Source organism: Polyodon spathula, chromosome 11, assembly GCF_017654505.1.
Source record: "Polyodon spathula isolate WHYD16114869_AA chromosome 11, ASM1765450v1, whole genome shotgun sequence".
Classification (NCBI taxonomy): Eukaryota; Metazoa; Chordata; class Actinopteri; order Acipenseriformes; family Polyodontidae; genus Polyodon; species Polyodon spathula.
This window is the reverse complement of record NC_054544.1, coordinates 18,330,818-18,473,599: the sequence shown is the minus strand read 5'-3', so window position 1 is coordinate 18,473,599 and position 142,782 is coordinate 18,330,818. Positions and strand designations below refer to the sequence as shown.

Below are 142,782 nucleotides of genomic sequence, written 5' to 3'. Positions count from 1 at the left end.
CCCTGTGGCTGCTGGTTTTCATTCCAACTGAGCTCTCAATTACTTAACAAGACCCTTAATTTAAGTGATAATTTGCTTAATTAGACCTTAATTTTTTCAGCTCTTAAACAGTTGCAGATGTCAAGTTAGCTATAACATCGTATAAGTAACTTGAAATCTGTAACTGTTTAAGAGATGAAAACAATTACAAAAGGTCTAATTAAGCAAATTATCACTTCAATTAAGGGTCTAGGCAAGTAATTGAGAGCTCAGTTGGAAAGAAAACCAGCAGCCACAGGGGATCCCCAGGACCAGGGATGGGAACCACAGATTTAGAGCCCTACTTTACATCAATAGTAACACAATAACGTTCTCAACTTAATACTATATTTGTACAGTATTCCTTATTTTATATCAGCCTGGGGCTGAAGATGTTAGGGCTGTGCTACATGAAGCTGGAATTCTACATTTCCAGATGTATATATTACATTTAAAAAAAACAGAAAGATTGTACAATGCATTTATTTGTTTTGAAGTAATGCTTATTCTTAATTGCAATTGCTTTTCTTTGACTTGGAATAAGTGTTTATATAGCATATATTTACTTATGAATAGCATGTCTGTATTGTGTGTTCCTTACCACTACAGCTCACAGAGAAACTATGTTAATTTTCCATTGTAGCTGGCATGCTGCCATTTTCTGTCAGTGGGAGATCTGCATTGACGAAGATAGAAGTTTTGTAAAAGGAAACTTCCTACTTATGGAAAACAGTGTCTGTTTATGACAGACAAAAGACAACAACTGGTTGCTTTCATTAGGGGGCAACATTAGGCACAGTCCTCTCTTCAATGCCACCCACACCTGTGTGTAATTGTATAACATTGACTTTTGAAATCAGCTTGCTGGAAAATATTAAATCTACAAACATGATCAGTCTTATATATGTGCTACTAACAGTCTGATCCTGTTGACAAAATGTAATAAAGTGCTCTCAGGATCTTTGGCAAAATAGTTGTTAATGATTAATGAATTAATTCATTTTAAAAAATCAACTATAATGTTCTTTAAAAAAAAAAAAAAAAAAAAAAAAAAAATCATGTTTTAAAGCACAGACACATTTCTTTATATATTTCCTATTGGACCATATTTTCCATTGTTTTGTAGTAAGGAATTAAGTAAGGAAAAAATAACCACCTGTTTCCTATGTATATTTTACTCTTAAATGACATTCCTTTTCGTACTGCATGTTACATTTAACTTAAACAAAGGGTATTTTTAAGCTCATAAGACCAAACTTTTCAGCAGTGTGAGTCATGTGCGTCAGTAATGCGCATTATGGATTTGAGCAACTTTCTGCAGAATGTCTTTGTGGTTTCCATACAGAGGGATCTTTTGATCCACTACCTGCCATCTGACAGATATGTCTGTATTGGAGTCTTGTAGACACTGCAAACAACAACAGAAACATCCATTAAACATGGGCACACCTTTAACTTCACCCATCTCTTAAAACTGCGATTTTTTTCTTCCAAGGAATCATATTTTAAGGTTAAACAGAACATGAATGTGGGGCACTGCAGAGTTAACATGCACAACATTTGGGAATCTACACGCTCAAATCCTAGTAATATTTTAACTGTCTAAACAGTGGCAGAGATTAATTACAGAGACAGAAGGAACAGAAACACACTTACCATTGTATTTAAATATTCAAGCACTGAGTGCTTGGTATTATCAAAGTGTATATTGATTGCAGTAGTCTCAACCCATGCATTATCTGTGTTCCTTGGGTCATCAACATATCCCTCATAAACCTAGAACACAGAACACTGGCAAGTTAGCATAATCAAACAGAACACTGGCAGGTTAGAATCAAACAGAACACTGGCATGTTAGCATAATCAAACAGAACACTGGCAGGTTAGAATCAAACAGAACACTGGCATGTTAGCATAATCAAACAGAACACATAGGTATGACAAATTACAATAAAAACCATGGCAAACCATGCATCATGTATGCATGGAAATCATTGGAAAATGACTATTCAAATGTATAGTTAATGTAGAAGGGTAGTGCCTTTCTTCAACAACAGGGGCCATCCATACCTTTAAAACACTGAATCAAGAAATCAGCCAAAACATGTATCTATATGTTTCTCATAGTTTCACAATATGTGTATTCATTGTTGATATACAATAAGTGGGGCCACAAGGCTTTACTGGGAGAGAACACGGCATGAGGAGGTGTACAGAGCAAAAGGGAGAATGTAGATGTTTTTAGTCTTGCATACAGATCTTACTCACGTTTCTCTCTCATTCTCACTTCCTGTATCCCCTTAATAAAAGGTCAACCTCAATCAATATATGGGAACCCAAAATCGCCCAGATGCAAACCTCAATTAATTCAAACCTCCATTAATTTAAAGGTGTAGACACACATTTCAAAACATAGTTCTACTGATACATAGTGCAACTAATTTAAGTTACACACTGCATTGCCGGCCCTATTCACAAAGCTTTGACGTGCAAGGCAATGATTGGAACATCTTTCACGTTCCTGTTCAAAGGACGTTACCTTGGTGGCGGCCCCCAGCATGCTCTGGACCTCTTCCTGTAGCTTGGTGTTTAGCAGCTGCTTCAGTCTTTTTGGTAAAGTCTCACCCAGCTGAAGCACTCCCTGTAAGAAAATGACCCAAAGAAAACAATGAGAAATGCCCGTTCACTGAACAAAAAACAACTTGGTATGAGTATGGAATGTCGTTTTCCTGTTCTTTAAAATTCAATTTGTATAAACAGCAAATGTGGTTATTTATTTGGTTTATTATTAGGGGCAGGGTGTTACAGGGGGGCAGGTGGCAGTCAGTAGTTATGCTGTGGTGTATCAGTTGTATTCTGACATTGGAAATAATTCTGAGAGCTCAGCTGAGCCCTCAAGAAGGATTACACTTCTGAGTTTGAAATAAATCACTGGGACGTAAAGGCTGAAACAGAGAATAAGATATACAAACTGAAATCGTCAAGACGAACACATATAAGCAGTATCATGTCCTTGATTATTGTATCCAGAAGACCTATTTCAAACCTTTTTATCATTTTTGTTTTTTGTGTGTGTGGTACATACCCCTGGAAAGGCCCAAAGCTCAAATTCTTTGCGCTTGATGGCAATGAATTCCAAAACTTTCTTTGTGCCTGTCTTGGAAACAGAGTTATCCGTGCTCCTCTTCCAGCTAGAAGTACCAAAATTGGCAACAATACCAGTCAAAGGAGAACATTCTAGAACATAGTGCCCAGAATACAGCATATTGTCCTTTGATCCAGATTGTTAGAGTGCAACCCAAAAGCTGGCTAAGGTATCAATACTGTGATTACATGCAACTTAATAATATCAATTTAATAAAACTCTTTCTTCTGACAAATGGAAATTGCAATTCCATAGACTGCTTCTCTAATTGTGATGCATCCCCTGACAACATTCTTTAAATTCATAATAAACTCTGAGCATAACATGTATTCATTATAAACAGACACAGCTTCATCACGTGGATAGGTTTGCTTGGATGAATAAGCGTTAACATGTACCATTAATCGAAACTTCGTTCATATGAAATAAACCTTAATTAACCAAATTCTGTAGGAAGTCGCGTAGCACTTTACGAGTTTATTAAGACAGCCATGGTGTACAATTCAAAGTGAATCAGTAAACACAAAACACAGTAAATAGATTAGTATCCTTTGAAAATGTATCTTACCGTGTAATGATTGGGTCCAGGGCACGATTGGGTCCCAGCCAGTATAACTTGCCCCTTCCTTCCAAACCAGTCCTCCCCACTGGGTTTCTGAAAATAAAAGTGGCAAATTAGTCAGGAAACATAAATGAATCTGCAATTTTACAACGATAGTAAGCAGAAGTTTATAACATTTAAGTGTATTTTTGTTTATTTATTTATTTAAGCATTGTTTGTATTTGATGGGTTACAGAAGCTAATAATCCATTCTTAGTTTCTCTACGGAAAAAAAGCTGCTTAAGGCTTACTTGCAGTTCGCTGTGGAGGCAACGTCAGAAGATCTGGGGGAAAAAAAAAACACACATTTCGGAAAACATTTATAAAGCAGCAGGATATATGTAACCTTTTGAGTCCAGCATTTCAGCTCAGGTCATGACTCCAAGAAACGGCTGTTTCTACAAAAGTGAAGTGTCCCAGAGTCCAAAGGAGAATCTAAGAATCTATCATACATAAGACTATCACTAATCTGAACCAGTTCAGAATAGACTGTTCATAAACTGTTCCATACTAAAAATGCTATGTCTAGTTCTTGTTATGTTTTTAAAACTCTCCGAATGTATAGAGTTTGCTCTGCTGTACTAAGAAAAGATAAGGTCCTGCCTATTTTGTGTGAAAGAAATTGCAGTTTCACAACAATGCACCTCTTGATGTCTTTTATTGTTTGTTGACAGGCTTGTAAGATGTTTTTAAAGTAAAGTACTTACTCATTGTGAATCTCACTGTTTACTGTTGATACACTATCTGAATTATAAACTGTAGGATTGTATGCATCAAACTGTACCTGTAAAAAAACATATGTATATATTATTTTTGTAATACATGGAAACCTTCAATAATTTAAACAAAACAAATCACTTTAACTCAAGTCTGAATACCAGATCCAGGCAATTCCCTGTACAAGCTCTAAAACATGATCCACATGCACTGCATGAAAACTTGATAAAATAAAAACATCTTTAAAAAACAATGACCTCCCAAGGTACTTTCTCATCCGGAACTGGGAAGCGTTTCACACTGGAAGCAGGATAGAGGAGCTGTCGAGCATTGAGGTGATACTGAGGTTTTCCATCCTCACTCTCCTCTGTGGAGTTCATGTCTGCTGCATCGATGCTTTTACTGTTGGATGCTGACGAAGGAAATAATATATATATTTTTTTAGATAATATCTTAACATCTTGAAATACTAGGTACAACATAGTTAACTTATTTAACAAAAGTTAACGGTGAATGTATTACTTCACTTAAACTAATTTTTCTTAACAGTGAAATTCAGACTTTGATTAACACTCTTTACATTTAATCAGTGAAAAATCTAATTTTTTTTTTTTTTTTTTTACCCAGGGCGCCAGCAATGTCCCACAACAACACTTCTCTCTCATAGAGGCTAGACAGTGCACTATTTCAAACAAACAAAGGTAAATAAATGACTTTGTAGTATAATAGTGATAACAGCATTGCTGTGGCTTATAGAACTTACAAATTAGTGGCACTTCGTCTTGATAACCATAACCTTTATTCTTTAGAGCATTCATAATCCAGTTTAAAGCTTTAGCAGACTGAAACGCCTAAATAATGCAAAAAATAATAATAGATTACAATACAATTAAATTAGCATCAAACACTAATATGTTGTTCTAATTAAAGTTTCATAAGGGTTATACTGAAAAACAATAAACTCCACAAGGAACTTAGTTAACGTGAAAAGTTATTTTTTAATGTTTTTGTCAATAACTAAAGTTTGATATTCATGAAACTTTACTTGACTGTTGTTCATGAATTTGAAAGTTTTAACAAATCAAATCAGAGTTAAGGCTTTGTGAATCGGACCTTGTCGTTTAAAAGGAAGTATTAAAGGAAAAACCTGTTCTTCGAGATGGGCCAGTCTCTTCTCTACAATACCACATTGTCTTTCCTTGTCTCTTTCCAAAAAATCCACTATCATGCCAACTCTGAAAAAAGAACCAAAAGCATATGAAAAACCCCGCAGGAGAATGAACTGTAAAATAGTAAAATCAATGTGAAAGTATAGTAAAGCACAGCTTAATCACAGAGACAGAACAAAGTAAAGGTAACATGAAATAGCACTCCTAATTGAAGGGAAGGGAAGCACTCCAATACAGATACACATACAAATTGCCAAGTTTCCACAGCACTTAGAAGCATATATTTCTTATTGCATGCCATGCATTTTTCCATTTCCCTCTGGTTCTGTTTTCTCAAACTACCTCCAGGTCCAAAACCAGATCTCATATCTGTCAAAATCCCCCCAGGACCAGAGTTGTCCTTGCCTGCCATATTGTAAGAAATATGTCTGGGATGAAGTCACATGAGTGGCTGGCAATGACAGGAATCGATCAGGTATTGCTACTGTCAATGAATCTCTAGGTGTCATACTTTTCTGAAGTGTCCCGTATCTTGTTATCACTGCTCTTATTCAGTTCGTTATGCAGGTCTGTCAGATAGTTTTCTTTCATGAAAGACTCCCATGAAAGCAGCCCAGTTTCTTCATTCCCTGGCAACTTCTCCTCTAAACAACAAAATACTATTTAGAATGTGGAGGTCACCAGTGGCTAACCTAGTCAAGGGTCACATTTTCTGAGAAGGAAAATAATTAACAGTAAACAAGTAAGCATCAAATTATACAGGAAGCAGCAGTACAGTAATATAATATAGACATATAATCAGCATATTTGTCTTTGCACTTTAAGAACAGGTCTTTGAGTGTTTGTGACTATGAAGGCAGGGAAGGTGTTATTACTTACTGAACTGCTTGCGAGTCTTAGGTTTGCAGAAGATGTGCTCTATGAGCAAGTGGAGGTGACTAAAGATGATCAAAGGGGGCGGGAATAGGGGCTGGCTGTAGTACTCCACAATCAGGCCATAACGCTGGAACTTCCAGATCTTGTCTGTATTGTCCTGGACATCTTGGAATGTGTAGCTGTTACACACACACACACACACACACACACAAATAATAGTTATTTACAGTTTAATAAATAATTACCTATTTATATATATATATTATCTATATTATATATATATATATATATATATATATATATATATAATATATATTAACCCTTTTGAAAATACAAACAACTGCCAGTGAGCAAGTGACCAGCTAGGATTATGAATTGAAGCACAATTACAGTGATTTAAAATCCATCTTTTAGCATTGGCAACCCTGTCACTGATCCCACATTTTGCTCAGAATGAGCTGGACGGGTTAACCGCACATGTGAATCAATGTGAATCCACACTAAAATGGTTATTAAAACGTCACTGTTTTCTAAAATTCAATTTGACGATGTAACCAAATATGATGGCCAGGATATAAAGTGGATTGTGCAGTAGTGAGCAAGCCAGACGGATAGAGCTGTACAAAAACAAAACAAACAAACAAAAAACCTTTGATAACTGTACCGTATGAGCTTCAAAAACATGTTCTTTTATTTATTTCTGTTTTTTTTTTTAAATTTTTTATTCACTTATGCTGTATCAGCTATATTTAAACAAACTATATAAAGTCTGCGGCTTTGACATTATAGTCCCCTGTTGGTAACAACAGCCTTCCCTCGGGGCAATAATTTACCACTATAGTCCTCCTCTCCAGTCCATACAGTCTGTTAAGTCTTGTGTTATGTTTGAACGAAATTAGCCTGGAAGCACCAGCAACATATAAAAAACAAACAAGGAACCAAAATGCCCTCAAGAAAAAAGGGGCACCAGTAATCATGTTGCAAGTGCTAAACTTTGGGTATCCCTCATTTAAGGTGGACTTACAGCTCCATCTACTGGACTATAGGTGTTACACAGTAAATACTTAGAGCATAAGTTTTCTGTCAAAAAAAAAAAAAGAGATAAGTAATACTTATAAAAAGAGAAACAAAATGTTTTTTAAACGGTGAAAAAATATTTTAAAACTGAGATACTGTGGATGTGTTCACGCTTCCTGAAAAAATGCGACTAGACCAGAAGTGACGTATTGCTGTACGTACAGTCATATTGAGGAATCAAGAGAGCGCGAATTTTAACAGTTTGAGTTGCTATTTTTTTGGCAGTGATTGTGGGCTACAAGGACCACAAAACTAGAATATCGTTTATTATTTGCACGTGTTAAATACAAAAGAAAAAGTGAGCAAGAGAAAACTAAAAAATCTGACGTTTTAGTCCTAACGGGACCTTCTCAAAGAGAAAGCACTGTAGACCTCAGGTAGGCTGAGGAAGCTGAGCTTGTAACCGTCTTTAACAGGAAGTGAAGTGTGATTTAATACTGTACTGTCGGGGCAGGTAAACAGATAGAAATACAGTTGTCTTCGAAAGCGTATATTCCCCAATGTATGTAAATTTCCCTACCATTGGGGTATGTCAATTTTTGACGACAACTGTACACACACACACCTGGAGCCACTGCCCCTCGCTTTCTTTTGTTTTTAACATGTGAAACAATAAAGTATGTTTTAGGTTTTGAGTTCCTTGCATGCACGGACTTGGCTTAGAAATCCTACCGCACCCACGAGCGAAACAGTTCGGAAACCTGTGGATATGATGACCAGAAAGCTGGAGTTACTGCAACCCTCACAAACGCCTTATAGCTTGGAGATCACCGGTTCAAATCCATGCTATGCCACTGCCGACCGTGGATGGGAGTTTCCAGGGGGCGGTGTAGGGGTTAGGTTGGCCTGTACGCAATTCAGAACTGCGTGGTCCTCCAACGCTGTAAATTCTGGATACGGCTGCACAGCGGGCTTGCATGGTGAAAAAAGCAGAGGGCTGACGGCACTCGTTTCAGAGGACGCAAGTGTTCATCTTCGTCACTCACGAGTCAGTTATGTGGTTACAGCGGTGAGCCAGGTTGGATAATAATTGGACATTCCAAACTGGGAGAAAATTGGAAAATGATAAAAAAATAACTTAAAAAAAAAATGAATTAGCAGCCGAGCACGCATTGTCACGAGATGTTATTTTAAGACAATAATAATCAATCAGACAGGTTTTCCACCTGTCATATTTATAAAATCTCTAATAATAAGAATAATAATAATACAAATACAAAATACCCATATATACATAGGGGCGGTGTGTACCTGCCACAAATGCCTTGAGCTTATGTATTTGTATGTGTTACTGTGTTGCATAAAAGGCGCTATAAAAATGATGATTATTAATAGTATTGATTATTTATTTGTTTTATGGAGACAGTGGTTACCCTTTAAAGGGGTGGATACTGAAGCTTGCCCTAAATCCAACCTCACCTGTGGAGAAGCACTATAACGAGGCACATATAGGGACCAGGGCTGTGACAGAGAACCTTTGGGGTGCTTAAAAGCAGCTTTTTATTTTCCTGTCTTCCCCTTCACCGCTAATGCAATGAACAGGTTGAGGACTTGGTGAGGCAGACCCGGACCCGGTCAGATAAGAGTGGTGTATAGACGTTATGTTTCAGGCATCCTCTGCTGCAGCAAACCACAGCTCAACTCCTGCTATTTATTCAAAGAAATGTTGCACAACACTCACAATGCTAGGGATCTTGCTAAGATGACGCAACAAATATTTAAATTAGTATATGGTGGCTTTCTTCTTTAACATATTTTACCTTTGTACATAAGACAAAATGATGTAGCAACGAAAATAAAAATTGTGTTATGTTTGCGCTGCGACTTGCGCATCAGTACATCAACCCCTGAGTATTTAGCAGAGCCTCAATGGTCACATTTTGTACAAAAACACTCACTTGAACATTGCGATCAGAAGGTTGAGTAGCAATATGTTTGCAAAAAGCAGGTAAATGCAGAGCAAAATGATGGTGATCCACTGTGGGAAAGCAGGCTGGTTATCGGCACCGAGAATTGGGCACTTTGGTTTCAGAGGGTCAGTGCCATTTACAGTACACTGACTGATGTCAAAATCAGTATCTGCAAAGAAGAAAAGAAGAACAAAGGATTTAACTAAGACTGTAGATGGTTAACCGAGTGTCAATTTCTTGACAATGAAACCTGAGGGGAGTGAACCTCTGAGGCTGTATACTAATAGACTTTGAGTACAAATATACGTTGGCTCTGAGTGGGTGCCATACAATAGCTATTCGAAGTAAAACGGAGATATAGACCATATACTTTATAAATACTGTGTCCTAAACCTTTAATCAGAAATCATATCTTATTCTGTATAAAAATAAACAGTACAAATCTGTGAAAAGAGAGCTCTTGTTTCATAGCCATCTAAACCCTGTTTATGTTCAGTAATATGAAGAGTATGTTGATATTTAATTGTTCAATTTAACTTACAGTTTTAACACTTGCTGTTGAAAAAGAAGCTCTTGACTTATTTCATATTCTCTTGTGGCGTTCAAGAGTTTAATTTTTTAAACAGAAAAGTACACATCAGCCTAATGCACTTCTAATAAAGGCTGTAACCCACTACTGACTGCTTACATACTCGCACCCCAGGCTCATGTGCAGTGCAAGTTTATGTGCAAGAGGCTTCACACTGGCATTGCTCTGTACATACTATCAATTTTTGACGGTATCTGGCCAAATATGGTGAGGTATGGTTCGTAGACAGCACCCCGGAAGATCCAGTCCAGGCGCTCCTCATTGTGGATCAGGATGGCTTGGTTGGCAACTCCATACGCCACCACCCAAACCGCCAGCAAAAACAGGAAGAAGAAGATATCCTTCATCTGCAATAGGAGGGGGAATGAGTTGGTACACTGAAAGAAGCTGGTGTGCTTTTCCAATGGTACAGGACTGTACTGCTACTACTGGAGGACTATACTATTTCTGTGATACTAATACAGCCATAGATATGTAGGCCAGGCTAGATAAGCCAAGGTATAAGAACCAGCACCATCTACAGCAGCACTGTATTGCCAGCAATACAAAACTAAACTTGATTGTTTATATCATATACTAGCTGGTTCTTATTTTGTTAAAGACACTTCAGCAGTTCTAGCCTGTGTTATATATGTCTGTGTTAGGCAACTGGAAGAGAAGAGCAGCTCCTGAACTCAGTCAAAACATAGTGACAGAAAGTATAACAGATCTATAAATATAACAATATATATATATATATATATATATATATATATATATATATATATATATATATATATATATATATATATATATATATATAAATAGCTCCATAGAGAAACCTCCAGATACATTTCAGATTCTCATATTCATTTCTCATATGAAAGCTGAAATATATACATTGCTGTGCAAAAGTCTTAGACATGTTGCAATTTTCTACTCTGATGCATTAGGAGTAGGGCTTCTGTTTTTCAGGTTTTATTAACTGTATTTTTCGGTACTTATTTTTAGTTATTTGAGTTTTATGTCAATATTTTTTTCAGGCTTTCGTTTTTGATATACTATATGAAATTAGTGTTTTCAGTTACTTTTCAAAATGGTTGAGGTTTTTTTTTTTTTTTTTTGTAAAAATGTGTATAGTAGTAACCGACAGTACTTGCACGCTTAAGTTGTACCTTCTTTCCTTTGCTGTCTTCCACAAAGAAATCTCTAGAATCACGGGCACATTCTTCTGGGGTTTTTGTGTGTAGGCATTTTTGTACATTTCATCACAGTTCTGTTTTAAATCCTCTGTATCTTAACTGTAATACAGCTTTAAATCCTGCTAACAAGCCTCCATCCTGATTGTAATCTTGTTTTAAATCTCGCAAGCGGAGTCTCCAATAGAAATGGAAAAACATTGAGTGAAATAGCCTGCATTACTCGATTTTCAAGGTGTGGTATCCAAAGCATAATCAATAAGTACAGAGAAACATCTGTAATTTATAAACCCAGGACTGGAAGACCCAAAAAGCTGTCTAACAATGATGAGCAATACTTGAAGATAATATCCTTCAGGAATAGAAAGAAGACAAGCATTGAATTGACAACAGAACTGGCAGAAGGCATAGGTGTTGTTGTCCATCAAAATCAACAGTACGAAGGTCACTCTTGAAATCAAGACTTAAAGACAACGATACCTGTGCCTTCTGCCAGTTCTGTTGTCAGTTCAACACTTGTCTTCTTTCTATTCCTTAAGGCTATAATCTTATTGCTCATCCTTCTTAGACAGCTTTTTGGGTCTTCCAGTCCTGGGTTTGTCAATTACAGATGATGTTTCTCTGTACTTGTTGGTTATGCTTCGAATACCACACCTTGAAAATCAAGCGATGCAAGCTATTTCACTCAATTTTTTCCCCTTCTTTATGTAAGTCAAGGTTGTTATAATAGTAGAAAACACTAGTGGAGGCTTTGAGTAAATTGCTGGTGCTTGTAATGCATCAGTGTAGAAACATGCAACATGTCTAAGACTTTTGCACAGCAGTGTATATATCTATTTTTTGTAAATGTAAAACAGTTTAGTAGTTTGAGGAGGTAGTGTCAGAATCTGGAAGTGTTACACTATTAAACATAAAGAGGTTACTTTTGTTACAGTCCTGAACCTACCATTCTTCTCACTATGATAATCTTTGGTCCAAGATTTTTGTTGACTGTAAAGATGGCCATCAGGCGCAGGCACCAAATGTTAAAATCAAGGGCAAGAATGATCCGACCCTCATAGAAAGCAGTGGTGGTCAACCTGAAAACAGTTTAAATCAATTGTTCATCATTATACAAACTGATAATCTGAATATACAAATAAAATATAAAATTTACATGTTTTTAGGGGTTACAATATGTAATGGCTGAAATGGCTAAAAACAAAATATAATTGTGTGAAGGCTTTTTTTGAAATGTCACCTGCAACCCTCTTGCTGATCAGGAGGACCTTTATTCCCACTTTTCTATTGATGATCATTTATTTCTAGTTATACTTGAAATTTGCAGATGCCCTCCATCGTCAGCACCACGATACCCCCTTACCAGAAATCTTAGCAATACCTCCCGGCACAAATATCAAGTTAGCAAAGCAGTGGTTTAAAATAATTACAGTACAAAAACCTAATGAGACCCACAAACCTGCATGCTAGTCCAGCTATGAAGAAACAAATCGAAACCACATCAAACTGGTTCCATGGGTCACTGAAGTAATTGACTGCCTTCCTACGAAACCCAAATCCATCTGGATCATGAACAAACTGTTCATGAGAAAACAAAGAAAATACATTTGTATACTGCAAGTAGGCAGTCCATAAAAAGAGGGCATAACAATTACAAAAAGAAACATTTACTGTGTCTAAATTAATCATCAATAAGACTTCTGTTCACAGTTTTCGAATATCCACTCGCTCACCTGCCTAATCTCCTCACAAACCATAGTAAAGAGCCAGATGTAGAGCAGTATCTCCTTCCACGATGGCTTGACCTGGAAATCGATCATCAACACATAGGCAAACAGCCAGAGGAACCCGAAGTAGGACAGGACGTTCCAGTAGAAGACGACCGAGGGAGAGCTGTAGAAACCTGTGAGGCGGCTGCAACGTGTCAGTGGCTTCAGGATCTCCTCAGAGCGTCCCCTGAAGAGTGTAGAACAAAGAGCAAGGCTGCATCATAGTAATATAAAAGGCAAACAAGCACTCCTCACAGAACAGTGAAAATACGATTTGGGATAACATTAATTATGCAAGTACACAGTAGCAAAAAAAAAATCTGACATGTGGGGCCTGACTCAATACAAAAGTAAATGGCTGTTTCCTTCAGGGATAGAGACTCACTTACATGAGAACTGCAGGTTTTAAGTGCTATCACACACATTTATTAACAACTATAAACCGCAAACAAAAGAGATTACTAAACAAAAAGGCACAGTGGCCAAAATAAAATGTCTACACAAACAGCACAGTATACCTTCACCAATATTAAATCTCCTAACACCCGTGATTACCTGTTTAATACACCTGTGGCTGGAGCCTCATTAACCATTAATCATTTAGTTACTGCATATTTTCTGGCAGGGAGTAATTTAACCCCCTCCCTGCCAATCCAATTCCCACCCCCCTCTACCACACACACACGCACACACTTTATACCGGGAGGGCTTCTGCCCTGCGACACCAATCCATAAATACTTGAACTGGAAATTATAGCAAAAGTAGAAGCTGACCAAGATCGGGATTGCAGATTTTTGTCAGTGGAGCTCAGTGCCACAGAGTCATTGCTGTCCATAATGTCTCTTTCAGGGTTTCTCTTTTTGATCTCCTCGTCCCGTCTAAAATTCAAAGAAAATACTTTACAAAGATTAGAAGACTGAATTATATGCTAGAGAATACAGAAAGATACAGTAGCTATACCATATGTAGTTTGAACTTGGGCTCATATCCACAAAAGCTTATACCCAAGTGCCAAGTATACAGCATACACAGTACATTATAGCACAGTAAAAAAAACCTGCAATGTCACATAACTAGCAGAAAACAATATACTGAATATTAACTCAAAAATAATTTTTAATTTTTTGTTGTTTATTCTCTACACTTAATCTATGTATTTGGTGTAAACTTTGTCTGGGATTTTAAAACCAAATTGGTGCCCAGTAAGAAGTCAATAATTATTTTGTTTCCAATTCTGAACTCTTAGCTGGTCAGCCGCTCACCAGCAGTTGCAGGCTTTCCACCAGTACATTTTTGTTATCTTCTGTAAACAGAAACATACCTGAATGTGATGAGGCCAGTGTAGATGAGAGGAAAGATAAACATGCATAACAACACCTTCCACATCCTGGTGTCCACCGCCAGCTCTCCCCACCAGATCTGTGTAAGAAGGGTCTAGAAGGGTAGAACAATGGAACTTTCGTTTAATACAGGACAGTATGATGAGACATCATGCAAAGCCTTCCTTCAGTAATCAACTGCAGTTGAGTTGTATAAATAGTTATGTCTGCCTGCTCCATAAACCTTCCCAGCACTTTTTCACTGTGCTTTTACTTTTGAACGTTGTTGTCCAAACTGCCTTTTTATCTGAACTGGAGGAGTGTGTGCCCATAATGTTGGGCTAGTGTTTGATCTGGTGGGCATGTACTTCACATTATCTAAAACACCTGTTTATTCAGTCTCAGGTTTACTTTCTCTGCTACACTTTCTAGCTGGTATTCCATGCAGTTACTCTGATCTGCCTCTATAGACGGACTGCCCCATGTGAGGAGTAGAGCTGCACCTGGACTCCTCCTTGTGCCACAAAGTTTTTGTTGTCAGCCTCCAGAGCCAGACGCAGGCAGGTCGTGTCCCCCCAGGCCCCTGACTCCCGGGTCAGCAGTTTTTGGGCACGAAGTTCATCTCTCCGATGGCACTCTGTAAACACCCCTGGAAGTATGGAAAAGATCATTTTAGTTTTCCCTAACCTACCTCTTACCACATCACAAAACTGAAACAAGAAATAGTGTGTTTGGTGTCTGTCTACATAATTGCATAAAGAGGACCTTCTCAAACTTCCTGAAAATATGGCTTCAAATAATATACACCACTGATATTGGGACTGATCCAATAAAAGCACTGCCATTAGGTCTGGTAAGTGATTCATGCACCACAGTGGTGCTGTTCTTCGAATCCTGCTCCCGCCAAGTTGCTGATCTTGTCTGGGGATCCACAGGGAACACTGCTTTGGCTATAAAAAAAAGGGTCAAGGTCACTCACTGGACAGATGCCTGATGAGTCTAGGCAGAGACTGCCCAGTGTGGGCCCCTGCACCCAGGTTTCCGTGGCCTTGGTTCGCAGGTGAAAAGAGACATTGACCTTCAGTCCTCTTAATTGGTAAGTGGCTTGCAGGTATGAGGTGGCACTCAAACTGGGCATTTCAAATTAAGTAGAAAAAATTTGAGTAAAACTTGGATAAAAAACATAAAAATACCCACCAATGGCTTGTTTCTCATATTGCTCTGCAAGAGCTCCTGTGTCCTCTGACAGGTCTGTGTCCTCCTCCTCTTTGGCTAGTTCCTTCAGGATCTTGCTGGCTGCCAGGGCTGCGGCAATGCAATCCTGGCTCTAAAAACAGACATGCTAATCAGTGTGACTGATGCAGTACAGGAATCCATTTCTTCAAGTGCCACAGTCAGAATGTAGCTGACATGACCTCATTGAAACATTTTGTTTGTAACCTCACAAACTTCCTTATTGGAATTCAAAACACATTAACTGTGAGGTGGACAACAGTGAGATACATTAAAACCTGTCTAATCCAGCCCTTCTACAAACTGCCGTTCTGTACAATTTGGCATGACTGAAACGAAGGCTGTTATACCCTCAACAATCCAGAGCCTGTTTATACATGATTTGTAAGTCTTGTCTGACTAAAATTAATGCAGTCCAACCTCAAGTCACATGATTTTTCTTTTCTAAGTGTACAATCATGTGTGTTGCATAAATTACGCAGTATTTCTACCTTGTGAACTGTAACTTTAAAGTGTTCCAATAGTTTGTCATGTATTCCTTTTTTTAGGTGCAGTATTAGATTTTACAGTACCTCTGTAAACCAGTGCTGTATTATCCGCCACAATTTTCCAGTCCCAAGCGTTGCCGTATTACCTAGGTTTTACTGTAGTGGTAATGGCCGTGTCAGTTACTGGCTTAGTTAACCAGTAGAACCACTATCATCAAAATCAACTGGGACCACGGGTGTTTGCAAAATGGATTTAGTTTGATTATTCAATTATTACTGTATAAAAGTTAAGATGGCATTCCAAATAGAAAAACATACAAAACTGCAATATAACTCCTGTTTCTTAGAAAATAGAAGTACTCCACTACAATGCCAGTGAGATACAATTAGAAAAAACATGGTAGGTTACCATTTCTGTTCAACTGAAAGCGAGGTGTTTGTAGAATTCAAGTTTTGGTCATCAGGTCTTCACTGTATCTTGGTCAGGTGCTCATTCAATTTTAAATATATATATATATATATATATATATATATATATATATATATATATATATATATATATATATATATATATATATATATATATATATATATATATATATAATCTACCTGTTGCCAGATAATGTCAGCTATCTCTTTCCTGTTATCTAAAATTGCCCAAATGAAGAGGTCTCTGGTGGGATCAAGCTCTTCCTCTTCAACTATTGAGCCTTTGGCGTCAATGGGGATTGAATTCCGAAAACTCTCCAGGTCATTTGATCCAAGCTGCAATAAAGAAGAATGAATGTTGATCAAATTAGCATAAAGTTGATCAATATAATGTTCTCTCATCTGTGTAAAATGTGTTTCAAAGGCAGATGGAAAGTGAGATTGAAAACGCCAAACAATGGTTGGGAGAGGTTATTCCACTATAGAAATACAGGTCTGAAAGTCACATGATTTCTCAAGTCCAGGAAGCAAGAGTTCCATTACCTGAGAGTAGATGTTAAAACTTCATGATAATTTGATAATTTGAACTCGGCTGTAGGCTGTAGCCAAGATAACCAACTAAGACGTAGCTTTACAGTAAACTAATGTGATCCACCCACTTGCGTTTCTTTCCATCTGATGATGTAGATATCCTTCTGCCTGGTGTTGATGGCTGAAGTGTAATGCTGGCTCCAGGGATCAGCTTATTTTGCCTCCCCAGAGCATCAGCACACACAACGACTGCGATGCTGGCTCCGGGGATCAACCACAGTGTGGTCTCCCCAGCGCATCAGCATGACAACTGTCTGGATTGAGCTAAGTAGGGTACATCTCTGGGGTCTTCTACTGGGCACCTTCTGTCCTCGTTGTTTCATTGACTAGCCTGCGACACCTCAATAGGGCTCGACAGTGATTCTGGCGTCCCAGCATCACCCCCCTCCGTCCCCCACTCAACTCAGCCCAGCTTACTTACCCTTACATCAGTGTTGCTTTCTTTCAATTGTGCTTGAGATCCCCATCCAGAATCTTTCCGTCTCAACCACAGCCAGATGCTGCTCCTTTCTGCTGCTTCAGACAAGTTCTTCACTGTGTGATGCAACTCTTGGCCACTGAACCCAACATCTCTGAGAAACCGGGTTGTAGAGTGTGCAAAAAATCTTCGAGAACCCACCTCCACTAGGAAAACAAGGACTCTCCATCCTCACTGTTCCGCTTCAGCAGCTAGTTGAGCATACCGAAGTTTCTTCTTCTCATATGCCTCATCCAGAGCATCCTCCTATGGCACTGTTAATTCTACCATATGAACAAGGTGTACTGATCCAGACCACAAGACAATGTCTGGTCAAAGGTTAGTGGTGGCAATCTCAGGTGGAAAAATAAGCCGTTGCCCAACATCTGTCAGCATTTTCTAGTCTCTAGCAGTTTCCACTTGTCCTGGGTGAGGCTTGGTTTTAACACCTTTTCTTGATGGTTGCTCTTCTGGATGGAGGAATATTGTCTTTTGTGTGTAATGCTTTGATGGATCTGGTGGCAACTTATTGGTCAGGTTATGCTTGTCTTCCAATGCTAAGGCCAGACATCGCAGCAGCTGGTCGAGGCCCCAAGTAAACCGTCCTTGGCTATCACCCACCTTACATCCTGTCAAAATGTGCCTTAATGCTGCAGGTGATGAAACAGAAAAGACTTGAGGGATCCTCACCCACCCAGAATTTTAGGTTCTGTGGTGATGGGAGAACATCATATGTTGATCTGATGAGGAAACTGATGCTGCTCTGTTCCATTGTCCATAGGTCTTGTCAGATGATCTTGCATTGTTCTATACTCTCCCATCTCATCCATTCTCCCTGCTTGGCCTGGGAAACGGCCTTTACACACCTAATCCTCTACTCCTGCTTGTTCACCTCGTTGACTACCAGCTTCCTCCGTTGAACTGGGGTTGCCTTGTGCCATGTAGGAGGAGCTGAACTGAGACCAAGACCCCCTCTTCCATGCTGAACTTGCCCCATAATATCACCGATTGAAAGGGCAGCCTTAGCATCTTCCACAGCTTTCTTTGCTGCCCACTTTCTTCCAGTTTTCAACACAGGTGCTGCCTCCCTTACGCATTTGTCATGTGAATCTACTAATGTAATTTCCAGTCAGACCTTGGCATACTTAAACTCCTTGGTTAGAGCACAGACTGGTAGCTACAGTATTCCTTTAACATAAAGTTTCTGCTGAGGCAGTATGGAACTCCCAACCATTTCCTGACCTATAAACTGATTAAAGCTTCCAGCTTCTCAACTGTTGTCAAAGAAACCTCGTACACAGTCAGTGGCCACAGCAGTCTTGGCAGTAGACCAAACTGAAAGCACCCGAGTTTCAGTTTGCCCGCTAAAGCGCTGCTGTCCATGCTCTTCAACCCTTCCACTGCTTGGTGTCTAACTTCTTCCACACAAACTGTTTCGTAACTTCTCCCAGGACTTTTCACTGGCTTCTCAGACACTTGGTATTGCCTCACTATCAATGTAGAACATTTTATTTACTACTTTACCTTTAATTATAGAGATGCTCCTTGATTTAATGGAATTGAATTGGTTTGCCCAATAACCGATTAGTGCAGGCTACTGTTATTTAGTCAAGCTACTTAGTCATGATTGTCATGTCATCCATGTATGCTCGAATTGGTGGTAGTCACATTCCAGAAGCCAAGCGCTCTCCTCCCACTACCCATTTTGATGCCCTAATAATTACTTCCATTTACATGGTAAAATGGAGAAATGCTGCATCCTGCCATTATTCCAACTTCTAGGCATTACCATGTAATGCTGAATTATGAAATTGAAAAACTAAATTGCAAATCCCCAAAGAAGGCTTTCACTAAATTTGTTATTGTCATTGGTACACTGAAAAAATCAAATGCTGCCCAAAGAAGTTCATGTGGCATTGAACCATATGCATTAACCAAATCCAGGAATTTCACATGGAGATCCTTCCTTTCCTTTTTAGCTGATTGAATTTGTTGTAAGATTCGCAGACTCTAGGGGTATTTCTCTTTAATTTCTTAGAAGCCTTGGGCGGGTGTCTCCAGCATCCCATTTACCTTTGAAAACATAGAGCTGGATACTGCCGACAAGGGTAGCTAACCCTTGCCAGCCCCAATGGAGGCACATGGCAAAACAACACAGGGTTGCAAGCAAAAAGATGGCCAGTTAGATTTAGTGTTTATTTTTATTTTGTGTTTACGGTAAATTTTACTCACTTAGAAACTTGCAATCTAACTTCATTTAAATATGGTTCTGGACCTTGGTTCTATCTGACTTCCTGTTTTAATTTTTGTTTTTAAGAAATTTAAGTTATTCTGATAATAACGCTGGAGGCACCAGACCACAGATGGACACTGTGGTGATGACTATATGAACGTAGGATAAAATATTAGAACTAATAGTAAATGACTGCAAACATTGCAAAAAGAAAAAAAAGCACGGCTAAAAAAAAACCTATTAAAGTAAAAGACGCTTGTTTTAAAGTTTGTAACTAGCAGACTTGGATTTGTCTTTGGTTCTCTCCTTACGTTTATCTTGATCTGTGGTATTGGCACTGAATGCGTTGATATGCCCCTGGGCCTTGGATAGAGGGGCTTGGTGATGCCACCCAGCAGGTCGCAGAGCACATCGGACACATGGTACAACTGGATGCTCCAGCTGGGCTTCTTCACGTAGAGCTTCTCCTCCTGCTTCTTCAGGATCCTACTAAGGCACAGGCTGCTGGGCGGAAGGTTGTTGTAGAGCGCCAGCAGCCTCTTCTCAGTCAGGAACTCCTTCAGGGGCACCCCATTGTCAAGGAACAGCTTCACAAAGTCAGGCTTGTTTCCCAGCAGCGCCGCCAGCATCACATCACTCAGGTCTATGGACTAAAGGTGGGGACAAAAGAGAAAAACCCTTAGCACAGTGATGCATTTACATTTTAACAATTTCAGTAAATTGTAACTCAAATGTACAGCCATGAATTCTAGATCTCACATAATTAGTAATTTACTGTTCGCTCCTGGTCACATGAAGGGAAGCCGAGAAGATGAAAAATAGTGGTCATAGTACTGAGAAGACCCAAAGCACAACCCTTCTAGAATCTGAGTAGCGTTTTACCAAATTGCTGCTTTTCCAATGGCTCACTTGTATTCAATACACATGCATTCTTCATTCTGTGGATGCAAAATGTCTTTGATAATGGGAAATGATGGCAGTAAATATGAAGTAAGATTTATTGGAATTGTTTTGTTCTCTATGTATTTTAAATGTATCCATTTAAATGTCAACAATGCAGAATCAGTAAGCCAGACAACACTTCTTCTGCATCAGTTTTTCTTTCCAGTTACATAGAAGTAACACATAAATGTGAGCCGAAAGATAGTTCTTTTGTGATGTTCTTGTGTTATATGGAAAAAACGGACATAAGCAGGACTCACCTTCCACTGCTTGTCATCTGTGAAAATCTCACTCTTGGCAATGTCCACTCTGTTCCAGGCTACAGCCAGCTTGAGCTGGTGATCCCAGTTCTCGTTACCTTGATTATCAAGGCTTTTAGAAGCTGCAGTTTGAGAAGAATAGTAGTTTTTTATGGGGTCATCCCAGATCAAATGGACGAAGTGAAAACCTTGAAATGGTTCCACACAACATGGATCTTTGAAGACAAGGAAGAAAAAAGTATGCCATGCAAGAACAAAGAATCAATGCTGTACACGTGTCTACAGCAATACAGCGACCACCAGGACAATTCTACTGAACTCTTCAATAATACCTTTCAAAAGTGCCTGGAGGATGGCTACATCCACATCATTCTGGTCTTCTTTCTCTAGCCGGAAAACAGTCAAAAGCTGCTGCATTCTCACTATGTCCTGAATCTAAAAAGACACAATATAGTTTTAATATATACGCATAAACCACCAGATATTGCTGTAGTCCACTCCACAGCAGTGACTTCACAATCCAAAGGTATTGACCCATTATGCCTTACCTTCTTAGTCCAGTCCAAGATTTTGACATCAGAAAAGGTTTTGAAGTCCTCAGCAAAGTATGTCTTCAGTTGTTTCTGGATGTGTGAAATTGTGATCTCAGAGAGAGGCAGGTTTGCCACCTGAGCAATCACATCTGCCACACGCCCCGACCCCTCCATCACTACACATGGGGTGCCGTTCATCATGGCACTGTAGATAGTCTGCAAGGAAATCACCAAACAGTAGGTTGAAGGGTTAAATACCAAGCACTACCTTTAAATTTCAGTTTCTATTTTGTTCACATTCCCCTTGCCTTTTTATGCTGTTTACAATTAATTTCAGTGATTCTGGGTTTTATTGCTTCAATACTGAGTTGTCAATACATGTGACAAAATGACCTTTGAGCTTGGCTGGTCCCAACTACTTTCCCTTTAAATATGTAGAAGAGGATGGGCCAGAAGAGTTGAAAGGTCACATTGTCACAGGGTTTGACTGCTATGAGGGAGTCTATTCAGTGCTAGGTAGTTAGAGTTCTCCAAACAAGTTCAAAGCAAGTTCAAAGTCAGGTAAAAACTGATTTAGAACAAATAAATCAATATTGGAACATTAAAACCCAGAAACACCAAGTGCAAAAATGGTTCATTTATTGTTTGCCTCCAAGGCATACTCACGTCTAATGTGCCAGGTCCTCCCTCCAGCACTACACAGACAACAGGGATTTTTATTCCATTGTCTTTGAAAACAAATCAAACACAACAAGATGGATTGAGAAGTGACAATGGTAACAGAAATCTGTACAGTTTTATTATTCATTGTCTCAATAAAAAAATATATACTTATCCAATTCTTAAAAGGATTTATGCACATACTGTGGAATATACTTTTCAGTAGCAAAAGCTCAGGTTTGAAATGGCACACTACATACTTTTTTGGCCAGCCAGAAGCTGTCCCTATGTTACCTGTGCTTCCCAGGGTCTGTTCACAGATGAATTTCTCCAGCTTGCCCCTCAGTGCGATCTCCACACCGTATGTTCCGTGGGTGCCATTGTCTACCAGGATGAAGTGGGAGTGGTTTGTATCCAGACAGGACAGCCTGCCTTGACTCTCCTCATCCAGGGTGTACTCGGCAGGAAACTTCCCCTAGCATCAACAAGACAGCATTCAACTACAGCAGTAAAGATCCATCAAGGGGTAGATTTAAATCAAGCAAAATACAGCTGCCTTATGTGTTTAAAAAAAAAAAAGAATGACTATCGTTTCTGTCAGTGGCGGGTTTGTGTCTGAAGTTTGATTAAATATCGCTATTGAACAGGGCAATAAAGCAACACTACCGATTGCCAAAATCCACAGGGACAATATCAATGCTGCTCAGACCGGAGCGCTTGTCAATCTTGACATGCAACCTTTGTGTAACACCCCATTGCAAATGGGATTGTAGACTGCAGATGGAACCAGGGGAACCCCCATGCATTATGCTATTGGAATGAGATATTGGCTCATGGTAGGGATGGGTTTGCAGTAGCCAGTCCCTGACCCTTCTTCATGCCATGGGATGCTGTCAATGCTGTAGACCAGATTTTAGTTTCACATCAGAGGGAGTTCCAAACAGTGGCCCCCACGCACCAAGTTGGGACATATTGGGTTTCAATCTTTCTTGTGCTGACCAGGTACAACCTGTTTTACTTGCAAACATGACATCACAGTCCAAGTCTGAGAACTACCATGTTGGACACAAAGATCATTTGTTTGTGCTGTTGCCTGGACAGCACTGGAACACAATTCTAATTTTAACTCTAATGAGCTCCCCTGGTAAATTAGATCAAGGGCAATTGCACAGCTCAGCATTTACTCATACATAATAGAAGTTGATTTTTATTTCACTGTTCTTAGGCGCCCTAAATGAGGCAACATTGTGTTCATTTCTAGTTCGTAACAGGTGTTTTTCTGTAAATTATACTTTGCAATAAAAATCTTTCTTTCCATCCAGTGATTTTAAAAGCACAAACTTTTTTGTTACTCTCAGTAAAAATAAGCCCTACTTTCACAAAACCTCATACATTGTTTCCCCAAATAAATAACAATAAATAAGGGTTCTAAAGTGAATTTGGAGTTTAAACTCAAGACAAACTCTAACCTTAAGTGGATTTTACGAACATTTAAAGAGCTTCCCTTAAGGTCTGTGCAGAGCGCTTCCACAGAGGTATATTCTTATGACTGGTTTAATTCTTTACGCATTCTTCCACATGTACGAGTTCACATCTGCCAAGCAGTCAGTGGTATTTTAAGCAGGCAGTACCAGGGCCGATCCTTGCCATCTAAACCTCTTTGAAAATAAAATGATGCCCCTTTTTTCAGGGGGTACCGCTTCCCTGAGGGACATTAAAATGGCGAATGCCCCACTTCTGCACTGAAAAGGGACCTCAAAATCCAGAACTGAGTCTATGAAATACCATTTCTGTTAACCAGCAATGAACATTTCATGGGTGGTATCACAAGCTGTCTGCATAACACTTTAAATATGTTTACAAACAGCTAGTGAACCTCAAAGCAAAGCTATCGTGTACTGTAATACGGCCAATAGGATCACACATTAACAGCGGCCCCTTACCTCACTGCTGACCAGACATTTACGGTTGTGTACAATCCCCCAGGTTGCTATGCCAATTGCCACAATCTTCCCTTCCTTGGAGCTGCTGCTCATGGTATAGTCTCGAACAGCCTCTCCGACGTGCTTCATTACTCCAGCATGGGAGCCCCCCGTCACAATCCACGCACCTGCAGCCAGAGGAAATGGTGGTCACCTACACATGTCCGCTACAATGCCCCCTACAGTACAGTATGACTTACTACGTATTCTTTGGAATTATAATGTCCACTGTCTGGTTTCTTGTCCTCTTGCCAGGTTTTGTTGCTATATTGTGAATGTTAGATGACTTCATAATCATATTTAAACTTTCAGAACTACTTGCCCACTTTGCAGAAAAGCTAGCCTAGGATAATTCATTAAAACAGTTTCAGTGTGTTATACTGAAAAAATTGACTATACAGTATAGTTTTTTGGTGTGCTTTTTCAATGGAGTTCTGAGTTCTGATTTCCTACTTTATACCATTAAAGCGGTCTACAGTTTAAAGTGGAGTTCTATTTCTTGCATAAAGGTGTTGAAAGAGTTCAATAAAAATACTTCACATAAACTTGTGTTTTAATTGTGTAATGCTTCTTTTATGCAACAGGCAGTGTTTGCATCATTACTCAAACAGCATTGCACTTACAAACCGCAGGACTATCCTGTTTTAGCATCTTAAATCTGTAGCATGGCAACCGTGATTAAATTATTTGGGCCACAGCACAATCCCTTAACCCAGGACTCAACAATACTCAGCTATTGGTGTAGACAGAGGCTTTGGTTCACAGAGTGTATTTCTATAAATTATATGTAACATATTATATCCTCACACATTCCACAAAGGATTGTTTTTCCATATTTTCACTTCCCTATGTTTGTTCTCTCAAATGAGAATAAACAATGACATATTCTACATTGTTATTAATTTGTCATTTAGTAGACGCTTTTATACAAAGCAATTTACAGAGAATATATAGCTCAACAATATATAATTGTAACCACAGTTTGTAGTCCAGAAGTTCAAATATAAATTCATTTTTGCATCAAAGGCTATTATGTAAACTCCTTTGATGCAAAAATGAATTTATGTTTGAACTTCTGGACTACAAACTGTGGTTACAATTATATATTGTTGAGCTTCAGGAACAGGATTTTGTAGTTAAACATATTTGGATAAACATCTAACTAAGCCCTGTCCCAAAATCAATATATAATTACTGATAAACCTGTTCACCTACTGTATACATATATATGTAGATCAACAGGGATATCAGTATGTGTGGTTGAATAGCTTAGTCACAACCAGAACAGGGTAATTAGCTTGCCTTTATTTTAACTGGCTTCAGCGGACAAAATAATTCTATAACTATTACCTGCCGTGCCCTTCCCTTCTCTATATAGGTCTGAAATGTGCAGTTTTGAAAGAAACACTGGTTACAGCAAACCTGTATTTTTATTTTAAAACATGCTAGTCTGTACTACCCTAGATTAAAGAGATCTCTAACTGGTCAGCATCTGTTACAGTATCCAGCAGCCCGGTTTCTGATTTCAAGTATTGTGCGGTCAGTTCATACAGCAAGTGTGGGAATGGTACGGTATCTTTGAGGTTCTACCTTATCAATGATCTTAAACAACAGAGATTTATGTAGGAGCTTGTAAAGCAGGCAGGCAGGCCGCACCTGTGGAGCGGGCCACCTTGATGAGCCCTCTGCGAAACATGTTCTTCAGCCTGGGCTTCATGTGGAAGTTCTTGGCTCCTCCAGTGACTGAGATCAGCAGGTTGGGAACGCTGAGCCCCCAGTGGTCTCTCATCAGCTTGTACAGAGTGTCCGGTTTAGTGTCTGAGGAGACCCGCACAAACTGCACACAAACAAAGGATCTTAGTGAGAAACCAAAGAAAGAAATGTGTGGTCAATTCCTCCCAGTTAAAGATGCATGCAGCTTTGCATGCTGGGTTGCCACATAGTGTAGGGTACGACCTCAAACTAAAACTATACCTGATACTGTATATAAAACTGAAAAAAATTAACTTTAGATATTTTAAAATGACAGGACTCAACCGGTGATAGAGCCACCTGAACAACACTGATTCAACATGGAAAGTCATGTAAGGCATTGATCTGTACCAATTCCATCAGGGAGTTTGTGGGAGGAAATCTGTAGGGAAAGTCTGTTTTTCAGAATGGTGTTACAGGTGTTACCTAAGAAACATCAGTAACTTTTGCTGTTGACTAGGTTAAGTTTTATCATTTGGTATATAACTTTGCAAAGGTATTCAGAGTTGCGCAGTACTACTATCCATCAAGTCTTTCAGTCATGTGAAGTTAACCTGCTACTGTATTCACCCGGCAAATAAAGGGACTGTTTATTTTTACTTTACCGTGGGATCTGCACTTATTTATACTGAATTAAAGTGAAGGACTGACCCAACACGCATATACTCCAAAGGGCAGGACACGAGTTCAGTGCTACTCTGACTGCTTTGTACAATGAGGAGTGCCAGTATACTGCATCAGTGTGGTCTAGTCCTTCATGCAAAGACAAACCCCCTACTGTACCTTGCCAACGTTATGCCCTAAGCCAGTGAAGGTGATGTCCCCGTATGCATCAGTAGGTTCTTCACTGACATGCCTTTTTAGGTCCCACGTTTCACCCAGGAACTCTTCATGTTTAACAGCTTCTTCAGAATGAGATGCCTTCCTATAGCCACATTTACAGATTTCTTTTCTGCAAGGAAAATAAAACAAGGCAATGCAATTAACCTGCAGAACAGCAGTGCTTCATTGCTCTTACATAAAAAAGGCAGCATCACAGTAATGAATTAAATGCATATTCCTTAACTGTCGTCAGAATTGAATAGCATTGTCATGATAAGCGATTGAATTGACCAGTGTAATATAAAGAGTTACATAGTGTAATATGGAACTATTGGTGGCAGTTACTCCATTGATATCAATTGTTGCCAGCTATAATGCAAAGACACCTAAAGAGACATTAAGAGGTATAGCATGTTGTTGTTTCAGATCATTCCACAATTGTACTAGGCAATTAATTAGGTATATTTAACAACACACTTTAGTGCTTTGCAGGGCGCATATAGGAGTTTACCTAGTTCCTAGTTTTTAGACAGATGCAGATATTGACTTGAAGCCTATGCAGGGAACAGATCTTGGTTATTTGGTGCCACTCTATTGTAAAGTTTAACAACTGGAAAGTTTATCAGAGGTTGAGATGTCGTTGAATTGCTCCAAACAGCCTTAGGGAAGTCAAGTTTACAAGGTTTTTCCTGATTTGATAGATACCTTTAGAGGCAGAATTCAAGCCGACTATAGCACCCAGGAATAAGCTGGTTTGTCAGTATACTTGAGCACTACCCTATGTGATTCTCAAACCAGGTGTGACAGAGAGCGAATTAATCCTAGTCAACAATCCCCGCGAGAGGAGAGATACATGGCTCTGATTGACAGGGTCGGTATCAGCAACAGCGCACCAGAAGGACCAGGCATGGTCACAGGAGTAATGGTCTAGCCAACTGGGCTCCAGGCCATGACCGGCACCGATGCCTGCCAGTACGGGATATTGAAGCAGGCCATCCTCCGACGCGTGAACATCATTGGGGAAACTCATCTTGTGCACTTCAGGGAGTGCCAGAGACCACGAAATATCCGCCCCCATGACTCACTGGCACAACCCCCTCCACAAAACAGGAGTACAGCTGGGGGAAGCCATTGTGATGGAATAGTTCTGTCATGTGGTTGGCGCCGAGAACAAGGTGTGGATACAGCGCCACACAAGGACTCCCTGACCTCATCTAGAGCTGGACTACTCCCCTCTACAGTACCACGGAGCAACCAGGACAGGTTGTCACCACAACCCACAACTACACCACCCACACCAGGACCCGGACCCAGACCTCCCAGATCACCAACCCCAATGGGCAGCCCAATCTCCCTACCATGGAGGTGAAGGCTGGACCCCAGCTGGGGTAAATTCAATGCCCCTGACCCGCTGCCTTATCAGCAGCGGGACAGATATGTAACCCCAGTGCATTCTGCACTCCTATCGATTCCAGGTGCCATCCTGCAGAACATACCGCCCGACTGTGCTCTCCAGCAACAAAGTGCAACGTGACAGCATGTTATTTGGCATCGGAAGCAGGTAAGAAACGGGAAAATGGTTACGAGGGGCCTTGTATCGTTGATGTGGTTGTCGGTAATGTGAGTATCCATGCATTAATGGACTCAGGGTGTGAGCAGACCTTAATTTGGACAGCTCTCTTGAGTGGTGTGTCGTGGCAGCCACAAGGTCAGTTGGCGATCTCCTGTATCCATGGAGACACAGCGGCATACCCCATACTAAAAGCATACATATCGATAGGACCGATGCAGTGTCACCTTGTAGTGGGGGTGGTTGAAAGGCTACCACATCCAGCAATTCTGGGCCGGGACTGGCCACAGTATAAACAATTAATTAAAAATACAGTCCCGACTGCACATGTAAACGTGGCAGACAAACGAGGGGAAATGATTGGTGAGATTTTCCCCTTACAAGCGGACTTGTTTTCTTCCCTTTTTCATCCTACAAAAACAAAGAAAGAGAGACGGATCAAAAAATGGGATGGTGCATGAGAGAGCTTGGATGGTATGAAATGCCATTCAGTGTTAGTGGGCCATCCTGGGCAGATGTTACTCCGTCCCTTCTCAATATACCGGACATGTGGGACCGAAGCTCAGACCTAGTGTGGGGTCAGAGCAACGACTCCACACTGGTGGACGCTTGGGGACAGGTCCAGTCTATTGAAGGTAAAGATGTTGATGACGCTGGGGAGCTAGTATATCTTCATTATTAAGGGGCAATTACTGTGCAGGGTAAACCCTGCCACGGGCACAGGACAGCCTGTAACACAATTGATGGTTCCCCTGTCTTGTTGGCCCAAGGTCATGAGGCTGGTGCATGATATCCCTTTTGCGGGGCACTTTGGAGCTGATAAAACAAGGGAATGCATAAAACAATGGACTGCCAGCAAGTAGTGCCGGGCCCAGTGCACCCCTCCCCTTTGGTTCGACCGCCAATCATTTCCTTTTGAAGGCATTGCAAAGGACATAATGGGCCCTTTGCTACGGTCTGATTCCGGGTATATGCATATATTAATGGTGGTAGATTATGCAACGTGATACCCGGAGGCACTTCCATTGAGGTCCACTAGTGCAGCAGCATTATTATTTGATGGTGCCAAACCGTGACAACAATTAAAAGAACTGTTTGGACCGTGAACACTGTGTTATTGTCATTGTTTGAGCACTGCATCACCTCTACACCTGCCCCATATGCAGATAACAAAGTCAAAAGGACAGCCACTGATCCAAACAGATCTGCATTCCATTATTACCACTGAGCTATCCTCAGCAGGCAGGTGCTTGCGCCTAGGTAACTGTGCAAACATACTCTTCCAATTGAAAAAAACTGAAGAAACGGCGGATTTACTTTTTGTGCACATTCATGCAATAATGAGCTACAGTGCCTGCCCCTGACTTGTCATCTTTAAATGTAACATAACGGCCTGTTATTCCTACCTGGGCAATGACTCAGCAGTGATCAAGAAAGCTGAAACAAGCAAAAGACAAAAATAAAGAAAACGTACCCAATGAATGCTCCTTCTGTGTTTTCCACATAGTACTTGCACTCTTTTTTCCTGATATTTTCTTTAATCCAAGACCTAATGCAGTGTTGCTGAAAGGATGGAGAATAAGCCATGGACTTAGATTTAGTGCTGCTGATAGCAAGCTTCTGCAAAAATATAGGCTCGTTAACATCTTTCTCCATTATTTAAAAGGAAAAAGAAAGCAGCTCCTTTTCTCCTGGACTGGCATTCCCTTTACAGCTGTGCTCTGCAGTGATCCAGCAGTGCTGCAGACAGAGTCCTGTTACATGAAAACAACATCGCTAAACCACCACCCATTGTACAGCTGGACTTATGCAGGTATGATGTCAGCAATATACAGCCCATGCCACAGCAGTGATTCACAATTAGACCTATCAGAATAGTATAGAACAACTATTAGCAATGAAATGTTTCATCGAAATTTAATAAGTGATTCTCCAGATGTATGCAAAAATCTATATGTGACATACAAATGTACGGATAGACAGACACCCCCTCTGTCCCCAGAATGTGCTGTTCTCAAGAACTCACTGCAAGTTAAATAATGACAATACCAAGTTTCCTAACAACTGAGTAAGCAGAGGATAAAAACATACTCTAATAACAACGGCTTCCAGTGTTTTTTTATTCAAACGGTGGCTCTAAATACCACAGTAATTCAATACATTAAAATAATGGATGTTCTGTATCAAGATTGTCATCAATAACAGACTATGTCAGCATCTAGTTTATTTTCTCTCAAGGAACATTTTTCTATATTTCTGAAAACCCACAAATCAAATTGGAATGGAACTTGAGTTACTGAGAATATTACATTCTGGGGGTCATATTGGGGGGGGGGGGGCTGCAAGTCCATACATTTGTCCATATGTACAGTATATTATATTCACTTTATTCCATCTGCAAAAGTGCTTATTAAATTTCTATGAAACGTGAAATTAACATTTGCCATAAATAATTGGGAGTGTCAGGTTGTGGGAATACATATTGAGGCGTCTGTCTGTTACTAATGACAATCTTGATACAGAACAGCCACTATTTTAATATACTGAATTGTGTGTGTGTGTGTGTGTGTGTGTGTGTGTGTGTGTGTGTGTGTGTGTGTGTGTGTGTGTGTGTGTGTGTGTATATATATATATATATATATATATATATATATATATATATATATATATATATATATATATATATACATATATAGACACACACACACACACACACACACACACAGTGGCTCTCAAAAGTGTTCACCCCCTTGGACTTTTCCACATTTTATTGTGTTACAACATGGAATAAAATTGGATTTAATTAGGAGTTCTTGCCACTGATCAAACACAAAAACAATGTCAAAAATAAAATCTACAAATTGTTTTAAATTAATTTAACATTAATTAAACATTAATTACAAATGCAAAACAGAAAATAATTGATAGCATAAGTATTCACCCCCTTGAGTCAATATTTGGTAGAGGCACCCTTGGCAGCAATTACAGCCATGAGCCTATTTGGATAAGACTCTACCAGCTTTGCACATCTGGACACTGCAATTTTTGCCCATTCTTCTTTGCAAAATTGCTCAAGCTCTGTCAGATTGGATGGGGACCTTTGGAGAACAGTAATTTTTAACTATTTCCACATATTCTCAATTGGCTTTGACTGGGCCACTCCAGGACATTGACCTTTTTGTTTTTATGCCACTCCAGTGTAGCTTTGGCTGTATGTTTGGGGTCATTGTCCTGCTGGAAGATAAATCTTCTCCCAAGTCCCAGGTCTCTTGCAGACTTCAGCAGGTTTTCCTCCAGGATTTCTCTGTACTTTGCTGCATTCATTTTGCCCTCTATCTTCACAAGCTTTCCAGGCCCTGACGCAGAGAAGCATCCCCACAGCATGATGCTGCCACCACCATGCTTCACGGTAGGGATGGTGTTCTCAGGATGATGTGCGGTGTTAGGCTTGCGCCAAACATAGCGCTTAGTGTTCAGGCCAAAAAGCTCTATTTTGGTCTCAGACCATAGAATCTTCTTCCACTTGGTCTCAGAGTCTCCTACATGCCTTCTGGTAAACTCTAGTCGAGAACTGATGTGAGTTTTTTCAACAATGGATTTCTTTTTGCCACTCCCATAAAGGCTAGTTTTGTGAAGTACCCAGGCTATTGTTGCCGCATGCAACAATGTGTCTCCCAGCTCAGCTGTGGAAGACTGTAACTCCTTTAGAGTTCATAGGTCTCTTGGTGGCCTCCCTGACTAGTGCCCTTCTCGCCCGGATACTCAGTTTTTGAGGACAGCCTGTTCTAGACAGATTCACAGTTGTGTCATATTCTCTCCATTTCTTAATAATAGACTTTACTGTGCTCTGGGGGATATTCAATGCCTTGGAAATGTTCTTATATCCTACCCCTGATTGGTGCTTTTGAAGAACCTTATTCCGGATTTGCTTTGAATGTTCCTTCGTCTTCATGATGTAGTTTTTGTTAGGAAATGTAATAACCAACTGTGGGACCTCCCAGAGACAGGTGTATGTAACCTGAAATCACACAGGTGGACTCCATTCAACTAATTATGTGACTTCTAAAGACAATTGGTTGCACCAGAGTTGATTTAGGTATGTGTCACAGCAAAGGGGGTGAATACTTATGCAATCAATTATTTTTTGTTTTATATTTGTAATTAATTTAGAACAATTTATAGATTTTATTTTTCGCTTTGACATTATGGAATTTTTTTGTGCTGATCAGTGGCAAAAACTCCTAATAAAATTCATTTTGATTCCATGTTGTAATACAATAACATGTGGAAAAGTTCAAGGGGGGGTGAATAGTTTTGAGAGCCACTGTATATACACACACACACACAAACATATGCATACACATCTACACCTACAAAGACCCCAATCAGCCAATGTATAGACACAGATAGAACGAATGTGTGAAAATGCTGGAGATATTATGTTATTAAAAACCAATCTAATTACACTATGATCCAAAGAGCCTAATGAAGCCTGAACTGAAATTAATTTAAAAAGATTGACATTTGAGGTGTGAGCATGGCGAATTAAAGTAGCCCCAGATGTGTTATTATGAGCACGCTGACTAACAAGCTGGCACAGACCTAAACATTCCAGGTTATTTAAACGATATGTTGAATCATGTAAGAATGTCATACACTTGTATCTTGAGAACACAAGCAGTTAATCCATATAGTATAAATCAATCATTTTAATATACTTTACCATGATAATAACACCTCATTTAGTTATCTAGTGACACCAGCTCTTAAATATCACTTATCCCAGACTCCCATTGCATGGCTGTTTGATCCATTCCTGGTTTTACTATGTTTAAGAAGACACACCTGAGCTGGTTTCCTGTACACTGGAATGAGTCAAACTGCTATGCAATAGGAGTCTTATTTCCATCCCTGTAGTTGACTGTGACTGGAAGGTAAGACAGCTGCAAGCGAGGGTGTTTACACACATTTAAATCTATAAATGACATGCAGTACCTAATTACTTTCAGTGTTTTGCTTTCCTTGCGTTAAGTTAGACCAGTGGTGCACAACTCAGGTCATGGAGGGCCGGTTTCCCTCCTGGTTTTTGTTCTAACCATACCCTAAATTAGTTAATTGGACCAAATGAGCTTCTAATAATGTCCAATAAGACTTTTGGGTGCAGTTGGAATAAAAACCTGCAGGGACACCGGCCCTCCAGGACTGTGCACCACTGAGCTAGACATTCAATCTGACTGTTCCACAGTCATATACTGTGCAGTAATGCCCTGGAATGGTCCTTCCTGATTGGTGCAGGAATATATTGCAGGAACAAACACCACACCATTATCCAGTTAATGTGTCAAATACGCTGTTTAATTCATACTTAATTTCAAGACTAATTTCTTAATAGTAAAACTTTCCGCAACTGTTTTCAAATTTGAGTAGTTTGTTTTAATGATTACAAACATTAGGGAACATTTAAAAAATATCTTAACAGATATAAGTCTTAAAAATAAAGGCTTCAGTTGTATAGCTTTCCGAGTTGTTGATTGTCAAATGACAATTCTCCTTAGATTTTCCTCGGAGTTTCTCATTACGTACCTTTTGGTTCATGCTGAACAATATTTGACTTCTGTTGATGAAACTGCCGTGGTAGATATCCACTTCATCTGGGTGGATTTTATTTTCATGTACAGTGAGCATGTTGAGTTAGCAATCCAGTAGCTACTCATAGAGCTAGTTTTCTCTAGTCATTGCTGATCGTCTGTACGTGTATTAGGGAAACTGTCCTGATAAACACAAACAATGCAGGCGTCTGAGTTGTCTAATTGTTGCCAGGTAACAAGTAAAATGGATCATTTAAAGTGGAACTGGCATTAAGGGATTAATTAAAACCTAATTGCATTTTTAATTTAACAAATAGTTATGTTTGGGTTAGTTATGTGTCCAGCTTTCTGAATTTACTGCTAACACCCCTTAGAAAATGACACCATAGCATAGGGAAAGCATAGCAAAGTGTAACAAAGCATAGCTAAATATTGTAAAACTCAGATAGGGATGGTAAATCACATTAAAAACATAGCAAATTGGGGTGAACTATAGTGAATACACACACACACACACACCTTCTATCTCTATCCCATGGTGGGGTGGTAAAAGATCTCATACATTTTTTTTTTTTTTGCTCACCTACTTTATTATTATTATTATTATTATTATTATTATTATTATTATTGTGCCTTTGATACAGTGATCTGAATCCATCTCCAGGTTATTTTTTTAAAGAACTCATCATGTTACAGGCTCAGCCGTTGACAATACTCTGTTTCTTTGTTTTGCTTTAATATTTCTGTGCAGTTGGTGTTGGGGCTGCTTTAGCAGATACCTAGAACCAGTTTGTAAATGAATAGGCTTGTGTTGGAGTTCACAATGGTTACACTAAATTACCAAGAATGTGAGCAGACCAGAATGGTGTTTGCACTTTTTAAAACCGTGTTTAGCTATGTACAATGACACAGTGCATACTTTCTAGACAGGCAAAATTTGCACATTAAAAATAAAATTTAATAGAAACCAACAATCATTTCATGGAAGAAGCCACTTCACTGGAGTGGGGAGTGAATGCTCCCCCAAACCCTTGCATCCATCTAGCAATTATCCTCTAATCTTTATCCCATGCTGGACAATCAATAGTCTCACCCAATTTATGAGGCACTGTTTGTAAAAATATCTGCTTTTTAAAATGTTTTAAATAATTGCTTTAAGGCATTTGCACTCCTGATCTACAAATCAGATGTACTAGTTCCTCTAAATGCATGTGGTTAGCACAATTTAACCCTGATAACTAAACCTGTAAAACTTGCACCACAGTTTAGATTAGCGTTACACTGACAGGAAACCAACATTTTTCAGAGCTCAAAATCACCAACTCAGAATGTGATGATGATGACGAATGACGACTCAAAAATTCTCCAAAATAGAAGTCCCGAGAATTCTCAGCTGGCTAACTTCATCTTTCAAAATACGATGTCTCGCAACTAACTGTGTAGCACTGACAGTTAATAACACAACACGGTTGCAAACTAAGTGTTGGCTATTTTCAAATCCCAGGCATGCCAGACCTTTTTATATTTACTTATTTCTCTTACTGTCTGTATGACAGTTATTGATTTTGTTTTCAACATTTCACCCAAGAGTGTTGGGAACTACAAATTAAAAGTGAAATGGTGCTTTTGGCCGATTTACTTCGCTGATAATTTGGGGTGAGGAACTACCATTCCTCTCAATGTTATGTTGAGGCGGTAACCAAAGTGTTGCTATCGACGCCACACGCCAAACTCCGCCCAACTTTCCTTAGAAACCTCGCATGCGCGTATGGTGCAACACTGAAACGAGTCAATGGATGTGCGGTTTGTTTTGGGGTTTTGAATCTGTCTACAAAGCAAGCAAGCAAGCAAACATACAAACAAACAAAAAAAACAACTGTAACATGAAATTAACTCGCAAGCTTGTCCTAGCCAGGGCCAAAGCTTCAGACCTGGAAAGCGTCAAGAAACTTAATTGCTGGTGAGTAGTTGAGCAATCACGTCCCCGCGATTTCATGAATTGTATGTCAAGCCTGAGATAAACATTATCATATCGCTGCACTACTACACCAAGAAAGATCATAACATCATTTGAAAAAAACCAAAAAAGAGCGATTTTAATGCCATCTATTTATTACAAATACAAATAACGTTCATATGTTATTGAAACATAGTTTATGATTTACTATTCTACAGTTATAGCGACATGGCCTAAAATAATCTAGTGAATGTACCCGTTCATTTGTGTCTGGAATGTTTGTAGTAATCTACATCCGGGCTTTTGTTAATTTTGTACTCAACGATTATGGTGTTTGTCATTTTACTATGTGGCATTTATTATCTAAAAACAAAACCTTATGCTGCAGGGCAAAACGTCACCCAGCTGTATGCTGCTCGCTATAGCCTGTGGGTTTGTTACATTTTGTTATCCCCAAGCTGCAAATATCGTATGCCTTTCTCATTACCTTGCGTCATTTTGTTACTGCGACAGTGGATAAATTATGAGATAATTTACAAAAAATAAATATAGATTTTTTCTACAAAACCAACATTTCACAAAAGAGAAAAAAAACTATTTTTTTGTTGTTTTTTTCCAGGGGCAGTAATCTCGTAGATGTAAGTACTTTTTGTATTATTGCTTGTTACACCACTATATTTTCATCACTCAAGTTTGAAACGCTTTTTTTTTTCCTTCTATTTGCTGTTATTGAGAAATCATTCTCATCTATTTGTCACACTTACTACATGTTCTTACTGGACTTTACTCATGTAAGCAAAGATTTACTATAAGTTATAACTACTGTTAGTCAAACTTGCTCTAACTTATACCTTACTGTATTCTTTATTTTGCTGTTACTTAAATTTGATCTTATTGTACTTTCATATCTGCTCTTATCTGTGTTATGATATTCTGTAATGTGATATTTTATCATGTGATAACTTGTAATGTGCAATTTTATAATGTGATACTTTGTACTGTGATGTTTTGTAACAATTGTAAGTCTCCCTGGATAAGGGTGTCTGCTAATAAATAAATAACTAAATAATAATAGACAGTACTGAATGTGTCAAAAACAGACACAGGCAGGCTGGGGTATTTTAGAGGCTGTATATTCAGTGTGGTGCATCCATTTCTAAATCAATGTCTGAGTGACTAGAAGGTGCCAGGCTCTCATATCCTGCATGTGCTGTGTTGACTGGAGGTACAGCCGTGATGCTTGAGGCTGAAATTTAGGGCCTAATAAAGAACATTGATTTGACACCTGCAACAGATACCAGTAGAACACTCATAATACAAAAATAACAAAATAGAAATGGATTTGGTTTCAGATTTGGCCAACGGATTGGTGACTTTATTGCAGTGTCACATGATTGTCCTAGCTGTGTAAGGCACTATCTTCACAGTATATTGAGAACGGATTGTTCTTGACAAATCATTTGTTGAGAGATTATTACACGTGCAATACTGTGGCTATTGATAATGGTGACCTACTTTTTCATGGTACTGACGTCTGTATTTTTTAGCGCAATAGTCTATTCTGATAAGTGTGCTGTACTTTCTCTCAATTGCAAAATCTTATACAAATTTTGTACATTACGTGTTTTTTTTTTCCCCCAGATATCTATATTCACCGAAATGCCAAACATTGAGGTCCTGACACTAAGGTAAGCACTTCATATCTGCAGGAGATGTCCTTCTATGAATATTCTTGTAAGGTGGAATGGTAACTGTCAGCAGTAAGTTAAGTTCTAAAGCTTTTTTGAGTACTCCAAGTTCCTGAGTGTTGGAGGTTTTTTTCTGCTACATTCCTTGGTTGATAAGTAACCCAGAAAACACAATGATGAATGTTAAAAATACAATATTGCTGAAATACGAGCTAGCACTGGGACAACCATGACAATATTTAATACTAGCAAACACAAACACTTGTTTTGAATATATGAAGACATGGCAGTGCAGGAGATGGCAACGCCAAGAAGTTAGTTTGCATTCAGTATCGGTTTAACTCATGCTAGGTTTGTCCTTTTGTATTTTTTATTTATTTCACAGTGCAAACAAAATCTCTTCACTGGAACACATCAGCCAGTGTCACAACCTGACAGAGCTGTACCTGAGAAAGAACAACATCGGCAGTATCTCTGAGCTGTACTACCTGAAGCCCCTGACTCGCCTGCGCGTCCTGTGGCTGTCGGAGAACCCCTGCTGTGGTCAGGATTCTCAGAAGTTCCGGCTGACGGTGCTTCGCAACTTGCCTAACCTGCAGAAACTGGATAACCAAGGTGGGCTAGATTGCTCAGGGCAGCACATTGCATAAAGAGGGCTGCAAGCAGCCTGTTGCATGAGAGAGTCACACATTGAACCATTGTGTACTCCAGGGAGGCGGCACACTCTGCATGGTTTATATATTATATTGATTGTGTGTTGCTACAGCGATGTCCTTGTTATTTCACGATTTGATAATTCAATAATTCATTTAATTTGTGACCAAGACATTTTGTAACTTGTACTTGTTTTTTTACTCCATAAGGGCCCATCACTAAATCACAGACCTCAATATTTCATGTTGTTTTTTTGATGTGCAAATGTAAGATAGTGAAATAATGAGGGGGTACTGTATTATTATTATTTTTTTGATTAGGTTTTTTTATTTTAAAAATAATGTAATACATATGACAACACAGTTCAATTGAATTCCAGAGATTAGTAACATACTGTTTGGTGTATGCTCATCTGGGTGAAAAAATCCTCCGAGTCACTGATTACGAAATCTGTGTACTTATAGGAAAGCCCACTTCCTTACTTGAATAAAAACAAGTCAAGTTTTTTTATGAAGGGGTTAGTGAGGCAAGTTTAAACACATCCAAGCTTCAGTCTAGTTTAAGTTCAGACAGTCACTAATTGTCATTTGTTTACAAACTAAAAGTAGCGTTCTAACTGGGGATGATCCTGTGGTTAGTGTGTAGGATAGTTTCAATTGCAATGAATCAGCCTCCAGATAGACAGCAGGTTAGGTTTTAAGATGTTTTAAGATATTCTTAATTACATCGAACACAACATATCAGTCGTCCGACCCCTAGAGGATTGTAAAACAAGATATTGAGTTAGTCCAGTGATTCTTTAGACTGTGCTTTACTAACCTGTTACTTATATTAATATAACCCCATGGTGTGCATTTCTAACATATTAAGCAAAGCAGTTCTTTTTTAAATAAATAAAGTATGTATTTATTTTATTTAATAAAGGCTCTATTCTTTTACTTTTTAGTTGTGAGTTGGTTTCTAAATTGCGTCTTTGTGAAGTTTGCCTATGTCGTAAACATACCACAACTACCAATAAATGGATTAGCCTATAGTGAGCTCTGTTAAAGTAATGTTTAGAAATTGAATCAGTATACAAATCATACAGTCTATTTCAGGAATGTTACAGCAAATACAAACTTCGGATGGTTTAGGAATATTGGGGTGCTGTTGAGAACCTGTATAACAGCCTCACTGACTGACTGACTGACTGACTGGCTGATTGATTGATGTGTTTCAGCGGTCACTGAGGAGGAGCTGTCCCGTGCTCTGGAGGAAGGAGAAGAGATCACTGCACCTCCTCTCTGGGAGGGCACAGGAAATGGGGTGCCGGTGTTCCCCGAGGAGCAAAGCCTGACTGACCAGTCAACGGACACCGAGAACGACCCGCTCAGCTTCAGCATGGAGGAGACCAAGTAAGCACACAGGGAGCCTTTTTTTTTTTTTTTTTTTTTTTTTGAATGACATATTTTTCAGAATATAATTATAACTGTATAAAACAAAAAAGTTTTATTCTTCTCAAATCCCATTTGTTTTTGCACTTACTTACCAATACTTTCTGATAAATTATCAGGATGGGGCGAACAGGGTTAGTTTCAGCAGTTAGGTTTCATACCCTTGAAAAGCGTTCTTGTCACTAAAAAAGATCAAAGCATGATTTTACAAAAACGACCCAATCCCAGGCTGTGGGATCAGCTTCGGAGGACAGCGTGAATTTGTCTTCGCTGCTTCGGAGTCAGCACAGGGGGTGTAGCAGGTAGCCGAGCATAAATAAATAATTGGCCATTTCAAATTGGGAGAAAATAAAAAATAATTGGCAATGACTAAATAAAAAAAATATATATATAAATATATATATATAGATATATAGATATATATATATATATGCTTACCATAAATGTGCTACCAGTTTGAACAAGTGCAAATTAAAATAATTCTTGTGTTGTAATGCTTCATTTTGTCTGGTTTATCTGTTGCTAAGATACAGGAACAAATACAGGCAACTGCACCTGCGCTAATGAATGCATTTTATTATTCTGTTACTAGGGTTTACTTTACTAACTTTTGATCATGCTTTAACTTCGGGAGGAGGAGTTGATCTTCTTACTTTGGTACAAATTAACTGTCAATAAACAAAAGCTCAGGTTAATGCCTTTATCGATGTGGTTTGCTTTCTCTTTTTTTTCTGAAACTTCTTGTCTGTCGGGTTCAAGAGTTCTAATCCCGTATTAAGTTCAAAACACAGATGACTAGAGGAATGCAGTGTTCTATTGTGGTGTAGATGGAGGAAGTCACCCTTGTGTTGTATCCAACAATTATGTTTGGTTAACATTTTGGAGTGTACTTTTCATTGTTGTTAGTTTGCCTTGCCATTATTATAGTTTCCACACACAAATCACACTCATTGAGAACATCCTGAAGTTGTACTTTAATATTCAGTTCTGAGCTTGGTATTGCAGAGATAGTCCAGAACATTAAAAAAAAAAAAAAAAGTATACCGTCTTTGACGGCACATTCAATTTGTTTAATCTGGGCATGAGTACAAATACCAAAAAACAAGTACCGTGGAGCCCTAATAAACAATGTACAGTATGTACTTAGTATCTCTAAGTAACACAGTATGCAGGTGTTGAGAATCTTTTGGTACTTCACTTGTCCCGTTTTACTTTCAGCATATGCAAATATAATGCTATAGATAAAGTGCTGCATTCTTGTACCAGTGTAGTAGGTCTGATTGCAGAGACGTTAACATCACTTTTTATTTTTCTAGTAAAATCCGTGAGCAGCTGGGGATGAAGCCTTTAACCAGAGATAAATTCCCATCCTTTACCTCTCCCAAGGAAGTAAGACCTACTTGGGGTAAAAAGGTTAGTATTTATTATGATTACTCAATAGACAATCAAAGCACGCTACTCAGACTTTCCAGTCTTTTTCCTTAAGTGTTGTCTAGTGCAATGACAAACATTCTGTGACTGAAAAAAAAACAATCTAGTAAGAGGACTTGTGCCATTCAGTTTCATGTCTGGTCTAAAATAATACTATGCATGTTTCTTCTGTGTGATCTTCCCACAGAGTAATGTTTTGAATGCGGTTCTGCTGCTGCTAAAGGATCTGGACGCAGAGAGTCTGGAGGTGGTTCGCAAGACAGCAGAGAACAGATTGCACACTTTGCAGAGGAAAGAGTCTCAGCTGGATATACAAGAAGTCTTCAAGCAATAACCACCACGAATAGACCAGTGCCATAGCAGCGCTGTATCCACAACCCTCTTCTGACTGCTGCGGTTCAGTTCAGTTGAGTAGCCAAAGCGAGAGTCACCTGTGTAAAATCTTTTAACCAAGCTTAGCATGCATCACAAACATGAAACATGCCTGAAATTAAAAACAAGCACCAAGAGCCCTTGCTGCATTTCTCTCACGTTACTGAGTGTAAACTCAGAAGGGTTTAGACATTCCACCAGGTCATCACTGGTATTAAAAAAATGAGTTGGCTTGCAGTTGTATTCCTGAATTTAACAGTCAGTCATGAGAACTGCAACATTGCGCTAGCACAGCTGAGTGCTGGAAACTGTGTCTCCAGTGTCTGAACCAGCTTGGTGTTTAGAGCCTGTTAGATGGTAATTCTGTATGACGGACATGCAATTTTAATCAATCCATGTGAAGCCTGTTAGTTGAGGGTGACTTCCCATTATTATTTTCCCTTAGGATGCCAATAAGTCTGATGTACATAACACAATAATAATGGACTACATATAAAGATGAGTCATTAATATCATAATCTGGAAGGCAGGGTGAAGACATAAATTATGTTTTTTTTTTTTTAAAAACTGCATTTATTTCGGTAAGGGAAATGCAGGCGTTAACCGTACTGCAGTGAAGCATTCATTTCAGTCAGGATTGAAGAAACCTGGTATTTGTGTATGCAAGAATATAATCTTAAACAGTGTTTGTTTAACTTATTATTGTAACATATGTTTACAATGTGTTAAGATAATTCATTGTAATGGTTGATTGGCTACAAGGTGGAAAGACTAAATATATTTTGGATTTATATAAATATTTTATTAGTGTATCCAGTTTGTTAAAAGAAATGTCAGGTACAGTGTAAAATCACACAGTATTATGGAGGTAATCATTTAATGTACAGTAAATGGCCTGCATATAATTTACAAATATATATTTTTTCCTTGAATATGGATTATGTTAAATGGTAACACACTGAATGAACTACATTATCCTGTGTGGAAATGTTTAATTTAGGAATGGTACTACATTTTACTATATAACAGTACAAGAACAGAGTTTAATAAAAACAAATTAAATGGAAAATAATTGATCTGACTTTATTCTGTATAGTATATTGAGCACCTGGCATATGTATTTTAGCTTCCTCTATTGTGTGTGTGTGTGTGTATATATATATAATTTATTACGTTATTGACAATGAGTCATACTTGTGAGTTAACCGTTACATTTCAGCTGTGGTCACAGTTGAATGGGAAAATGAATAAATAAATATTCAATGCTTTTATTTATTTTGTTTTTACAAATACAAAATTTACATACAAATACATTTTGTATACATCTTTTTTGCTAGATGGGGGATGAATATTGTTCCAGTATAGAAAACAATTACAACAATACTAGACTAAGTTCTTGTACTTCAAAATACACTGTACAATGCTTGCAACACAAAGATGGGTAGTACTTATAAAAAAGCTAATATAAGCGTGCTACCTTTTAAATTCATTAGACTTGAAATCAAGTCTAAATTCTTAAATGGTGGTTTGTTAAGGTATCATGGTACTGAATGGTAAAACAATCACCAACTTAATGCTGCAATACAGCATGTTGTACAACACAGTGCAAAGAAACGCACTGGGGCCAGTTTGCAGAATTCTTTCAACAGGATCTCTGAAAAAAACAACTCACTGGATACATACATACATACATAAGCACCCTACTAATTTGTTGCAACTGAACAACTTGCAGAGTTCATAAGTGCTAGTTACACCTTCTGTCAAGGTTTTATACAATTTACTAGCTTTGGGAACGCCTCACTAAGTTTAAAACACAGGGTTGAGCACACTGGTATTAGTAAGATAATGCATCTGTAGCACTGACCACCAACATTCCTTTATTCTGTATCTTCCTTTTCCATGAAATCCGTCAGAGTTCCAGTCTCAATGGGTATGATCAGATACTCAACACCATCTGCACCCTACAGGAAAAACAAACAAAACGAATTGTATTATCCATGCACGCCAAGATGATCTCCCCTCCCTGCTACAGTGCTCCTCCTCCTACCTTCTTGGTCCTGATGAGCTTGTGGTCCCTGAACTCTGTCAGCTGGGTCCTCAGCGTGATGTCACTGTTCACCAGGAAAGCCTCACGACAGCGCTGGTAAAAGTCTTGGAAAGATAAACCTTAACCCCATAAACAAAGAAAAAGTAAGATGAAAAGCGAGTAACCGTGGAGTACAGTATACCATGTAGAATTCTCATTCACAATTCCAAGGTCGGGCAGTTTGTATAAAAAAAGAAAATGTCCTTATGGTTATTTATTTAATATAAAATGGGCTCCTAAATTCTTAGCAATGCTTTTTATTTCAATCAGAAAACATTAGCTTCCGACTTGATATCTTACCTGTATAAGAGGGATTATCCTTGTTCTCAAGCTGAAATTCTGCCAGCAGTCTGAATATTCCCCTAAAATTAATTTAAAAAAAAAAGTGTATTTATTTAGAACTACCCTCGTTAATCCTATCACAGGCTAAGGCAATGAAACTACCTTCAACTACTGTAACTATAAGCAGAGTTTTAAAAGCTCTAGTAAAATGTAGGTAACTGTTGAGCACACACAATTACCATAGTATGTCTTCCTCATTCTTTTAATATCATTTTTATATTTAACAATTACCGTAACAAACCACCTGAACACTCACAGCTGTTTTCGCAGACCCTAATTAGCCCTAGGTCTTGGAATACATTAATAATAACATTAGTAAGTCCAAGATTAGTGAAAATCAGGGTTTGTGAAACTAGTCTTCAGTGTATTAAGTTATACAGAATCACACAACCCCCCCCCCCCGGTTTATGTTCCTGCTGTAGCTGTCTTGCATGGGGAATAGGTTACCTTGCGTTAGGCGTCAGACTGCGCATGACGTGTGTGAGTGAGCTGAGCGCCAGGGCTCCAGACTGCTTGACTAGCAGCGAGTTCTCGTATGAAGTCTCCTCTATGTATGGCTGGTACGTGGTGGTCTCGTACCACAGCCAGTTAAACTGGCTCATCTTGAACTGGTCCCACGCTGTGGAAAAACAAACAAAAACCCAGATAAGCGGTACCCCGTGTGTATGAGAGCAGTGGTATTAACAGAGCACATTATTCTCGAGGTCAGTTGTGCCACTGACTGCTACATTGAAACCACAGAATTAAAAATTTCACTTGTGACTTATTTGAACCCAGGAATCCATTTTACTCAAGTATAAGGCTTACATACTAAAAATATTCATAGTGTATCACGTGACAGGAAGGACAATCTTAAACCCTGTAAATGTGTAGCATGGTCATAAAATGGTCCTCCTAATTTAACCCACAGATTAGCATAAACTGACTTAAACTAATATGCAGACTGAACTGAAAGAGTGTACCCAACAGATTAAGCTGGGTGCTTGTACTAAAAAGGCAGCATGTTACTGACAGAGAGGTGCGTTGATGTGGTCAATGGAGGCTATGAGGTGAAGGTTTGGGACCGCAGCCAGCTGTGCCAGTATCTGTTGGGTTTTATCTCCTCGCAGCATCTGCCCATCGATATTGTGGATCAGCAGGAAGAGCTGAAGATCTGGATCTGTTATAAAAAAATAAATACGACAGTTTAAACTTTCTAAAGTAAATTATTGAATAGCAGATTCACCCACTCCAGGTTTTAATACAAGTGTGATTAGCTATAGGGTAGAGGTAACAAGATCAGGTGTGTCTTACCAGACTCATAGTTAAACCAGGAACTATGCAATGGGAGGCTTATTTCCACCCCAGCAGAATAACATTCTTTGGAAAGTAGGACCCTGCTCTGCCAAGTGCTGCACTTCGAAAGCTCTTAGGTTTTGGCCTTGGCTTCACTCACATTGCAAAGCAGTCACTCTTGGTTTTGCCATGAGCTGCATGTGACGCTAAAAGCAAAAGCTGAAACGTCACAGAAAAAAAGTCCCCATTTCCTTTCTTCCTTTTTTATTTTTAAATGCTATACCCATGACTGCAGCTTTGCCAAAATACACAGCAATCTCACTTAATATCCACCCGCTTTTAAAACATGTATTCTGAGAAAAAGCATTTAGGAAATAAATTCTGTCCTGTCCAACATATACACGTATGCTTCATATGAAATAAGCTTTGATTTGTATCAAATTAGAGACCAATCAACGCAGAGAGCTGAGCAGTGGTGTCAGCAGTCAAAAAGTGTCCCTTAAGTAAGTAACAAACTAAATGGATTGCTTTCCTAATCATTCACCGATGACCCTTTTACAAATACTTTCATATGGGACTATAAATTAATGCCAAGACACTCAATTTCCAGACACTAACATTAAATTACCTTAACTAGAGGCAAATCCTTTAGGTCATACGCGATGCAGACAGGCACACAGAGACACAAGAGCCTCCCAAGCCTGCCTGTACTTCACTATACCCCTACAGCACAGTTAACTATAGGGGTAGCCAGTGGTGTAGTAGAGGGTTTACGCAGACAAACAGTGTTTACCCTCTTAATTTGGGCAATATAGCGTTTACCCACTTCATAAAGGGGATACAGAGTATACTCATTTCTACTTTCCAGTGATGTGCAAATACTAGGTCAAAGATATTTTAACAGTGAGCATCTGTGTTGTGTTGCTGCGCGCAAGACTGACAGCTGAATGCTCAGTCAGAACTGTGGTAAAGCATGGGGGCGTGGCCACTGGATTGCGTGTTCTGTTTGTGTGTGTGTGTTCTGTGATTGGTTGTTTATGTTCTGTTAATGTTCTGTTAGGCAACTGTATCTGTTAGTAGCCTTCATCCTAGCCCATGAAAGGACCTTCACAGAACTGTTTGCGTGAAGCACACTGTCAGGCCTGAATAGCACCTGAGAGGAAAAGGACTGTATGGGGGGGCTCCGATTGGCCGAGGGCCAATAAAAATGTATCCGTTCATGTTCAGTCTCTCTCTGCTGAATCTATCTGTTCAACTCCAAACAGGGGCGATCACCCACCACCCACTTTTTTTATTTACCACCACACCACTGGGGTAGCCTGTTCTTACCTTCCTTCAGTGTTTCAACAATGAAGTCCATCTGATCCAGTGGGTTACGGAAATGTCCTTCATGTTCTAAAACTTCTTCTGTGATTGAATTCAAAATCTGTAAAGGCCAAAAGTTAGTTATAACACATAAGCAAGGCCCACTACCCTTGTTATGTCTCTGGTCTTTTCCAGGTATCCTTCCTTTGCTTTTCTTAGTAACTCATGGAGCTGCACAGACAGCAGGATAGTGCAGAGTGAGCTCCCCACAGCATCCAGGTGCTGGCAGCCGGGGGAGGGACAGTGGCGTTGATTCCAGGTGAACCCTGCTTGCTGTCGAGTGCTCACTCTGAATGACGGGTCCATGCAGCTACACTAATGTACATAAAATTACACAGTAACACATGTTTAGCACACGGGCAGTCTGCAGTTTATATTTTTTCACTATGTGAACAGATAGGATAACTGTTTAACGAGAATATAAAAAACAGAAGACACAGCCGTGCCGGGTCGTACCGATCTGATGGTGATGCTGGGGAAGAAGCCATTGATGACCACATGAATGGAACCGAAGAGCATGCTGGTACGGAACTTCTCCAGCAGGGTCCTCTTGGAGCCCAGGCCGAACAGCACTATATTGAAGCCCATTCTTTTCAAATGAAAAGGAATTATTTTGGGGGGGTTTTCATCAGGGAAAGTCAAAAAAAAAAAAAAGCATACTTTTGATACCCAACAATCATGATCCAAGATCATTAAAGTCTCTCTCAATAGGGGATTTAGGTGAAGTTCAAAATGCAGTATTTTCTAGAATAAGGATGAGTTAGCATGGCTTGAAACTCAAACTAGCCATGCAGTCCTGATCAGGACCCAGGAGTTCGACAGCTGCAAGAACAAAATCATGCTGCGATAAGAGCAGATTTAACAGGGGCCTGATAGTTCAAACTCCTGCAACCTGGTCATTTCAATAATACATCTAAACAAGGGAAGTCCTTAAACCAAACCCTGAGTATGACTAACCAACCAACGAATCCAGAATCACAGAACAACTCATCACACGTGCCTAAAAATAGACGATATGACAATAGACCTAGATACGGAATAAATAATGTAATCATTATTACAACCTGGATCAGCATCACGCTAGACCAGGACTGCTTGTGGATGCAAGACTTCAGCACCAATAAGAGAGGCATTTACTGTAGTGTGTGTTCAGGACCCCAACAGTGAGTGCCTGAAATCAAGCCTCATGAACATGTCTGTTCTTTTATTACTTTTAGCGTAAAGACTAATTTTGCCCAATGGATGGTTTCCAAAGACAGCTTTTTTTTTTTCTTAAGGATGATTTTGACCGATTCTGTTGTACTTACTGTAACTGCAGCATCCACTTGTGAAACAGACTCTCATGTTCCTTGTTTAACTGTTTAAGTTCTGCAGAAAACGCAGTAGAAGTGCCATCAAGCAACCTGCATAACGTCTCCTACCAACAAACAAACACAATGAAATCAATTGTCCAGGAAGAAAAAAAAAAAAAAAAAGCAGAAACTGATAGTGGTGTTGAATGTGCTCTTTTAGAATAACTTCTTGTTAGCTGCTGAGCTAACTAGAGCAGAACAAGGAAATGCAAGGATCACAAACCTGGTCCAGTTGTGGGGTTTGAAGTTTCTGAAGAGTTCTGTCTGAGGTCAACACCTTTGAACTGCTGTGCGCTTCAAAATACTCCTCTACCAGGCTAGGCTAAATAAAAATACACATTTAAAATCAGTAGTGCCGTCATTATGACATCCAAATAGTGCTAAAGATTTTGGAAATGCACATTTACATAAAGAGTGCAACTCTGAGGGGTGGGCCAGGCTGGTAAATAATTTTTTTTGGCCTACATTTTCTGTAGCACTGTACTTGCCTAAGCAACCAGGTTTTAACGATTGAAGGCGTCAATCTCCATGGAAACCAAAATTCTGTTATTGTTGTGTGTCCTGTTTTAACAGACACTCCACACAACAAAAAAATATTCATCTGGAATATCCATACAGGACAAATATCACCATCCTGTTCCCCAATTGAACCCATGTTCAAGGCTAAGTTGCCTATACAAGTTTCTAGTACAATACTACAAAGAGAAGAAAAAAAAAGTATATTCTATGAAGGGGATATTAGTTTTCTACTAATTTGAATTTTCAAGCCAGCACAGGGCCAGTTAATTTACTTTAACTAACATTTTCTGTTCAACCCAAACTAAAGCTCCCGTCCCAACCCTCAGAACTTACTTCTGGAGCCGCCTTGGTTTTCTTGGCTGGCGTCTTGTAGAGCGCTGCAGCCGGGGCCTTGCTCGCAGGCTTGGGCTCTGGGGTCTCCTCCTCCTCAGAGTTGGAAGGAGAGAAGTCGCTATCACTGTCCGACCTCAGATTAGGAGCTAGAGAACAACACATTGAACCCCTGCAAGTTACAACACACAACCCTTCTCCCCCCATCATACAAAGAACACATGCAACTGTGCAGTCATCTGCAAGTGTTCAGTAAAATGATTTTTAAACTGAGAGGCAGATTAAGGGTTACAGAAAGACAGTAGCTAGACTTTACACTAAAGAATTTTTCAAAAAGTACTAAGGACTAATAATACAAAAAACCTCTCCATCACATGTCTTTCAGGGTCAGCCACTCACACTACATTAGAATATACGTAACATTATATTTCAGATCAGAAACATTTAAGACTAATGAAGAAAAAAGGATGTCAGGGACACACAGTTCTTAATGTGTTTGTATAACAGAAGTGACACTTGAAACAAATACACATTCTTCTGTGCTGAAAAAATTATACTGTTTTCTCCTTTTTAACAGCAATTTGGTGTGGTATTCCTTTTATTTTCCTCCCAAGAAGTTTATACTGTCATATGGCACAAACTATTTTTTGTTTCCACGCTAATTCAAAATGAAAGAACATTTGAAATTTTGAAAGAATATTCAAAACACACATACAAAAAAAAAAAAAAAACATGTTTGTGCCAGCACTAGTAAAAAGTAAACAAGCTTACCGGATAATCTTTTTCTCAACCTGTGTGGTGTGGTTGACACAAACTGATTCTTTTTTTTACCCTAAAAACAAACAGAAAATATAACACACATAAATTAAAGCAAAACATCACTGAAACTGCATTAACGGTTTTCATTTCGTCAGTCAAAAACCTCATCCAAAACTTCAGAACTGTCAAGCGCAATTCTAAGGCAAAATTTAAAAGAAGCCAAGTCAAGTTACCCTGGTCCAAACTCTGCTCACCTTTGAGGGGGTCTTGTATTGGATTGGCTGTCCTGCAAAAGAATGACAGTACCGTTAATAAAGGAGACAGCTCTACCAAACGTATGAAAGCACATCCTGGAATAGGGTATTAGGTTAATGTCTCATCAACACGTACTGTTGTTTGCTCTGGTTGGACTGGTGACTTCTTCAGGGGCTGAATCGGCTGTGCTGAATTTAACACTCTTCCCTGGGGTTCTGGCTAATTCTGAGGCTGTAAAACAAGAAAGGCGTTGTCACATATTATGGAAACATGAAATGAAATGCGTAAAAAGTTATCTTTTTTAATTTTATAAATTAGTTTTAGTAAAAATGGTCTGATCCAGCCCCTCCACAAACAGGTCATATGATGCATCATTTTTGGGTGCTGAGTGAAACTAAATTAAACTAGTGTGACCCCTTCTACAATCCGGAACCTGTGGAATCTGGAAGCCGAAATGATTAGTAAATATTGTCAGCCTAAAATCAATGGCAATCTGACAGTGCAGTCTGGCACCAAGCCATATGAAGACTGTAATCAATGTCCAGTGTGTACAGTAAAATCATTGCTTAAGAGAAAGTAACATTCAAATGAATACAATCCTCTAATTACAGCTGTTCAAATCACTTTTTTAGGTACAGTATTAGATTTTATAGTATGTTTATAAACTAGCACACTAGAATCTGTCACAATTTTCCAGACCCAAGTGATGCTGGATTAGACACAATTCACTGTAGTAGAAAATCATATTGGGAATAGAAAAAGAAAACAACCACTAGAGTTCAGTCTCTCCCATTCTTACCCAGTTATACTAAACTACTGCAATAGAGACAGTCATATACAGGACTGTACCTCCAATCCACAAACGTGCCAGATGAAAATGTGGCACTCAAGTTTCATATAATGAATTTATTTATTATAAACACATAGAAATTGTTTTTATAGGGAGTGCTGTACTCAAATCACAGAGATGTGTGTTATGCGCATGTAGTTAATATTACTACATGGTTACTACAGCAGGGCTACATTAGGTAGTGCACCTGTGTTGTGAAGTTACCCCAAGGATGAGTAAGGTTGCCTAGCATATTTAGTATAACACAGTAAGAGACTACCAGACAGCAAGCCATGCAAACTTTAAAATTGGGTTTCATTTTGTTTACAATAATAAAACCACCCATTTGCTTTAAAAAAAAAACTGCACATATGCAATCTACAGAGTAACAGAAACTCACGACAGCACCCCTGACAGCATGCAGAACTTACCCAGCTGAGCCATCTTGTTTGATCTCTTCACAGCTTGGAATGTGAACACATCTCCTCCCCCTGCTCCACTGCTGGAATCTTCAGGAACAACCACCAAGTGAAAGAAACAACTCATCAGAACCCATTATCATTTATTATTTCTTAGCAGGACACCCTTACACAGGGCAACTTACAATTGTATACAAAAAATACAGAAAGAATTACAGTACAACTAAGAGCAGGATACAAAATACAATGACTTCCATTCTCACCACAGCTCCTCATCTCAAATCAGAACCCACTCTCACCACAGCTCCTCATCTCAAATCAGAACCCACTCTCACCACAGCTCCTCATCTCAAATCAGAACCCACTCTCACCACAGCTCCTCATCTCAAATCAGAACCCACTCTCACCACAGCTCCTCATCTCAAATCAGAACCCACTCTCACCACAGCTCCTCATCTCAAATCAGAACCCACTCTCACCACAGCTCCTCATCTCAAATCAGAACCCACTCTTACCACAGCTCCTCATCTCAAATCAGAACCCACTCTCACCACAGCTTCTCATCTTAAACACCCACAAACACCAAGAAAGTCCCCTTTGCTATGTACACTAACAAATGCACGTAGCTAGTCATTGAAGAATCTAGTTTGACTTCTAGCAGAGGTTCAATTATTAAAACAAACATTATAAATGTATGATAGACTGGACGTCAAGTTACATTGAGAATCCCCACCCCCCCCATGCACCTAACAGCAGTATTCATATAAATACATTGACTGCCCCTACCCTGGGTGCAAAAATGCTTTGCCAGGTGTCAGGGTCGCTTCCGAATGTACTGCACCCAGCCCACTAGGGCCCCCAGTGGCAGATTTTCATCCTCAAAGTTTTCTGGGGACATATGTATATTTCTCATATGACCTACAATCTAAATAAAAAGACATTCAAATTGATCAGGGGGTACAAAAGCACATATTGGGAGCAGTAGATTGTAATGGCTTTCATCCCCCTGCGACTACATCAGCACTGCCCTATTCAATATCAAGTCAGTTACCTTGAGCTGCGGTCCCTAGCGCCTCCACATAGCCCCGCTCACTGCAAACCTCGCGGTCTTCATCCTCAGAGTCCTCGGGCTCACTCCTCTGAGGAGTCTTGAGGGATACCAAAGTCTGAACAGCATTTTTTCCGACCTTAATGCCTGGCGTACAAAACAAGCATGTACAGTTCTCATTTAGTTTCGTGCTGCATTTACTAGAACACTCACAGCACACGCAACTCAGTTCAACGTTACACTTCATAGCCTTGATCACCTAAGACATTGACAGTGTTTAGCTATGTCAGTACTGCACCTTCTTGTTTATCCACAATGTGTTGCAAAACCTCTTCATCTCCTACAAAGCGAACCTCCAATACCCGGCACTCTTTTGGCTGTTTCTGTGAACTCATTACTTACTGTGAAAAGAGGAGACACTTCATGTTTAGTTATTTTTCACAATTTGGCTAATTTATGTGACTAACTGAAGGGCAACAAATTAGGTTATCTAAAATTGTAAACATGTACAATGTTGTGGGTGAACTACAGTTTGCCTTGTTTGTAGGGATGTGTGCAGTCGTCAATGACAGCGTATCGTTTTCTGATGCTACACAGGTCATGTTTTGGTATACCTACCACTTTCTGGCCTTTCACGAATGTTACGCATATATTTCTGTACCTCCATAAAATTCTGTTTCGCCTGATGATGCAGAAGTTCAAATCTGCTTTGCTTTTGTATTTCAGCAAACATTTAAATGTTTACTTGTTTATTTATTTATGTATTTACTTATTGCTCTGCCGAGTTGTGTTTATGTAAATATGCAAACGTGCAATTTACTGTAAGTTTTTGGTTCGTTTATGTATTAGTTTATCAATAAAAGTATACGAGATTATTCACAATATAGATATAAAAAAAACAAAAACAAAAACAAAAAAACTACGCTGAAGCGGTGCGGTGTGCTTCAGAATTTCGGGGTAAAACAATTACTAACACGATTAAAGCCGCAAAGTCCCAAAATAAGTAGTTTATACTAAAATATGAATTCTATACTTCTTGAACCTTTGTTTACCACATTCATTCCCGAAATTTAGCATTCTGTTGTTTACATTCATCACAATGATTTGTATTCTGGACAACAAAAGCTTCTTTCACACCTGTTAGCACCTCTACGCCGTGAGCTAGTCGTAATACTAGCCACGCTCCTGTTATAATACAGACAGGGTTAGCGTCTCAGAAAAACTGAAACTCTTGATCCGATGCGTGGGACTGAAAGGCGCACCGCCCGTCGCGGAATCGTCGCAACCCTGTTTCTGTACCACTGTAGTGCAACACGTTATAGGAGAAACACACAGAAACGGCGTTTGTGTGCCGAAACCTGAAACTCTTGATCCGATCGTGAAAGGCGCGTCTCGGGAAATGGCGAGAAAAAAAAAGTAAAAAAACAGTAAACAAGGCTTTCATGTACTAACAGTTGACACAATATTCATACAACGTAGCATGTTTGACTGGCAAATAACGTGATCATTTTTACACACCCACTTAAAAAAAAAAAAAAACATAAGTGTAAACATCATGGAGGATTCCGAGCCAATTGATCTACAAACTCATCCTGATGGCGGCCATATAGCCATAAGATCAGTTAAAAAAATATTAAAATTACAAACCAGCTTCGCCTCAAATCTTCACGCATCGGAACTGTAATATGAAATGTATATTGTAAAAAAACCTCGGCTTCGAACACTTCCATTAACATGAACAAATTGTAAATATATTTTATGCGTTACCCACATGAAAAAACTCCCGCCAGCCGTTGCAATTTACACAGGGGCAAAGGGCAAAGGCAAATGCTTTTTTTATCTAGCCAATCATAACAGAGAATTTTTTAAAAACTCCAAATCCCAGAGTTCCAAGCATTGCTCTTGCTATAGTCGGAGTAGTATCTCGTAGCAGTATGGGAGTTGTAATCGATTATATTGTATTACCACTGCCGTGTTTTGGAAGCAGTCGCACTGCATTAAAGTTACCCTGTCCATTTTATAGCAATGGTTTTATTACAGTATATTTTTGCAAAACATGTTTAATTGTATTTATCCTAATATTTGTATTAGAATGTAGCATTGTATAAGGAACACGGCCAATTCTAGTAAATATTAAACCACTTAATACAACTCTATATAGTAAATACAATTATAAAACAGCAAATATAAAAAAATAAATAAAAAGCTTTTATTCTTACATATTTTAATTAGGTTTTTATATTGCATTAAATTAAATTCTCTCACACTGTTTCTCTTCGGTGGTCTGAATCCTATTTCCTGCCGCCAAGTTCCATTAAGGGCTTAGCCTGATGCTTTAAGCAAGATGACTCACCTCAGCAAAATCTGCCTGTCACACTAATATCGAAGAAAAGGCAAAGCGCATACAATTTCAGTCATTTTGCTTTTGTACTAGTTTTTGACGATTGCGTGCCCCAGTTTTTAAGGTAAGAGTTGTAAAATGGTTTGACATTAAAAAGACTTTGTAATGGTTTGACATTAAAATGAGAAGAAGAAACATGACACCCTGTACAGGACACAGTGAGTATCCATCCTGTCCAGGCACATCTACAAACTAGACAGTGCCAGATAAGGACTGCAGAGCAAGTAGCTTTAAATGAAACCATGTGATAACTGTAATGAACTGGCATCTCAGCCCTTTGAATTGAATGGAAAGGCAAAGGATGGACGGGGATCACAGACTACAGTATACAGATCAAACAGACCAAAGCCTTGCCATTCAACTAAAGAGAGTGTCTTATGCCGATACTAGTATTATTAACTTGTCAGCCGTTAAAAGGAGGTTCATTGCACTCTGGAACTCTCTATTTGTCGAGTAGCTGGGGCTAGCAGAGTTGAAAGGTCACACAGTCACATGATTTGAATAGATTGAGCAAGGCTGCTCAGTCTTGGTACTAAGGATTCTCCAGACTATGGAAGATTTAGAGAACATTCATAATAAATCCAGTGGTACTGGAACGATTTTTAAAGTGGGGGTGCTGAAAGCCATTGAACAAAACTGTAACCCCTTTATATGATAGAAGCCATGCAAAGCCAAGGGGGTGCTGCCGCACCCCCAGCACCCTTGAATAAATCAATATTGGAACAACATAACCCAGAACCACTTAGAATGATGGCGAACACCAATACGGGAACACACACGTACATTATTTAAACAGTTGTAGCATCACATGGGAATGTATAACACTTTCTCGGAACCCCGCTACTCACTCTATAACAGCTGCGATTGTTTACATTTTTTCACTATTACAGAATTCTGTGAAACAATTTTGCCCTGTTGCCTTATTGAAAATTCTAGTTACCCAAACAGTACCTATAAAAAGAAAAACAAAAAAACCGCAGGCACACAGTTAGTTGTCCAGAAACAGCACGATATTTATTCAACACATTACAGACAGATATCTCTCTCTCTGCATTGCAGACTGATCTCGATTTGTTTTGTACATCTTTATATACAAGAATTTAAAATATTCCTTTTTTAATTTCAGACAGATATTTACAACATCAACGGTTCAAATCTTTATGTCAACAGCTTTACCATTTGGTAAGAACAGCTATGAAGAAAATGGCTTGCATGCATGAGTGGAATAACCCCTGAATGGGTACCCAGCATCTTTTAATAATTTTCACAATAAACATTGTCGTCACGAGAAAGTTTTTGCACTGGTCCCACATATTGTACATTTAAAGCAATTCGTGTGTCTTTGCAGGGGCAGAGATACCCCACTTCTGTGTAAAAACAAAGCTTTGTTGGTCATTTCTAATACTGATACAGAACTGCAGTGCTGGAAATGTAGTCCCTAAATTAAACACTCAGACAGAGGACTGCCTTAGTAACAGAGTGTGTGAATGATGTCTCACTATCTGTTCTTCCAGGTGTCAGAATCAAGGCTTTAAAAAAAAAAAAAAAAAAAAAAAAACACATTAAAAACAACAATATTGTCAAATGTCCCTCTGAGTTTTTTTCTTCGTCTTGTGTGAAGTACTTTTATCTTTCCACACCACTAAATCCGATAGAAGTACTTCTGCAAATTCACTTCCTGTGTTACACTTTGTAAGATCCCACCTGACCACACCTAGTTTTTCCATGTGTGTCTTATTACCTGTAACACTGGAAGTGACCTTGGTGTTGCCCTCACCTGAGCCAGAATGTCACTCAGGAAAACTCAAGGAGAAACGTGCAAGAGTGTTGTTCCTGCTAGAGGTTTGTTTACACTTCTAGAACAAACAGAACTGCCAAAGTGATCATAGCTAGCGTGTTTTTAAATAACACAAATTACATCTGATTTGTTGCATAGATTTTACAGAACTTTTTCTATTTATTTTTAATTCCCACTAAACAATAGTGTTGGCAGATGTGAGAAGAGTTGGCCAAAGAGTTGATTGTCAGTTGACAGCAGCAAATAACTACCCCCCCTTCCCCAAAATAAAAAGATTCTTATCCCATGCTGTAAATACAGTAAAGCATTCCAAAAACACATCTGTAACTTGTGCACAACAAATTAATTTGACCAACCTAGTGTTAAAAAAATAAACTATACCCCGTAATTCTTGCCAAATGCCAGAAGGTGGCAGCATACATTAAAACATTAGTGAACACTGCCGACTGCACCCTGTGTGCTGTGCATTGTTGGGAATGTCATTTTTAAATACAACTAATTGTTTGGATATTTGTATCTGCAATCAGATGGGGAATGCTACCAAAGTAATTTCACTCCCCAGCCACCCTGCCTCGGCAACAAAAGGATTGGTTGAAAGTGACACATTTATTTATCCATAACAGTTAAACACTCAAACGTGCTGCATGCAAAAAGACTTTGTCGAAAGGTCTGTCATTTAATTTGTGTTTCTTTTAGTATTTCTAGCCTTGTTTACACAATGTGATGCTCAGAAGACTGAACACAGGTCTTCTCCAAACAAGTAACAAGCGGACAATTGACTTTGGTAGAGTTCCACCAACTGATCAGTGGAATAATGTACAAAAAACAGGTCAAAGTAATTTCCATGGCTAAAAATGCAATAATTCACTGTAGAATGAGGCAGGAACAGTAGAGAGTGTTGCCTAATATGTAATAACATCACCATCTCTACCACCTACGAAAGAATCTCCCCAAGCAAGACTCCCTTTAGAACATCAGCTAGCAGCTGTGTAATACTGTGCTTCTGCAGTCTCAAAAATAAATCCATGCACCACAAACAAGGGTGGAGGGTTATCTTACATGGGGGCACGGCGGTGTTTGGCGATTTTTGGGTGGCGATAGGAGGTGGCGGTGCGGTTGGGTGGGGTTTTTTTTCTTGTGGGTGGCGATAGGAAACAAAGAAACCACACACTGTCCACATGCATTTTAACTTTCAGCTTTACAAAAGCAATGCAATTCAAAATAAGCTAGGCTCAGTCTGCTGACATAAAATCTCAATATGGGACTGGAACTATACATAGCAGCCTTGAGAGATATACATACTGTTAAACACACAGAGATTCGCATTATCTTTCTTTATACGTGTTCTACAGCAGCAGCACCGAAAATAAGTTTGAATTAAAAGCATAAATAATAAAATAAATGGTCAAGAAACGTTAACCATCGATAAGCATTGTAGCAGGTCTCGTTTGATTGTGAATTGTTTATAACTTCCTTATGGATCTAAACAGTTTTCTTCCTCTGAATCAAATGATCCGATTAGCTTGATCAATCAATGCATACGTACCCATAATAGAACAGCTTACACAAACCGTTTCTAATATCATACACACCATATCTGGGATTCATATTCCCTAATAATGCCTTTGCGCTCAACCTCTACTTCTAAATTCATTCTGCATGAAATATAACCACACATTGTATATTTGCAATATATTAGATTTCGTTATTTGGTAAAACCCTGTGATGACTAAGTGGGTGTCCCTGGGTCTGGTTGTTTTGTTCAGTCCAATTTAAAACATACATCATTTTAACACTACAGCAACTATGGCACAAAGGTTAAGGAAAGAAATGAAACAATATATTTTTGGAATAATAGTGTACAACAGCAAAGGTTTTGATGGAAACACATTTCAGTAAGTAATAAGGTTAATGAACCGAGATGAAAGGAGATCATTCGTCCACCCAACTTCAAATTTCAAGCTTAATCCAAAAACCTGAGGATAAAAAAAATGATTCAAGCAGACAAGCGTCTTCATCGGTGTTGATGAACAACTGGCTTTACCCGAGGTCGAAGGGAATTTGAAGTCTGGAAAACAAACCCAACAGAAAAACGACAGGGGACTGGTAAGAATGTGGACAAGCTGAACGTAAGAAAACATTATTTTAAAACCGTGGCTCTACATCTGATTATTTAGCAACAAGTGTCATCGGGTGCTTGAAGGAACTGCAACAAAGAGGAGGCTGGGCACGAACCGGCAAACTGCACATTACCAGCGAGTGTCTCAACCATAATGCAAATGATCCGGGTTCATCTGCAGTCCTGGTTATATAGTTTCACTTTTGTTACACAATCAACTGACAAATTGTGACAGCAAAAGTTCCCATAGTGTGCACAAGACATTCCATAATGTGACCCAGTGTGTTTCGAATGTTATGCCTACACCTATATCAAACTGACCGTTATACAAACTCATGCACACCTCCAACGTCGTTCCTACTAGAGCAACAATGAGAAAAAAAACCCCCCAAAAACTACTACTAGCATGTATTCCAGGGACATACCAAATCCGTTTACAGCAATATTGTACAGTACTAAGTCAGCTTGGGTCCTGCACAGTTACCTATAGATATAGACTGGAAATTAAATCAAATTCTCTGGATGTCTTTTAAAGGAAATTGTTGAGGCTACAATGAAAATTGTATTGCGGGTGTTTTAGTAGGAAATGATTTAAAGGTCTGGAAATCTTTACTGCAGCATTATCTGCAAGCTATTACGGGAGAGAATTGGTGCTGTGGACGCAGCCTCTGTTGTACAGAGGAAACCTACACTAGAAAGCTGAAGTACATGAGCTTGAATGATGCTTGCTTGATTGTAACAAAAAAAAAAAAATGGGACTAGTTTAAGTTTATTGGCTGGTTTCACAGGCTATGATTATCGCTAGCCTAGCCTTGGATTACCTTACCCAAGGTAACATTAGATAGTTCCAGATTAGTGTAGGGGCTATGAAACCAGCCATCTGTGTTTAAAAGGATAGGGGTTCGGTAACTGCATTAAGTTCCTTACATAAAAGGGGAGTGTTCTAAATGTAATATTTTAGCCTGCCTTTCACTGCACTTGTCCCTGATGTTGCAATGCATTGAGGCTCCTCTTAGAAATATATGTTAATAGACACATTAAGCTGAATAAAGTTTAAGGAGGAGTCACAACCAGTCACGTACAGTACATATTGCTTAAACTCTTTCAAAATGTTAAATTATGAACACAGTTTGAATTCCAGATAACATTTTTGTTTACCAAAATTCTTACGACTGTTTTTGCAAACTTCCGACTAGCTTAAAATGTAGCATTTAAGGCTAGGTTTCACAGACCTCAATTAGCACTAATCTTGGACTACCTTAAACGGGTAGCATGAGGTAACCCAAGATTACTGCTAATTCAGTACAGATCAGCTGCTACTATTGCAAATCAAACGAACAGGCATCTAGTAATATAAATGAAAACAACCGAAACAACTCTTTACTGTTTCCTGCACACTGTAAAGTGAACAACACTACTGGCAACACAATTCGTTTTACATGTCAGCAAATACATTAGTGCCAAGTTACAGAACAGCTTTCGCAAACCAACCCACCACCAGGATAAACATATAGTAGCCCATTAAAAACAAGACTGGAAAATTACTGCTACTTTCCAACGCTTCATATCCAATCACTTGATGTTGATTTGTCTTGTAATGGAAAAACTGCAGAGAACAAAGTCTGGACGACCTTTCCAGCCTTAAGCAGACCTACTCCCAGGCGTGACAGGTAGAACACATACTTTCATACTGAAGCACTGCTTTGCAAATGATTTTCAACCTTTTCAGAAAGTTATTTAGATGGGTTTCTACAGAGAAAGAAAAATAAACTACCAAATTATTTTAACCATTGCAACATGAACAGAATATAAAAAAAAACAGTACACTAACAATGCATTGAAAGTCACTGCGTGCCAGACTGCTAGAGATTAACATCAGCTTACTGGACTGTGGATGCCAAAATATAGACCAGTTTTTAGACAATCAGCATTAATTTTTACTGGCCTCGTTTCATATATAAAATATACAGGACTCTGGGCTATACATTCATATAAGTTTTACCATTGCAGAGTATTTAATAAACAATGCTAAAACCCCTTCGGCGTCAAGAGAATGAAAAAGTTACAAAACAATTGTTCGACGGCTGCTGAAAAAAAACTTGAGCATGGCCATCTCTGTGAAAATCACAATCTACATTTGCTTTTCTGCAGGATTTTCAGCTGGTAGATTTGGTAGGTTTGCTTCCAGCAGAGTGCATCCTTAATTTATTCTTTAAAACCTCGGGGGTGGGGATTGCACTATGGGAACAGAACAGAACAGAGCAAGGAAGGGTGAACGATGAGACTAATTGCTGCTAATTACCCAAAGAATACACAATTTGGATGTTTACATCATTACACCAGTCCTTAATATCCTTCTGTTACAAAGGGGGATTATATATACACAATACCTATGTATCATGTGAAGTGTACAGCCTGCTCTTAAGCAGTGAGGAATTTCACCTGTTTTTATACACAGCAGCTAAGACAGCTAGCAGCGCACAGTCTAAACAGTGGAGGGTCTAAATAACCTGTAACCCCGCACTACAGTATCGTCACATTTATTATTCTATTATGGGATTTTAAAGAGGGTCAATAAATCCCCCCCTAGAGGATTAAAAGGGAGGTTCTACTTCCATCCATCGCTGTGCTGACGCCTTGTTTATCAGAATCCCAGAACAATTCTGTTTTATCCCCCCACTGGAGATCAGCTGAAATGCAGCGCAGGGGCCCGGGGAAGAGCCCACCCTGGTACGAATGGACCTCTCTGTTGTCACAGGGTGCAATGTCCGGACAACGAAAAGGAAGTGTGCTGGGAGACCTGACTCTAGCAGCTGGATTAAACCAGGCATTTAACATGTGCTGACACAGTAACTGTTACAGGTCACATTGCCAAAGGAGACAAGCAGCGACAAGCTGAGGCACCTCACTGCTTTGGAGACTCCTGAAAGCAACGAATACTGTACATTCCACAGTCAATGTTTGCCCTCCCTCCTCACTGTACCAGGCTGGTCCCTGGTTGTTTGTACCACACACAGTTATTGGAGAAGGCAGGTTGGTTGTAGATCCCATTAACTTTGCACAGCTGTTCCACTCTGCATGTCTTGCACTTGACACTTGCAGCTTTCTAGAACTGGTTCCAATGGCCAGCTGATTGAATCCTGAACCCTTTTATTTGATTCTTTTTTTTTTGTTTGGATTATAATAGGAATATTAAGAATAATAACAAATCTGACAGGTAATATATATAAATTATGAAAAGAAAAAAAAGCTTTTAGTGAGAAACTAAAAAACAGTGTTTCTCTTAGTCTAATTTGATCTTCGTCTTGATCCTCATTTTTGATTTCCACATTCTCACCACCGTCTTTGGGGATGCAGATTTACAAGACAGAGGGGCCGGAAAAGACAACATCAAAAACAACAATTAAAAAACAAACAAATGGATTGCACGTCACCCCAAGAAAAAAAAAAAACAGGAAGGCATTAGCAAGTCCGCATGAGGGCAAATACAGTGAATCACGCAATCTTCAATGTACAATAGTCATCTTATTGCTGTTTTAATACAAAATATATACTATATGAATCTCAGGATTAAATTACAGCAGACCCACGACAATTACATTCTCCACGATGGGTAACAATAGTAGATTGTTTGTTTTAGTCCACAAAACATACACGGAATGCACCATTTGGTCAAAAAAGGAAAGCGAGGAGGAGAAAGGAAATCCCATTCCCAAGTGTATTCTTGGCAGAACAAGGTTTCTGGAAACCCATTACAGTTGAGGTGAGGAAGGTGGGTGGGGGGGTCACCTGGTTACTTTGCTATTCTTCTGCATGATGGTGTTAACTTACAACGAAAGACTGCCACCTGTTTCATCATCAGCATTACCAGTTCCATGATCTCAGCCCTTCCCTCCCCTTCTCTGAAAAGGCAGTCCCGCACCAGATGACTGTTTGTTCAGAGTTAAGCAAAATCTAAGAGCTGGTCTCTCTTGTTGAGTAGATGTTGCTGCTGAGCAGTTAGGTCAAAAGCAGCCACTGTATGTGGTTTGCTGCTTGGGGACGTTGAAAGTTGTACAGGAAGGGGAAATGGAAGGAGGGCAATAAGCTCCTCCACCTGGCGCCCACTAAACCTGCGATATGATTTGCATATTGAAGCTGGGGGAGCGGGACTGCTTGGTCAGGTGTGCCCCTGGGGACAGCAGATCCTTCCCCTCCCCAGCCCTGCTGCCCAGCCGCTCCTCCTGCAGGCTCACAGTGGAGAAGCGGTGAGCTTTGCTAGTTGTCAGGTTAGAGACAGCCTCGGGGCCTGCCCCCTCTCCCCGACTGCCATTCATGAAGTCAAAGGACTTGCTGGAGGTGGTGCTGGCAGTCCTGACCAGGCTGTGGCTGGCCGGCAAGCTGAGGTGCTTCTTCTTCACGGGGCTCAGCTCGATGGCTTCCAAAGAGACACGGGGAGGGGAGGGGGGCTGTGGCGGCGATTGTGGCGGCTGCCTGCGCGAGGCTGGCTGAGGCTCGGCAGAAGTAGAAGGGGGGGTCATCAGTTGCTCCCTCTCCCTCTCTCTGGCCGCCCGCCCCGCTGCCCCCTTCTTCACACTGCCTCTCTGGGAAGGGGTGACCGGCTTGCTCCCGCTGGGCTGGCTGCTGTTGGAAGCCCCGGACGAGAAGCCCTCATCCGGGTCGTTTAAGTTGATGGAGTCCTCTCCTCCGCTCATGCCTTCTGCATCTGCAAGGGGGAAAAAAAAAATAAAGACAGCCCTGTTAAACAGGCTACAAAGTGAAGGTGCCGGTCTATCCCAGTGCTAATGACTTGGACACTTCTTTAAAATAACTAGAACCAAACAATTTCAACAACATGTCTTTCATTTTCAATCTTAACAGCATTTTCAATAAAGCATTAGCGCATCAATGCAGTCCTCTTGCTTACCAACATGCTTACATCCGAGCAACATAAGACTATAGGTTTGTTTTTCTGTACATTTCTATATGACCCATTTAAAATGTAGCATTATCCTGGTAACTGTTTTGTATTTGCAAGCCCCCCCCCCCCCCCCCCCCCTTTATGAAAGCAGGTATGAATGGGTAGTTTGTGTATAAGATGTTAAACTAGACTACAGACACATCCATTCCAAACTGTGCCTGTGTGGTCTGCATGCAGGCTTGGTATTACCCATTCATCAATTAGTGGACTGCAACATTTCAAGGCACTGGATTAGGTCTTTTTCTGGAGGGATTTTAAATTAGGACGGCAGGTCACAAAGTGAAAGTTGGATGCAAAATCCACTCCCTGTGGCTACACTGTAAAATAATGACTAAAGCAACAGACCCCAAATTAGAGGCCATTACCGTCTGGTCATTGATTGGGTGTGGACCTTACATTTACAATCTGTATAATTATTAAATTTATCTTCTTCAATATGGGTCAGATATTTATAGGAATCAAGTTATGGATATTGTAAGCTGAGGTACCTTTCTTACTAACTTAGGTGTCTCTGGAGGGGCGTTAAGCATTGTTTAAATGCAAGATATGGGGAATTCAAAACACTTAATATACACATCTCTTTTTATTAGCCACCGCAGCAATACTTTCTGAATTTTAGAGCAGAAATGTCTAGGACATCCTTAGAGAATACTTTAGATCACAAAAGACAAAAAAAAAAAAAAAGCCCATAGGGAATTGTCAAATACCAGATTGTTTGCAATTGTTTTTCTGTGATAACCAGGCTTAGAAACCATGATTAGAAATCTAGCAGGCTTCACTGTTATCTTGCCTTTCATGTTACCATATTACTGTTACTGATTTTCACAGCTATTTTGAGAATGGAAATGTTTTTGTGCAAGATATAGACCGCTACAAGATTACAGTAGGTTATGAAACTGGCACCAACATAGTCAGTTTTGTCAAGTATATTATCCAGCTGCTGGAGCCAACATGGCAGGTGGAGGGTTATATTCACAAAACTTGAAGGTTTATCCAAACATCCCCTACTACGTTCTACTCATTTACAGTAGATTTTGGAAGGTGCGACTAAGTGTATGATGACTGACCTTTTCAAACAACTGCAATATATATTTCTTTAAAAAAAAATCTGTTGTATTTTAGTGGCCTACCCTTGACCAGAAGTGGGGAAGTAGTTAAGGAATTCTGCAAATTGTGGCTCAAAGTGGTGACACATTAGCCTGTACCCAGCCTACTCAGCTGGGGCAGGCGTTCCCATTCATCTGAACAGAGTGGCATCCCTCAGAGGTTTGTTAGATTCAAGGATTTATTTTTCTATTAAAAATATGGACACTTAACAGCATTTCAGACATATTTAAAAAAAAAAAAAAAGTATGTGCTAAATAGTCACTAACAGGACACGGCTGCTACAATAACAGATCCCACTGTTCTGTCACTGGAATCTCTGAAATCAAGCCAATCCAGGCACCTGCAAAGGACACTGCTTTACCTGGGATTCCCTTTGAGATTTGGAGAGGCAGGGCTGCCAGTCTAGCATACTATTAAAATGCATACGCTTTGAGACAGGGCAGGAGTAGTGCCTTCGGAGCTGCATGAATGAGGACTAAAGTGGATAAACAGTACATTGAATTGGGTGGCCAGGATTTTTTTTCATGTTTATATATATATATATATATATATATATATATATATATATATATATATATATATATATATAAAAGATAAAAAAATTTCCTTCCTATTCCATATTGTATTAATTATTATTAATTGACACCAAGCTGTAAAAGCAGAGAAAAGCATGCTTGTTTTATCTGAAAGTGTGCGATTGTAACAGAAGTAGGTACTGATGGGACTTTGACCCATGTATATGTTAATATAGATAATTTTATATACCAGTTCTATGCCTAGTTGTGTTACAGGGTTATTTCAGGTTGTTGATAGATATGTAAGGATCAAACATAAAGGAGGAGACAAGGAACTTTTAGTATGGTACAAATTCAGACAAGGGTCACATTTTGTGACCCATTCTTACCTGCTTTGGTCATTTTAAAACATGGCTTTCCCCCTACCACAAAGTAATCAACTATAGCAAAATATCTTTAGTGGGTCAAGGTTGTATAGTCACAACCTTTTAAAACAGTGTTGCACAACTCAGGTCATGGAGGGCCAGTGTTCCTCCTGGTTTTTGTTCTAACAATACCCTAAAGTACTTTAATGGACCATATTAGAAGCTTAACTGGTCCAATTAACTAATTTAGGGTATGGTTAGAACAAAAACCAGGAGGGACACCAGTCCTCCATGACCTGAGTTGTGCAACACTGTTCTAGAAGATAATGTTTTAAGAAAAAAAAAAAAAAAAGATAATAATATATATATATATATATATATATATATATATACACACACACACACAGTCACATTCATATTTTAAAAAACGAATCCATAAAGTAAAATTGATTACTACATGCATAGCCAAGCAAACTAACAGTTTTTTGGGTAAGGTCCATCACAAACATGAGGTCTCAACACAATGGTGATCCAGTGAAGGAAAGATGGGGAGAAGAGGCGGAAGACATGCACGAGACAACAGTGGGAGAGTGAAAACAGCATGCTCCATTCCTCATCTCTACCTCCCAAAGGAAGACAAGAAGACCCCAGCACTGGCCCTGCTTGGGGTATGTCAATATGCATAAAGTGTACAGGACACAGACTAAGTCACAGGACATAAGCGAAGTCGGTGCACATCCAGTACAGAGATCCTGAAACAAGTGGTTATATTGGTGACCCTTGGCTCGGATGCAATGGGCTAACCGTTTAACCCCATATTGTACTGTTACCTCCCAGAAAAATAGCACCACACATAGATATAGATAAATACATCAGTCCAACTTGGAGGTGCAATAAATACTGTAACTTTAATATTTGCCAATTACATGTCCTGTGACTTAATTTCCACACTGCACTGTATATAAAAAACAATGCTGGATGGTACACTCCATGTCTAAGGCTTGCCTGACCTACTAATTGTGCATTTCAGGAAGGCGTACTGCATGTATCGGAAAGGCCATGAAAACCTGGTAAGTCAGTTCTTGTTTTTGTATCCTGTTGTTTCAAAACAAAACAAACAAACAAACAAAAAACTCCAACCCAGAGGTGCTGAAAAGAACACAGAAAAGGATGGTTATTGGCTGTTAGAAAATTCTTTAATAGACGTGTGGATGTTTCTTTGACCCATCCCTACAAGACTGCATAATGGCATGATAGCAAGAGCAGGACCTGCCGACAGGAACTGATCCCTCTCAGTTTTGAGCAGGAGAGAGAAGGACAAGATGGATTAAGAGTCTTAGGACTTGTCATAGTCACTGTTCATCTGGATTTCCACAAGCAGGCCTTTCCCCAGCTACAGTCCCTGCTACCCACTAACCAAAACCAAACTGATCACAACATCTCAAAACAACAGGCAGACTAGACTGTATGAAACAGAGAGGACATTCAGCTCAGAGGATCCATGAAGGGGACAGACAGTGGAGCACAGGTACAAGCTACAATCTCCTTAGCACTGCAGCAATCCGCCTCATTTCAGGGCTCACTACAAAGTCTATTACAGTGCTCAAAGGTCCAGCCTACCTTGATCTATTATATATTATCAATTTTACAGAGGGGCACTTTTCTTGCATTGCCTTTTTAAACTCAACAGTAAAATATTAGTTTTGTACTTGAAAGAACTAAAGTCACTTTGAAGTTTTGGATGTTTCTTCAGTTGCAGCAGAGCTTGAATGTGTCAGTTAAGCATTCCACTGCTTGCCTATTTCGTACACAGAGGGACATTAGGGCAAATACTCCATAAATATAATAAAAAAAAATCCATTACAATTCATTTGGGAATAGAAGAATGCACAGAAAGCTAAACTATGGATGAATATATCAGACAGACATCCAATTATTGCAGTTTGTGTAAAATATATTTGTGCTGCTTTATTTTGGAAAATACTTGTGCAAAGTCAAACAACCAACAACCAAACCCAAATTTCACAGTTGAGTTCATCCACAGAGCAAAAGCTAGAAGGTAAGAGAACTTTTCAATATCTGTAATAAGGCAGCCTGCTCGGTTCACCTGAATAACTGAGCACCACATCCTACCTCGTGAAGCACTAGTTGAAAATACCGTGGCGTATCTCTCCAACCTTTTCATTCCCATGCACATGCAATTGAGCAATAATCCATGCAGTGGGAACAGGGCTCTTCCTACTCACTGAGCATGCCCTCCAAAAAAACAAAAAAACCCTATTTATAGGATCTCCTGTTCAGCTGGCAGAATACCCAAGAAATAATACTGTAGAATGTTAAGAGCTGAAATGAGCAAAGCTATTGAGTCATTTTACTCATGGTGGAGCGCACAATAGGATTTCGGAAATCCTTTTTTTTCTTGCTAAAACAAGCATTAGTGCAGTTGCTGAGCTTCAATCAAAAAAATACAGCATTGTGTTATTTCTCTGTTCGATGGCTGTATTCAAACCAGCTGTTTAAAAGCACATGATGTTTTAAATGGGGGTCAAGAAGAGCTACTTCCTTGTAGTGGCCCCTGGGCAACGTCTCTGACGGCAAAAAGCTATTCAAATCGAACTTACCATGCAATGCTTAAGCAAAGCAATGTTGGGCTTGGTTAGTACTTGGATGGGAGACCACCTGGGAATACTGAGTGCTGTAGGCTACATGTTTAGCTCATACGAAAATTTTTTATATATATATATATATATATATATATATATATATATATATATATATATATATATATAATATTTAAATATATAATATATGGTTTTAAATTAACTTTGTTATTGTAGTGGTGTGCTTGGAAGTGAATTCAAATCATACATATTCCACCATTTGAACATTTCCAGTGGACAGTACGAGCCAGTCATTTTAACACCCCACTGTATATAAAAAAAAAAAAAAACAACCTTTGCTCTCCATACAGTATCTCACACAGAATGCAGGTACAGGTCAATTTTAGAGTCAGGAGGCCTATTGCAGCAGAAAACATCACACATTCATACAGTTTGAATCTATAAAGCTTTCATTAAAAAGTGGTAAATCCTGACAATCTTTGACAAATTCTAATGTCTTGCCTTGAAATGTTCAGGCCAGTATAGTAGCATACAAAACACTGCTGTTTATGCTTACATCTTTCTTATGTTTTTAATTATTACCATGTGTTGTATATGTCAGTAGACTCTATATTAATGAACACTATTGTTATATAATCAATGCAATGCCTTGAGTGTCACAGCAAAATAGGCATATCTGATCAACTCTTTTCCTGTGTTATAAACTTCACTTATTGTCACAATTTTTGTTCAGTCCCTTTGAAGTGATAGTAAAAGGGTTTAAATGCATTTAAAAACTTAATAAGCATTTTCTTTAAAAGGCACATATGCCATGCACATTTCATCAAATACTGCCCTAGAACACCAACACAGGCACAGTTTTTTTAAATTTTTTTTATGAATCTGCCCCTACAAGGAGTGCAATGCCTGCACATATATTTTCATGCAGTTTGGGACTTCCACCTTTCATTGCCAGGATTGTGGCTGTGCAGTGACACAACTCTAACAATTCACAACACAGAGGTGTAATTATGTTAAGCTCAACTTTTGTAAGATTTTGGTCAAAATGAGTTATAGTTGGCAGATTTTGAAAATAATAAACTTTTAATGCGTGTACAGTACAAAGTACATAAACACATGCCTCCCAATGGCTGTCTTTTATCAACAGCAGCTGTTGAAACAGTCTCCTTCTCCCAGTACTCTAACCATTAACCTGGGGCAGTGTTCACTTTGTGGAGGCACTGTCTTTAGAAACCTCTGATTAACCTGGGGCAACTGCAATATTTATTAGCTTGAAGTTATTCAACAGTGGCACCAAAACATGATCAGATATTTCCCCAAATGTAAAGTTTATTTTAAAGTAGTGCTTTTCACACCATTGTAAAAAAAAAAAAAAAAAAAAAAAACTGAGATTTAAGTCAAGTCTAAAACGTTTCAAACGTACTTAAATTGATCTTCAATACCGTCTCTTGTTTAACTCAATTGAACGCACACAAAATTTGGACACTGAATAATTGCCCGAACAGCGTTTGGTGCCACTGTATGACACAACCCTATCCACTAGCATGGCATTGCACACTTCATAAAGAATACACTAATCAAAAAGTCTGAAACTTATTTTTACCAAATGGAAGCTAAAAGTTAAACCACACTAAGGCGTGACAATGTTTAAAAACCTAAAGAAAAAGCCCCAGTGATGACTTGACAAACTGCACGACTCGTCAAATGCTACAATACAACTTCTGACAGCTGTTGAGATCACCGAAATAGCTCTAGGCCTGCTGAGTATCAAACGCAAGTAAGAAGGGAAAAAGGAAGGACGTTTAAAAACGTGGCCATGCTCAGAGTGAGAAGAAAGACACCCTAGCCAATTCAACGCATCATGGATCAAAGATGCAGGTTTTATATGCAGTGCCATGCAATATCCAACCCCCCCTCCCTTGGCAGTTGACCTCAGATCTGACCTGGCCTGGCCTTATGGAACTGGTTGGGAATACAGTTGTATTTTTAATATAGTTTTGGACAAGACAGCTAGCACTCCCTGGGAGCAGTGGAAAGACACACTAGAATGGAATGACTCCCTGTGCTCCACAGACTCCCTCACTCTTTCAGTCCGCAGCTCTGGCCTACCCTCAGGCATGACTGGGGGGATGCTGAACTGCATCGCTGGCCCCTCCCTCTCTCGCTGCTGATTGGCTGCTGGTTTCAAGGAGGCGTGACGGTTCGGGGTGGCAGGGTGGTTCATGTCTGCCTCGTTTGAGAAGTCAAAACAATCTGGGATTGAACACACACAACCGGAAAACGTTTGGGTTTTAGCGGTTGAGGTTGTATTGTTTGGGGTTTTTTTTGTCCACCGCTGCAGTGTTGGACAAGGAAATAAATATCGGGTTAGACAATCAAAGGCAAAATAAAAAAAGCAGAGAGTGAGAGAGAAAGAAAGAAAGGAGAGGAGAGAGAGAGAGAGAGAGACACACACCAAAACAATGTTAGTACAGTAAGAAGGTGGTGATAAGGTTAAACATGGTAATGATGCTTGAAGGAAGGCTGACCATCTGTGTATAAACACCTGTAGAGACCCATCAGCATTTACCAAATCACATAATCCTGTGCGGGTGGTGAAGGCTTCATTACAGTCAAAATCATGTCAATGGTTTATATCCCATGACTGGTAAGCTTTCCACTTCTTTACATTGTAGTTTTAACAAACTCTGGAAGGAATAATAAAAGGGTAGTTTAAATTAGCTCCTTAAATGGGATATAACGCAGAGTGGCAGTTCTTCCCGATGCTATTCATGTCGTTTAATTGGGACGTCCCTTTGTTTAATTGGGATACAGTATTTTCAAACGATGAACAGAGATTGCGTTTCAGATAGGTGGCGTAGCAGAGTGCAGCGAGTACATGATTACACTGTGACTTGCGATCATTATGTAAACCACCTTGAAGGAGGAGGAGCCGTCTGTGGTTTCTCAGGTTGCTGTTGCAAAGAAAGTTGGCGTGTCGCAGGTGCAATTAATTGTGTTTAGGAATACAATTTTTAAAAAATTACTTATTTTAAATTATGTATTTAACATTTAATCATAACGTGATTTAATTCTTTTTGTTTTCATTAAAAATCTAAAAAGGTTTGACTAAGGTCGTCTCAACTGCCTCCAGTTTAATTTGGACAGATGCTTATTCAGGATATTTTTCTTCTCTCGAGGCATCCAGATAAAACATCGCCGATAAAACACACAATGCTAATTCTAACAATAAAACATTATCTATGTATGTATGCACATGACAAACATGCACTTGTAATATACACGTTCCTACTTCGTGATGCTCCCTAATAGGCAGCTTCTTCATCTAAAAACAAACTGCCCCCATTATCACTCTACAACAAGCACAGTAAAACAGAGAAGAGGTTATAAAAAATGCATTCAAAATAAGACATGGATGAGAACAAACAATGACTAGAACTTGGAAACAATGAGGCTTAATAGTAAGTAGCTGGGCTCCAAAAAATACAGCATTCCACGTCCCCACATGTTGCATAACTGTTTAAATAACGTGCATGTCATTCTTCTTTTCATTGTTAACATCCTGACAACTTTTACCCTTATAACTTTAAACTCTGGTTTGAAAGCACTTCTCAAAACGTCCACTCATAAAGAGAACAAATAAAAACCATAACAACTGTTCCATAACATGTCATGGATCGTTACTGCTGTGTTACCTATATGACAATGTGGACAATAACACTATCAGGGCACTAGAGCGGCCATTTTGTAAAGTGCTTTGAAACAGAGCAATGTCTTTATTTTGAATGTTTTATTTCTTCTCCATTTAACTGTACTGTTTTAAATGTTATTCACTTTTGTATGTTAAAAGAAACATAGAACATATAAAATAACATTTGGGTCAGAAAATATTGTCACATTAGTTTTGGGCTGGTAAAGAACATGTGGCTGCTCCACTCATGCATTTCTGCCCAAAACCAATTACAGACATTATTGTGTGATAATATATTCTGACCCATACATTATTCTGTTTATACACAGACACACAAGTATCAAGTACAAGTTGTTAAAGCACAATGGCCTGCTGGTGTCAACATTTTATATACCGTAGTTGGCTCGAGTTGGGTTAATGTGATGCGCTTGTGTTGCAATTCCATATTCATGTTTTGTTTTTCAATAAACTCGTATTTCATTTTCAACTCTTGAAATACATTTACTCATTTTTGTAAGACGCATGCTTGATCATTTTGAGTAAGTGCAAGACAGGTGACCTGTTGCTTCCTGGCGAAACACCCATAGCATCGCTATAGCCATTGAAACAAAAACAGGAAGACAAGCAGTACAGCTAGCTGCTAGGGGTCAAGGCAGGGGATATAAACTGCAATTCACGGAAGCGAGAACACAAAGTCTCCTACAACACGGTATGCACAATTCCTGTCCTGGTCTCAGCAAATTTCTACTCAGCTTTTAAAAAGCATGATGTTGGTGGTAGGAAATCTGTAGTTGTTTTAGGCCCTGTGCTGTAATTTAGTAAAAAGTGAAAAACTTTTAATAATTCCACTATCTGTAAATAAACCTGTTTTTTTTTTTTAAATCTTCCTTTTACTCAAAGTAATTTTCATACTGCAGGTCCCTTAAACTGGGACATATAATTTAAATTCCAGGACATTTTTGATGAAGCAAAGTGGTACATACAGTCCATTATTCCCAGCCTCAATCATACTTTATTTCTTTAATATACTTTTTTTTATTAGGTAGTGCAGTCTGTAATCTTCTGAAAGCACATACATTAGGATTCCCCTCTAAACCACCTCTTAATTGTGGTTGATTTTCTTGGGTTTACATCAAAGCAAGGGGGATATCTGACTCACAGCGCAATACTAAGATATGTGTACAACAGACCGGACATTATATTATACAACTGTCTTGGTTCAAGCTTATCATTACTGTTCATGAAAATGAAATGATCTAAGGCAGCCGCAATGCAATCTATGTTCTAGGACCCCCGCTGAACCCTCCACTAGCTCCTCCAGCAGACCTTACCCTCTCTCTTCCACCGATGGCGGCGGATAGAGGCTGTAGTGATTGCGGAGCGGGATACCCGGGCCACCGTAGGCGTCACCTCCACATTCAGCACTTTTCGGCCCCGAGACCCGTCGGGAGCATTCACGGGCAAGGAGCTCTTCATCGCGTTAGCCACCTGAGGGGAGGGGAAGCAAAGCAAAAGTCAGTCAAACTCCCAGCGTCAACGCATGCTGTAGGCATCGCAAACAAATCCCACCGCTGGATACAGAACATTGAAATTTAAAGTAGATTGGAGAAACAGCTCTGGAGTTGATCTGATCAACCTATAACCTGCTGGGAAACCCCCTGTCCGTGGTTATGTTCTTGATGCAATCCAGGAACTTTGTTTATGGCGTTGTGTTTGAAATATCATTTTGGCTAGTACCGCTTTCAGGCATGTCAAAGTAGCTCTCGATGTCTGATTATTCCCCCCCTTGATTTAGAATGTCCAATTATGTTTTGTCACCACAGGGACTCCCCACAACTGCATAGGGGAACTGAAGGTCAGTGGGTGGCCTCAGATCCCATCACCAAGCCAAGTGTCTCAGCAAGCTACCAACCCCCTGAAGGACAAAAGGCCAGCACTACAGGTGTCCATTCAAACCCATCTGACACCTGCCCTTCAAGGGCTGCTGTAGTGCTGTGAAGTGAAGTAGTTCTTGATGATTCTACCTCCCCAAACCATCAAATCTCCAGCCAAGATGGTCAACTTGGCACACTCAGAACTCAAAAGCTGCACTTCTCTGACTGCATGACTCATTGTGCACACCATGGGGCCTTCACCAGGTGAACCACACAAGCACTCTGTTTTGGTTATCCCACAGCAGGAAGGTCCTGTACTGTATTAACCATGGAAGGAACGCTCTAACTTACCAGAAGGGGCTGAGAGTAAAGCTCCAGCTGTGCTCTATAGACAATGTCCTCCAGTGCCTCCCTGCCCAAGTCCCACTCCCCATTGAATCTGCAATGAAAGTACATGAAGTATTATGGCTTATCATGAACGAGAAGAAAATATAAAAATCATAATAATGTTAATATGGCATACAGCCACCACTGGGCAGCTAGGACTACTCCCACTTTGGCCTGCAAGGTTGTTGTATTGTTCTTCAGTTCCTTCAGGGAAGCTTGGGGTGAAAATATATTTTGCATCACATTGTGTCCTCCAGTAATTTGTGCAGATACAATTACTAACCAGGGGCCTTCTATCAACCCTTTTTCAAAGTCTGTGAGTTGTTCTGTCTTGCTCATCGTGACTGAAACCGATTTGCAACAGGGATATGCAGATTTATTATTGTTACAGTATGTGTCAGCGATGCCATTATTTCAAATGAAATCATGCCATGTGAACAGCACATTTGCACAGAAGTGTGTGTTAGTACAGACAGCATTTGTGTACCCCTGATATATATATATATATATATATATATATATATATATATATATATATATATATATATATATATATATATATATATATATATATATATATATATATAGTACTGTGCAAAAGTTTTAGGCAGGTGTGAAAAAATGCTGTAAAGTAAGAATGCTTTCAAAAATAGACATGTTAATAGATTATATTTATCAATTAACTAAATGCAAAGTGAGTGAACAGAAGAAAAATCTAAATCAAATCCATATTTGGTGTGACCACCCTTTGCCTTCAAAACAGCATCAATTCTTCTAGGTACACTTGCACAAAGTCAGGGATTTTGTAGGCATATAGTCAGGTGTATGATTAAACAATTATACCAAACAGGTGCTAATGATCATCAATTCAATATGTAGGTTGAAACACAATCATTAACTGAAACAGAAACAGCTGTGTAGGAGGAATAAAACTGGGTGAGGAACAGCCAAACTCAGCTAACAAGGTGAGGTTGCTGAAGACAGTTTACTGTCAAAAGTCATACACCATGGCAAGACTGAGCACAGCAACAAGACACAAGGTAGTTATACTGCATCAGCAAGGTCTCTCCCAGGCAGAAATTTCAAGGCAGACAGGGGTTTCCAGATGTGCTGTCCAAGCTCTTTTGAAGAAGCACAAAGAAACGGGCAACGTTGAGGACCGTAGACGCAGTGGTCGGCCAAGGAAACTTACTGCAGCAGACGAAAGACACATCATGCTTACTCACCTTCGCAATCAGAAGATGTCCAGCAATGCCATCAGCTCAGAATTGGCAGAAAACAGTGGGACCCTGGTACACCCATCTACTGTCCGGAGAAGTCTGGTCAGAAGTGGCCTTCATGGAAGACTTGCGGCCAAAAAGCCATACCTCCGACGTGGAAACAAGACCAAGCGGCTCAACTATGCACGAAAACACAGGAACTGGGGTGCAGAAAAATGGCAGCAGGTGCTCTGAACTGATGAGTCAAAATTTGAAATATTTGGCTGTAGCAGAAGGCAGTTTGTTCGCCGAAGGGCTGGAGAGTGGTACACGAATGAGTGTCTGCAGGCAACAGTGAAGCATGGTGGAGGTTCCTTGCAAGTTTGGGGCTGCATTTCTGCAAATGGAGTTGGGGATTTGGTCAGAATTAATGGTCTCCTCAATGCTGAGAAGTACAGGCAGATACTTATCCATCATGCAATACCATCAGGGAGGCATTTGATTGGCCCCAAATTTATTCTGCAGCATGACAACGACCCCAAACATACAGCGAAAGTCATTAAGAACTATCTTCAGCGTAAAGAAGAACAAGGAGTCCTGGAAGTGATGGTATGGCCCCCACAGAGCCCTGATCTCAACATCATTGAGTCTGTCTGGGATTACATGAAGAGAGAGAAGCAACTGAGGCTGCCTAAATCCACAGAAGAACTGTGGTTAGTTCTACAAGATGTTTGGGCCAACCTACCTGCCGAGTTCCTTCAAAAACTGTGTGCAAGTGTACCTAGAAGAATTGATGCTGTTTTGAAGGCAAAGGGTGGTCACACCAAATATTGATTTGATGTTGATTTTTCTTTTGTTCACTCACTTTGCATTTAGTTAATCAATAAATATAATCTGTTAACATGTCTATTTTTGAAAGCATTCTTACTTTACAGCATTTTTTCACACCTGCCTAAAACTTTTGCACAGTACTGTGTGTATATATATATATATATATATATATATATATATACACACACACACACACACATATATATATATATACACACACACACATATATATATATATATATAATACACACACATATATATACACACACACACATATATATATATACACACACACACACACACACACACATATATATATATACACACACACACACACACACACACACACACATACATACATACAATATGTAAAATTAGCTTAACCCCTTAGCATTCCTGCCAGCGAGTAAATGGATGCTGTCAGAAGTGTTCACTCAAGTCCATTAATTTGATCTCAGCATGTACAGTAGCTGTGCCCAGAGGTTGCAATGATGCAGTGATCCCAAGCTGTCACACAGAGCTGGGCAAACACTGTATATTGGAAAATCAGCGAAGCTCATACTTGCATTAGAAAACCACAGAAAATGGGATTCATTCTTTTTTATAGTAAGTTGTGATGAGTCAAAGGGTTTTCGGTCTGTGATTCAGCCTCCCGACAGTAGATGGCATCAAACCAACTCGGGACTTCCCTTACCAAGATCTCGTGACCATGGCAAAAGTCACCTTTTGAGGGGCGGCACCTTGGTGAGGGGCGGAAGTACGAGTATGTAAATTCCAGCCACTGGAGTCAAGTGAAGGATAAGGACACTTGTCAGTTGGGGATTGGTGTTCCACTGACTACAGAGGCGGGACATTACATACTAAAGGGAACGTACTACTGTGTTCGGGGTTGGTCCGAAAGTAAAATAGGAGGAGTAACGGGTGGAGGGAGAGACTGGTTTGGTGCAGCGGGATTTTTAAAACAAAAAACACTAACATTTCTTTTGTCTTTTTTTTGTTTATGTATGGGTCGCCACGAAGACAATTAAAGACGAGTCATCACGGTTTGTTTTGGATCTCACCCCTGCACTCCTTCCCTCACACCATTTTGTTTTCTTTTGTTATTTAATCATTTTGTTGTGTATAGAGAATAAAAATAAATTATTTTATTTCTGTACACATAAATTACTGTCTGGACATTCCATTTAATACACTCTCGCCTCACACAAGTATTAACCCAAGCCAGCCCAAGTAGACGTGCAACATTCATTTTCCAATTGAAGTACCCAACACAGACCCCGTTTAATCAAAGAATGTTGTATGAAGAAACGCGAATGGCAAAAATTCAGTGCCATCAGACTATCTGTCATCTATACATTGGGAAATATTCAAAGCAGTGAATTGGTGACCTATACACAATAAAAGCATAACACATGTACAATGTACTGTCAATATGGCCTAACAGTGACCTTGTGAACATATGGAAATTACATTTACATGAAGTAGGATGGTATTTTTGTTTAATATAATAATCTTTAACACTTAAATAATGAAATGTATTTTAAATGCAAAGGGAAAACCAAAACACAATTTTTTCTTTCTTGGACTATTTTACATAGGAAGATTTTTGTGGATGTGTAAACAGATTTCTGGAAGCTATTAATTGCAGTTTGTTGAAAGATGACAGGAGGTGACATGAGCAAGGGTAATGTACTGTACAATGGCAACTGGGGGTAGAGCAACACTATACAGAAATCTGACGACAGAAGCAAGCCTGCACAAAGTAAGGGGACACATTCATGTTCAGCAGGTACTCACTATCCTCCTCTACAGCATTTAAATGTGTCCTTGCTTTATTATAAAAGAGAGTTAAATCAAGAAGACAAGCAACCTTTTAAGTCATTCTCCTACATAATCTAATTGCTGTCTGGAGCTGAGACTTCGGTAGTGGAGTGATTTGCCCCCTGTCTGAGTTGGGATTCAAGCTCAAAATACACCAAGGAAACCTTCACAGCTTCTTCATAATTCCTCAGACAAGTTACAGACAGAACCGCCAACTCTCCCCAGCTATTTAACAGCTGAAAAGTCACAACAATAAGAAGCAAAGACTAAAGCAATTTGTGCTGAAGGGTAACATCTCCCCAGTGGCACAGCTTCCAGACCATTAGTCTTCCAAACCTCAATGAATGACATGGTGTTTTGTTTTTCGTGAGGCCTTGGGTGTTATTAATGACAATTATCAGCAAACGGAACTGACTGGGAAATATCAGCCTGTCATCCCGTCGGAGAGCGAGTGGTCTTGCTACAACATCCCAGACTTCACAGAACGTGTCCTGGGGAAAACTGTGACTACAAGTCAATGCAGTAGAATTGTCCAGGCTCTACAGGTGTGTTTACTCAAATCCTAAATTATAAATACATAAAACCCCCTGAAACATAGTATAGTGCATTCCATAGAATACACAGTCCCTTTGGGCACTGGTTTTCATAATGTAGTTTTACAGAGCAAGTCTTTGCAGCAGGCTAGTTTTGGGCCCGCCTCTGACAGTCACTGTGATTGGTCTAGCAGCACACCAGGGATTTGCCATTGGTTCAGGATTTTATTTTTTATTTTTTTTGGAGTGAACAACAGTAAATATGTATAGATTGGTGACACACCCCTTATAAAAAAGTTTACAACAGTAAACACTATTCTTGTCCCACGGTTATACAATGTATTTACCATAGTTTACTCTGGTTTGCCATATTTATTAATATGCTTTTCCATATCTCTTTACTGAAGTGCTTTAAAATGCAGATTTGTATTGGACATCAAACACAAACATTGTTTCTTCAACCAATGGCATATTTACCAGAGAAAGCACACTGGCAGATGAAAGTGAACATTTCTACCCAGATCAAACCTCTGCACACATGATCTGATCTACAGGATAATTATATAGGAATATACTGTAAAAGAAAACTCCAATTTAAAACTAAGAAAATACATGGTATTGCCATCAGTGACTTATTGTGGTGTTCCTTTATGAATCAGCATAAGCATTTTAGGGAAGAAAAAATAAATAAATAAATAAATAAACACACATGTGTTACATGCTACCCTAGTTTTCTACTTTATATTTAGAAAAGTTTTTGGCCCTACCTACCTATTCTGTTTTTTATTTTTGTTTTACACCGTTACCAGAACCACAACATGTACTGTTTAGCCTAATGACTGCCCCACAGAAATACACACACAAGAATAGAGAATGCTAAATAATTTACAATAATGGAATATTCAAAAGTAACTTGAAACTGTACTTCTAATTTGGCCAAAAAAGGCAGACTACATAAAAATCTGCATAGGAAAAAAAAGCAATCCATTATCGCAGTGATTTCAAAAGGGACCTTCGGGGGGGGGTTCAAGAGTTCCAGGTTTTCAGTTTTATCAAAAGTAGGAAATTAACTCTCTACCAGTCACACTGATTCTCTGTTCTGGGCAGGTTATAAAAACTCCTTAATAGCAGAATGAATTTACATAAGCAATTTTATTTGTGTACCGGTACAGGATTCAGTGAGGTGGGGATGGAAGGCATTAAACTGCATGGCTACATGGTGCTTGAAAAATCACTAAATAGTTTGAAAATCACTGAATGAATAAAAACTGCTGACAACTTAAAACAGAGTAAGAATAATCACTTAGTTCAAAGACTACAACACTTAACCAAAACAGCCTCAAAAGATACGCATCACGGCACTGATGACAGCATTTTGCTAAAACGTTGACTATTTTTCTTTTCTTATTAGTCTTACATGAGCACATCTCACTAGCGCAGTGCTAAACACTCCAAATCAGGGAATTAAGAAAGTGCTTCGGACAGAGCTCATCTATTTACTTTGTTTTTTATTGACCGCACACAAAACAAATCTAATTGCCCCAGCACAAAGTGGTCAAAATTACTCTGTAATTTTCTTATTTACTTCCAATAGAGTAAGGATAGTGATAGCATAATAATGCCCTTTTTACAGAGCAACTTACAGCTGAAAGTTGTTTGCGTTTAGGAAGAAAGGGGGTAATGGTGTGTGTTATCTTTGCTTAATACTTACATGGCGTGGTAGACCGCCGTCAACATTTGAACCATGAATTCAGGGTCCAGAATCACCCGGCCACACAGCTCCTTCCATGGCTTCTGCCGTTGTCGTGGAAAACCACACACACATAACCTAGCAGGTCAAACAGGATCAAACATGTAAAGAATGCATTTAAGGTAATCAAAATTGTAAAACAGGTGGTTTAAAGATGGCTTTGATATCTGAAAAAGTGTGTCATATTATGGCTTTGATATATATATATATATATATATATATAATATATATTATATATATTTATATATAATATATATACATATATACACATAATTTATATCAAATATGTGTGTGTGTGTATAATAATAAGTGTATATTTCACATTAATTGGTTAACCCTGGGCAAACCACCCTGTCATAATAGTCTCGTAGGCAACCACCACATACTAAAGTATTATTTACCAATTTTAATCTACTGATAGATGTTTAGGTACCAAACGCTAAGTGCATGCTGCATTAAGCACTATTCGCATTATTTTGAGATTGTGACCTTTCAGTATTATAAATGAGATGTACCTTACATCTCAAAATAATGCAACATTCAGCATGACACCATACTTAATACTTTTTAGGAGGTGTCATGATTCAGCATTTATATGCAGAGCAGCTGAAGATTCAGTTACTTCCAGATTGGCTAGAAAATGAACACCCACAAAGTCTGGGCACAGTGAAGTATAGAAATACTTTGTTTTGATGTGGCCGATGATGGAATAGTAAAACAATATAACAGGACCTTGTTTTTCTCCATGGAAATTGTGAAGCAAAGCACCACTACGTTAAAGTAAATTATTGTTTTTCATATGTTAACATCTATATATGTTTCATATTGCAATTGTGTTACTATATTTTTCTGTGTGTTGGAAGACTTCAATAATTATCAATATTAAAATACGTGCATGATATCGATAAACAATTTTCATATCGTTGCCCATCCCTCCATGTATCTATCTGTAACAAAACCCAATTTAAAAAAAGAGCTATTCTCCTCTTAAATATCACATCTTAAAACTACTTATGACCTTCCGCTGCAATTTGTCACAGAAGCCCATCCATTTAGCTCTCAAAATGATGTTTTACCAAGCAGGCTTCAATACAGGCCCCACAAAAGAAATACAAATGTAAACAAACTAGTGTGTCAACAAGGTCTGTTCGGATGAAGCAGGGTTCACAGATGGAAAGAATGGAACTATAGAACTGTAATTAAAGTGCACTGAACCTACTGTTGAAGAGATTCAAATGGTGATACTGGTTATTGTATTTAAGATTTTCTACACTTCTCTTTTCAGTTCCAAGCAGAGCAGGTGTAAGATACAGTTTAATAGGGTGTTTAATCTCCAGTACTCAATGCTGAACCTGAACCCTGCTCCTAAATTTACATTCTGATGTTAAGAACTTTGAAAAGTAATTACCATCATAGTTATAATTAATCCTTCTATCTCAATCTTTTCAGAAGGTAAATTTGATATATTTTATTCTATCATGTAACCCTTAATAGAGGTTTATTATGCGATAACTGGAAAAACCAGATATTCTGTAATATTCTAGATTCAAGCTGTGGATTCATCAATATTGCACACAGTTACCCTGCCAAGGTTGAAAGCTTCATATGTTAGTGTAGAAGATTCCTTTTTTTTTTGTGTGCTAGGCTCGAGGCTCTACAGGTTAAAATCGTCCAAGTTCATCCATAAATCCCAACACAAGCTTCCCTTATATTGCCTTAAGTATGCATGAACAGTACAGCCTCTATAGCACGATCCCTGGCCTCTCTTTTCCAAAAAGTGTCCAGCAGTGCTGCTGACTGAGCCAAATCCAGTGATGGCTTTGCTATAACACTCACTTCCAGGTCAACAGTTCTACTGTAAACGCCGATAGAGAGAAAGCATGGCTGTGCAATTAAATGGCCAAAATAAGTCACATGGGAGCTACCAATATGTAATTATTCATTTTGAAAGTCTGAGAGCTTAAAAGAGCAAGATGCAGGGTTCCAAAAAATATAGCGTTACATATCCCCACATGTTGCTACAACTCTTTAAATATCATACCTGTAATTTTTATTTTCATTGTTAACATCTTGACAACTTATAACTTTGAAGTCTGTTTCAAAGCTCTTTTCAAAATGTCCGCTCTAGTGCACTGATAGTGTAAGGATTATTACAGTTAACATAGCAATAACGATCCATGATGTGGTATGGAACAGAAAAGCCAGAGCACTTATGTTTTTTTCCTGCTATGATTTAGGGGACTTACCTCAAACCCTAGTGCACTAGAGTGGACATTTTGAAAAGAGCTTTAAGAACATCAGTACTTCTTGTATATGCTATAAAAATGTACTTCTTGTATATGCTATAAAAAAGTACATCTCTTAGTAATTGCTTATTTAATTGGGGTGATCAAGGCAGATCGCAGTCACATTAAATGGGGTCCCAGATTTTGATCATCATCAAGCTTTTATCTACCAAAGCAGCTTAACTAGATAAAAAAGCCTAGCTGAAATCCTAGACATACCCTACAGTACATATATGAAGGCAGGCAGGGAGACAGGGTACAGTGGATCAACCAGGACAAACTAAATATTCACAACAACTTCGAAAGCCATTAGAAACTGTTACAAAGAGAGGCACTCAAAGCAGGAGGGATCTGTTTCTGTGTTACCCATCTAGGAAACTCTCTCCTTTGAGAATGTTCTTACTCTGCATTTCAGAAAAGAGACTGGAATTAAAGTAAGAAGCAATGTATTAAACAACTCCACAAAGGCGCTGAAAAGAGGATTGAGAAGAAAAAAAAACCTGGCAATGTATTCTTTTTAGTTTCAAAGGAAATCAATATAAACTTCTCTCAGACAAGGGTCCGCTTTTTGCGCAGGAGGTGTTGCTTCTGAAATTGCTGTTAAACAGGAGCGACGGTAATACTTTACAGCAGTACAAATTGATTATTGACTAGTCTAAAGAATAAAACAGTATAGTCTCATGGCTCGATCACTGTGCAAATGTAGATTACTCACTTGAGTCAGAAGTGCCCACTTAAACTTAATTGGAACACATTAGACTGTTATTACTTACTCATGAAGTGTCTAGAAACCACTATTCTAGATTTTCTCCTGTTTGTCTGCTTTTCAGAAAGGAAACTGAAACAGTGAAAAATCGGGAAACTGAGTGTGCAGTGAACTGTGGATTGCCCTGCCAACCTAAGCCCTCCCTACCCAGGCGGCACTCTGCCAATTGTGCGTGCCCCCTAGGAACCCCCAGTCATGTTCAGCAATTTGAACCTGTGATCTCCAGGCTATAGGTCACATCCTGCACTCCACGCGGAATGCCTTTACTGGATGTGCCACTCAGGAGCCCGCCCCAGGTTTCTTTTTTAAATACCTTTTTATTGGACCAACATCGATGTTGTTTCATCACGTACAAACTGACTCGGTACAATACATCCGGACACAAACTCATTTCTTCTACAACCCTTTAAACCACTTCCGCACCTTACAAGACTATAGATTTTACTTTCACTGCTTATAGTTATGTTGAATCAGCTATACTGTACCTTTCCAGTGTCTTGGTTAAAGTCCAGATTCAAAACATAATTCTATAGCTCAGCAACCCCCCCCCCCCCCCCCCCCACACTGCTCCCCCCAACTGAAAAAAGGGCTCCTTTAAAGAAAAGGGACCCCTTTGGAAATCAGGTATGGCAATCTCAACAGATCTGCCCTTCACAAACATACACACATTGATAGTGTTAATCGAATCCGCAAGTTTGATAAAACGCCAACAGTTATTTCTTCTTCCAGTGGGTTCGTATACATTTTTTCAAATCTGCTGCATTTTAAAAAGGAGGCACACATTAGTGCCAGCTGACAGACATGTTGAAATATTGTGGTCTGGTTCTGTGTGAACAACACTGTGGCAGTAAGGAAGCTATAAAAATAAACGCTGCTCAGATGTAACCATTTTACAAATCTAAATCCCGCTAGACCTCTCAGCTACACTGTGCATCATCCTGGTTGGTAGCAGGAATTATTACTGTGCCTCTTGTTTGAAGCTTCTTTTCATTACACGATTAAAGTAAGCCAATATGATTGGCGCGCAACACCTTTCATGCTGAAATGTCACATTGCTGTCACTTTCAGAGTTTGTTGTACTCCAAGTGTGCACTGCCCAAATCAGTGACCAAAATACCAATTATGTTTGTACAACAGCATGGGAACAGCATAGCAAGCTGCGATAGTGAAATTGCCTCCAAGAACAGTATTTAAGGAGAAACAACCATATCAAAAGATATAGATGGGATTTTAATAGAATTTCACATTCTTAGACTCTCTCCTAAAATAGACCTGCACACATGAAGCTCATCTAAAAGCAACATGACCTTTTTTTTTTTCATTTGGGTGGAAAACACCAAGGTTTATCTTAAAATGTCTCTCTCATACTGCAGTCAAAAAACTTGTAACATGTAGGACATCCCAATGATGGCTTAAAAGGAGCAATAACCAAGACTTTAAAATCTATTTCAATTTTGCTTTATTATTGATGTTAGCTGCCATTTTTTGAAGAATCATTTGGTTCCTCTATTTTTGTACATTCATTCAGGACATACATATATGTAAAGTTACAGTTAAAGTGTTGCATCATGGTACCTTTGCTGTAGGTCACATGGTCTGACTGTAGTCCACTGTAGTGAGAGTGTGGAAGTGATTAGTACCAGGAAGCAGCAGCAGCAACAGTTTATATAGTGTCATCTTTAAAATATCTGTGAATTTTCAACTTAGTAAAATGCAAACCAAAAAAATAAATATCCTTAGTAACTAAGAGGTAAGCAAATTGATTTTAAGATGGAATATCAGCATGTACTTAGTCTTGAATGGAATCCTTACCTGGAGCACATTCTGCAGACAGACTGGTAGGAAGAAGGTGGCATGAAAACCACAGCAGAGTTATAGCACAACATCAGGAAACGGAGAACATCGAACCTGGAAAGAAAAATTTAATAGCAAAACACTTTGTTAAAGTGCACCCCCCCCCCCCCCCCCAAAAAAAAAAGAGCATAGATAGCACTTCTTTGTTCTATACACAACAGGGAATGCAAACTCAAGAAATTAGAAAACCTGATGGAAATACAGACATTGAACTAGGAGTTATTAAAATTGCAATTTTGACAGAAAAAATACAGCAGAAGATTTTACAGTACACTGTATATAAAATTGACATCTGAGATATGAGTATATGAAGCACTCCCATGCTAACTACTGTAAACCAGAGCAGACTAATTAAAATACACAAATCTTTCTCAGCAATGTCATACAGAGAAAATAAACGATCAGTAACCATGTTGTGTAGTGATTGGTGTTTTATTAGGTAAGTTGAAGATATACATTATAGAGCCAAGCTGTACAATGGGTACCTGGTTCCAGATTTTCTGATGCAGATTACCTTTACGATAATAACAATAATGCTGCACATGAAAGCTACCTGCACAACACCTGTGCAGCAGTTTGACATGTAGAATGGTGGCTTGCAGGCCTTAAAAATGGCAGTAGGAGTTTTACAGTGTGTTGAAGAACAAAAGAAAAATAGGGTGACTTTACAGCCAATGAGAAGTCTTCCTTTTGTCATCGTTTTGACTAGATCACAGGCAGGAAAGGCTGTGCAGGTCTCAAACTGGTGGTGGCCCCAGTAAAGCGCTTCAAGACTAAGCTATCATGCTTATTACTGTATACAGCATGTGCTGCTAATGTCTCCCAACAAAAGGACGTTCCTAACACAGTTTTGCTTTCTGTAATCAACGGCTGGTGTATTAACTAGGACAAACCTGGTCAAGTTGGCAGCCAGCTAGAATAAATTGAGAGGTCTCAGGAGTAAATTGAGATGGCCTAGCATGAAAGACATGGCAACTATTATTTTAAATCAAAGAAAAACGATTATTTTAGTCAAATTAAATACTATTCATCATGCCAATATGCGGTGCCAAGTCTCTATCCAGTGATCTGCCTGGGCCTGTCAAGATCTAAACAGGAAAGCATGATCAATATATTCCTACTTCGTCTGCCACAGACAGTTGGCTAGTAAATGACGGGGTTCACTTTACTTTTTTTTTCAGAAATTGAAAATAACTGACACATCCACAGCTAACAAATAAATGTGGCAACTAAAGCTGATTTCCCTAAAGTTCCGAACACTCAAGTCAAAGCTAGGTCGAAGTACAAAAAAAAAAAAAAAAAAAAAAAAAAAAACACACAAATCCTGGTTTAAAAAAACAAAAACAAACAAACATACATACATGAATTAGGCATGTATTAATCATAAGATAAAGCAAAGGAGACAAACCTATTCAGTGGTCCCTCTTTATATACTTGTCAACAGGAGCCACAGTTAAGAGACAGCGTTATACTGTACTTGTTCAGCCTTGGCAAGTACAATATGACATATGCAAATGAAATAGCATCACTGGAAAAATGGACCAACCATAAAGCCTCAGAACTTTATAGGAGAGGGATATGCATGGAAGTTTTAATTAAAATGTTTTTCTTTTTTTGTTGGTTAAAATAAAATAAACCCAGCTATTTGGATGGAACCTAGGAGATGAGGCTACCTGTTCTGTGCAGTGAAGGTCTCCCGTTGAGGGTGCATGTCGCTGTAAACCACCCTGATGAGGTCATGCTGGCACAGGGCCCCTTCCGTCAGCGCCATGGATCCAAGACTGGAGGGCTGAGGAGGAGAAAAAAAAAACAGTTCTAAGGTGAGAGGAGTTAAGAGATTGAGCTCAACTTTTAACAGCTGATTGATGAACAAGCTGGTCTCCCCCCCCCACGATGTACCATGTGCAAGTATGAGATTAATTAGTAAGGAATTGCAGAAATAATAACAGAATGAATATATATATAAGTTATTTATTTACATCTATCGGTTAGAACATCCCTAGCATATTGCATACTTAGAATAAATAAGCTAAAGTGACACTCACCTGCAGGGTTGGTACACACAGGGCCTTATTTTATATGTTGTATAAGTGTTCTTTTTGTAGAACATAGAACTTAGCTACTGTGTATTTTGCCAAGTTAAAAGTTGTTGGCAGAATGAAAAACCTCTTATAGTACTTAACTTAAAATAATATTTAAATTTGCAGACCCAGCTGTAGTCGAAAAATAAGATGCACTGGAATGGTCAGGAAATGACTGGCTGGGAGGGATTGCTTTCATAATTTAAAATGATGACCTAAACCTGTTTTTACTGTGGATCTGCCACTCTTCAAAATCAACAGCATAGACTTCAAGTGTAAGAGGCAGAACAAGCATCCTCCTAAATGCCAGAAACATAGACTTCAATGTGTCCCCATTTGGCCTAATGGCCAAGAGTCACTGGAAACTGTCTCTGCAATGTGCTTTCAAGTGCCTGAAATCACGGACTGGTTGACTCAATACCGCAAGAGTAAAGAATACATCATTACGGGGCATTAGAAGAAGAATTTAATTGTGTTCTAGTCCTTTTGTGAGTCAATAAAGGTTTCAATGTTTCAGGTTATACCTCACCACGGGACCCATCTTTCAAATTATATTTTGTCGCCACTGTTAATGGTCTATAATGAATAATGGCATAAAATTCTGAAAAAAGGCAGCTGGGAAAACGAGATAAAGTAGGTTATTCATTCATAGTGACAGAACACCTTTAGCATGCTTGACCTGAAAGAATACACATCACTGTAAAGAACATGTTACCAAGGAATTAAAATAGGTTGCCATCTTTTTAAAACCTAATTAGTTATTATATACAATTCTACTGTGTGTATATATATATATATATATATATATATATATATATATATATATATATATATATATATATATATATAATCATGAATTGACTAATAAAACAGAAATATGCTAGACTCTATGATCCAAAACTCCAGTGAGGTTGCAAGGAATATGCTATAACTTTACAGGGTGAAAAGTAATTCATTCATTTCATAGTTTCAGATGATCAGGTATTGGATAATATATTATTCAAATTGCCATACTCCATAAAAAATAAACTGTGAATGTGTCAAAGCCTGGATCAGTTAGCTGTCAAGACAACAGTTCTTCGTAATGCTCAATTGATGTTGGTGAAAGTTTAACTCACGCAATATTTTTTATTTATTTTATTTTACTTTTTTTTTTTTTTTTTTTTTTAGTAATAGTACAGAGCTGCCTCAATATTTCACAATAATTTGGTTAGCACCATACTGGTTTTAATAGACCAATGTCGGTATGGAACACATTAAAGATCAAACCCCCCCCCCCCCCCCCCTCCTCCCTTCTCCCTTTCAGGTTAACCCTTGCATAATTAAAAAAAGGAACTAATTTATTAAGTCAACATAAGAACAAGAGAAAAATATTTAACATGTATTTCTACACTACCTAAGACTGGGACCTAGGGGTCCCGCGAGGCTCCAGCGTGATATCTGATGGAATGTGTTAACATACAGCACTAAGATAAAGTGGGACTTTGAGGTCTTGCTAGGACTGAAAGTGTTATACTTAAAATACAAAAACAGGAGAGTGGAACTAAAAAAAAAAAAACTGAAAATTGCAGCATTAAATGCTAGCCTGAGTGCTCACGGAATTGAGGCTGAACTGGTCTGAAGTGTAGCAGACTTACTATTTTAACTACACTCACTCAGTCGGTCACTCTTCCTCTTGCAGTGGGTTCTTTGTCATTTCTGGGCTCATTTACAAACATCATGGATGATTTGATCCACAGATTATTCACTTGATTTCAAGCGGATTCCATTTGTATTATATTTAAAGAAATATCAGAATTATCTGTAGCAAACTTATTACCTAGAAATCAAAGAACTGTTAATGTTTTGAAGGGACGGCGTAGGTAGAATTGAAATGAGTGATAGTTCTGTATTGATATGCTCCAGGACACTCTTGAAACACATATTTTATAGGCATTTTATTTTCTGCGGATGAGCCAGTGTAAATTACTCAGCTACACATCTGAACAGTGCGGGTAATATTTCAGCTCCAAATGAGGGATTCCTTGTACACGATCGCAGCCTATAGCTCGTCCATCAAACTTATGCTCAAATACCACAGAGGTCCTAATATTCTGCTGGAACTGGAATTAGCTAAAAGTGTGCAGTAAATGAGTTATTGGATTGTAAAGGTGTAGTTTAAATTTTAACTTGCAAGATGTTGTGACAAGCAGTCTGCTTCCCTAAATATAACATTGGGGAACATCAGATCAGTCACTGTTATCAGTATTTGGAAAAGTCCCAACCAAACCCAATTATATATATATATATATAATATATATATATATATATATTATATATATATATATATTTTTTTTTTTAGGGTGCCAAATTATTCTGCTTGCTTTTCTTTTCTTGTAGCCCCAGTTTAGAATGTACAATTATGTTCCCTGACCAGAGCAATTCCCCAAACAGCTCACAAGAACTGAAGCGCCTGTCCACAAGGGTCCATTGCAGTGTGGTGGGGTGACTCAACACTGACCACCGACAGACAATCTGGCCTTCCCTACCATTTTCTGACAAGTGTCCAATATATTTGACATTGAGACAATAGGCATTATTAAGTAGGTATGTGGACATACCAAGGGTAGGAAAGGGTTAACCAATAACCAATGAGATACCCCAAAGACCGGCTGACTCCAGACGGTCATGCCTGTACAAGTTCTTTAATAAGTAGATTACTAACTTTACTATAATAAGCATCATCACAACTGCAAATGTACATGCAATCCACAATTAAACCATTCCATTCTGCAGTTTTGTTTCTACAAGCTTTGTATTCCGATGACTCTGCAAAGCAACCTCTACAGTCTTTACCCATAGAACCTTAGATCTTACTGGCCCAGGAAGACACTAAAGTAGTACAACTAAATCAAATTAATGTATCTTCATATATTGCCCTTCTAAGGGAAAATCCCCAATCTTGGCATGAAGCCAGGAAGGCACTTACATTTGTCTCAATGATTGAAGTGCTAGTCAACACTAGGAAGCATATTTCTTATTTAAGACAGGGTTGGACAATTACTGAAACTCACTGCCTAGTGGAGGAAAATAAAAGATGTAGTTAAAAGGATATCTATCTATCCATCTATCTATCTATATCTATCTATCTATCTATCTATCTAGATATATCTATCCCTTCTGCTGAGAGAGGTTTCAGGAAAATAGTCCCAAATATCTTCATAAAAGGATCACACACAATTAAAATTAGAGGGAAAAAATCATTATTAAACAGATAACTTTACTTGTCAGAACTGCTTATAGTTTATGTGAACAGTGACAGTTATCGGAATGGAACAACATTACTGAACTGTCCGTGTCTCGGTTTGTTGCTGTTGAAAGATGTTGCATCCGAGCTCTAGCTGAGCGGACAGGCTTGGCAGTCGCAGGTACAGGACTGGTTGCTTTTGTCGATGCAGAGTATTGATTGGCTGGTTTTGGTGGATAATAAAACTAAATTTGGATCAATTGTGTCTTTGTTTAGTATTTACTGTCCAACAGATGTGAAAACAGGCTTAGAAATATATTAAGTCAAAATGAAAAAGCCAGTACTTGCACAGATTGATTTTAAATTTGCTTCACAGATGATGTGGTGACGTTCCAGCGGGCATCTACTCTGTATTAATGCCCGTTATTTCTGGAAGCTGATTGGCTGATGAACCACTTTCTAATAACAGTAAATTCTGTTTTATTACCCCCTACTTATCACCTAATTTACAAACTAGACAGCTTCGACTGAATATAACATTATTATTGAAGCAGCTTTCACTCACCTCGTGATATATGGACGGCTTGGATAACGAGGGTATTGTGAAAGACAGCACTTTGTTGTTTCCATCCTTGTCAACAATCTCCTGCAGAGAAAGAGAGACAGATTAAATAGCCTGCATACTCTCTTCTTTTCGAACCTTGTGCAGGCTTTTCAGGGACCATTTTACAGCTAAGGGGTTGATATCACCAGCTGGTAAAGGGTAAGCCACCTACAGCCACACTGGAGGATCACCCTGAATGACATCACCCAGCTATCCTTGCTTATCCCAGGGTTATCCCAAAAAATAAATGGTTAATGAAATTCAGGTGGACTTCCTGCTACTGTAAAATGCTTTTTTTTTAAAAAAAAAAAAAAATAAATAAATTCAAATCAGGTTTATCCCGGCAGGGTATACAGTGATCAAATCAACTTCTTATTTCTCAACCCATTTTCTGTTTAACAATCTACTAATCCACCTTGTCAGTCACAGACATCCCATCGGGAGTAGGAACAGGAAACAAGAGCAGCTGTGGATGAACCTGCAGCTGTACCTCAACTTAGCCCAAGCAATCCTGGTAGCTGGGGCTTTGTTCAGGTCATTGGAGAACTGAACAAGAACAAACTGTTCAGAAATATTATCCTGAAACGTTTCACCCTAAATTCATGGTTGAAAGTCATATTGACTTTCATAAAACCATCACTACAACTGGTAACAAACTAGACACCTTCTGGTTTGTTTCTGTCTGGGATGGAGGAAAGGATGGAGTTCATATCTCTTAGGTTTTCCTCTGCAGTAGTCGACAGAGTAGTCAGATGAGTTTGAATTGGGACAGCTTAAGTTAGGAGGTCGACAGAAATCAGTCTGTACAAATTGCTTTGCGGGAAGAAGTTACCTAATGAGTGTCCAATTTTTAGTTGCTACCTTATTTTGTTGCAAAATCTAAATACAGCCTAAACATAGTACCATGATGTGCCTTTCCTTCAAACCCCAGGATGGCACTGAGTTTTTTCTAGACTGCACTAGTAGTCTGATATTTTGATATTCTGATGTATCTGTCCAGGACCTTTTTTTTTTTTTTTTTTTTTTTTACTGTAGGTCTGCTGACAGTTTAGGTAAATGATTTGGTTTAAAACAAAACATCATGCAAAGTAGGGTATACCTTTGAAGTCACAACCTGTAGATTAAGCCTTGAAATCCTGCATGCAAAATACTACCCAGACTCCAAAAGATAAATAATGATAAATATCAGTTCATCAGCCGGATAACTGAGGGTCAGCCCCACCCTACCACACCCCAGTGTCCTGCCAGCCACAGCCCTTCACCAAGTCCCTCAGTGCTCAGGACACCCACCAGGTTGTAAATGCCCAGCAGAAGCGCCTCAATGCAGCCGTTGCTCTGGCGGTCCCTGCTGGCGGTGACTCTGAGGTAAACCCAGACCAGCTCTGGAAGGAACTGCAGTGTAAACCTCTTGAGCTTTACTTCAGAACTCCGGTAGAGCTCAAACAGCTGGTGGCACATTGGCTCCAGGAGCTGTGGACAAAGAAACCAGCATGTTAGCTCTCAAACATTAGTAACAAGGCATCCAAATCATCCTGCAGAGCCATGCCTTATTGCATTTGACACTTATCCACAATTACACTGTCCTTTCCTTTGGTGTACTGTCATTCTTTACGCTGGTCTCAAATGTTAAGTTGTGAAAGCAACATAATGATGAAAAATTATATTTTTGTTAAAGTAAAACATAATTTGGAGTAACACAAAGAACTGCCGTTTCAAAACTTTTCAAGTGCTTCTGCTCGGGAGCTGTTTCACTTGTTCTTCCTGAGACTGATTGCATCATCAATATGACCGAGGGTCAAAACAAGACACACAGTTTTTCAAACCATAGAAGGCAAGCCCACTACATAAGGAATGGTGATACACTGGAGCCAAGGTGTATTATTATTTTAGCTTTGTAACCGAAAAGGCAATTGCTTATTTCTCTCTTTACAATTTCACCAACTCACCCGTCAGCCCTGTTTCTCGGTTGGTAGGCTAGTTATGAATACCAAATGCAATACACAATATATACAGCTATTATGGCATAAATCCATTTTCAGTTATTAGTTAATATAATGTAGGCTGCTTGCTTGTACAGATTTGGAATGTTATTCCATCTATTATATCTAATAGTTGGCTTTGGTATCAAAAAGAAAGAAAAAGAAAGAAAGGAAGCCCCTCAGCCAATCAAGGCTAGTCTCTTCCAAGCATTCCATTAAATCTTACTAAGAGGATCTGATTGAACAGGACAGAATCAAATTGCTTTTGAATGCTCCTACTGCTTTAGATGCTACTACTTCACCTCGCAGGCTATTTCACGTATTTATAACTGCCAACAATACTTATTTTTATACCCCCTTGTCCACCTCTCTGCTACATGTGAAAGCTGTGGCTTGGTTTAACGTCACCTACCATCATAGTTTACGATTTTAAAATCTTCAACTGAAATCTCTTGGCTGCTTTTTTTTTTTTTTTATTTACTAGGATCAAAATAATGTGTTATCAAGCTAGAAGTGAAGCTCAATCCCTTTGAGATCTGTACAATCCTTCAGCGTTTAAGCCTTATGAAGACTGCAGTGCGGGACCCAGTGCTTATAAGCAGAAAGATACAGCCAGTGTACATTTTAATCATCTCAACACTGGATTTTTCCTGCATTCAAGGACATGCTTTTGTTAACAGACTTCTATGAAGCAAACATTTCTAGGGAATAAAAATAAGGAAATAAACAATTTTGTATTGACAGTTTCCGACTAATCCCCCACACTCTCTATAACAAGCTGCTGCAGGTTTGAAGTTCTGTCGCAGTTACAGTCCCTGTGTGGAAAAGCTTAAGAAATCGATATGAAGATTTCTCAAGGGTAAATCCACTCTGGCTAGGCATCTTGACCTTGGGTGTGCATTCACATGGAGATAGACTTAGGAATATGGGGTTAGAACCCACTTAACACAGTACAACTGAAACGCACTGTAAAAGAACAAGCACTTTAGTTTAACTGAAGGAAAGACATGTAGAAATCGACAGATCTTCTATAGGTTGTGCGTTAAGTAAATGGAACTCTTTCAACACTGCAGACCTGTGAAGAAGTCTGGGAGAAATTACTCCTGTCAAGACAGCAGACCAACTCATTTTTGTACGGATGATTTTATAAAAACACCGTCTGGTTTCATCGATCACAATGAGCAATAATCTGTCTACAGAAATAATACAAAATGTTCAACAGTCAAATGTGAAAAGAAATGAAATTGGGAAGCACATTTAAACCAAATCCATGTTCTCAGCTCCTCTTGCTAAACAATATAAAACGAGGTTATGAATACAGTCACTGCATTTTTTAAACGTTGAAAGTTCCTACCAAAAGCTTGTCATGCTCCCTTTTAGAAATGCTTTGTACAAATTAACTTACTATTTTGATGCACTTTGGCCTTGCTGTTGTACCGTAAAGCATACAGTTAGTAAAAGCTGTTTCTTACTAACTTGTGAAACAAGCACAAACCCTGAATGAGACTCCAAAGATGAGCTTGACAGAAGGTTTGTGCTGAACACACAGAAAAAGTAGGATAATACATTGAGTTTTAACAAGGTTTGGCTCATACCCTTCTGATCAATATTTCCATGATCTTGGATTCCCCAATAAGCACACTAATTAACATTATATCACATACTACAGTGTAAATTCAGCTCACAGTAACATACTGATGCAGAGGCCAGAGTGGAGCACGTTGAAGATATCCTATAACCATATGCATGTTCTGCTGGATTCTATATTGTTTTACTGCTTAGATTATTGGCCATGCTTGCAAACCATTCCAGCAAAAAAAAAAAAAAAAAAAAAAAAAAAAAAAAACCTCACTGAAAAGTCTAAGTGAGGTGGGGAAGCATATTAGTGTTGCGAAGGATTCAGAGATACAATGCTTCACCTATGGGCTTCAATGCTATATGCAAATTATCCTACATAAGTGACACCTCAGTAAAATTGATTTAATTCATTTTTAGGAATTCCTTTTTAAGAGCAGTGCTCTTTGTCTTACTAGTAGTTACCACCTCATACCTCATTGCCAGAATCCTGGATGACTTTATAAAGAGCAGGAACAAGTTTTTTCTTCTGATGAACCGTTGCTGCGTAACTGGAAACTTGAGATTCAGGCAATGCCTGGAAGGACGACAACAACAACAACAACAGGTTAGACTGGGTGAGTTTCTGTATATTTGTATCAGTGTCTCTGGTGGCATTTTAAAAAGGTGAATTCCCAAATAAATCACTTGCTTTCAAATAAAAATACTACAGCAAAGGTGTCTACTCATGGTTTGATGTTTTTGATGCTTATATTTAAAATCAGTAACAACCCTTTGAATAAAAACAAACAAACATACAAAGTGAAAATTTCACATGCTTGTCACAGAATTATGATATTAAAGTTGGGTTTGTAAAGCTTCTATCAGCAAGAATTCCATGATGACAGCACGGTTGATATTTAGGTAAATTAGGATTACCGGAGTACAGATTAGCATGTCTATAGGGAGCCGTTTTATTAGAACTAGTGGTATACATTATAAAACTTTTAAAAGCCGCACACTCTCCTTACCTTGAATTCTGAGAGCCATTCCTCCACCACACCTCTGTCTGGTTCCAGCATCTTCTTACAGATTCAACTGCTGAGATACCTAGGGAACAAAAGAGACAGTCGTGCTTCAGGGGGCTCAGTGTCAAACCATTGTACAAAACTCAGTGAAGACAGGTGCAGCAGCTGCTGTAATGAGACTCGCGGTCTCAGCCAAAGATCACACACACACTTCAAATCAAGCCAACAAGTGACTGCACAAACAACAAATAATACAACTGTGCAGGGAGCCACTTAAAAGCTTAACAATCCTCACACGCCACAGTACACTGAACTGTGCAACCACAGACCTGCTTCAATAACCCATACTGCTTTAGGGTTTAACTGCACGTGATGCAGCCAGATAAGGATTTGTGATGGCCCCAATTGTATTAGCAAACCCTTTGTGTTGACTTGTGGCGATCTACCAAAAATTCAACAATTACCTTATGTGCCACTATATTAGTACATTGTTTAATATTAGGTGTAACTGAATCTTTTGTGAAGGACTAGTACAGGGGTGGCCAATCCTGGTCCTGGAGAGCCACAATCCTGCAGTTTTTCTGAGTATCTTTACATCATCAATGGCTAAAAGACATGGGAAAAAAAAAAAAAAAACATTGTGTTGACCTATTAAGAAAATAACAGAGTCAGCTGTGTAAACTTGAGGAGGTTTCATCCCTCTTTGTAAGAACAGTGCCCAACCTTTGCAAGTGCATAGTCTTGCCGAGCAGCTTTCCGCATCGTATTTACAGGTGTTGGACTTTTTAGCTATTAAACACTTTTTTTTTCCTCCCCCAAAACAGCAAAGTACAACCTGAAAAAAAAAAGCCTTTGCCAATCTTCCCCACCGTGACGCTCTCTTCATTGCCAAATGCATTAGAAAGGCTTAAAACTTCTCACTTCTGATTCCTTGCTTCATCACAGCAGGAAGTACTGAAGCATACAGCGTACTGAACAACCAATGCATCCAGAGAACATGTATTCAGAAGAAATACATTACTTCACATAGACATCTCTTGTAATGAACCAGTGTCAGTTTTTCATAAATTAAAAGAAACCATGTGCTGGGTTTCATGACTCCCATATTGACTTTTCTAGAAGATTAGACTCATACAGTTACTGTAAATGTTTAGCTACTACACTCACAGTGAGCATCATTTAACCACTGCACAATAGGAAGAACAGGTATTAGTGCTGCACTAACTGATCATTTGATTATTCTGATTGAACTCTCACAGAAATCATGTGCTGACAATCAAATAAGAGTTATTAGGCCGATTTATCATTCAAAGTGAAACAAGTGAAGCAGCAGCTGCTTGGGTCTGTGTTGATCGCTGCTTTCCTTAGACTCTCTAGAGAACAGCAACTCACACAAACAAGCAGCTGTTTCATCACTTGATTTACTTGAAATGGTAAAATTAGCCCAATCAACATCAATGACCCTCACCTGTGGAGATTATTGATAATTTTTTAGCCATACCAAGTGCGACTAAATCTGAACAAATCTGTTTGTGCAGCACTAGCAGTTATAGAGCTTATAAATATACACTTTTAAATTACATTTTTTAGATCAATTTTAGAGCTGCACGCACCAGCCCATGCTCCGCGTGTGGTAGTTTATTGCGCTGACGTCATTTGTTATATAAAAATCATATTTAATAGCCTGAAATCAGCTCTGCCATGCTGATAAACAGGGTATGACAGTGGCTGTCAGTGGCTCAGATTAATGCAAATTCCGGTTAAATCTGTGGAAGCACACAGACTGCAGTTAGTGCTAGCTGTATTGGCCTAGAGATGAAAAATATGAAGAAACTGTTTGGGCTATTGTTGGTACTCTTTATTGGACCTACATACAAGTTCCAAACACAAGACATCATATTCCCTCCTACACACACCCACCATGAAAAACAATAAAATCGACAGCACTCTAGTAGGAAATCATGTTGCCTCCGATCTCTGTTTTAGCAATTAAGTGCCACTTTAAGAACATTCAGAAATGATGCACACTGACACAAACTTACGAAGCTTTTTAATATGTAATCATCAACCCATTTCCACTTGAAGGGACCTAGGAGTTCTTCAAAACCAATGTTTTGAACTTTTATTCTGGCCCAATTGAATCTTAAACGAAATCTGCATATAATAGCAATTAGGTAACCTAGCAACTAGATAACGTGAAGACCGTTCTGTATAGGCAAAAAGTTTCACAAGGCTCAATTCTGCAGGCTTATTTCTTTAACTGTAAGTTGAACATCAATCTGACCCAGCAACTAATGGGGAGAGCTGTTCAGCAAATATCACACCACCTAGCTTTAGCCAACACTATGGCCTTTATAACATTGGATACCTTTTCTCTGCTCTGTGCCTCATAACCACAGTGCGTGGCCTTCACCAAGGAAGTGCTGAATCAACAACAACCAATTAAGTTAAGCCCTGACTGGCAACATGGATGAATGACTTACCTTATGGAACTCTATAAACTAACTTATACTGCAAAATCACAGACACTCTGTCCTGTAGGCTGCATTTCTGAGAACAAGTGCTGCATCGTTTTCCCAGTTACATGCTCTACTTTAAGCAATACTTTACTTCCTACCCTGTAAGTTTCATTATTATTACTATTATCATTATTACCCCACGATATGTTCAGAATCATTACTTACTGCTGTGGATATTTACCATGTTTCACAAAGTCACTTTTGCAGTGTCTGAGCAAGGTGAAATTTCTGTAATAAGGCCAGTACTAAAATGATAAAAGTGCACCTATAATTCCACCCCTCTTTGAAAACAGTGTGCTCTATTCAAATGATCTCAACAGTGATGGATCTTGATACTTAAACAGATATTAAAATATAATTACACCTGGCATTTTACTTTTTAAATTAGTCAGATCTAAAGAAAATTGAGAAAGACTTCTAGTTGAAACATTTGTCAAAGTACTTACTCTACAATGGAGTGCTATAGTTCTGGATAAACTTCTCTTCATGATTTAAAGCAGACGTCTCCAATCCTGGTCCTGGAGGGCTGGTGTCCCTCCTGTTTTTTGTTCCAACTGTACCCTAGATTACGTAATTGGACCAATTAAGCTTCAAATAAGCATTTAATTGGACCAACCAAGTAATTTAGGGTACAGTTGGAACAAAAACTAGGAAGGACACCAGCCCCCCAGGACCAGGACTGGAGACCCCTGATTTAAAGGATAACGGTATTCCTGGCGAGTAGGGTAAACGTAGAACAACTTCTATTTTAACACATCAATGATAAATTAGTATTTTCTTAAAAAAATTCATCTTTCAACAAAACTAACAAATTCTGAGCAAAACGAACAGCCTGAAATTTCATAATTTTGAATGAAGTGCCTGTTTGTTTCGTGGATAATGGCATTGAGCAAAACCCTCCACGAGTAATAAATGGAACTATTAGGCAAATTAGCAACCCATACTAAGCTGGCCTTGTACACTGCACAGCGCTACTACTCGCCTGCACTTGAGGGTATAATACTCGGCTAAAGTCCATTTTCTGTTTTGGTATTGTGTTCTTCTTGCCCATAACAGTTTAGAAAACACACACAAAACTTTTTATTTCAATTTTATTCTTTTTTACAAACTAGCTTTTTTATTTTAGTACCTACAGTACAGTAGTCACCCGACACCCCTTTTCAAAATCCCTTTAGAGGCTTACTGTATATTCACCATTTCACAGGAGTCACTGTGAATGGAGCAGCAACTTCCCCTTGTGGGTTTGACCTCGGATCAAATGGTGGCTGATAAACCCATACGCTGACACCTAAAAAACCTCACTGAAAGCGTAGCTTAAAATATCATTTACAGCTTTACATGCCTCTTACTGTTTTAAGGTGTCTGCAATGATTCTAAGTGATTCTGTTTCTCCCCTCTATCCCTTTACCTAGTAATATAAAATATGCACTGTAAAAAACAAACAGGGGGAGGCAACTTGGGCTCCTCCATTCAACAGCAGAACTTCTTTCCAAGCAGCCAGAGCTGTATTTAACTGATGTTTTGCAGGGTCAATTATATGATTAAGGAATTGGTTGAAACAACAAAGCCCTGCTAATTTTAGACTCTCTGAAGGATTTTATTTGTTTTAAGGTTCGAGAGCCCTTTTTTATTAGATCCAGGTTTTAAGTACTTTCGTGCCATTTTTATTATTTACAGAAATAATAATCAAAAACAAAAAACACATGGAGTTCTACGCTAAACTTTTTACTTCAGATTCTAACAACCTCGGATGCCTAAGCCGTTTACACAAACACTGTTACACACACAGGTTTAACATTTAAATAACCCTCGGGTTCACACAGTACCTGGGTCTTTATGCTGACAGTCTCCTCTTCTCATACAGACTGCCCTGAACAAACATTTTGTCCCTCATATACCTGCCTGCTAATTACAGGCAGGTGACATTCATTAAATGTTAAAGCCAGGTGAACCTCATTGGCTCCCTCCCGTGGTATTCTGGAGGATGTAGTTCTTTAGCCCCAGCTGGACTACATTTCTCCCCCTAGTCTGCCACAAATCAAAACTGCATTTTCTTTGTCTTTTTTTAAATTTTATTTTTATTAAAAGGTTTATTAATTTTTTAGGCAGTTTTAAAATTGTTCTATTTTTACAAACTGGCTTTGTGTCTTACTTTTTCAAATTAAACAATTTTCATATTTTTTGAATTCCAATTTTATAAAATTTTGCATTACACAGTTTTCAATTTAATGGTTTATTTGTTAATTTTGTGTGTGAAGCACTTTGGGATCCTTGTAATGAAAGGCGCTACAGAAATGTGAATTGTATTGCACGGTATTGTGTTATATTGCATTGGAACAGCGGAGGTTGCTTACCCCTGCCAACAGCCAGAGTAGGTAAAGTATGTAACCTTTCAAAAAAAGAGGCATCTTGAGCTGGAGGGATGGCTAACGAAACGTAATGTGAAAATATCTCTTGCCAAAACGCATTTTATAGAAAGCCTTGGGACGTCTCTAAATGGAAATCCAGAAAGCATCCTTCAAAAGAATTTCATGGTACACAGTGGTTTATCTGGACAGCCAGGCACTTTTTGCAATTTGAAAGGACACCGAATTTCTCACAAAAAAAGTATATGCCCTTATACATTCCAGTTTAAAAAGCATGCAATATAAAAATAAATGTCATTTATTGAGTAAAAGGAAAACACAAAACTGATAAGTACAGAAAGTGCGATTAAAGCACCATTTGACCTTACTATATGAAACTACTCATGCCTTAATTGCAGCACAGTGGCCTGCTGGCACTAAAGCACATGAGAGGTATGAAAATTAATTTTTAAGGGTCTATTTACTGACAGGGTACCGTGCTGAATAGCTCTTTAACTTTGCTTTCAGCCACTAGGTATGCTCCGTGTACAATATACCTAGGACAGTAGAATGCAGGAAAAATAAAGACTATTTCAACGAGATTTTAAAGTGTCAAGTTTTTACCTTACTCTCAGGAAATCAGTTCTCTTGTGATTGAATCCAGCAGGTCTCTCTGTGACACATCTGTCGATCTTCAGGGATACCTAAGGAAGGAAGGAAGGAAGGAAGAAGATGATGATTAGATTTACACTTGCTATGAAAGGTTAACCCCAATAAGAGGTAAGCAAATCACAGCAGCCGTCTCCAGCTGGAACTCAGTTTTGGTAAGAGAAGCATACAGATCAGGAACACAGAACTCATTGACTAACTGAATCAAAAGCCAAAACACTCGCATGTACGATATCCTTTGGGTGAGGAGTCTGCAGAGGCAATATAAAAGATTGTTACTAAAACAGGGAAATAGAATGCAGCAGCTTCTGTTTTAATAAGATAATACTAAAGAGTGTTCCTGTTGAGTGCCAGTGTGCATTGATCCCTTTTGAATTACAGTGCAGCATGTTTTACTTTATTAAAAAAAAAGATAAATGGAGTGTACGTTACATTGAAAAATTGTTATGTTTCATTTATTTCCTAGTCATCCCATTCAATAAACTTAAATAGCTTCAGACAGTCTGTTTTTACAATTACTTTGAATATACAAATCCACAATAGAGCAAGACCTTGTGCGGATCCAAATGGCTTACGCACAGGAAAATCCTATTAAACATCTAATGGCTATGTTGTAAGGGTTTATCTGCTTACACCCCTGTGCATTTACTGATTAACCCTGTTTCACCAAAGCATCTCTGTCAAAAAAAAAGAAAAAAAGCCTTTTCTTTAAATTCCATAAAGCAAGCTGTGTCTGGTGGGGGGAATACTGAAAAAAACACATGTCAGTCTGTGCAGAGAGCATCTGATCCAGGGATCTTTACACTGGACTGCTCACAAAACGACTTGACCAGGCATGTTCATGGGTCTGCTTGTCGTTTAGGGAGTTTGCACTTCACTGGCTGCAAATCAAGCTATATATTAACCATCATTGAGAATAGATGCTCCTGTATATACATTGATACACTACATGTTCATCCAAATGTGATGCTATTTGTGTCACGCCATTCAAACTGCATAGACAGAATGAATCAAAGGTTGTGTCTGTTGTTGCTGCGTGTGCACCGAAAAACAATGCATGTCTGAAACTAATAATAATGCTGGACCAAACACAAACCCGAAAAGTTTGGGGTACTTGGGGACAAGGGCTGGAAATATCTGTGCTGGTTGAATGTTGACTTAGCCTTAGCTGTATCAGCATACAAGCACATTGTAACAGTTAGCTTTTCAGCTGCATTGCAAAGCACTGCTTAAATTACATTTCATTACAGACGCTATTATTTACTCATTTATTTCCACAGATCAAGCATATCTGTTTAGTGTTAAATGTGGAAAAGGGGGAGGCGAGAGTAATGTAATCAAATTAAAAAAAAGGCAAAATCTTATGATTACAGCAACACTTAAAAAGGTGCTCAGTGCTCTCCAGTAGAAAGAGTTATTTCAATGTGCTCTGTGAGCTTGCAGTGAATTCTCATTTACCTAGCGTGCCCATCCCAATCCCAGGACTTTCTGTTGTGCAGACTGCTGGCATATCCAGTTATACTTTAATTCTGAGGAGTAATTGCCATGGCCTAGATTCAAGAGACGCTCCAGATATTATGTAAAAGAAAAGTTCATATCAAGTTTGTATAAGCGGTTATTAATAAACTAAAAATATAAAACCAGACATTCTGTACTGTACGCTGCCTCCACTGCTCTATATCCCCAATCACAGGGACTATTGCTTTAATATAGAAACTAAAAATAAATGTTCATTTCAGTGAATAACACGTGGCTTCTGAAATTTCTGCAAAGCGCTATATAAAAAAAAAAAAAAACAGTACAGTTCACTCTTTAATTAAGAGGTTCATTTTCTATAGAGAAAATTTTGTTAACTTCTTGCCTTTAAAGAAATTGTATGAAATGCATCACTGCTCTCCATTAATATTACATGTACAGTATTGGTCTACAGTACAAGGTCCTGCCCAAGATAGAGAGCAAAAATACTCCAGTCTTCATCTCTTCTAGACTGTGTTGATGTGCCAGCTACTTAATTATTAACATCTCGCTGGCCGCGCACACAGACTGATCTGTTCAACACTCTGTAGAGGTAAGAGCTTCAGTTTAATGGTATGCTAGGAATGCACTTCACATACACCTGTTAATTATATCATTAGAAAAAGCATCTTCCCTACAGTTAGGATCAATCTTGTCTAGCAAAATAGTAAACAGGCATCTGTTAATAACATTTTGAATCTTTAATTACAAGTGTTAGTGTTGGATGCTATGGACCAAGAAATGTTATATATAATAACAATACATTTTATTTATGGTGCGCTTTTCTCAGACCCACAGCACCGTATAAGAACAACAATACATCAGCAAAAGCTCTTAAAAAGGTGTGTCTTTATGGGAGATTTAAAAGTATCCATAGACTCAGAATCTGGAAGACCTGGGCAGCATGTTCCATAGTCACTACAAAAAGCTTGGTCTGTTCTCCCATAGTACAGAGCCTAGTCCTAGGTTGTATAAGACATCTGGCATCCATGGATCTTAAATTGTGTGCTGGAATGTACTCTTGCAATAAATCCCTCAAACAAACAGGGGCAGCACCATTTAAGGTCTTATAGGTAAGGAGCAGAATTTTGTAGTCAACCCGATACCTCACAGGGAGCCAGTGCAGTTTATAAAGTACAGGTGTTGGGTGCTCACAAAAAGGGGTATGAGTTAAAACCTAGGCTGCAGAATTCTGCACGTACTGAAGCCTATTTAATACTTTAGCAGAACCCTCAGTCAAAAGAGCATTGCAGTAGTCCAATCTTGAGGTGATGAATGCCTGAAATTAATTTCTCAGCAGAAGACGAGGACAAAAATGATCTTAACCGGGCAATGAAAGAATGACTCTTTAGTTGTAGACCACCCACTCGATATATCGGGGGTGTCGGGGTCCAATACAAATCAGCTATATAATCGAGGGTCTAGCGAGAGACCGATAGAAAAACAAATGGGCTAATAAATACTGTACAACCACTCCCTCGTTTTATCGTTAGCGTCAGGGTCCAGAATAAATCCTCTACGCTACACACTTTTTCTCATTTTTCATATAAAAAGCAGCACACTGCTTTAGTTCATACTGTGGAGGGTAACTGCTTCTCATCAACTTAAGTCTCCAATTAATTTCATGAATCTTCCTCTCCTTTCTCAAATTATCAAACAGCTGGATTGAAGTAATCTATTCTCAACATAGAAGGCTTGTTGCTTGGGAGCCGACGTCACCACCCTGTGACTTTTGCTAGTGCAGTGCTTAAAAAATTGCTTTTAGATATTTAATTTGCTTTGTGTTACTGTGCAATGTGTGAGTATATGATAACAGTAGGATAGTAATGCTTTCTTTTTAATTGTTCTGTATATTTCAGTTTGTGATGTGCAGTACAAAATAAAACAAACAGTAATTCTAAGGGAAATTGCCTATGTGTGTTGTAGCTAAAGACTGTAAAAATGGGGAGTCAACTCCAGGACCGCAATATATCAGAATCCGCAATATATAACAAAGGGTGGGTGTATTTCTAACATGAGCTTCAAATGATAAGGTAGAATTGAAAATAATTCCCAAGTTTCGCACTTGAGGTGAAGCTCTAATATCAGTGCCTTCCACAGCCAAACTAAAATCAATGTCCTTGTTGGGAGCCAATTAGCAGAACCTCAGTCTCGTCACAATTTAACTTTAAGAAATGAAGCTGCATCCAGTGCTTGATATCAGAGAGACAACCGAGTAGAGGAGTGTTAGCCACATCAGTGCTGGGTTTAGTGTGTAGGTAGATCTGTGTCGTCGGCATAAAAATGAAAGCCACGACCATGACGTTGAATAATCTGGCCAAGTGGAAGCATGTATACACTAAATAATAATGGTCCCAGAACAGAGCTCTGGGGGACACCTTGTGTAACTGGGGCAGTATCAGACTTAGAGTTTCCTCAGATAACAAATTGCTTCCTACTAGAGAGATATGACCTGAACCAACAAAGAGATGTGCCAGTGATACCCAAAACATTTTCCATGTGTTCCAGCAAAATATCACGAGTAACAGTATCAAAAGCTACACTTAAATCCAGCAGAAGACATATACTGAGAGATCCTGAAATCATCTGTTACCTTCACAAGGGCTGTTTCAGTACTGTGCTTAGCTCTAAACCTACACTGGAATGGTTCAAACAGCTCATTAGATGTCATAGCTCTAATTGTGATGTGATCACCCATTCCAGAATTTACCAGAAAAGGCAAGTTGGATACTGGTCTATAATCCAGCCCAGGCTTCTTTAACACAGGAGTGACAGCAGCAACTTTTAAGGCAGAGGGCACACTTCCAGATGTTAGAGTGCAAGGCTTAACAAGAGTGCTAGGGATAGGATCCAGGGGGAGAAGTAGCAGTTCTCATTTTAGTTCTCATAAACACTATCAATAGTGAGGAAGTGAGAAAACCTGGTCACCATGGAAGCAGTAGAAGACACAGCAACATCAGCTAGACTGCCCACTTTAAGTGCAGCAGTAGTTAAACAGGGGAAAGCTAGAAACTGGTTCTTCATGTTAAAATGTATTTTTCTGAAAGAGTAAGAATTAAATTACACTGTTCAGTAGAAGACGGAACAGAATTTTTTTGTTGGATCAAGTAATTTATTAACGATGGGGAACAAGGTTCTAGAATTACTTCTGCCACCCTCAATTAGATTAGCATAGTAGGTGGATCTAGCAGCCTCAAGAGCATCCCTGTATGCCAGTAGATGCTGTTTACAGGCCTGTGCATGAACAGTTATCCCAGTCTTCCTCCTCAACGGTTCAGGCAGGCATCCTGCTGCTTTCATGGTATGAAGTTCTGTAGTATACCAGGGGGATGAATGAGAAAAAGAGACTGTCCTAGTTTAAACAGGAACTAAACAGTCAAGAATAGACATTAACGTGTCATTTTAATAATTGACTAAATCATCAAGTAAATGATGCTGTTCTATGCAAAGCGGCATTTTTTTTGTAAGTGCCTCAGACAGACTAGCTGGGGTAACAGAGTTAAGATTGTGAAAGGCTATGATACGTTTGCTATTATGAGGAGGCAGTGGAATACCCGTATTTAGTAGTATAGCCTTGTGATCAGAGGCCCAGATCAATGCCTTCTAATTCGGAAATCCCCAAACCATATGTGCAAACTAAATCAAAGTGTATGGCCATGGCTATGCGTTGAGAAGTTAACGTGCTGTGTGAAGCCAAGACTATCAATGGTTGCCAAAAAATCAGGTTGCAGTCAGGGGGATCAACATGCAGATTAAAATCACCTAATAATAAAATACCACTAGCTGTTAGACAGACTACATTAAGGAGCTCAGATAGTTCAGATAGGAATGCAGAGCTAGATTTGGGAGGATGGTAAATAAGAATAATGAGTAAAGGATGTGAGCCTTTTAGTTTAAAAGCCAAAACACTCAGTGGAATGCAGGATGCGCACTATAGCCTAGAGATCGCAGGTTCAAATCCAGGCTATGTCATTGCCAACCGTGACTAGGGGTTCCCAGGGGAAGACACCCGGAATTGGCCGAGCACCACCCAGGTAGGGAGGGCTTAGGTCGGCAGGGCAATCCACGGTTCACTGCACACCAGCGATCCCTGTAGCTGATAAGGCACCTGCAGGTCTGCAACAGAGCCATTCAGATCTGTGTTGTCCTCCGGCACTGATGGCTTCGCTGTGGATCCGCAGTGCGAGAAATGAGAGATTAGCAGGATCGTGTTTTGGAGAACACGTGTTTCAGTCTCCGTTCCCCCAAGTCAACATAGAAAGTCCAGTTTCTTTTCCGAAATAAAGTCACTGAGAAGTAAAGTCTTACTGTTCAAGAAATGAGTATTAAAAAAGAGCAAACCTGGCACAGTTTCTTGTCGGGGAGGGGGGGTGAGTGTGGCATTGTTGCTTGGTGTTTTGGAATGGAACGCGAGGAACTGAAATCCAGAGCACGTCTCTGTGATACACATTTGGATTGCTACGACCTTAAAGTGCGGATACTGTCTTTAGTGATAGCACGATAAATAAGTCCACGTCCACAGCCTCTGTAAATATGAGCGCCGGCGCAGAATACCCAGACCACTAGGTGTGTCATACAAACCACTTCTAGGCATAAATAGCCGTGAAGGGTTGAAAACTCAGTAACTTTGAAACAGAGTAAGTGATCATAATTATCAGATATAAACAGCAGGTATGTATCATTGTACAGACCAGTCACAGAACTTCAGCCGACTCAGAAATCCAATGCCGTTTTAGTGGAACCGAAGAAATCCAGCCCCACATGTTGCAGAGAAGCAGTTCAAAAGGAGCAGAGCAAACTGGCAGCAAAGAGAGTCAAGGCACAGACAACAACACAGCACCTACAGCAGCAGACTCACAGCAGAGATTAACAGGCAGGCAAGCAAGAAGGTAAGCAGGCAGGAAACAGGGCAGGAATCCAGTTCATGGGATCCAGTCCATGGGCGTTCAATATAAAGAATATGCTGAAAAGTTTACAATCGCAAACAGCCACGCTGCGAATTCCTGGTAACCAGACAAACTGAGACGCTCAGACAAACTCAAATTAAATAAAAAGTAAAAGATCTAAAAATATTACAATATAAAAGTTTAAAAATAAATGTTAAAAATAATGATAGAAAGTTAACACCAGAAAAGTATTATTGTGAGGAGAGGCAGCAAAACACACGCCAGCATCCTCTCATTTGTTGAACGACACGTCTGTCTTTGGATATGACAGCACTTCCAAACCCAAGATTTGAGAACAGATAATTCATTTGCACAGTGTAAATCTTTAAAATCTACATATTGCAGGTTGTTGGTCAATAAATTAAAAGATATAGCAGTCATTGTACAAGGCCCATCATTACCATTATCCACAGTTGTTTTGTCAAAGCACGGCTTTTGTCATGAAATCAATTAAATTAAATGTCAAAAACAGACGCATATACTTAAAATCCTGTTAATTCAAATCATGCAAGACTTCAAGATTCACAAAGTCCTGCTGCTTTTTTATTTTTAATTTAAATTTTTTTTTTTTTTTTTTTTTTTTTTTTTTAAGGACAGCACAGAAAGCAATTTAAGAGATCAGCATCTCTAAATAAAAACATTTATCTTCACGCGTCTCAGACGATCCTTGAACAGTCAGATTATTCTACCATAGGCTACAGGAATGGATGGTGGTTGCAATAATGTGAATCTGAGCAGAGAGAAAAGTAGTTGGGTCTCTTAAATGTAAATAGCCTTTTAAATACACAGTATGCACACTTAGTTAAAATAGGACTCTGCACTAACTCAATTAAATTTGAATTTTTAAAAATACCAATTACTGTATTAGTTACCTCACTGTGCTGTAATCGGCTTAGAGGAATACAGTAGGGCTCTGCACTTTGGGACTCAGGTGGGTCTCCCTGCAAGGTGGTTAAAAACTATTCAAAACAGATCTATGAAACTTGGAAGGCACAGAAGCATGGGAGGGTATTGTAACTAGATTCTGAAGTAATTCAGTTTTAAAAAAAAAAAAAAAAATAGATGTTTCTTGGAGGAGAGAGATTGGACAGGAATACCCTCTTGCGAGCCCCAATACAGTATGCTGTAGGTTTCTTTACAAAATAAAATGAATTCTATACAGTAGGAAATAGGGTTGCTTTTAAGTTAATAAAAAAAATTATGTTTTCTAAACATGTTACTGTATATACAGTACATCCGGTCAATATTTGTTATCAAATCAGGATTTCTTTACAAAGATGGTTCTGGCACGCCCCTTTTGTGCTATAAGTCATTAGATCTTTTTACATGGAAGGCCTCAGTTGCAAGGGTGTGCGGTTCTTTGATGGACCAGATTCCGTGAAAATGTGTTTGCCCACTGATTATAGAAATGGGAGCCCAGCTAACAAGATTTAAATTTTTGCAGGTATCAGGCTTTTAAAGACTGTCACAGCTACTGGAAGCAGGCTGATCTTTGGGAAACAAATTGAACATTTGTGAAACTGCAACAAATACTATAATGACTATAATGTGTTTGTAGAGCCCGAATCTTGCTGGGAACATGCTGATTTCTTAGACATGAATCGGATGATCTAAACGAACATGTATTGACTTAAATAATATGATGTACTATTAGTCACTACACTATGAAATAAATATATACATGTTCTGTTAGTGCACAGGTTTAAAGTAGAAAATTAATAAAAAAAAATCTTGTAATGGAAAAACTAAAAAAAAAAGACTTCAAAAATGAGTGTACAGGGTAACCGGTTCAAGGAGCAGACTTATAGTCAAGCCTTATTTAAAGAAAGGAGTGAGTGATTTAAAGACGGTCTCTGATTTCAAAGCAAGTATTCTAAAGTGATGAAAACAGAATAATTGAATCAACAACACCAAGTCTTAGAACTGCTGCTATATTTCTGGGAGCTAAACCAATGTATAGTTTAAATGACTGGGCAGTCATGTATCTTATTTGAAAAAAGTATTAAGGCTTGATCTAAAAGGAGCCCCTGAGTTAGAAGTAAATCTTTTATTTAGATTACAATAATACAGCTATTAGAATGCTGTATTTAAAAGAAGAAATAAAATTTAAAAATAGTATAAACTGTAACTAACGGTAAACTTACTAAAGGAATACAAACTTCAGTAAAATATTATTACCATTTCTAAGAGCAACTGTTATACTGAAATAACTCAATTAGAATACATCTTATAATGCCATTTAAAGTTAAACTGTTGAAAGAACATAGTAAAAGTTTATTATAAAAGAAGCATGTTGTTGACAATATTGTAAATATATTGTTTAGACACATTTGAAATAATATTAATTTAATTAAATCAATGAAAACATTAGTTCAATTTCTCCAACTAAAAGTTTCTTTTAGACATTACAATATCAATTAAACCAAAGAATATACATGTTTAGTTTATATAAAGATTTTACTGCAGTAATAAACAGAGGTACTGTAGAGTTTAAAAGTGAAATAATTAAATGTTTGTCTCAGACACACAGTATAATTCTGGAAGGGCATTAGACCTTCAAAAGATAAAGCTTGTTCTTTGGCACCTCAAAGCAGGATTTGGTGTTGGCTCTTAAAAGCAGGATTTGCCATCTTTATGTTCTCCTTGAACGTCTCCCCCGAGTTTAAGAGTGTGCTCAGAGCATATATATTAATAAAAAAAGAGTAGGTGAGATTTCTGACAATCCACATTTTCTTTTAAATTCTAACTATGTTAATTGAAAAGACTTTACTATAACCAAGCACTGTTGTAATTTTCACTGTGGCACACCAGGAGGGACCTTCTATATTCGCTGTGGGATTGAACGTTGAACTTGCCCTGCCAAAAACATAAAGTGGGCGAGATCTGGGAGCTTCCATCTTAAAATTCACAGAAGAGGAATTCAATCATATTTAGAAACACATATATAAAAGTCAGATTCCGCATTCAAATCTCCACATTCCCCCCGGGGCTCTGCACACCACTGAGCTGCTGAATCTGCTTTGAAGAGAGAGGTAGACATCCTTGCAGGTCCCAAGTCTCCAACACACACACGCTCTAATAATAGATGCATTAGCTTCGGAGCCGTCCACTTTATATACTTCATTTGAAATAAATAAATAAGACTTGACTTGCCCTTGACCTTCGAATTGAACTCGCTCACTCAACGGAGACCAATACAGGATATGAGATACAGTGCCATAACAAACGTGGCCAGGCTGTCAGAGATCTGACATTTTACTGTATCGTCAAAAGAAATGTGTGCATTAAAAAAAAATGAAGTCACTCTCCTATTCTAAATATTAAGCCTGTCTGTATTATAGCTACAATACAAATGGGCTATGGAATGCATTCCGGCACCTGGTTTGTGAGTTACACAGCCTGTTGATTGAGAACAAGATATAGTGGCTGGCTGTCTTTGCAATTCAAACTTTCATTCAGTTTCATTCATCACTGATTTGTGAGAAAACAGGACAGACAAGGTAATTGCCAGCTTCAAAAGGAATGAGTTGGGCAATTTAAAAAAGTAAACACGCAATACGTAACACACACTTTGGCTTAAATGGACTCCCTCCTCACGTGACTGAATAATTTGTTATTCAGATGGATTCTCCAATATGTATTCTGACATGTAAAAGCTGCGTCCATTTCAGGAAACAGGGGGAAGACTACGACGTGTTCTGTATCCCAGCCTGCAACTGAACAGGTGTGACCTTATGGGCCTTCAATGGTAATTAATTAGTCAATGAATAATGCAGATCTTTGTTTGGCTTTTTTTTCCTACTGCAGCAGTCAGCCTCCTTGTGCTCTGAATTACTCAGCTTTGGCAAGTGTCGAGAACTTTCAAGGTTTCTTCCCACTCCACAACTGGAAGTCGCTTAGTGCTCTCTGTATGTGACTGTACAAAGAAAACAGTGGTGTTTTTTTTTTTTTTTTTGTCACACAATAAACACCTTGTTATCATTGTGTACATACACTCTGCCCTCCTTAAAACAATGAACTCCTTAAAACCCTGAGGCCTAAATTAAATCAACTCTTTGTATTCTACATTCGCCCTCAAAATACCATCTGCTGTACGTCCCAAAACAACAGCTCTCAACAGCTAGAAAATGTGCTGCTATGGTTATTATTGGACCATGTGAATGAAAGTTATCCATTCTTGCCTCAAATGCAACACATCGTGTAACATTCTCCATCTTTTAAAAAAAATCTTTAAAACCAAAAGCCAATTTCTAAGTTTCAAGACCAAAATAGTCCCTTTTCAAATGAAGTACATGGGAACCTCTATATGCAAACCAGCTAGGACCAGGAACTGCTCTTAAAATCGATTTCTTTGAATAGTCATATTATTACAGCAAAATGTTTAATATCAGGAGATGGTGGGCTCCAGGTGGTCCGCAAACAACTCCCAAAATTCGATTACACAGATCTTGTAAAAAAAAAAAAAAAAAAAAAAAAAAAAAAAAAAAGATTTCTACACAATCACATGTTGTGCTACTACTAAGCAGCACAACAAACAGCTTTAACACGCCATATATAATTATAAGGATACGTATGTAGTCTGTATTTCCCCTTTATCTGTTTTTTTGTTTCATTACAGGAGTGTTTATAAATTAAAATTACAGCTCCCTTTGATGCAATACCAAGCATCACCTTCAAAGCCGCTATTAACTGAAACAGCTTTCCAATGAAAAACAAATACCAACTAAATAAAATTACACATTATGAAGGCACATTTATCTTGTCAAAATTAGACTTTTTTTTTTTGTGGCTGTCCCAGCCTTTTAGCTTCGCATAAAAGTAGCGCACTGCATTGAATATTCCTAACCCGGTTGGAATGACTAAATAAAAAATAACTGATAAAAAAAACACACACTAAAACCACAGATTTAGTGTATGTCTTATTATTTCCATACAGTTTTGGAGAGGTTAGCTGCACTTGTAATAGAAGTTAATGTGAAACAAAAAGAGGCTGTATTTGTAGCTTGACTTGTTAACTGTACCGTAGTGTGAATGATCGATTTCAGCTCCATGTTATTATATGGGTTTATTCAGCCAGGTTTCTCTCAAGACTATATGTCAAAACGAAATTTCTAACATTACTTCTGGAAACAGTGTACAGTCTGTTCTGACGCCGTCATATTTAATCAAAATGCTATAGATCCTATTGACTGTGCACCGCCAACCCAGTTTAAACATCACATCCCACCACAAGTGGCAAGTACCATCATGTACACTCTGATCATTTATTTATTTATTTATTTTTTTTTAAATAGCTTCCCACCCACCTTATCTAAACAAAAGAAATGGGAACTTTGCCAGCAGCAACTTTCAATGCGCAAAATGACAACATTCCTTGCCAACCTGGTCAGGAAGATTCAAGCCCAGGAATCTCATGGTCAGGTATGTTATACAAATACTTTATGTACATATACACACATACAAATTAGTTTCAAAATACTGATGTGAAAAAATGTGTGGCAAGTGGTCCGTGAGAAAAATCTGAACCCCAAGGTGGTCCCTACATTGAAAAAGTTGGGAGCCACCGAGTTACTGTAATGCACGAACAGAACTTTTCATAACTGCTGTTTCAAGGACATTTGGGGTAGTAACCATTCATTTCTCTACCCTGCTCCAGATAGCATGTGGCAGCTGGCTTTCTTTCCCTGATACATCACCTGCTCACCTGCTAGCGAAGGGTCATTCATTCACATCCACCATCACACTCTCCATGGGGTCACTCCAGCTCAAGTAGACTAAGGGAGGTTGTACGACTCCAAATGTCAATTCATTATTTTACTCTTTAGCAATTATGCAACTAGAGGAACACAGTTTACAGTAGCCATTCCTCTGCTTTCCCAACAATTTGCAAGTTTTTAATGTCGACAGCATTCCTTCATGATCAGCAATGAAATATGCTCAAATAGATTTGCAAATGTTATAAAAAAAAAATTAAAACACACTATCATAATGTATGCATCATTCACATATGGAAACGCAAGATCTACAATGTGAAGACAGTACTACATGGCTCAATTTCTTCACAACCGCATTCATACCTGGCTTCATACGGTTGCTGGATTTCTATGCTTTTAAAAACACACCAAAAAAAAACCACACCACACAAAAAAAAAAGGGCGGGGGGGGGGGGGGGGGGGGGGGGGGGTATTTTAATTGATCTAAGCAACAGCGGATCACTGATGAAGCCCTTCATGTCCTAAGGGGTACAGAATTTACACGTTTGAAGGCCAGTGTTCCATTCATACCCACTTCCCCAACGATTACAACCAACCAGTGTTCACTCAAGGTCATTCAATGACTACAAACTGCAAAGGCCTGCCCTGTACAGAGGAGGCTTTAAATCACCACTGCTACCAAACACAGCCTTTCACACTTGCAACATTACGATATTACGGAATATTCCAAGCAACTGAGAATTCTCATAAATTCTTACCAACAAAAAGCAAAAAAAACAAAAAGTACTGTACAGAAAAAGATATCAAAAATATACCAACTACAAAGCAAGAAAATTAATACATTTTGCACCTTAAGCATACTTTATTTTCAGAAAGGCAAGAAAGATTTTTTACCTTTAAGGAGCCTATCATGGATAAGACACTGCCAGCACCTGGCTAATCAGGATAGCTGGTTAGCAATGAATAACTGCAATAGCAGACATAAAAGCCCATAAGAATTCAATTGATGACTATGCAGCAACTAAACGGCATGGAAACAGATGATAGGGTACGATGCAGATGGCAGCTGGCAGGTTGTACAAAAATAACTTTCGAAACCTGTTTAGCAGCACGTTTTTTTACATGTTACAGAGCAATCTGTGCTTACCATGGGGACCTGCTATTAGGCAAGGCAAGAACAAATAACAAGCAACAAAGATCAGGGCAATCACATTCACACTGCAGCTGTGAGGGAATAAAAACCAGATGATCCCTATTCAAACTGAAGGACGCCAATCAATCAGATCAAAAGCCAACAAGATGTTTGTTGAAATGCTGCCTTCTTCCAATTTGTATTAGGATTATTGGTGTTCATATAAAGAAGTGCAATACACACCACCTTCAGCACTACTGGCCACTGAATTTAACTTGACTTCCCCTGGTGTGTCCCTACTTTCTGTTTCCTTACCTGTGTACCTGAGGAGTTTGCATTTCTAAATGTAACACTATTGGGTGTGTTCTAGCTACAGGGAAGTAACTACCGTATCAATGTATTTACTTACTGTCACGGCAACAACATGACATCATCAACAACATCAGTGTATGTACACATAAGAGTCAAGTTCCACAGGGCACCAAAGCAATATAATTCAAATAGCTTACAGTTTTTTTTTCTGGTTTTGTTTTTTCAAAATTTGAGGCAAACAGCTAAGTAATACACACAGACTATAACACACATACATGCATATGTGCTGTATGTTACACAAGGTGCAATGCATTGGGTTATAGTATTCTACATGGTGTATATAATACAGTGTATATTGTATCATATGGTACTTTTACAAGTAGTATACACCATGTGTGTGTTATGTAAGAACAAAGAAGTAAGCTGTTCCCTATTCTAAAAATAGGAATTACCTAGCTAGGTTCATGCAACTTTATTCATAACCTTTAATTCCACTGGAAATTTTAATACAGTGCCTGTTTATTCAGAGATCATTTTAAAAACACGGTAATGATGCAATGTCATTCTCATTGGCAATTTCAATAATTTAACCCTTTACATTTTCTACATAGCACAGGGCACCAGGTGAAACTTGAGGATCGTTGAAGGCATTAGCTCTGTCTACTTGACAGAATTCCAACACACAAAGCTGTGTGCTGCAGAAGAAAAAAACTTGATAAAATTGATCAGTCCAATATCATCATTCTACATTATTCATTAAAAAGGCTTAGAAGGGGGAGAAAAAAAATAGTCTGAATTAAGAACTTCTTTAATTTGTTAATGCTTTATAATCTTTTAGTTTGATACTGGACCGCTGAACAAGCACGGTGCGAAATATCACATTTTACAACCAACATACTGTAGTGTTTCACCTGTTTTGAGAACAAGAAAAGAGAGAGACGGGAGCATCCGGAAATAACAATCTCAATAGCTGTGGCTCTATTCTGAATGTAAATGATGAATCACTTGGTACAGTCTTCTAAATACAGACGCAGAGGCAAAAACCATCAGTGAATGTCATCTGGCCAGACAGGCGCTGTTCAACATCACTGCTTTAGAACATTTCGCCTCATTATAAATACTCATATTCCCAGAGTCCATACATTAAATCTTTTTGAAGACAGGAAAGATAACAAGCTCCCAGTTTGTAGCGATGGTTATTCTAAGGACAGCGTGCGGTACAAAAGTACAGGCTAGCAGATTTACTTGCGTGGGATGAAGGGAATGTGATTAAATCTCATCTTTTCTTTCCTGATTGTTAAGACCAATAACCGTAGTTCTGAGGACCCAAAAGACCGATGCATTCTTAGTTCCTGTTGAAAAACACAAACAGGCTTTTTTTTTTTTGGTTCGTTAATAACATGATGCACTAATCCCCCCCCAAAAAAAACAAACTATTGCTCATCTATTTGTAATGCCTTTTTTCAGGTCATGTAAAATCCTGTTTTGATCTTGTTGGATTAATTTCAGTGGGACTTAGAAATTGAGTTTGTCGGGGTTGTGCTTAAGAAAGTGAATAGAACCTCCCGCACACACTTTAAATGCACTTCCTTTTCCTGGTATCATATCACTTCCAAGGTACATGAAGTAAAAAGGTCCCAGGAAGGGACTTTCAAAGCAACAGTGTGGATCTAGAACAAGCTACATAATGAAGTGTCTGTAGTAACAGAGGGCCCAGTGATGATACTGTGTGCATGCCAGTAACATGTAAGCACAATGATGATATTAAAGTGAATTACTGAATTGGTAAGGAACAAGGATAGAGGAAGATAAATAGCTTTTTGCCAACCAATTTTGCAAATCCCCAGCTCTCAGTTGAAGCAGACAATTAAGCAACTGGAAGATCAGAAGGATCAATTCATAGAAATGTGTTCAGTGTTCACCATGCAGCTGTAACAAAACAGCCTCTCTATTAAGTCTATGTACTTCAGGGTACAATTTACACCAGTTTTGTTAAAAAGTAGTGTTACAAAACTAGTAAGATGGGTTAGGTGGTCAATAGAGGTAGTTTTTGTGGTTGTTTTTCAGTAACATTCAGTTTTTTCCTAAAATTTCACAAAAATAATTTGCACATGGAGCATTGCTTTCAGTCAAAATCCAGGTTGGATTTGTATTCTAAAAACATCCCCTCCTCCAGCAAGATATTAACATTCTGCCGTTATAACCGCAGAGAGTTCTGCAAAGCAGCTAGCAGCTTCTGCGACTGTACTGTAACAATCACTGCTGTTTACAGCAAACGTTTTCTTCCAACAGAGTAAAAGGCAGCCAAGAGTGTCAGCCCTACTAGTTTTAAAGCATTACAAAATGCTCTCAAGTAAATGTGGAGAAATGTATTCCCCAGTCGATTTATAACCGGTGATGTGCGATTAAAAAAAAATCAGCACTCTTTAAAAATAGAACAGGCAACACAGGACATTGCAAAAGTAACATATGGAATTTCTTGTAAACTTTACAGGGTGGTCTGTATCACTTTAAAGTTCCTTCCCAACAGTCTGTTTGTTTTATGTTCAACCCAGGACTAGCTACGTGTTTCCAATCTACATGGGAATACGCTCAGAAACATGGCTTTACAGAACAGTTTGTTTTTCAGTTTTCAGTACAAAACAAATTTCCATGCAACAGGCATAAAAAATCTACAAGCAAGACCATAAAAAACAAATAATTGGGATATTCACTGTTTCCATGGTAACTGGGACAAACTGTTGCCCAGTAAAAAGCAAAGGAGTTGTGGTATATTAAATTGTGTGGTTCCTGATTAGTAGGAGTCAGGGGTAACATACTGTAAGCACAGATAAAGCCTTTATCATAAAGTAAGCGTTTTTTAAAAGAGCAGCATTTCCCTTTCAGAAAACACTACTCACTTTGTTGACTGTGATGCTTCAATCTTCCTCCTTGTTTCTTGCAGACAACTCTTTCTCCGAGCCAACCTTTAAAATTACAAGAAAGAAAAAAAAAACTATGTGATTTACAACAAGTTTAAAATATTGACAAATGAACTTGCATTATTGGAATTAGACTTGTGGAAGCTGAAACACTGGAAAACATGAGAAGTTACTAACGTAGGTCAGATGAGTATGTGGGCTGGAAAGTTTGTGGGTGTGTCTGTTGAGGGGGGTTAATTAGTCAGGATCGCTAATGGTACATTTCCATCTGTCACTGGGACTGACTTCATTTTCATCAGCAGCAGATCAGGATCAAATTCATTTCAATGGCTGTCTGGTGGCGAAAGGTACCGTACCTAACGAGTGTAGAATTCAAAGGATGGGTTTTAAATCTCAGACTACAGAAAGACAATAAGTAGCTTACTGTCTGGGAAGTACTGCAGGTTGGTAAATAATGACAAGAAAGCTCACATAATTCCAATCCCATTTCGCAACCTTATGCCTGAAACTGCTTCCCAACAGCAGAAAAACAGATGTTTAAAAACAAGCAAAAGACAGATATATAACCAAGTGCAAATAAGGGTCAATCTGTTTTGTTTCTAGCCATGACAGATGGTGACAGGGGATATTTTGTAACAGTAGCCCCAACACGTCTCTGAGAAGCTAACACTGTGCCATGCAAGCTAAAGCAAGCCTCTGAGCCCATTCTGCTATGTACAATACAGGCTGTGTGCAACAGCTTACTAGAAAAATAAAAACAAGCAAAAAAAAAAAAATTTAAAAATGAATGTATGGGATTCCACAAATCATAGTGTGTCCCAGACCACAGTATCAGTTGGAAAGGAGCCTGGACAAAGTTTTTCCAATGGACAGCCTATATGTAACATTTAGGGTTTAGGGTTAAAGCTGTACATTTGTGCATTTGTATTTTCCGTATCCTAAAAACAGATTAGTTATAAATAAAATGTGCTGAATGGTGAACTCCCATGAGAAAGAAATCAGTCCTGGGAAATGCCTTCAATGGGGTTTCTGTTACTGTTCTTTCGCAATATGTTTTGCATTTTGTGGCCCCACAGTTGTATAGTATCGATACCACTTTTAATAATTGTGGTGAACTCCTTCAAGTGTTTTGTATTTTCCACTGTGAGGATTGTGAAAGTCATTGGTTTTAAATCCATTCTAAGATTTTTTATGATACATATGTTGTCAAATACATAATTGTACTCTGACAAATTCTAATGAGTCTCGTGGACGCAATGCTGGCACAGCACAGACGGAAGACACTTACATGTTAATGGCTGCTCTTAAATTGTCCAAAAATATTAATTCAAACTGGTGCCAGTATATGTTTAAAAAGCAAATCAAGAATAATGTGGATAGAAAAAGACAGGGCATAAAAATGTATAATCTACAGGTTACAACTAGAAAATGAAGGGTCTTGTATTGAGGTTTGTCCCTCTTCCAGGAGGAAAGCACTTTGAACCAGACCGTCCAGCTCTGATGTACCTGGGAAAAGGCAGTGGAAACTAGGCATGAGAGTACCCTATAAGGAAATAAGTGACCCTGGGAGATAGGAAGAGCAGTGCAGTCATTTTACACTAGATGGGAGACTGTAGGAACAGGGGCTGAAACAAATTATAAACTAACAGAGTATAATTTCTCATTATTATTTTCAGTTTGCATGTCTAAGTTTTATTTGCATCTTCCTGCGTTAGGGAACTATGAATCAAACAGAAGCAGCAGCTGGCTGTACTTTACATGTGTTTTTTTTAACTGCTCACTAGTCTACCACAGAAGCACCTGTGTGCAAATGACTTTTCCTCAAGGAACCAATGTATTTCTTTATTTTACTTTACTGGAAGAGTGTATTATGTACTTGTTGGTAGTAAATGTGAAGTAGTGTTTTATCTCCATTGGAAGGTAGTTTTCATGTAAAGGTTGTTCAGCTTACTGCAGGTGGTTTATATGTTCACAGAATTATGTTAAATGTGGTAGCCTTAACTACAACCTGGTTTAACTTGCTTCGATGTGCTGCAAAGCAAAAGAGGGTTAGATGTATTTGTATGTGTGTTTCCATTCTCTATATTAGAGGTAGCTCTGCTCCACAATTAACAAACCTGTGTATATCTGTAAAGAGGCTTACTGTAGCGCCTGCATTTCATAATGATCTGTTTTGTACAAAAGAAAATCACCCCACCGCCCTGGAAAATGAATACACAGGAATGATGCCTACAATCAGCAGACAAGACATTATACTCTTGCAATTACACACCAAAACCATCACTTCATTACAGTCAAAGAGATAATCAGGAACAATTAACACCACCCAGCTGTTATGCTGTAATGACACAGTGCAACCGAAAACTCTCCCGCTTGGGTTTAATTACAGTAAATCGAGTACAGACTTTCGTAATTTTTCTTTTTCACAACAATCAAGACTAATCAAATTCTGATAATTTTAAGATTGTACAGTAAAATTTGAAAAGCCTCCACAGTATCCCCTGGGGGTTAATAAACTTGTATGTTTTTTTTTATAATGAACGATTAATCCTAATTATAAATACGCTATTTTTTGGGGGGTGGGGGGCGGCATATGAGACAAACACAGCAAGAAGACCACAAGCGTCCTAATCACCTGTCTTGGGTGAGCCTAGTGGCTGATGAACACAAGATGGCCCTCCAGAGGACATGCGCAGCACACATCATCGTGGAAATTCAGATACTGAATAGGGGGTTCTGTCCGGTCAATGATACGGGCTCTTTGAGGGGGCAAACACTTGAAGGGATTCAAACTCCTTTTCTCAGTAAATGCAAGAGGAGGAAACGTGTGTCAGCAGTATTAACCTGCAGGGCTCCTCTGAAAGGTGGTTCAATTACAGTGGATTAAGGGCATCTATTCTGCAGCTCACTGTTGTGTTTGTTCAGTACTGCTATATCTCAATGGCTTTTAAAAAAAAAAAAAAAAAAAAAAAAGGATGCTTTCTGATTGCAGCCCGAGGCTGATGGATGGTATTTTGGCTTGAGTCTTATATATTCCGGTAAACATTTATTTATTTATTTATTTATATCAGCTTGCAGTATTTCATCCATGCCAATTCTCCTTCTGAAACTGCAGAATTCATAATAGAAACCGAGCACTCATCTGCAATGGCAATTGAAAGGTAGGGACCATCTTTCTATATGTAAAAAAATATGATTTAATTTATGAATTCACTGTTTTTTGTTTTTCTTTTAAACCCTAAAATATATTATCATTTTATCCTGTATTACCATGTCAGAACAGGAAAAGTTAAATATTACAGGAATCACACTGATGCCAACAGGAGTGGTTCTTTTGTACAGTACAGTGCCTTCCCAGGGCGTGCACAAAACAGAGCTAATAAAAGTACTGCAGCTGAGTGTTCCTGACTCGTGTCCAGCAACAGCAACCTTTATACTGAATAACTCATCTAGTCAAAAATAGAATCGGCACGGACAATACAAAGTGCATCCTGTACAGGACAGAGGATAAGCGGGCCTCTGGCTATCTGCTAACCATTCAAAAGAAACTAAGAATAACTTTGCTCAGTACACCCTCAATAGACCCTCCTCTGCCAGCATCACTAATAGTTCTTAGTGATGACTGATTTACTCACAGCTAGCCTATATAAAGTTAATGTCTGCAATGTGCAAAACCAGCTCATTTTGCTTAATAGGACCACTAAGAGGTTTGCACACTTTACCCCCTGGGGGTGACGTCAGCACCCAACATTGTGGTATAAGAATGTGAATCACAACACCACTGACCAAATCAATAGAGACACAAACTAACAAACGTTTTTTTGCAGCAACTGCCAGTACATTTACAAAATATATATACACTAGACCTGCAAATGTACAGTTTGTATTGGTTACTTTGCTGCATTTTTACATGTACAGATTTAAAAAAAAAAACACAACTGGTGGTGTGGATATTGTACTCATTATAAAATGTGTCCACCATGACAAAAATGATCAACCATTTGTGTCTAAATTAAAACAAAAAGCAGTTTTTTGCATAGTTGTGAATGAAAAAGTCAGTCTAGTCAGATTATATCAGATTTCCCAAAAACTAACAAACAGCTTTTCCTAAACCGAAAAAAAAGATTTCTCGTTGAAAACACGGATTACCTAAAGTTTAAGACACACATTTTCTACAGTTTCCAGTTCTTCAGAGAGAGAGAGAGAGAGAAGAGGACAGTATTCACCACATTCTTGCATTGTTCCAAGATTTGACACAATCATCACCTATAAATAATGTGTCTATTAATAACAAAATACATATTACCAGCAAGTCATTCATTAACAAAGTATACACTGTACTCCACCCACAGGAAACTCATTTGCACTATGGGAGATCTGCTTCACAGAATTACTGTTTTCCTCTGACAACAAACCCAAAGAATCACAAAGCCTAAAACTGACACATTAGAACTGTAACAGTAATGACAGCAAGCATGCCAGTGATATTCTACTAAAAATCACAGCAACAGCTTTTTTTTTTAACTTCAGATATTATTTTAGATTGTACATATAATTAATTCAAAGAGAACGAACAGGAAAGAAACTGCCTCAAGCAAAAGAACAACCCACACAATTCCCAGAATAAGTGTGTACCTTTCCTTACATTACCGCTGTATATATATTTAGCCATCCAATTTTGTAAGAATGCATTTTCTTAATAGTAGCACTGAGGCAATACCAATTAGCCAGGCAAGCTATTTTAAATGTTGCAAAACTGTGAAATAAATAATTTGAAAAGTGTTTAAGAGAACTTGAATGTATATTATTACTAATCATTTTGGTTAAGGTTTTGTAAGAATTAACATTATTTTATTTCAAGTATTATTATTACTATTTAAATAAAAATTAATTATTGACAGGAGGAAACACTTTGAAAACATGTTCCTTTGTCTTCAAGAAGGGTCTCATTGTCATGGCAACATTGAAATATGCCATTTTCACAGGGACACAGACACAACACCCACTAAAAGATAGCAGAATTTTTTATTTTTTTGTGTGATGGAGTTCAGCTCTGTCTGAAAGAAACAAGGCTGTATGGTGAGAATTAAATAAATGATGAAATTTGGTCGTTGCAGAAGAGATGGTGAAATTCTCTATTTACCCCTGAACAAAGAGAGCTCTGTAATAATATGAACTTGGAGAGTGCACAACTGATTATGGAAACATAGCCATGATAAAATCCACAAGTTTTGATTTCAGAATTGCATGCCCTCCATTTTTAAGCCGATTCTAATGAATTTATTCAAAAAACACTTTTATAGAAAATAATCAAACATATTTATATACCAAAGCAAGCTTTTTACATAAACCACCCAAATGAGTCTGCTACTGCCTAAAGGTTAATTACAACGGATTATAAAACAGAAAATCTCTTAAATATATGGATTTGTCTCATTAGTTCAGTGCTGCAGACTGAAATTGTGCAGTTATCCACAAAGACCCTAGTGTTCACAGTCTTCTGCAATCCATTTCCAGCATTAGTTAGCTGAGAGTCATTTGCCAGGAGTTGTAGAATGTAGAGTTTATAGGACTAAGATTAACATGCAGCACAATCCAGAGTCTCTGGGCACATCATGTGGAAATCAAAGAGCAGTCAGTGTTGATAGTGGGACAGTGAACAAAATGAATGAAACAGAAAATCTAAAACAACCAGAACAATACATAAGACATTTCATACCAATTGTGTTGAAAGCTATTTTTTTGTCACTAGATTTATAATACCATAATCCTGACACATATGAAGGAACATGTGTGTCCGTGTTCAAAATGTTAATATAGGAAGACGATCCATGTAGGGTGTTTTGATCTGCTTTCTTAAAGCTTTCATTGTGTATTTACTATACAAATACAATTTGAACAGCGAAGTGTGTGAAAGAAGCCTGGTTCAGATGTCTGAATGGTACGTCTACTCCAAAAAGGAAATAATTACGTTTTTTTAATACAATTCACTAAACGTGTAAATCTATCCACCTTTTAAAAGGGTTCAGAAGTAGCCATGTAAGGGATACAGCTTTTAGATGGGGACACACACAATGACAACATACTTTTATTATTGTTAGTTTTATCATCACCACAAGCAACAATATATTAGATACCGTAGCTTCGTTTCACCCACAACGCAACACTGCATTCTATCCGGTCTCACACAGACCGAATTATTCCAATAACATTTACCATCATATTCAAGCACCTTCTGTGCTTTTGATTTGACACAGTAAGTCATCGAAAGCATAGCAAACAACATTGACTCGCCATGGAATGCAGAGTAGTACAGTACTGTAGTATGTTCAACCCATACCGCATTACGCAGTCAACAATCATGTGTGCTTTAGTATGTTCTCACTATCGTCGGTCACAAAAAGTCTGAGCCAGCACATGCTTGGTGGTATTATAATCAACACACACACACACACACAAGGTGATTCTCTGCATTGCAGCCAAACACACACACACACAGTAAGTCAGCAATCGCCTTCCACGTCTACCGCCTGGCTACCAGCGTTTTCGCCCAGGAAGCACATAAACAAACTTCTCATCATCAGTGTAACAAATTGAGTCCCATGCATTCGCATAGCTTTGCATACCCTGTGGTCAATGAACGAAAATGATTGCCAGCTGCAATCGCAACAGCAAAACACACACCTCCCTCTGTGTGGTCGTGTACCCACTCACTGCAGCCCAGGCTTTCGCGCTGGCCACATATAATCTATGTGTGTCACGCGTTTCATAAACATGCAAGTATAGAAACCACGCAAGGGTACATTTAACTCGAACAGACATCTCACCGAGTCAGTTCTTACGGTGCAATAGAAATGAATGACATTCACATTTTCCCACTGCAGTGCAGTGCAGTACTAAGTATCGCTGTCTATATACTCTCCTTACCTGTGGGTATTGCCGCTTAACCCAGCCAGTCAGCCCGAGTCCTGTTTCAATAATGATGTAACTGAAACATTTACATACAGTTCCCTTTACAGTGCGCCTCTGTAGGTATGCCGCTTGTTAGATTTGACCCGGCGGCGGTATAATATATAAATACAATCCCATTCGCGTGTGTCTATTTCTTGTTTTCAGAAGCAGCAAATCTCCCAACCTCTCCGCCGACTGTTTCGTTGACTCCAATAACATATTCTCCTTCCTGCTACTCTCAGCTCCTCACTAAAACAACCTTCCATTGGACACCAGCTGCCGGTTCTTTAACAAGCCATTCAATTGGACAGCCTTTTTTTTTCTTTTTTTTAGGAGAGTCAACAGTTAGATGAGTCCTACAGTGCAGCTCTAAGTTCTCAGCGTTAATAATTCTAATAAAAATTATGAATGGATTAATACGTAATTAGTCCACCTGCAAGATTATGTGCTTATGTCATCTGCATTTAAAAAGCGCTTTTTTAACATGCCCCCCCCCCCCCCCCCCCCCTGTAACAACTACCTCTCTTAACAAAGTGACGGAAAGATTAAAAAAGAAAATATAAATTACAGATCATTTACTCACTCAACTAGCTAAACGTACAAAGAGCAACCCCAGCCCTAACACCCCCCCCCCCCCCCCCCCCCCCCACCCCCCCCCCCCCCCCCCCCCCCCCCCCAAAACTCAACGTAACTAGAGTAGCGCACACTATGAATGCGCTTTTTACGAAGAGAGGTTTAAATGAATGGAATAGTTTACCAGCCAGGTCTACCCTTATACGAGTTTACCATGGTATTTTGCACGATATTTTCGCAATTTTACCTGCTGTTTCCATGGTAATACCATATATAAACCATAATGTACCCTGGTTTACCATGTTTATTAACATGCTTTACCATACCTCGTCGTTTTTTACATTACTTTCCTATGCTTTACCATGCATTCCTATGCTTATTACGCTGTGCTATGCATTTACTATGCTTTATTACGCTTTGCTATGCTTTATCACGCTGTGCTATGCTTTTACTATGCTTTATTGCGCTTTGCTATGCTTTATTGCGCTGTGCTATGCTTTTGCTATGCTTTATTGCGCTGTGCTATGCTTTTACTATGCTTTATTGCGCTGTGCTATGCTTTATTGCGCTTTGCTATGCTTTATTACGCTTTGCTATGCTTTTACTATGCTTTATTGCGCTGTGCTATGCTTTATTACGCTTTACTATGCTTTTATTATGGTAAACGTGTATAAAGGTAGTAGTGCTATTCAGCCTGAACAAACAGGACCGCTCATTATATTGAATACCCATTACCTGAATCTGTAGTCGTCCTTCCCAATAGGGCCCCGATCATTAACCTCTGGAACTAAAAACAAGGCAAATCAGATCCCCCTGACTCTGATGCTTTCAGTTGCTGTGCTAAATAATTCTCATATCCATCACAACTGGATATATGTTAATAATTGTTAGTGTAACATACAGACAGGGTGCTAAAGAATGTCCTTACCCTATCTGTGCAGTGTGTGTAATGGACGCTTATATTCACAGCACCCTCTACTGCATGTACTGCAGTACATTATAACATATAAAGGACACCTGTGTAACCACGAAGAGTAAATGACAATTTACTACAGCATTTACTTCAGTATCCCTCACAAAACACATCCTATAGGATGTCCTACAGGAATGTGGTAGCTGTCCTATGAGACCACAGCATCAGCATTTTGCCTTGTTATGAACATATCTTTAACACAAAGAGAGCCTGTAGCCCCCCGCACTCTTCACTATAGTTATCAGAAAGAACGAATAGCTATTTCTACCACGATAAGAAGAATCTTTTTTTTTTTTTTTTTTTTTTTTTTTTTTTTTTTTTTTTTTTTTTTTTACAGAATGTGGCAATAGTGTGTTCTCAGGATATGCAAATTAGTAAAATACAGATTTCCTTTATAAAACAAAATATACACTAACCATACTTCAGAGCTGTTACAGCATTGTGCAGTATTTATTATTATGCCATACTTCAAGTTGGCGATTGCAGCATTGTGCAATATTTACAATGGCCACTTTAGTTAAATGCTGCATTTTAAAATACATGTACTGCAAATTACTTGTAGTATTTTCTGTATGACACGGAATTAAATATGGTAGCCTAACTACAGTGTGATCGACATTGCACTGTCAGATGTACAGAGGTCAGTTGGTGTGCGTTTCTTTGATTATTATGTGTTAGTTGTTACTCATGATGAAACATTAATAATTTCTTCTGACTTGGATTCAGAAGCCTCTGCCGACTGATCACCTCGCCCTCTATTTAAGTCAGTCAGTTAAGAATACTTAGAAGCAAGTCGCGCATTTAGTTATGATAGTTAGTTTAATGGTAATATTGAGAACTACAGTTTGAAATCCTTAAAAAAAAAGTAATAAATATGTAATATTGGCAATTTATTTATTTATTATTATTATTATTATTATTATTATTATTATTATTATTATTATTATTATTATTATTATTATTTAATTAGTTGCAACAGCAAGAGCTAAGTCGACTGTCTCAAAATATTGAAACGCGTTTTGCAGTTGTCTGGGCTTTGTAAGTGCCCGTAGTTTTAAAGGGGCCGTGTCTCTCATCGGGGATTGCAGTTGATTGCTTCTCTGCAGAGGTCAACGAGGAATTGACAAAAGTGAGGCTTTTATTTAATGTTTATATCTAAATGGTCTAGTGTGTTTGGTTCCTTAGCAACTACCATTTTAATCTGAAATGCATGAGCAATGTTATCGAATATATAAAGTTGTGATTATTTAAAAATTCGGGATAATGAGGCCTAGCACTTAAGTATTTACGATGTTTCGAGTGTGTGAAAAACATTGGGTAATGAATGTTGACAATACAGTACTGTAATTTAATTATAAAAGCATTTTCCGTTTTTGTAATGGACATGTAAGTTTTGTGTAAAAAGAAAAAAAAAAAAAAAAAAAAAACTTGCTTATGATGACATTCTCAAAAATGTTCAGAGGTCTCGTGTTTAAACGATTCCCTGTAATATTAACATTAACGTATATAGCTAAGTAATGTAATGGATACGACAGGTACCGTTGCGTAATAAACGTATTAAACAATGCAGTCCACATCACAAACAGTAAAATGTCTTGATAGTAGGTTTGTGTGCACCCATGACCTTTTTATGTTGTTATGGCAACTACTTGTGAAATGTTTACCTTTATTGTGTTATATACAAATTCAAGAATGTACAAGTGAATGATAAATGAGAGTGTTATAACCAAGTGAGCAAACCTCTTTAAAGTGTAAAAAAAAAAAAAAAAATTATAACAACAAATGTGGGAGATTAGGAGCCAATGAAGCCCCACCCATATATTCATATTTCAGGTTTCTACAGTGATGCTGAGTGAATAAGTGCTATTAAAACTGAAAGTGCCTTGGTTATTAGTGCCCCTGTTGAAAAAGATGGTTGAACTCACAGTACCTACAATGTACGCAAACTTAAATGGAGGATTAATAGATAGCTTCCAAACAATACAATATAGTACAAACCCAGAAGAGAGAGCCCAGTCATTATATTAGACTACAGATGCAGTAACCTGAAGTGAAATGCATTTGGAATATACTACAAGGATGTGATTTTGTTGAAATGTAATTTGTTTTGTAAAATCAGTAAATGTACCAGATACTGCACACATTGAATTAGCTCCTTTGGCAACATAAATATTGTTAAACAAGATTCCGGGCTGTACTCAAAAAGCTAAAATGGCAGGCTTTTGTTTTCCTGTTTCTGAAGGATGGGTCACGGCCACGAACACGGACATGGCCTTTCAATGCCAGATTACAAACAGTGGAAAGTGGAGGGGACCCCCCTGGAGTTCACACAGGAGAGACTGGCAAGGAGGGGGCTGAAAGACCCCTGGGCTCGGTATGGAAAGTGGAATTGCTGTCTCAGAGAGCACAATGCTCATACTAGTGAATAATAACTCATTTTGTACATGCTTCATTCTAGAAACGGCGATTCATGGTTAGAACTTGATTTGGCTTTTTATTGAAGGCATCTGCTGCACTACAAGCATAAACATCATGTCCACACGTTCATCAGCACTTTTTCTGTTCCTGCCCCCCATGACTGTTTATATTTACCCCTCAAATGAAGATGTGTTTAGTAACGTTGTTCATGACTTTGTATAGTGTTTTTTACATTTTAACATATTATTCACTTTTTGTCCAGGAAAATTACCTTTTGATAATTCTACTGGGTTTTATCACGATTTAAGAACATGCCATCTCAAGTTGTCTGCGTCTAAAGTTTAGTATATCGGTATATGAACCCTTCTGACCACTTTCTATGGTACCGCTATTTACAACTGACGCGTGCCTATTAACCATAGAACTGGTCAGTAAATGGGATTAATTTATCCCTAGTCTTGAATTGTAAGTAATGGTATACAATTAGGTGTGGGTGATGCTCTTCAGAGTTCTGTGCATATGATCAAGTGCTGCATTCTTTTTTCCTGTTTTCTACAGAAATGAGGCATGGAGGTACATGGGAGGCTTCGCTAAGCCAACCACCTTTAAAGATGTCTTCTTCAGGGGCTTCAAATGGGGTTTTGCAGCTTTCGTTGTGGCTTTGGGCGTTGAGTATGCCCTGTTCCCTCCAAAGAAGAGTGGAGATCACTAGAAAGTTTAAAATTCCCAGGACTTTAAACATGCAATTTAATATCCTTACAGGAGAACATGAAGCAATTCCCACATCTCTTGAAGATATTGTGATATCCACAATTTAACAGAATACTGTGCGGCTAAATAAGACAAAACCTTACGCACCCCTTCTCCTGAGTAAACTTCTAATGTACAGAAAAAACTAAAATGTTTTTCTTTAGAAATAAACACTTATACATTTAACCATATTGTGTTTAAATTTATTTCAGCTTTTATGTTATATTGCAAAAAAAGGTTGCCCAGAATTCATACCCACACTTCAAAACATAACTTGGGATAATGTCTTCATACTTGGTACATATTCTATATTCTAGTTCCATGTCCAGAAAAAAAAAAAAAAAGTGATGTATTTTTATGAATAAAGTTTCACATATACATGTAACTAGACTATCAGACAAAGCAAAACAATAGTAAAGACAAAGTCAATGAAATTACAAATGACATAACAATGTAATAAACTACAATTTAAACCTATACCCAATACACATTTATTTATGGCCAATTACATAATGAGAACTAGCTCCCAGATAACTGTGTAGTGCTGACATTCACCACTAGAGGTCCCTACTTCTACTACTTATAGTGCAGTCAGCACTGGACACAATGTTGTAGATTTAGCTAACCTTATATAACAGCAAGTTTGCATTTTGTAGGACTAAGTGCACTTATGGGAAACTCAACACACATGTATACGTTTTCACTTGCAGCATTACAGGTCTCTATATAGACAGATTTACAATATACAGTGATGGTTAACCATCACAAACGCATTTAATCATATTCACAGATCAAAAATAAAATAAAACAAAACTGCGTATGTGAAACTACCATTTCAACCACTTCCTGTTTTTCTCCCATTGGTCAATGGCATATCTTTTAAGGTGGGCTGCAGGAAAACTAGGTGTTTTGATTTTAATGTTAACCCAATTAAGACCGATTATTATTAGCCTACAGAAATTTAAATAAATAAATACATACCAAAAATTGCGTAAAAAAATAGTTATTAAACTGACCGGTTAATGTTGTGCAAGCATGAAGATTATTCCCTCTGAAACAATAAAATACGTTACAAACAAGTATATCAAAACATTGCATCCCATGTATTCTAATTAGAAGATCCAAAGACATTCCTGCGTCAACCATTCAAAACAATTCATTGTTGGCACCATGTCGTCATGAGTGATGAATGTGGCAAACAGCTGTATTATTCAGTTGCCCATGTAGTCTTCGAAGAGCACTGAAGCTCTGCTCAGATCCCCCTGGGGCACGTTGAGCGCTAGAGCGAGTGTGGCATAATGCAAATTTAATGAGAGGGATGAGAATTGACCTTGAAATATATTACCAGAAACGTTGAGGTTTCCCCACAATTGAAATGTGTAAGATAAATACAGTTTTGCTATTACAATGATGCTAGTACTGTATTGGTATAAGAAACGGGTGTTTTAAAAAAGTATTTGCAGTCTCCGTCCACTTAAAATATGCAGATGTAGCTTGAACCTCAAATTCAAACTTTGAACGTGTTCCTGTTTACATGTAAGAACTCAACTTTACTATGATGAATACGATAATTTGGTTATGAAGATTGTTAATTAGTTTAAAAATGTTTAGTAACATGGAACATTGATAAATAGAGATGCGATAGTCTGTGTGATGTATGTAAACAAGCAAAACAATTTGGTTTGATTAATTTGATATAATAATTGTGTAAAACGTTCTTGGTAATGTATTCGGTTTTTATTTATGTCTATATTTATTTGCACAAAGGTCATTTTACTGGTTTAAGTTTTTCAATTTAAAATAAAAAGTTAAACGGTAAGTAGAGAGGCACACCTCAGTGTAATAGCATTAGTAAATAACACGAGCTATACTGAATTACAAACTTTGCATAATTTTCCTGTGTTTTGCACCCTCCTCTATCTTTATCCATCCGTTAGACATTTTTCCTCAACATTACTGTGATCTCACGCTGTGCACAAATTTGTAAGCCGGGGTCTTTAAACTCACGCTACGTGTGTTCACTTGTCATTGGTCAGTTTCCTTCGTTAAGGGTGTGTGCAGTTCCAGGATCGGATCAACTTTACAGATCAGTGGAGCTTGATTCAGATACTCGTAGTAAAACACCATTTCATGATCCGGCTCCAGTGATCCGGGGTCTGATCCCATTTTTCTTTCCATTGACTTCTATACCGACCAGTGATTAGTACCCCTAAATGTGAGGGGGTTTCCCTGTCATTGAAAAAGTGAGGGGTGTATTTCCCCCCGTGTATGCTTTCTTACATTAAGATCAGAACCACTTTTTCTTAAATTATAGCCTATGTATTTTCTTTTTATATCACGGTATAAAATTATGATGTTATTTTTCTTGTTGCTTTAATTAGAAAAAAAAAACTTTTCTTAATACCCAAACAATATATATTTTATAAGGTTTCCAACTATTTAAAAAATATTACTTGATTTACCATCGAAGGCAACAAGTACATCGTGCAGTCCTGATCCACCTTAAAAACACAATCTACTTTCGCTTTCAATTCTGTTGGACGTGGCAAACACAGAAGGGAGAGGTATGTTTGTAATATCTCAATATACATATATCGCATATACTGAACCGACCCCACTATATATGTGTGGCAGTGGGTAGAATAATGCAAGAGCATGTGATAATTAATCTGAGCCTTTCTCGGGCAATTCCCTTCGCGATTAGTCACTCCCACCTGGAACAATTGGAGGGGCACATTCGTTTCAGTTGTTTTACGCGCTATGCAAATTATTTCTTTAGAAGCAGAATGATGTACATTTAAGCATTCATGAAAAAAGTTTTATAAAGCTGCAGTTGATGCAGGCCACATTGAGACACATCTACCTAGTTATAATTGCGTAACTAAAATGTCGATAATTATTATGGGTGGAAAAAACTATGAAGATCGAACTGTCTTCACCAGATCGACGTAAAAGCGCCATTTAATTTAAGCCAGCCAAGACGCCTACTCTTGAGCGTCCAGTATGAGTGAAAAAGTACCAAGAACATTTTAAAATAACTAAAGATTTACTCACATCCTCTATACGACAAAATACCAGAAACCCCTTACATCACCAACCAGCTGAAGCGAAACAAACCATATGATTTAGTAGTCTACAGCCTACGCAATAGCTGAAATGTGTTCTACTGATAGATTTCATATTCTTTCATTTGTCACCCGGAATACAATAATAGTCATTAAACAATGCACAGTGAATAATAAACAAACAAACATACATAATAAACACGTAACTTAAATGTACAATTATAGTATTAATATTGGTATGAAATTGTTGTCGGTGAAATGCTGTTTCTTTGATCATTTTTTAAATCCGTGACTCATACTTATAGCGGAATTCAGGGTACTTTTGATAATCTGCATAAACTACTAGACCTATCAAAAGTTTGGCTTTGGAAGGAAAGTACTGTAAATTATCTGACATTTATAAACTGCTTGTCAGATTTTACCGGGCGGTGAAAGATTTTGAAACGCACTTAACATATTAACCCTGTTGGAGGCAGAAGGTATGTTTGTAAAATGTTTCTGCTGTGTTCTTTTACACCTGGCATAAAAACAGCATTGCGGTATCTGATACGGTATAGCCTCTGTGGTCGAAGCTGTCTGCTAAGTTAATGGCATGTTTTAATTATGTAGTCTTGTTGTAATTCTACCACATGTATGCAGTTATAGAGTGGAAGCTGCATATAAAGGGGGGGGGGGGGTCTTATTACGACTTTCGGTGGGCTGGGTCCTGGTGTAAATCGATCTTCAGATTGTCTTCATATGAAATAAGGGCGTCTGCTAGGTAATAAATAATAATAAAAATGGAACTGATAAAGCAGTCTGTGTAGACCTTGTCACACAAAGAACATTTACTTTAATAAATAACACACTTCTCTTATAATAACGTCTTTGTACAGAGTTCTACATGTATTGTTTTGTATTGAAAGTTCCTAAAGGTGCTGTCCAACATGCATTATTATAAAGAAGGATGTACTGTATAAGAAAATGCTGCTGATTTTAATTACTTCACTGTCTGTTTCTAAGCCGCCCGATCTGATTGAGATTAGTCGATTGAATGGGCCAGAGGTGCTCGCCTCCCATCTGGTAGAGTAGGTCCGGATAAAGCGCTTTAATGGATGTGGGATGTAGTAGCCGCTAGAGCGTACTAAAAAGCGGTGTTGAAATAATAGTAAAATTGACTTTAATAGTAAGACAGTTAGGTTTAGGGGTTGAGGTTAGACTGAGGAGTTGAGATTAGGATTAGGGGTAGAAATTAAGTTACTTGTAGAAATTAGGTTTAGGAGTAGAGGGTAGATTTAAGGGTTAGTAGGTACCTACTAGCCCATTCCTATGGGATGATTTTTGCTTGAACGTGGCATTGAATCCACTGACCTCAATCAGATCAGCTGTTAAGAGAGATGGTTTAACAACACATGCCACATACTTAAAAAAAATTCCTCTAGTGAAAGCACAGCAAAATGCAATAAAGGATAGTGAAAGCATGGTAAAGCATAGCAAAGCATTGTAAACCCCAGCAAGGAATGGTAAAGCGTATTTAAAAAATCTAGAAAAAACATGGCAAACCATGGAAGCAATGGTAACCTATACTATAACCATGGGAAACTGCACAATTATTGTGCAGATTTACTGTGGTAAACTTCTGTAAGGGATTACTGTCCAAAGTACCATTCTCTGAAGGTTCTGAGTAATGTGATTCACAGGTACCTAAACATTGTTTTTTCCATTTATTGCATTTATTGTGCCCAAACAAAATTAGCTTGAAAAAACAATTTAAACAACAATGTTTCAATGGAATATTAAGATTAATTTATCTTAGGTTGTTTCGGGACTCCAGAGGTTAACAATATACAATTTTTGTTTGTTTCAAGTGTGCTCAGTGAAACTCACATAGAATGGAATTTACTTCTGCTCTCCCTGTGCATTTCACAGGTGTCAGAATCCTCATTAGGCTACTTCCCACTATAAACTGGTGAAGGCTCTAGCTGTCACGGGAGAATGAAGTGCTTCCTTCAGCGCTTGGAAACGTACCGCTTTTCATTCTGTACCAACTATAATCCAATGCCTTCTAATTAAAGTATATCTTTTCATATCATTTGCAAAGAGTTTCCATTCCACAGTGGAGTAGAACACTTGTGCATTTTACTGAAAAGGGAGAAGCTAATGAGAGGTAAGAACATTTAAAAAAAAAAGCCTTGGTTAATAATATGACACATTATTATTATTATTATTATTATTATTATTATTATTATTATTATTATTATTATTATTATTATTATTTAATAATAATAACAGTATTTAATGTGTCATATTATTAACCAAGGCTTTTCATTTCAGAATATCACATTACAGATAAGTGCAGTTGCAAAGTACAAGTACAATAAATCAGTAGCAAAAGATCAAATTCAAATAAAAGCAAAAAATAGAGAATACAGTAAATAATTACATGTAAGAGCGGGTTCGACAAAGAGCAGTTAACTTATATTAACAATATTTGCTTAAGCATTGGTGTCATATCTAAATTGAAAATAGAACCATTGTCTTTTTTTTCAGGCAGAGATTGTAGTGTCGGAGTGTGAAACAGTGGGTAATGGAGTCTTGGAACATGTAACAAGTAAAGATGCTGGTTTAAGCTTCCTGACTCACTTGCTATAATGGCTGAAGGACAGTTATCATTAACAATCAACCAGATCTATGAAGAACTCTCCAGCGATGAAAACCAAACGTTAATCTATTTGTGCAGCGACCTAGCTGGAGGCTGTTCAAAACAAGACGTGAAGGAAGTTTTGAAATCACAGATAAAAAGTGGAGTGCTAGACCATCTAGTTCTGGCTGAACTGCTGTACAGAATCAAAAGGTTTGACCTTTTGAAAAATATACTAAGTTCAAATAAAAAACAAGTGGAAGCTCTTTTGGAAAGTAGACTGTGCACTGTTTCTGCTTACAGGTAAGGGTGGGACTTTTATTTTCTGTGTCTGCACATCTGATTTATATATTTACTTGGCTTGCTTACTAATTCTGCAAAAACTGCTTCTGAAAAGGCTGATTTTTGAATGCTTATGGGAAGTATATATGCACAGGCTTCAGCGAGTAATGCTCTGTGTTTTGCTGAGAATTTCAATCATAACAAGTATAAAGTTTAGTAACATCTGTTTCTTGTGTTCTTGTTCTAGGGTACTTATGGCAGAAATCAGTGAAGACCTAGGTAAAGAAGATTTGCGTTCACTAATATTTTTATTAAATGACACTATACCAAAAGGGCGGCTTGATAAAGCTATGGTAAGACTTGCATTGCATTTACTCTAATGCTGATCTCATGGCATTATTGCTTGACAACATCTTTGCCAAATCCAGTTGACATCCTCTAAATAGCCTTTATTTGAAAATTCATGCTCTTGTATTTAGTTGGAAATGTGGCATGTTCACACATTTCATGCTTCCTCTTTATAATGCAGTTGGAAGGAAAGTGTGTTTATTTAAGATATGATATCAGCAGCTGTATGGTAATGCAGAAGTGCGTGGGTGGGAAATGTCAGCGAGATTGAATGTTAATGATAACAACTTGTAGGGTATAAATGAGTTTATTTAGACTGAAAAGCAGACCTTAAAAAACAAAACTCTTTTTAAAAGAATTAACTTCACTTTTTCATTTCTTTATTTCTCACCTAGATGCTCACGCACATTAAGTAACAATTTAATTTATTTAATTGACTCCCAGAGAAAAACTTTTCTGTCTGATCCACGAAACCAGTCTGTAAAACTCACCTTGTGCCAGTTTTATCAACCTAGGGCCTTCTGTCTTCAATCCAGTAGTATTAACCATAATAAAGGTATTGGAAAAGCATGCAAAAGTATCGTTACATGCTTTATTATAACCAGACTGCCCTGATTTGATTTTATTTTTATTTTATTTTTTGCTGCAGGGCTTCCTTGATGTAGTGATTGAGTTGGAGAAGCATGATAAAGTCTCACCCAATAAAGTGGATTTAATAGAGCAGTGCCTACACCACATCCACAGGAAAGACCTGGAGAAGAAGGTGCTGAAGTACAGGCGCAGCAGTAAGAACCCTTATCCTTGATCTGTCTGTCTGTCTGTCTGTCGTTCTGTCTCCACCTGTCTATTTATTTATTTATTTATGAACACACATACACGCACCCATAGATTTCCTCAAACATATCAAACAATCAAAGTACAGATCTATTCCTGGTTTTACTATAAGCTTGTTATTATACACCTGAGCTTGATACCTATACATACACTGTGGCTTACCAAGCTCATAGTAAAACCTGGAATGGGAGAAACTGCTATGCAGTAGGAGTCTTATTTCCATCCCTACATTGTTCATTCAAGTAGTAATGCAATGCCGTCTTTGTTCAAATATACAGTCCCCGTTATATGATCCCCACTATAATGCCACTTGCCATTCTTTCTGATGTGCACCAATACAAACCAGTATTTTGCACTCACTTTACCAGCAGCTACTGTTGAAAACCCTTGTTGTTTACTGTAGGGAACAGTGTTATTGCTGTACTGGAAAATGAAACTGCTTGATTGCTAACTTTCAGTTTGTGTAGTGTATTGATTTTTTTATTGGCCCTAATTGTAATGCCACTCTTGCAATAGCTCCAGTTTGCTACCTGGAGTAGAGCTGTAAAAAAAAATAGGAAATTGACTTGCGTAAAATTGTAACTAAGTAGATCCCTTGTACTTTGTGTCTTTCTTGTGATCCTGCACATAAAAACAAATCCTACATTTCATGGTAACAAAGGTACATCTTGGGTCTAAAGAAAAGTGTTTTTAAATTACAGGTCAAGCTTTACACCCAAACGTTGCCACACACAATCAGAGGGAAAAATGTTTGCGTCTCTCACATGTAAGTACATTGAACAAATAAGTGGGTCATGCCATAGTATTAGTTTCTGTGGCAATTCCTGCACAGCGTTTCTTTATTCAATTCATTTACAGTTTGAGTTTGTATGTGAAAATATCTAGCAATTAGACTTTACTGTGTGTGTAACTTATGAAGTCCACTATTTTATTTCTGTTGTAGCTATATTTATTTAATCTGTTATTATTACATATTTCTTCCACCCAAGTCACAAGAAGCAGCCAGTGCACCACCTCTTCCTGCAAGAATCTATCAAAGTCCTATTGGAGCCCAGGGTAGGCCACAGCATTCCTTTTTATCCTCTCAAACCTATAGTAATTGTTTCAATGTAATTAAATTGGCAAGCAAAGGGGGCTGGGGTACTTTCATGGATCACCACTTTGATTCCAGTTTTCTTGCTTGAGTTTGCTTCTGTAGTCAGTGTAGTCATTTCATGTGCTTACTTTGTATGCAAACCTTACATTGTGATCCACTTTGAACGGTTTGCTTCAGTGCATAGAGCTCTGTCTGTAGAAGGGTAAGCATCATAGTTGAGTGTTCAGTGCTTTCCAGTACTACCATTCTGTCTTTCACTACCTGTTGAACAGTTGGCTACTCAGGTTTGGAGTGCCATTCATGTCCGAGCTCACAAGCTCACACTTGTCCTGCACCCAGATCCTCTCTTGTTTAGGTGTATTATTGAAATGACCAGTAGTCAGGTATTGGAGTAATTAGACCCCTGCTAAATGTGCTCTAAACTAATCGTTCTTCTCCCAGCATGCACAAGTCTCAACAGAGTCTGTTGCTTTACCAAGGAATTGTATTTAGCTGTAAGAAAGAAAAAATTAATTAACAGAGGGCCTGGTTGCTCACACTGGCTCCTGATGATTCCTAACCCCAGGATGGTGTGCAAGGCGAGTGTGAGTTTCTAACCCTGAGGTATCTCAAGTTCTGTTTCCATCTTTGATATGCATGGGCTTGATATATATCTGAGCTGCCCTCCCACTTGTTAGGGCTGCATTGAGGTCCATTCACAGGCACTGCCGGTAGGCTTGTCTGTACCGTCTCTCTTCTGTAGATGTAATGTTACTTTGGGCTTCAAAAAAATAAAGATCAGTAAAAAGATGATGATGTTATAATAACTTGCACTCATTCAAACAAAAATACAGCACGTTGTGTATCAAAATGACAAACCGAAAGTACAAAAAAAATCATAATTATCTGTTTCAGCTGCAGAAAACATCAAAATTTCCCTCCCAGTACCTGAAACTGGAATGCAGGTAAAAAAAAAAAAAAAAAAAGTTTCAAGCTTTCATTTAAAACTAATCATGTACAGTGTTTAAGATGATGCTTATCTATATTATTGTATGCATATTTAGCTGATTCTATTAAAGGTGTCACCAACTATATTGTAAGCTATTTATTTGATTTTTTGAATGATCTTCCATGCATAATGCTGTAATCTCTGTAGGTTTATCTGTGGTATTCATCCTATCACAAACCTGTCTATTTCCTTTCTCTGTTGTGTCACAGAACCCTGGAGAAGTATACAGAATGCAGAGACGTCCTTTAGGAGTTTGCTTAATAATAGACTGCGTTGGCACTGATGGAGGTAAGGAGATATGTTTTGCTCTGCTGAAAGAATGCTTAATGCCATTTTGCTGTATACGGTATTTAAATGGGTGAGGGAGAAAAAAACAGCAATTAAAATGACATTCAATGCTCTTTACCTTTTTATGTAAACCAGACAAATATTAGTGTTTCGTCAAGAGGGTGGAGCTGGTACTATTCTGAGAGCACGTTTACATAGTGTGGATTGTACAAATTCACTTTTCAGTGAGCAGCAAGGGTGCTAATTCCAGTGTCCTAGCTGAATCGAACCACTCCACGTGACAAAAAATTGGCATTTATATCTGGGACAAAACCAGAAGCTGCTGTGTGCTGGTGCAACATTTTTGCAATTGCCTTTCCATCTCTGGGTGCGGTTGCCCATTGATTGTAAATGCACTTGAAGCAATGCTTCTGTGAAAGGCGGTAGATACATCCGATAAAAAAGTTCCTTGTGCCTTGCAGATATGCTAAAACACACCTTCAAGACACTTCACTTCCAAGTCATCCTGTACAAGTGGTTAAGCCTCAGTGACGTCTGCTCACTATTAAAGGAAACAGCTAGGATGAGAGAGCACAGGAACTCGGACTGCTTCGTCTGTTGCATTATCAGTCGGGGCAGCTCCACCAAGATGATAGCCACTGAGAAAGAGGGTCCCGGCATCGGCTTCAACACAATAAAGCAGCTCTTCACTGTGGAGCACTGCCCGGACCTTTCGGGCAAACCAAAGCTATTCTTCATCCAGAACTACACCGTTCCAGAGCACTGTGACTACAATGACGTGGAGGTTGATGGGCCTTCCATTGCCAGTAGGGTGGAGTATATCCCTACTGAAGCTGATGTTTTTTGGAGCTGCTGTAAAACGGATGCTTGCGTCCTTGCAAAAGTGCATCATCAGTCAGAATATCTACATGCTCTCTCGGCATCTCTACTAAGGGGACAGAAAAGGTAAAACGCGTGTTCTGCAAACTATTAAAAATGTATTCTTCTGCTTCTTGTTTACATTCACTTTGTATCATGTTCTGTTTGTCGTCACATGCTGGTTCCAGTCGTCACTTCCTGGTGACTCATGTTTAAAACTCTCCTGTGATGACTGAAAGAGAAGGTGATATAAAGGGAATCTAAAGGACAAGAGGGACACATTAGATAGCTGCCATTTCATACCTGTTATTTTAAACTAGATCCCTCCCTGGTATCTTTATACATTTTAAAAGACAGGAATACTCCAAAGAGACTGTATATAATACTCCAAAGAATGAATATATATATATATATATATATATATATATATATATAATTTTTTTTCACCATAAATTAATGTAAAAAACAAAACAAAAAATGAAAATTTTATAAACACAAAGAAAATTAACTGAAATTGTCTTGTTTTCTTTCAGAAACAGGCATCTCATTGATATCCACACTGAGGTGAACAGTGTGATCTACGAGAAAAACAGACAGCAGCACGGAGAGACCTACACCGTGGATCTGTGCCACACTCTGCACAAGAAACTGCTCTTTCCGTTAAATTAAACTGACTGACATTTAATATAGGCTGTATTTATTTACTACTCAGTACAGAAGTTTTTTGTGGTGTTATTTGCAACTGTTGTGCTTGATGTATATTTCATATTTATTTTTACAGTACATACTGTAGTTCTGCAGCTATGAGAGACTCGCTAGTCTTTCATTAAAAGAGTGTAAAGCAACTGATAGCGTCTTTCTCTGTGTTTTGTACATTTATCTGTTCAGTAGAGGAGTGGTTTTCAGTGGCACCCCCCATGCTCTGGGTTATTGTTTCCATTGGGAACTAAATATTTATTTGCCATTGGCGTTGGCTTTCGGGGCAGTGCACTTCTATACAGTCTGTGAGAGTTATGTTTAACTATAGTGATTCCTCTGTATTCACAACTATAAAAGAAATAAAGAAAGGTAGAATGAAAACATGGACAGTTAGAAGTACTCTATTGTCTACTCCGTAACTGTGCATTATCTGTCCTCTGCTGGATTTAAACAGTAATGCAGTTTTATTTGACTGTACTGTAGCTAAAGCTATAGCTCAGTTTTGGGTACACAGTATTGTCTCAGTTCCTTTAAACGTAGATATAATGAATCCACAGACATTTTGACACTTGGGTCATGTAGAAGTAGGGACGATTGGAACAGCGTGGGGTGCTGGGTGCAATACGGAGCAAAGACTTCAGTGAAATCCCAGTCTGTCTAAAAGGACTGGACAAGTACTGAAGAAGTTCTGGAAGGGTAGTGAAAGTCTTGAAGTTAGTGAGGAAGTGTTGATCGGTGATTGTCTTAAATCAGATACTTCTCAAGTGAATATTTCTTTTAGGACAGGTAAAAACGCACAATGTACTGTGTAGTTTCTTTAATGCATTGAGAGGTGTTGAGGGATACAGGAAGTATAGAGAATGAAGATGTATATTGTAGGTAGTATGATTGCTTTACGGCTTGTACAGTCATGTAATGTAATCTGAGGAGAGTTGAAAGGGTTTTAGAGATCATTCCAAGATTTAAAGTACAATATGTTCACATTAAATTACTTTACAACTACACTGGTTGTTCAAAACTGTGACAATAACTGCACATTCCCCTTCCTGGTTTGTATACTGCAGTGCTGTATGAGATTCAGTTGCTGTTTTTTTGTTTTGTTTTTAGAAGTATGTTATCTAGTAGTTACAGATACTACAGTGCCTGACCAAAGTTTGTCATAAGACATGTTGTGACTGTAATTTAACAGCAATAAAAACCTTAAATTGTCTGGTGTGATGCCAAAATGGCCCATTCCAGACTGAAAACGAGCTGTGTAGGAAAACCAAACCTCAGTGAGGAAGCTAATAACAGCAGCTTGGAATCTTGATCGGCCAGTCAGAGTGCTCTGCTCATCAAAGCCGCTGTCTAGCCTTAATTTCACAAAAGTGCAGAACTGCAAACCTTTGTTCTGTATCTGAACAGGTTTAGTTTTTTATTATTGTTTTAATTATTCTTTGAACTTAAAGGGACTGTCCTGAGGTGGTAAACATAATTCAGATGGTGAGCTCACAGATCTTTTCAACCAGTGAGGTCACGAGTAGAGCAGTCTTTATCTCACAGGTAGATGCTCCCAATCCTGAAACTCGCTTACAGAGCAACACAGTCTTCAAGCAGCCCAACCAATTCAGTCCAAAATATAACCTAAATACACATTTGTTCAGTTTATAATAGCATTACTATCCTCTGCAGTGGTCAATCCCTGCAGATAACAGACCTTGTCTTTCTAATGCACTTTATATTTTAAGAACGGCAAACAAACTCAAATTATAATTTTAAAGGTGCTGAGTGTTTGTATCAATAATATATTTTATTTAAATACTATTTTATAAAAATAAAACGAAAAATAACAACAACAAAATATATTAAAATATATTATATATATATATATATATATATATATATATATATATATATATATTATATATATATATCAGTTATAATATACTACCGAATAATATGATACTATGAAATATATGCATACTGTATGTCTTAGGTTACAATGCCATAGCCACATTAGACTTCACATAAGTGACCCTAACCACTGTTATAAGGAAACTTTCGTATTCGCCTTTTTTATTACTATGTAAAGCATGTTGACTGTATGCAAAATACAGAGACAAGTCATAATGAATGATATGCTCAAAACAGACGTGTGAAATGTACCTGTTTATTCTGCCCAAAACAGAGCTGCAAGACAATATCACTGGTAAATATTTAATACTTTGTGCTTTAGCCATCTATAAAACACAGACACAATGTGGCAGCTTTCAGGCTAGAAACTGCTGGGCAGACATTTCCAGTGGTTGACATCCATCAACCAAAGTTGTTTGATCAAATTCAGAATGTTTTAGAATGCTGACCACAGGTAACTGGGGCAGGGTATATTTATTTTTGACTGGACTTTGTATTTTGTCTTATTCAGTGGTGTTCGTAAGTAGTGATTACATATTGCGCTCAGTTCTTCCCTTTTGTGAATCGTAATGCTTGAACTAATACAGCATTTACTCAACGTTGGTTTTAATGAATTTTTTAAAGCTGGGGTGTATAAATCATGGTTCCTGGTCCATACCCACTCAAATTCTGAATATACTTAGGATTCAGTCGAACAGGCT

The 142,782-nt window shown here is 38.5% G+C and overlaps 6 protein-coding genes across 8 annotated transcripts; 3 read left to right on the top strand and 3 right to left on the bottom strand.

Moving 5' to 3' along the window:
• Positions 1–1,095: 1,095 nt before the first annotated feature.
• Positions 1,096–30,129, bottom strand: trpm2 (transient receptor potential cation channel, subfamily M, member 2). Its single transcript, XM_041262863.1, has 32 exons — positions 29,796–30,129; positions 26,713–26,881; positions 25,834–26,014; positions 24,139–24,305; positions 22,490–22,670; positions 22,202–22,263; positions 21,551–21,751; positions 21,335–21,437; positions 21,003–21,124; positions 20,112–20,450; positions 16,700–16,855; positions 15,567–15,696; positions 14,873–15,018; positions 14,372–14,484; positions 13,824–13,928; positions 13,014–13,236; positions 12,740–12,858; positions 12,227–12,359; positions 10,278–10,449; positions 9,502–9,682; positions 6,530–6,705; positions 6,162–6,294; positions 5,629–5,716; positions 5,245–5,332; positions 4,739–4,893; positions 4,472–4,548; positions 4,016–4,048; positions 3,732–3,818; positions 3,104–3,209; positions 2,558–2,659; positions 1,675–1,794; positions 1,096–1,426 (listed from the first exon to the last, which is right to left on the bottom strand). Exons 1-32 carry the CDS (start codon positions 29,975–29,977, stop codon positions 1,301–1,303), a joined length of 4,476 nt encoding a protein of 1,491 aa, XP_041118797.1. The 5' UTR covers positions 29,978–30,129; the 3' UTR covers positions 1,096–1,300.
• Positions 30,130–35,670: 5,541 nt separating this feature from the next.
• cfap410 (cilia and flagella associated protein 410) lies at positions 35,671–42,513 on the top strand. Its single transcript, XM_041264060.1, has 7 exons — positions 35,671–35,869; positions 36,486–36,504; positions 37,508–37,554; positions 37,940–38,169; positions 39,428–39,602; positions 40,958–41,054; positions 41,260–42,513. Exons 1-7 carry the CDS (start codon positions 35,706–35,708, stop codon positions 41,404–41,406), a joined length of 879 nt encoding a protein of 292 aa, XP_041119994.1. The 5' UTR covers positions 35,671–35,705; the 3' UTR covers positions 41,407–42,513.
• Positions 42,008–53,832, bottom strand: orc2 (origin recognition complex, subunit 2). 3 transcript variants are annotated; one of them, XM_041264058.1, is made up of 17 exons: positions 53,795–53,832; positions 52,322–52,424; positions 52,027–52,170; positions 50,988–51,065; positions 49,863–49,958; positions 49,727–49,758; positions 49,485–49,545; positions 48,717–48,862; positions 48,088–48,186; positions 47,820–47,929; positions 46,969–47,101; positions 46,477–46,573; positions 44,885–45,031; positions 44,320–44,491; positions 43,831–43,892; positions 43,492–43,610; positions 42,008–43,405 (listed from the first exon to the last, which is right to left on the bottom strand). In XM_041264058.1, exons 2-17 carry the CDS (start codon positions 52,416–52,418, stop codon positions 43,322–43,324), a joined length of 1,677 nt encoding a protein of 558 aa, XP_041119992.1. In that variant the 5' UTR covers positions 52,419–52,424; positions 53,795–53,832; the 3' UTR covers positions 42,008–43,321. The 3 variants fall into 3 exon arrangements, with proteins under 3 accessions (XP_041119992.1, XP_041119991.1, XP_041119993.1); XM_041264057.1 differs by lacking the exon at positions 53,795–53,832 and adding an exon at positions 53,671–53,788; XM_041264059.1 differs by lacking the exons at positions 52,322–52,424; positions 53,795–53,832 and adding an exon at positions 53,671–53,788.
• A 5,863-nt stretch (positions 53,833–59,695) lies between these two features.
• On the bottom strand, positions 59,696–124,647 carry LOC121323225 (protein FAM126B-like). Its single transcript, XM_041264145.1, has 13 exons — positions 124,373–124,647; positions 117,425–117,490; positions 100,861–100,940; positions 95,376–95,454; positions 94,841–94,942; positions 92,102–92,281; positions 90,773–90,853; positions 86,574–86,689; positions 84,859–84,954; positions 79,957–80,073; positions 73,826–73,913; positions 72,932–73,088; positions 59,696–63,046 (listed from the first exon to the last, which is right to left on the bottom strand). Exons 4-13 carry the CDS (start codon positions 95,424–95,426, stop codon positions 62,448–62,450), a joined length of 1,587 nt encoding a protein of 528 aa, XP_041120079.1. The 5' UTR covers positions 95,427–95,454; positions 100,861–100,940; positions 117,425–117,490; positions 124,373–124,647; the 3' UTR covers positions 59,696–62,447.
• Positions 124,648–126,965: 2,318 nt separating this feature from the next.
• On the top strand, positions 126,966–129,296 carry LOC121322637 (NADH dehydrogenase [ubiquinone] 1 beta subcomplex subunit 3-like). The gene is made up of 3 exons (XM_041262813.1): positions 126,966–127,071; positions 128,185–128,316; positions 128,919–129,296. The coding sequence occupies exons 2-3, from the start codon at positions 128,186–128,188 to the stop codon at positions 129,070–129,072; spliced, it is 285 nt and encodes a 94-aa protein (XP_041118747.1). The 5' UTR covers positions 126,966–127,071; position 128,185; the 3' UTR covers positions 129,073–129,296.
• Positions 129,297–131,611: 2,315 nt separating this feature from the next.
• LOC121323671 (CASP8 and FADD-like apoptosis regulator) lies at positions 131,612–141,950 on the top strand. Its single transcript, XM_041264862.1, has 10 exons — positions 131,612–131,674; positions 134,705–135,098; positions 135,325–135,430; positions 136,075–136,210; positions 136,961–137,025; positions 137,249–137,315; positions 138,250–138,299; positions 138,553–138,631; positions 139,093–139,576; positions 140,023–141,950. The coding sequence occupies exons 2-10, from the start codon at positions 134,806–134,808 to the stop codon at positions 140,156–140,158; spliced, it is 1,416 nt and encodes a 471-aa protein (XP_041120796.1). The 5' UTR covers positions 131,612–131,674; positions 134,705–134,805; the 3' UTR covers positions 140,159–141,950.
• The last annotated feature ends 832 nt before the right edge of the window (positions 141,951–142,782 follow it).

What these genes read in the sequence shown, in the direction of transcription:
- trpm2 (XM_041262863.1), bottom strand. Translation starts at nt 29,977, where the DNA reads ATGGAGAAAGATGTTAACGAGCCTATATTTTTGCAGAAGCTTGCTATC. An exon ending in ATACGGGACACTTCAGAAAA is followed by an intron (nt 5,717 to 6,161) that starts GTATGACACCTA and finishes TTCTTTTTTCAG; the next exon opens with AGTTGGCATGATAGTGGATT. An exon ending in TGCTGGGGGCCGCCACCAAG is followed by an intron (nt 1,795 to 2,557) that starts GTAACGTCCTTT and finishes TCTGTGTTCTAG; the next exon opens with GTTTATGAGGGATATGTTGA.
- cfap410 (XM_041264060.1), top strand. Translation starts at nt 35,706, where the DNA reads ATGTGCGGTTTGTTTTGGGGTTTTGAATCTGTCTACAAAGCAAGCAAG. An exon ending in ATTGAGGTCCTGACACTAAG is followed by an intron (nt 37,555 to 37,939) that starts GTAAGCACTTCA and finishes TTTATTTCACAG; the next exon opens with TGCAAACAAAATCTCTTCAC. An exon ending in GACCTACTTGGGGTAAAAAG is followed by an intron (nt 41,055 to 41,259) that starts GTTAGTATTTAT and finishes ATCTTCCCACAG; the next exon opens with AGTAATGTTTTGAATGCGGT.
- orc2 (XM_041264058.1), bottom strand. Translation starts at nt 52,418, where the DNA reads ATGAGTTCACAGAAACAGCCAAAAGAGTGCCGGGTATTGGAGGTTCGC. An exon ending in GTTGAGAAAAAGATTATCCG is followed by an intron (nt 48,863 to 49,484) that starts GTAAGCTTGTTT and finishes GTTGTTCTCTAG; the next exon opens with CTCCTAATCTGAGGTCGGAC. An exon ending in AGCTCATCAGGACCAAGAAG is followed by an intron (nt 43,406 to 43,491) that starts GTAGGAGGAGGA and finishes TTTTTCCTGTAG; the next exon opens with GGTGCAGATGGTGTTGAGTA.
- LOC121323225 (XM_041264145.1), bottom strand. Translation starts at nt 95,426, where the DNA reads ATGCTGGAACCAGACAGAGGTGTGGTGGAGGAATGGCTCTCAGAATTC. An exon ending in AGCCGTCCATATATCACGAG is followed by an intron (nt 86,690 to 90,772) that starts GTGAGTGAAAGC and finishes TCTCCTCCTCAG; the next exon opens with CCCTCCAGTCTTGGATCCAT. An exon ending in ACGGCGGTCTACCACGCCAT is followed by an intron (nt 73,914 to 79,956) that starts GTAAGTATTAAG and finishes CTTTCATTGCAG; the next exon opens with ATTCAATGGGGAGTGGGACT.
- LOC121322637 (XM_041262813.1), top strand. Translation starts at nt 128,186, where the DNA reads ATGGGTCACGGCCACGAACACGGACATGGCCTTTCAATGCCAGATTAC. An exon ending in CTGAAAGACCCCTGGGCTCG is followed by an intron (nt 128,317 to 128,918) that starts GTATGGAAAGTG and finishes TGTTTTCTACAG; the next exon opens with AAATGAGGCATGGAGGTACA.
- LOC121323671 (XM_041264862.1), top strand. Translation starts at nt 134,806, where the DNA reads ATGGCTGAAGGACAGTTATCATTAACAATCAACCAGATCTATGAAGAA. An exon ending in TGCACTGTTTCTGCTTACAG is followed by an intron (nt 135,099 to 135,324) that starts GTAAGGGTGGGA and finishes TTCTTGTTCTAG; the next exon opens with GGTACTTATGGCAGAAATCA. An exon ending in AAGTCCTATTGGAGCCCAGG is followed by an intron (nt 137,316 to 138,249) that starts GTAGGCCACAGC and finishes TATCTGTTTCAG; the next exon opens with CTGCAGAAAACATCAAAATT.